This window comes from Lichenostomus cassidix, chromosome 3 (assembly GCF_008360975.1).
Source record: "Lichenostomus cassidix isolate B80296 chromosome 3, HeHo_3.0, whole genome shotgun sequence".
Lineage (NCBI taxonomy): Eukaryota > Metazoa > Chordata > Aves > Passeriformes > Meliphagidae > Lichenostomus > Lichenostomus cassidix.
In genome coordinates, this window is record NC_139483.1 from 9,800,958 (window position 1) to 9,945,136 (window position 144,179).

Sequence of the window (144,179 nt, forward strand, 5' to 3'; positions counted from 1 at the left end):
CAACTGGGATGACCAGTGGTGGAAGCAAAAATTCAGTGTAACGTAGGCCACTGACCATCTCTGGACTCACTCCAGGGGGTTAGGTAGACAGGGGAGTTCCTGGCAGTGCCAACAGGTATTTTGCCATTCCCTGCTGAAAGCTCCCTCAGTTGCAAATCAGTTGAATATTGAGAAACAGCTGGTGGGACTGTTGTGGAAATTTCTGATGCTTTTAGGGAGGAGGCTGCTGTGAAATGCAACAGCAGTGGGGATGTTTCATAAATAGAGTGCTCAACATATTTAAGTGATATTGGGTAGGCAAAAACGCCTATCCTCTTTCCCCTTCTCCCATTACCCTATACAAAAAAAATCTTGATAGGAAAAAACATTTTATAGGATGCCACAAGCACACAGTGCCAGGTATGGACAAATATACTTAAGGCCTCCAGCTTATACTGCCCATGGGAGTAGGTCAGAGGAGAACAGATGTCAGCAATTTAGTCACTATGGATAAACCTGTGCAAGGCATCTCAATGCTGCAGTATGTCTTGAGGCAGGCTCCAGGAGATGCTAAAGTCTTGTGTTCAGAAAACCACTGGACAAAAAAAATTGAGATAACACTGCTGCTGTTTACCAGGATGGCATTCCTCTCTGGGGGTGCAGCAGTGGAAAGAGAACACTGGCTGAGAACCACCAGCAGGGAAATGCTGGACGTGGCAGTAGGCATGCCAGAGTCTTTGCCTTTTGTTTTCTCATGAGCTGAAGTTGTGACAAAGATGTGGCTGCTGTAATGTCTGTGTCTCTCATGGTACTGAGAAGACACATTCCTGGTAGTCTTTAAAGAGCAGTTTCAGCAGGTCTGTAGTCTTGGAGGGTGCACAGGTATGCATACAAGACCTCCTCAGATGTGAGGCAGTGCAGTGAGTGACAGACTGCCTGAAGAATAGGTAGGAATGTGTCTGTAAAACCAGAAAACCAACAAACATGCTCTGTAAAATTATTCCTTTGCACTTAGAGTGACATAAAACATCAAAAATTTAGCTCAATTAAAGTATGAGGACATCACTTCAGGGAGGTCAGCTTAAGTGCCCTATCTGTTTGAATGTCTTTTTTTAGACAAACCCTGTGTTCTGGTGATTGCCCTTCCTCATAGATGTATGGCTTCACTAGAGCCATACTCATTTGGCTGAGTTTTCCCATGACTGCTCAATAATAGTGCAGAGAGAAACCCACAGAGAATTAATCCAGTCATGGTTGTGCTAATTTCCAAAGAAACAACTGAAAATAAGGGGAGTTTGTAATAAATGCAATATAAAACCTGTTTACATGACTGATTCTCCTCCCCACCAGTCTGACCTTACCTCATTCCAGATTTCCCAGTTCTAGCTGAAAGCATTTTTCTGAAGAATGCTTCTAGGAAAATTCCGTTTTTTATCTTGGCTATGAAAGACTTGTATGAAAGACCTTTCAATGGAAAGGGGGAATCTGTCTAAATGTGTTGCTATTGAAAGAGGATTGGTTTATGGTCACATAGTTTGATATTCTTAGGAGGACTATACATTTAATCTTTGATCTAGAAATGATTTCAAGAGTCTGCTCATAAGCTAAAAGAATTTCTATCTAAATGTGACATCTTCAGCTCCAGGTATAACCAGAAGGATTGTATTTTTTTCTGAGTGAGTTGTCTCAAATATGGTTGCACTGGATAATTTCAGGGGGTTTCTTCTGTCTTCATTTAGCTAGTATGTTATTTTCAGATAAAACAATTTGCACAGGCTCCATGCAAATGATTTTTTGATTCTGTGTTCAGGGAGGAAGTGGACTGTCCTCTTCAAAGTTATAGTGCCATATAGAAGCAAATTGTTTCCAGGGCAGATGTGTAAAATTGGGTATTATACCTGACGTATTCCAGATCATTTTAAGGAAGGTAAGGTAAATATTTATGTATAGAAAGAGTGTTACTGAAGATTTATTTCCCAAATTTTAGCAAGTGAATATGATTTGAAGCAGTTGTTTTGGCACTTTTTTTTTTAAGCTGTCATGGGGCTTGAAATGATGAGCTTAACTGTGAAAGTACGTTTCTAAATTAATATTGTAGAAATAGTAAGGGTATATTCTTGCAAATATGAGTAGAAAAAATGATGGCAATATATCCCTCATCCTTGCTTTTCAAAAACAGAGGGCAGCTGCTTGTATGGTCCTAGAAGCCCTTCCCACCTTCTTATTTTCATAGTCAAGACAACAAACTTCCTCCACCATCATTACACAGTGCCTGAGCCACTGCTTGCAGAGACTTCTGTTGACCAGTTATATTTGGCTTTTTGGTAGGGATATAGGATAATTTCCAATTCTTTCAGACTATTGACTTTCCTTAATACTGTATATCTTCAGAAATATAAGTACAAATACATGCTGTTCTCAATAACAGTGAATATGTTCAACCAGTGTTTGTTTAATGATGAGAAAAATCCAAATCAATCTATATATTATTTTTGTAAACTATGCAATTAACTAAACTCAGCCTTTATGCAGTAAACATGCATTTTGGATAATCTTTTCAATGAGAATAATACAGACATTACACCCATCCTGATATGTAGAAGATGATCCATAGGGGGAAAAGATACATGTTCATAAGTCAATTATTTGAGAATAGAGTCCTTAATTTCTTCAGGCTCTATAAAAAGAATTTTGGCATCTGCACATATTTATTTTAGAGATATAGGGGTAAATCTTCAGCACAGAGCATGGGGAGTTAACCATGGAACATTCATTAATGTTAATGGGATTTCTATGGCTAATTCCCCACACTGAAAATTTAGCCCAAAGAGATTTGAAAAGTGATGTTGAGAAGCAAGTTGGTCGGTTAGTCTCATTACTCTTGTGTTATTAACTGCTCTATCTGCCACTGGCTTTGTATGAGCACTGAGATATTATACTTAACAGTTAATAATAAAGGGATCTATGCTAAATAGACATTGTATTGTGGAGGTAAAATAATGCAGTTATATGAGCAAATTTTGGATATATTCATTAAAGAAAAACCCTGAAAAAGCATAGAATAGATGGGGGAAATTCCTGTTAAGGCGTATTTTTAGACAGCAGAAATGGTTTACATTTCTAGTACAGCTTTAGCACCAAAAGGATTTTTTATCTTATTACATAGTATTTTACTATTGGGATGCAACTTCAGAGCTGGCCAGCTTGAGCAGGGAATTGGACCCAGTGACTTCCACGTTCCTTCCAGAATAAATTATTGTAAGATTTAGACTTAGTATAGCATTTTTCTGAAAGCCTTTTTGGACCAGTTTTCTTTTGTAAAAGTTAATTGAGATAAGAGAGGAAATTCAGTTTCTGTTTGTCTTTAAATTTTGAAGAATGGTTGAAACCTGGGGAAACATAAAAAGCTATTTCATCTACTAAATGGAGAATATTGTTTTAAAAGGAAATACAGGTTCCAATGAAAAAAGTTTATCAGATTCATGATGCTCTTTTTCCGTGTTAAGGATACACAGTGGAGAATGTATGTGAAATGTGTATGTGTGTGCATACATATATTCCATATATTCTCATTTCTCTCTCTTTTTTTTTTCTTTTTTGTATCTTAGCAGTTTCCATTGCTTTTTTAGGGCAGCTGTTAAATTGCTCTTCCAGTTGCTATTCAGAGCAATCAGGAGCCAGCCATTAGAGGGTGCTTCTGCACCAAGCAGCTGTCTTTCCTTAAAACCCAATTTACTTAACTTTAAGTATTTGTAGATTTAATGAGGAATCATTTTATGTTTCCTAGAATTACCCATTTTCTTCTTTAATTTGCATTCCTTCGTGAACTACTGTTCTTGGAATTCAGAGGATTAAGATGTAGATAACTAAAGGTGATTGAGAGAAGGTGGAATGATTCAAAGCAGCAAAATTATTACATTTCATAATTGTTACTGTAAAAACAGAAGAAGATATACATGGACCCCATGCAAGTGAAAAATGGGCTGGTCTCTTTCCTAATTATTGACAGAGAGGAGCATCTGTACTTTATAGCACTTGCCACAATATTACTGCCTTGTTTAGAAATAGATTTGTTCATTATAACTCCACTGCATATATTTGCAGCAAGAATAGTTAAATAGATGCAGTTTGAAAAATTCTACCATTGCTAATAAAGATTTAAAAATAAAATTCTCAGTACAATACAACAGGTTTTTTTTTCTCTGAAATCATCATGATTCCTCGTTCAGTAGCAAACTTAAAAATGCTCTGTCTTTTCTGTAAGAATGTGCAGACAGCAGAGTAGAGAACAGGATTTATAGCCATTTGTCTTAGGAATACAAATTTAAAGCCTGCACTTCTGACCCAGGACACTGGTGCAAGGCTAGTGAAGGAGAATGGAAATAAAAAGATTTCTGAGAGAAAATTCTGCTGTTATGGAATCAGTTCCTAAGACTGATTGAATAAAAGCCATTAAAATTCAAAAGGGGAACATAGCACAAAGCAGTACATCTCAGTTTTCTGCCCCAGGAATGGTCACGAGTGCTCGGCAAAGAAATCTGCCACCTGCAAGCCTTTGTTAAAGCCAGCCCGTGGAGATGGTGATTCTGAAAATACTCCTCCCAGAGAAGTTGATACATCTTTGCACTAATTTTCAGATTCAAGGTAAGGATTTCTGATATCCAACTGCTTTTGAAAGCTGCCCAAACTTCCAAAGACCTTCTCAACTAAAATGTTGGTTGATGGCTGAAGGAACTGGCATAGAGCTTGGAAAGGAAAGGGATCAAAGCTTTCTTCAGGAGCTTCTTCAGAAGCCATATAGCCTCCTAAGCCTTAAAAAAGGTAGCAATATGTCCCTTCAGGTGTAAGTGTCTACATCTTTATTGCACCAGTATATGTTTATATGCTCATAGTAGCATATTTGTACAAAGGGCTGCTGGTACTGCTGTCTCCAGTTTTACATGTACAGCACATGATGTCTTTCCTGAGATTGTGAGGACATTTCTTCTCAAAAAGCAGAGTTTACATTGCAAGGACACATGGAATTAAAACGGGTGAATCTTCCTGACATCATATTCACTAACAACTTGGAAATTTAGAATTTGCATATATATTTAAGTAATGTGAATTTCAGCATCAGTGGGTGTGCTTTGTGAAGCTGACATGCATCGTTGTATAACTAATTTAATTCTAATTCTTCCAAGAGGTTATTTGATGCTCATTTATGTTTCCTTTATCTGTTAAAAGGTGTATATTTTTGCTTTAGTGCCTGCACTGTCTTGTTCTGACTCAAGTAAATTTTTTGTCTAATTTGAGAGTGGTACCTAGGCAAAAGTAAAACATCTTTCTTTAGCATAGACTGAATTATTGGATATTGTGAATGATTGGATATTATCCTGTTCTTTCTATATAAAATGTGGACCTTCTGAATGAATCCACAGATAACTGGAAACATGTGAGTGCTTTAAAGGTAACTCAAAACTTGGGTGTTGAAGGTTATGTCATGTGTTATGTCATGTGTTGAAGGTTATTGCTCATATATTAAAAAAAAAAATTGAATGAGACCTATGGGAACAATATAAATGCTAAGGAAATCTGTAATGCAACAGTTTATAATGTTTGCCCAGCAAACTTCAGCCCTAATCTAATGTGTTTGGCACTATTCTTGTGCAAATCACAATAGTTTTGTACCTTGGAACAAAATACTGGTGTACACACTGCTCACTAGGAGCTTGGACCAATTGACCCAGTAGTAGTTTTTCCTCTGAGCTCAATGATGACAGGATCCAATTTTTAAGTTACAAACTCTTTGAAAATGAGCTACATGGATTTTTCTGCTGTTAGCATCTTTGAGTAGCTGTTGTAAATCACTGCTTGAGTTCACAACTGGTATTTTAAAATGAGAACCAAGTAAAAATGACTGATTAATTGAAAACAGGGAGTCTGCCTAATCTTATATTTTAGTCAGTTAATTACACCTTCTGGTATTATGCTTTATAATTTTAACAGGATTGATTCCTTCAGCAAATATTTCTTGTTTTAGAAAGAGCTGCTTCATGTGACTTTTTTTCCCCCAATAATTACAATAAATCCATTAGTTAATGATGCAAATAAGCATTGCAGTGAAAAAAAAGGATAGATGAACAAATATACTGGATATTCTAACTCATGACTAGGTAGAAAGGGGACACATATTCTGATGCTGTATATCTTGTCTCCTTCAAATCTAGTCCACTAGAAAAACACCCTCAATATGCAGCTGGACTAGAAAACAATAAGCCTGAAGCCAGAGAACATATCACCAGGATTATCTGAAAAAATAGATGGCCACTTCTATGAGGAACCAATTCTCCTTTCTCTCCATAATTTGACTATATGTTGAGAAGATGCTGCAAGCTAGCTGATTGTTTCTGAAGAATTAAGAGTTGCCTAAGAGTCCATTTTACATTTCAATTTTCATTTAATACGTAATACCTATAACTTCTACTGCTACATTACTTACAGAAGCTAAGACGAACTAGTGGTTCATACCAACCAGAAGTTAAAGCTCTTGCATCCGTGAAACTGGGACTCATGTTTGGAATTGCCTCTCCATCAGTATCAATATTTAGTATATCAAGTAAAGCTACTGCAATGTTCTGGTTTTTCAGGCAGATGAAGCTGGTCATAAAGTGGCATCTAACAGTATTTACCCAATGGTGACAGTATTCTTATCAAGAGGAAATTTTTCCTTAAAAGTGTTGGATGCTACCCATTATCTGTGTGATCTCTTGCAGATCCTAAAACTCGATTTCTCTTTACTACAGATACGCAAATTTAGAAGAATGGTGCTGGAAGTTAGTAAATCTATTGTTGTCATGTTGTAGGACAGCTTTGAGACCAAAACTGTTTTAAATACTGGGCAAAGGCAGCTGCAGGAATCTTACTGACAGCTGGTCTTACTCTGCTCCCTTAAGAGGTAGAATGAAGCTGATCTGAACTTTTGACCATTTTGGACATATCTTGTTTGCATTTTAATGAGGTAGATTTCTGAAACTAGCTGTACTTATAGACCAATTATTTTACTGTCGTGGTTCTCATAAGGGTGGTAGAGTAGTTTATAGTTCAGTATTAAAATCTGCGTATATTTTGGTTTATATACACCCCCACTGCTCATCAGTTTCTTTGTAATTATGAAAATGTTTAAACAAATGCTTTTTTTTCTTCAAAGTTATTTTCCCCGTTGCATATCTGCATAATTAGAACACAACATAAACTATACTGTAACATTACAATCAGGAATTAATTATTGTAGCATGAAATTTTCATTTTTTTTTCTAACTGCAAAGGTGAGTATGGCTTAAAATTGAAAAAATACTAGTCCTTTTCATAGAAACTTGTTTGAAGATCATAAAGGAGTACAAAAGAAGAAAAGCTTTTTGTTTGTGTTTGCAATCAAATCTTTCTTAAAAGGAAGTCTGACACACAGGCATTGTAATTTTTTTAATATTACATTGAAGAAACCAAGATACAAGTCTCACTGGATTAACTAGAATTCAAGTATAGCAGAAAAAAAACATTTAAAAATAAATGCTCACAAACAAGAATCTCAACAAGCCTTGCAAAAAGCTATTCAAATTTGATTTTCAACTATTAGTAAAGCTTAATTTTTGCTTGCCTAATTTATGGCCTGCATCTAAACAAAATAGGTCAAAAATAGCTACTGGAAATTATTTAAATGTAAAAACATCTTAAAAAGGAATGCAAAAAAATACATTTAAAGGTGTTGTAGATCTAAAAATAATCCATCTGTTTGTTCCAGTAAATTTATTCAACTCATACAATATACTCAGAAATACATTTCTATTTTTAAAGGGAGCCTACAAATTTGCAAGATTTATAAATGAAATCGATGTGTTTACCAATGTTCTTCAGAAAATTCTTTAAACACATACTCAGTGAACATGCAGAGTATAAAATATTAAAAGGCCAGAGCTGTAGAGTTCAGCAAGAAATTTGTTGGTACAGCACATAAATAGAAAACTAAATAGTTGTCCATGCTATATTTTCGAGTGCTGCTCTTTAACTGACATCCATACAGATCTGGTTAGTTGTGCAATAGCTCAATCTGAAATACTGCATAAAAACATAGAAGAATCTTATTTGTTTAGGTACAAATATAGTTAAAATTCAGATTGAGCTGTGGTTAACCCATTGCTTTGGACTTAACTGTTCTGATCACTGTTTATTTCCTAGCAGCCCATGCTGCAAGGCAGCTGATGAAATAAGATGCCAATTCATAGAGGCATAAATGGAAAGAAACAATTTACATCTGCTGTCTGTAGCACTACTGTAAACTCACACATTTACATCATTAATTTTCAATGAGAACTGGTGTTCTAAGTTTAAAGACCTGCCAGCATAAATGTCCTTGCAAATAGGAATTGCAACAATGGTAGGGCAGAGGAGCAAGGACTTTTCCTGTGCTTGCATTATTTGCAGGTCCTTCCACCTTCTTTCTGCTTAGCTTAAAAAAAGAGAGATACTGTTTTCTTCTCTGGCTGATAAGAAATAACTGTTACAAAATTTTATGACCTACTGACCTTTAGTATTGAAAAATTGGGTTATTTACAACAGCAATCACTATCTAAAAGAATGTCGTAAAACAGCTTGACATTTAGTACTTCTGTAATTGCCTTATGTCATGTGTCAGCACTAGATATCTGTAGTTTGGATCACTTATCTGCTATCTGGTTTATATAAAGGCCTTCAGGGTCTTTATCAAAATGTGTATATGAACTTTTCACTCTGTGAAGTAAAAACCTAGGTCAATTATATCTATTTTCTGTGACCTTCTTAACTTTTCACACCCACTCTGTCTGAGAGTTGTTACAGATTGTAATACTTGCCTGCAGTATCAATTGGAGAACAGTTCTTAGCTTCATTAGGGTTGTCAGAGGTGTGGCTGATACATAAACTTAAGTGTCTTCTTGACAAATGGCATTACCACCCTCAAATTAATTCTGCTTCTCCGTTGTTAATCTTATTATCTGTTCGGTTAATCAATAGCTGTCTTTCGAAAGAGTGAACCAATACTGTGTATTGGAAGTGTGTTTCTGAAGGCAGGAGAATTCAGTTTCTGGTCCTGTCATCTTCTACTTGAGTGATAACTCAGCAAAAACCGTGCCTCAGTTTTGACACATGAACAATCAATTTGGTGGCAGCAAGTTACCCCCATATAGATTTTCTGTAGTATTTTTGGATGTGTCCTTGAACTTTAGCACCCTCTATCTAGTAGTCAGAGTTTTTAGTTCAAAGATCAGAGGATGAACTGGACAGATGTCTAAGCCAACAATTCCCATTTTGAATAATGGTCCATGTGCCTTTTTGCCCAATTAATTGTGCAAGAAATAATTGGTATCAGCTGGAGATAAAATGTTTGTTCTGTTTTACAGAACATTTTTTACAGTCTTTACAGATTTTCAGTGTTCTTACTTTGTGTCAAATAATCTTAATGTACTTAAGGAGCTATATGTATATTTTATAGTTAAACATGTAAATATTTTAAAGTATGGAAACTCAGTAAATCGAACTGTCATTGCAAAAAAAAAGGATTATTTTCAGGCTCACAAAACAATAAAACAAACCTCACAAAAATAATTTAATGGAACATGATACAGCTTCGCAGCATATGGGAATAAATTTACAATGTATAGTTTTCATGCCAGAATTCTTGAGTTATCAGATAATGTATTTCCTTTCCATGATTATTCTGCAAGCCATATTTAGGCCTTTCTTACAATAGAAGTTTCACTGTGTATTTTGATACAGAGCGCTCTTGTGTGTTGTTCACCCATCTACAAAATAGTTTTCCTATTTAGATTGGGGAGGCTAGGATAATTAAAAGAATTTGCTTCATTCATGTGTTTGGCAAAAGTATTCTAAGTCATCAGAGTCTGAAGAGAAAAAAGTAGCAACAGTAAATATTTGCCTAGAGATTCAGATGTATGATAACTGATCAACTTTTTGTGTTCGTTGAAAATATTCTCAAACCAACATTTTAATATGAACTATTATGCACTGAATGGATTTACAGAAGCATGCCTGCATTCCTACTTCTTGAAATCAGAGGTTGGTCTTAGTGACAGGGGATCTGATTTTCATTTATACTACAAAATCTACACTTCTTTTCTCATTGGAAAATGGATTTAAAGAAGTAAATGAATATAAGAATGAAGCCCACTGTGTTGCTGAAGACAGCCAGGATTTCAGGCAGGGGTTTCAGTGCCAGAAGCAGTAATTGTGAGAAGAGACTGGCCTAGGCTCAGGAGGAAATAGCTGCAGGGGAGAAGGAGTTGGAGCTCAAGAAGCATCTAAGAAAAATGGAGGAAAAGGAAGATGAGCCTGAGCCTGTTTGTGGAGGGGAAGGTGCAAAGGGAGCAAAGGTATCGGGGAGCAAACACAGTATAAGAGTGGGGATTACCAAAGCCGGCTTGCACTTGCCATTACAGAATGGATTAATAACCTATTTGTTTCAAATTGGATTGGGTCAGGCTTTTGCTTTGTGTAGCCATGGCATTTTGGATCTGATAGGAGTGACAGAACAGGATTCACTGTTATGCTTAGCCACAGTCTCACTGGAAATGAGACTTGGCCTGGGTGCTGTTTGTGAGGCACTGCAGAGTTCCAGTGATGGAACACACATCTCAGGCTTTGCCTGTGCAAAGTGAAAGATGAAGACTAGAACCTCTTACCAGAAATTAAACTCAAGCTTCTGCAACTGAATGAATGAAACATTTAAGAATGCAGTCCTGTAGCTTATATCCTGCATAGGTAACAGAATTACTGTCCCCTGCATTCCAAAGAAAGGAGGCTAGATCACAGTGCCACCCTTGCACCCCTTTAACTTCTAACCTAACTGAAACTACGTCACTCTGTGCTATTTCTACAATGCCTTACATGCAAACATTTGTGAAATTTGAAAGTGGTCTGACTGAAAATTCAGAGCTGATGTTACCAATGAGCCCATTGGGCCAAGGCTTTAGAAGCTGATAGGACTCCCATAGTCAGCAGATGTCTACACAGGAGCAAGGGGCTGTTCACATGTGCCCATCTTGTACAGATGAGAACTTTGCTAGATCATCCAGCTGAGCACAAAACAACATTCCCCAGCTGAGCTATCCCTCTGTGTTCCTCAATTCTGGTGCAAAGACAGTCTTTCCTTGTGCCCACCTCCATTTTCAGGAATTACATATTTTTGACAATTTCTTTTGTGAGAAAACAAAGCAGATTACTTTTAGCTCATTTAGATCAATGAATTAAAAACTTTAAAAGGTTAGACAGAGACACAGACATAAGCATCATTTTCTTAAGAAACAAATTAAAACTATCAATATACGTGTATAAATTAGGCATTTTCCTGTAATTGCTGTGCTGCTGACTTTTGGTGTAATAACTTGTAGATGTGAAGGAAGAATCTGGATTGTTTCTGCTTAATGCCAGACTACAAAATGAAGTTTTACAAATTCTCATTATTTTACTTACTTTATTTCAGTATGGGTTTTATTATATATCAAACAGGCTGTGGCTTCATACAACTGTAAAAAGCTGAAGCCTGTCTTATAAGATTGGGAGAATGTTTTGCATTTTTTATCTGTGGGAACATGATGGAGAAAAAATTTGACTGGTCTATTTTTAAATTAAGAATTACATTAAATTTTATGTCGATTTAGCTAAAAATGTAAAAGATAGTATGTCTAAAATTTTTTTTTTTATGTTTTATACAAAGAAATTGTTTTATCAGTTTAAAGCATAGAGCAAGTAGCTACTGATCTAATGCAGGTAGTTCAATCTAAACTTCAGCTTCCAGAGTCAAATACTACATTTTTGAATCATACTTGTGCTGCAGGGAGTTTCTCTCCTTGGTGAAGGAGAACTTGGTTGCAAAGAGGAAGAAAAAACAGGCAGTGATTTCCACTCCAAATAATATGTCACAGAAATAGAGAAGGTGTTGCAGGATGACTTGATGACTTACCTTGTTTGTTGAACATTAAGTGTCTGAGTTAAAAATTAGCCATTGTGAATGAGCTGTAGCAATGCAGAGATTGGATGTTAACATTTGTGAGGTGGAAAAGGGGAGGCAGACCTAAGATCAAGGATAGTCTGCTCTGGCATCTATAGCTAGTAGAGCTATTGCATAATCAGTCCAAAATCAAATGAAAAAAATAAGTGTTTTTGTGAATTAGAGTCCATTGCAGCTATTACATTTTCCATTTATCTGAAAATAAATTAGACCTGCGGAATATGAAAGCAATCTGGGTTCTGCACCTGGGATGGGGCAACCCTGGGTGTACAGACTGGGGAATGAGAGGCTGGAGAAGGAGAGTGCTGTGGGAAGGGACCTGGGGGTGCTGGTTGGTGGCGAGTTGGATATGTGTCAGCAGTGCCCTGGAGCCAGGAGAGCCACCTGTGTCCTGGGGGGCATCAGGCACAGCATCGCCAGCCAGGCAAGGGAGGGGATTGTCCTGCTCTGCTCTGCTCTGGGGCAGCCTCACCTCCAGTGCTGGGGGCAGCTTTGGGCACCAGAAATATAAAAAAGGCATTAAGCTGTCAGAGTGTCCAAAGAAGGGCAATGAGGATGGTGAATGTCTTGAGGGAAAGCAGTATGAGGAGCAGCTGAGGGGACTTGGTCTGCTCAGCCTGGAGAAGAGGAGACAGAGGGGAGACCTCATTGCAGTTACAACTTCCTTGTGAGGGGAAGAGAAGGGGCAGGCAGTGATCTCTGCTCTGTGGTGACAGTGACAGAACCTGAGGGAATGCCCTGGAGCTGTGTCAGGGGAGGTTTAGGTTGGATATTAGGAAAGGGTTCTTCACCCAGAGGGTGGTTGGACACTGGAACAGACTCCCCAGCCTGCCAGAGTTCAAGAATCATGCAGGGCCAGGAGTTGGACTTCAGTGATCCTCCCAACTCAGGATATTCTCTGATTGTATGATTCCATGGAATAGGACAACACAAAAGGATGGCCTGTGACGATTCTTATAAAATAATTCCTGGTATTGTGTTATTTGTCAAGAAATTCTGATGCCATGTGAGTAGTGAAAATGCATTCTGCAGTGTTTTCTTTGATTTGGGCATTTTGTCCTATAACCTCTGCCCAACCCTTCATCTGAAGCACCTCATCTAGTACATGCACAGGTGCCATTGCAGCACTTTTGTGACTTTGCCATGGCATAGAGGGACCTGCTCCTGACTGGCTTTGTATTTTACCTTGTTTCTACTCCTCGGAGTGTGCTCCAAACAGCAACAGTATTTTGGAGGGATCCCCCTTGTTCATTGCTCTTTCATTAGGAACGCTGGGTTTCTTGGAGCACATTTCTGGGCCCACCTTCAATGGAACATGCAGATGGTCGCCACAGGCTGCCCTGTAGACTGGCAGCTACAGGGTTTATTCTCAGAGGGACACTTAAGGTAGTGTTGTCACACCAAGCCATGCTTCTGGCCCGTGAACCGCAAATTTCAGATGGTCTGTTGTAGTCAGCATCTCCTGTTTTCTACCTCTAGGTTGCACCTAGCGTGTTTTCAGAGGTCGAGTTTTTGGAATGCACTCACCCTGGGAGCTGAGCATTGCCTTTCACAAGTACCCCACTCTCCCAGGTGACTATGGAAAGAGAAGAAATGCAGCACCAGTGCCCCAGATCACTCAGGCAGTGCATAGTTTCTACTTATTTATCATTACAGCACCTGTGTTGGAGGTGTCAGAGAGGACCCTTGATATCAATTTCAGCATTTGTTGATGTGATAAAGTGGCCAGGCCGTTATTTTCTGTATGAATGGTTACTAAACTGAAAATTTCTTTTAAACAAAACAATCCTCACATCACACAGATACTGGCACAGACTGACCATTGCAAAACATCTCCATTTGTCAGTAAGCTTTTGCAACCACTCAAACATCCCTGTTGTTTGTGGTGACATTGTGAAAGCAGACAGTAAATGTTGTGTGAGCCAGAAAAAGAAACATTCCACTTTTACCTTAACAGTAGAATTATTTCAACACACTTTCTCCAAATTCGAATAAATTTTAAAGAGGGAGGGATAGAGTCCTTAAAGCTCAATGGGAGGAATTTTTATACATTTTCACACCTACCCTCTTTGCAATAGCAGTGCCCAGCTCGTGGAGTTGAAGGAATATTGTAAATACTGAGAGGCACTTTTCAAATCCAAAAAGATCGCTTTGTCATCATCATCCTCATCCCCACTGTGCTGGAATATAATGATGTGGAAAATTATGAGATGTAGTTGCATAACTCTGAAAGTTGACATGTATTTCTTCAAAAGGAGCAAGAGAAAATAATTCCTCTGAACAAAGTATTCAGGCTTGACGATGCCATCTTTTGTTATATGAAGCAAGTTTTCTCTCTCTTTTTTTTTCACCCTTGTAGACTATAACTGATCAGAAGGCATTTCGGATTAGAGTTTGTTAGACTGAAACAGTATTTTTGAGCAGCTGTCCATTCTCACTGGCACAACAGTAACAAACATTCCAATAATTAGCTGGTCAGTGAGTGCTCAGAGTCCAAGGAAGGGGGGAAGAAAAAATCTAAACCCTAAAGATTTTGGTAATTGACAAACCTCTTCTCCCTTTTTACGTACATGGAGAATTTTGCTTCCTGTTGGTTATTCCATGTGGAACTGAAAGGCTGTTTCTTAGAAGTCTTTGGGTTTTTAACATTTTCTAACAAAATTTCTTTTTTTCACATTTTTGAGGAAAAATTTCTTAACAGTATGCGTCTTGGACACTGAGTATTTAGTGCCCATTTGAAAACTTGCTTCTGCCTTTTGGCAAGTTCCTTCTATGTGTTTGACAGCGAAAAAAATAAGGACCTGAAAGTGTTTTCTGGCCTGTCAGTGGGGAAGGCACTCAGGAGCATTAAAGCATCATGGGATGGCTTTAAATTCAATAGCAGAACACAACTAGAATTGCCCATGGAGCCTACCTACAAGAGCTTTGGAATAATTTGGGGATTTTATGTTGGATTATCTGTCATGCCAGTCTTCTAGTCTCACCTTGTGTTTTGGGTTTGTGCAGCAGGATTTGGGTGGTTGGTGGCTGTAGGGGTGGCTTCTGTGAGAAGCTTCTGGAAGCTTCCTCTGTGTCCAATAGAGCCAATTCCAACTAGCTCCAAGAGGGGTCCAAGCTGGGCAAGGCTGAGCCCATCAGCAACAGTGGTAACACCTCTGGGATAACAAGAAGGGGACAGGGGACAAAGTTAGAGTGCAAGAGCAAATTGCAAGCATGGAGTGGAGGGAGAATATAGGAGAGAATCAGCCCTGCAGACACCAAGGCCATGAAGGAGAGTGAGGAGATGCTTCAGGTCCCAGAGCAAAGCTGTCTCTGCAGCCCATGGTGAGGCAGCTGTGCACCTGCAGCCCATGGGAGTCAACAGGAGAGCAGAAATCCACCTGCAGCCCATGGAGGACCCCATGCTGGAGCAGAGAGCCTCAAGGAGGCTGTGGTCCCATGGGAAGTCCATGCAGGAGCTGTGGCCCTGTGGAGAGAGGAGCTCACATTGAAGCAGGTTTGCTGGCAGGATTTGTGGCCCCATGACAGACCCACACTGGAGCAATCTGTTCCTGAAGGAGTGCACCCTGTTGAAGGGAGCAGGGAAGGAGTGTGAGGAGTCCTCCCCTGAGGAGGAAGGAGTGGCAAAGTGTGATGAACTGACTGCAGCCCCCACTCCCCTGTAACTCTAGGGGAGAGAAGGTGGAGAAATCAGGAGTAAAGTTGAGCCCACGAAGAAGGGAGGCGTGAATAGAAGGTGTTTTTAAGATTTTATTTCTCATTATCTTGTTTGGTATTAAATTAAACCGATTTCCCCAAGTCAAGTCTGTGTTGCCCATGATGGTAGGCAGTCAGTGGTCTCTCCCTATCCTTATCTCACCTCACAAGCCTTTAATTCTATTTTCTCTCTCCTGTGCCACTGAGCAGGGGAGAGAGACCAGCTTTGGTGGGCACCTGGTGTCTAACCAGGGTCACCCCACCACACCTTGTTTCAGGGCAAATGTACCTTCTCTCCTGCTGAACAGATCATCTGCCACTTGAAGGTGTGTGGGGTTTGTTTTAGTCAAGCTGTGGTAGGATTTTGAGAAGCTCACTCAATTTGATGACTTCCTGTTAGTGAGAGATTCTAATCTGGGATCTATGGGCCCTGGGGAAAGCAAGTTTTGTTTCACTTGCTGAAGTAAGTAAGTAATAAAAAATGAGAAAACAGATAAAATTATAGCGTACAATCTCCTTTTATGTTAGTCCACATGGAAAAAGAGGGGCTACCCTCATCTGTATTTGTACCAAAAATGGTTCTAATGTTCAACAGACCATCATGCTACTAATCTCCTTACATTTTTTTGCAAACCTCATTCTCACCTAAGATGAAGGTATATTCCATTTACTAGGCGTGTGTTGTGTGTTATGAGCTTTTTTTGTTTATTTTCATTGTTTGGGTTTTTTTGATAGAACTATGGGATTTAGTAAGTCAGCAAGACCTTTTGTACATTTGGGGATCAGTGGAAAGAAAATGCTATTTCCACTTGGTGCTATTTCAGTGGATTAGGCCGTTCTTCAAACATATATGTTAACTTGGGTGATAATACCTCAAGGTCTCCCAGCTTCTTTGGTGCTACCTGAGACTCTTGCACATATTTTTCATCACAGCACTCTTGACAGAAAGGTCTGATACTCTACGTGATAGAAATTCTGCAAACATTATCTGAATTGATTCATTATCTAAATAGCACTCATGGGAACCAAATGAAGAATCTACTTCGAAAAAGAAAAAAAGTTTGAATATAGTACCATACTAGCAGTGGTTCTAAAGGTTGCTGCATTGTGTAAACACCCCTGCTCAGTCCAGCTTTCAGTGGATCCTTGGGTTTAGCAGAAGAAGTGAAAGTTATTGACCTGGTGGCCCATTTATGACTAGGGGACTGCAGGAAATCACCAGCAGTCTGCTGGTTACTGTGTCTAGGAAGATTCCCAATGCTCCTTTGAAACACAGCACATCTTCCACTGGGGATATTCAGATGGATTGTTCAAAAAAACATAGCAAGTATTTAATAACAATGTACATAATACTTCAAATCATATTCTATATGCTTCACATCTGTTGTTTTGTCAGTTCTAATTGACATATTCTAAGTGGTTTGTTATTTTTTTTTAATTTAGAAAGACATAATTTGTTCTGACACTGTAACTGATGTCTGCAAATATTGTGTTCCAAACTGTTCCTTGACTATATTGACACTTCCCAATGTACAGAGTTTAAAAAATTTGACCAGACAGTCAAATTCTCATATATAAGCCAGATATTAAAGTAGTGGATTCAGTTTGGATATATCAAAGTATAACCATACAGTAAAAATAGATTATAAGGTGTATATTAAAAGCATCAAGCACAAAGTTATTTGCTTTAGTGAGAGCAGCTATACTTTTCAATAAATGTTGATTTCTCTCTGTGTGATAAGTATATATTCATATTGCATTTCTTATTCTATTTTTTGCCATTCATTATTCCTTTTATTGTGATCAGAAATTACAGCTTACATATAACAAAATGTCATCAGTGCTAGGTTCTTCTAGCACTTTGTTTCCAAAATACTTGCAGTTTCATGGGTGATAGAAGGTAAGAAATTGGTTCATGCTGTTTCTTTCCCTCTTTTGCCTAGTGCTGAGGTTCCATTTGTGACCAGATGTCCTTCTGCCTGACTGAGATGTTTCTGTGGTCTTTGAGGACCAACTTGCATATTAGAGGTGAGCTGTTACATGTTACTAGAACAAAACATCATTGATTGATGAATATTAAACTCATATAAAATTCTGAATACCCAAATAAAGTGGTTTTTATACTCAGGAGAAAGAAAATTAGGCAGCAGTACAGCATTTGAATTTAGTCAGCTTCTTTGCTTTTCTTGTCATAGAACTGTAATATCCTTTCAGGTAAAAAATGTTAAAATTAGATTTGATTGGATGCATTGCCCTTCTCAGAAAGCTGTGGCCAACTTGACTGTGAGCTTCAGTTTAATGACCAGTTTGGGTGAATGATCTACAGTCAAGTTAACTGCAGAGGCATTGTGATTTGTGCTCAATGGGAAAATAAAAGATTACTGCACATTCTGGGTACTTTGCATGACTACTTGAAATTTTTATACTTACAAGGATAAATTTACCTTATTAATTGATTGTTCCAGAAGACATATGACTAATTACTAGCCATGTACAAATTACCTTCATTCATCTTGCCTTGCTATTCCTGAAATATAATACTAAAAAGCCCACACTGGTTTGTAAATGGACCACATGAAATATTATTTATGACACATCATGCCAATTGTACCATAAAATAATTTTGTTGAAATATTATTTTGAATAATCAATTGGTATTCAGCTGAATGTTACTATTCAAACATCAATTCAATAAGCCTTGAAATCCCATCTTTGTGTGAGAATTGTTCTATGACAACAATAGCATCAAAAAGTCAAAAGCTGTATTTCATAGAAAAGTCTGGTGGTTTAAGTAAAAACACAGTTGTGATTTATTATAATTAAAGTTTTACTGTGGAGTACTGTGCCTAATTTCCACCTTTGACCTTCTTGCTTCCATTTATTCATTGCCTAGACACCTCATTCAAAAATTCTGAGGTAGAAGAGAGGATGCTGTCCTGGTTTAAAACCTGCCTGCCATTTCAGTGCCTTTCTACATTTTTCTTCCATGTAAGGAATTTCTCCCCATGGAATATGCCTGTCTGAGTTTAGAAGGACACAGGTGCAGTGACAAACTAATTATTTTAAAACGATGCAACATGATGCTGTACTTAGACCTACCCAATGGAGCTTGCCATGGCACACCTAAGTAATTACCTATCAGCCACATCAGGAACTGACTGGTGGGGTTGCAGTCCCTATGTAACTGAAACATCCAAATTTCTTTGCCACAGGAACCAGGTAGACAATAATACCTGTAGATTAAGAATATTGGATCCTTTGAAAGAGCAGCTTTATGAGTTCATGAATCTTTAAAAAAAAAATAACCCTTTCTTTTATTTTAGCTCAGCTATGTCAGTCATCAGAAAATATTTTAAGTTATTCCAATGTATAGTTTTCACCATGATCCTTACCTTTCCTTGTGAAAGAACACAAAATATGCTAATTAGGAAGGTGTTAAAAATACTTTTGCATGTGTGCAGCTGGAAGGGAATCAAAGTGTGTATCAGGGGAATGACAGCTCCAAATAAATGTAAGGGCTTGTCACATCCTTCTTCATGCCTTGTCTGCTGGTACTGAAAGTCCTAATGGTATTCAGGCTATATACTGTGCTTGTATTTTAACACCTAACACTGCTTTAGCTGGTAAAAACTGAGATGCTGAACTTTGCTTTCTAAGTTATGTTCATTTTCTAGTGTCATATCCATAATTTAATGCATTTACATTTAATTGTACAGATGAAGACATTGGGATCCACCAGTACTGTGACAAGAAAGAACCAGGTAAAATACCAATACCCATAACTGAAACTAAACAAAACTTTAAAATGTAAAATATTTCAAACCAACTGCTTGCTCTTCAAAATGCAGCTTCAAGTTTCTTGTTAGTATATATGGCCTCTGTATTTCTATGGAGTTTCTCCCATAGAAACAAAGAGTTTCTCCCAACTTACGTCGAAGTATTTAAAAACATTTTAAGCCACAGAAGAAGAAAAAAAAAAAAGGAAAAATATTCACATATACCAACCGTTATGTAACTAAAAACCTCCGTGGGATTTTACACTCTGAATTCTTACGGGTTTTAAGGTATTTTGCATTGTATGGAGCCCAGGTGATTGCTGGAATCCCAGCAGAGGGCATCTCTGCCTGCCCTCCGCAATGGCCATTCCAGGGCGAGCCAGCTATTTCCTTTACCTGATTAATCCCGCTAATCCTACAAGTTTCCCCACGGGCCGGAGGGGCTGTGGGGCTGAAGTTCCCTCCCTTTTCTCCCATCCGAGTGCCGTGGTTCCCATGCAGAATGGAAGCTGCTCACCTCCCTCCCTGCCCGGCAACACTGGGGCTCGGTGATGCCAGCCCTGCTCGGCTGTGACAGCTTTTCTTTCACTGCCAATTTAAGATATCTACTTTACAGGGTGAAAGCATTGGGGCTGCCTTGATTGTTTTGGAAATTTCTGTGTTTTATGAAACTGTGCTTGTCCTCTCTCTAATATTAATATTTGCTGACAGCAGTTGCAAGGATTAATTCGTCTTTTCATCCTCTTTCCTGTAGCATCACAGATGAAGCACAGTTACTTAGAAGAGAAGCAAAAGCTAGCAGAATGTAAGGATATTTTCTTAGTTTTGTCTTACCAACAATTTGCTAATTTGGATTGGTGATGCCCCTGGAAGAGAATTAAAATAACCTCAGACTGTTCCAATGTAACCTTCTGCACATGTCATCTAAGAGTGATGGTCAGAGAACTGCACAGCACAAAACAGTTGAAAATTTGTAATTATTCATTCCTGGTGTATTTGCAATCTGGTTTGTTGGGGGGTTTTTTGTGTGTGTGTGTCACTAAGCATGGTAGTGTGTATTGTTTTTCAAGACCATTGTCAAAAGGAATCACAAAAATAATCCAGATTTTTCCTTATGAAACTTACTTGACAGATGAGCACTAAACATTTTCCCAATCATCTCTTGACTTGCAACACCAACTGCCTTAAAACTGAAAATTATAACTAAAATACTTTCAGCCAAAATCAAATTCCAGATTAATAATCAGCTGCCTTCATAGAACAGTTTCAGCTCTGAAACATTTAGACCATCCCTGCATTACCTGGTTAAACACAATTTCAGTTCATGCTATCACACAGCACTACTGTGACAGTTAAAGATTTTTCTATTAGTACAACTTTTCTTTAGCTCAAGTATTACAACTTCTGCATTGCTCAGAGCAAAGGAGGAGCAGGCCCAGTTAGACCCTGTCACCAGCAGCCCCAGTGTGACAGGCAAAAGGAGCTCAAGCTGCTGTACCTCGTCCCTGGGAATGCAGGGATGTAAATATTTTTGTAAATATTTTTGTAAATATTTTTTTACAGGTGCCCACGGCACAAAGCCTGCACAGCACATTTTGGAAAGGAGCACTGGGGAACTTTATTCACAGCTGTTGATTTGTACAGATAGTTTGGTATCTGTACAGGCAATTTCCCATTTTGCATATGTGGATAAATATTCCAGTATTTATGAAGGCAACCATTGAAAATGTGATCCTACATGCCTAATTAATATTATCATAACAGTTCCACCAATGCTGGCTTCAGTCCAATGAAACACAAAGAGAAGTTGTGTGCTGGTGTCCTCTTTTGTTGATATATGAAATCCTTCATTTTTTCACTCTATAGCACTTCTATTGTAAGCTCCGTTTTGCAGGGAGGTTTAAGCATAACTGCTAAGTCATTCAGTCTGGAAGCTGGCATACAAACTGACAGCTTGGAGCTCAAAACTTTTCATCAGGTTTCCTTTAAATAGGAATAGATTATAAACAATGTGTTCTGGTTTCTCGTGGTTTTTATGGACAGAAACACAGAACACTTATGAACAGAAAACTGCTCACTTTTAAATGAAGAAATTTCACAAGTTATTAGAGCCTGATTCTCAGCCATGAAACAAGCCAATTACTGGCAACTCCAGAGGAAGCTTTGCCTCCTGGTTGCTAGAATTAATGTATTAGGTCAGAATTTTCGCAATAGTGTGCTGAACACTAATACATTTGTTAAAGGACTTCAGCAGTCATGAAGTTTCTTCTTTGCTTGACTTGGCAGATTCTTCAGACTAAATTTTCAAGAATGTCCTGTAAATAACTATACTCTGTAAGTTATGGCATTCACAATTGCCTGTTGTTAATACTTCTATATATGCATATATTCATGTGTATATATTTTGCAGACATGTTAGTGCCTGCTTTTTTGAAATTAGGCAATACAATGTTAGTTCAGAAGAATAGAATCTGTTTAGGATGCTTGAAACTTGAAACTGAGTTAATTTACTGGAGGTACCTTTTCATTGCAAGTGCTTAGCAGCTGGGTAAGGTCCTGAGAACTTTGTACACAATTGCCATGGGGAGGTCACAGTCAGTGTGGACAGAGAATGGCAACTGTTCCTATGACTGAGCCTTCCAAAAACAGATCCTTTGACAATAGAAGCCATAGCCATTTCCTTCTAACTGTAGATAAGTTTTATGTTTAAGATAACTTCTAGAAATCTTGGGTTCATGTTTCCACAGAAAAGGGAGTTCAACCCAAAGAACTTTTTAAAATTGCATATAGAAATGTATGTTTGTACACACACCCACATGTATAAATACACATTCACATATATATATATATATGTATATAATTTTTTTTCTACCTTCCCTCCCCCCCACCCACTTTTATTTGACAGCTCGAGATTATCCTTGGATCCTGAAAACCAAGCGACCAGACAAACTGCGAGATGCACTCAAGGAGGTAGAGGTATGATTCAGAAAGTTTCAAGCACAGCAACATCTAATCTGGTTTTCAAACCTCTTTCAACAGCTTTAATTTTCATAAAGATCCAACTCTCCCAGTGATGATAAATGTGCTTTTGTCTGGTGGGCTGTTCTAAAACAGCTGCATCTTTGTGTGGCATTTTTCATCTGTAAACTTGAAAACCAGAAGTCTGTTAACTGATAGTGACAATGTGTGCTGCCAACTCCACTCTCTGTTTTCTGTTGTCCTTTAGGACTTAATGCAGAGCAGTCCATGTGTGCTGAGCAAATGGAAGAACAAACATATCTGTCAGGTAAAGTGTCATCAAAAGGTCTTGCAGTGTTCAGTCAGTGGTGCTGAACAGCCATTCAATGGTGGGAGCAGTGGTGTTAAAATGTTAACTAACACAGAAAATCTTTGGGGTTTTTTTACTGTGTGGGCCCTTATTACGTAGATTGGGTTTATTTAAACTTCTAGCCAGAAATATATGTCTCAAATAAAAGGCCTGGGGTTTATCAACACAAAGAAATTCCATTAAAGGGCCCTGATTCTGTGAGATGATGATGATGGTGATGATGATTACTGTTATTACTGTTAATTATTGTTATTGTGATTATTACTATTATTGTTTGGGGAAAATGAAAACATCCTGTACCTCAAAATAGTAGGCTGAGGGAGCAGCTATATATTAAAATATATAGACATGTCTGGAATCTATGTTATATTATTTTTACGACCTAATTATTTACATATCTGTCACAAATCTTTTTACTTTATGCTTGTGTAATATGGGAGGGAAACTATAAACCAGCTAGATCATTAATCAAGTTATGGAATAGAAGATATTGTGACATGTGGCACACATATAGTTATGTTCTCTGGCTATATGAGTTCTACATTCTGTGTACAAGGAACACTTTTTCACATCCTTATTAAGACAGAACAGTAGGGCAGGGAGGCAGGCTGAACATGACATGCTCCATAATCATGTGCTTCTTCTGAAAAACATATGTAGTGAATTTTATATGTTTATACAACCTTCATGAGGAAAATGCATCATATTTGTAACTGCTTTGGCATGGGGAATACTTGTCAATATTACTGTTTCAAAAAAGGAATTTCTTTTTCTAACTTTTATGCTTTTTCAGGCTCATATTTTTTTCTTCTTATTCAAGTAGTTCCAAATGTGTGTCAGCAGAATGATTGCTAAATATCCAAATACTGTACAGTTAAAATTCCAGAAATACCTTTAAAAACAGCAAAATTTTAAAATACTTGACATGCCAAATGGCATGTAGCCTTTTCATATCAATAATAAAAATATGACTGTCTAATCTACATTTGCCTATCAGATCTTACTACTAGTAAATGTATATCATCCACGTACAAATTACATAGTATACATCTGTGAATGTTAATCTTCTAAAGCTGATTTAAATATTGATTGTATGCTAATTTGGGGGAATCATTTTTTCCTGTTATTATTGTTCTGATTAGGAAAGGAATTTGGTTAAGAAATACCAAGTCAATTAGCTGTGAGTGCATTCATTTGCTTCCCAGTTTGCTGTCTCTTCATTTGCTTTCCCTGTCCATTCCCTCTTTACCATTTTCATTCCCCTCCCATTCATCAGCATCCACCTGCATTCTGTACCAAGACATACTTTGGAACAGTAAACTCCTTGCCAGGATGTGTCATCTTGCCTTTATAGTATCACACCTTTGGCTGACTGTCAGTTCTGCATAAAACTCTTCTTTATTTTTTGACTTAGCATCCTCTAAGTTATTTCAGGCTTACATCAATATGAATGAGACAAATATAATTTATTTCTTCTACAAGATGGGAAAGAAAAGAGATGGGTGTTTTCATCTTAGTATATTAGGTATTGAACCATGGTTTGTATGGCCAGAGTATAAGTGATGGTATAGGTTATAACATAACCAGAGTGAAAGTTATAGGTAAAAATCATAGTCATTTCTCTGTCCTTAAATTCTGCTTTTGGTTTCTCAATCACAAAACAAAATGTTTTTTGTTTAATAGTGACTGATTATTGAAATCTCCAGCAAGGGTTAGAATGTTTTGCCAAAACAATTGTGTTATTCCACTTTCTGTCTTCCTGAAAATAAAAGACCTCCAACAAATGAAAATAAAACAGAGAAAAATGAATTATTTGGAAGAGTCTAGAACAGAAAAGCTGTCTTCTATCAATTTTGATGTCAGATGGTTTGTTTTTCTGCTGCTCATCTGTCTTTGAGCATTTGGCAGCAATAATGGGACTGTCCCTTTTTGATGCAAATGTTCCGAAGCTTCTGGAAAAGATGTTGTATGTTTATTTTTTAATTCTAAGTAGAATACTAATTAACTGTTTCAGCAGAGAGTACTTACCACGCAATGCTGTGATCTGTGGCATAACACTGCTGTATTCACAGCCTTTTTTGGATGAATACCAGAGCTAGTGAGAAGAGTCCCTGTTTGCATTAACTTTGGAGAGTTAAAGCAATGTGTCAGACAAACAGCATGAAGAACATGTAGCAAATTACCCTGATTTTCATAATTTCAGTGTTTTGGGCTAAATTTGAGTATATGGTTCAATTATAATATCTATTTTTCCTTTGCTTTGAGTAGCAATACAATGCCAAATAAACTCCTTTATAGAAATGAAAATATTTAGCTCAACAGCCACATTTTCCCATTTTTCATTTAATTTTCTTTGTATTTGAATCTGCCATATCTGTAGCTGAACCAGGAGCAGTTCTCTTTGTATTGTAATAACAATGTGCCATCCAAAAACTCAAGGGCTGTTGTACCTTGAGCAAGACAAATGCAAAGAAAACTGAAAGACGATGCAATGAAAACAAGACTATCCTTTAAAACAGTGCTATGATTTCCCTGAGATTTTGTGAAAAACAAGCATAGGGCTGCTGCCAGTGTGCCTTCTGTAACCTAAATACCACTATTCCTAATCCCTCACTCTTCCTTCAGCACTTCCATCTTAGAATTGGCCCACAGGCAAAAATTGGGGGCTGTAATTTTAAACATGCATCTGCTAAAAATAAGTGTGCTGTCATGTTAACTGTTTATGTGCAAATGGCCAATTAGGCTTCATGCATATGCCCCAATGAGAAATCCAGTTGTTTTACCAGCAAGTTATGTTGTCCATTGCATGAGTGTATTTCTCAAAGCTGGCTTTTCTGTATGAGTTTGCCTAGAATGACCATAATGCTTGCCCAGCTTTCTACCTTTTTTAGTATTTCATTTTATGCATCAAAATTTATCCCATTACTTTTTTTTTTTGGTGTGCAATCAGTGTGTTAGAAGCTTCATTTTCCCTTCCTTGCCTGTTGCCAAAAAAACCCAATGACCTTTATTTTTGCAGTCCTAAGTATACATTCCAGCACTGCTTAGAGCTTCTGAAATAGATGATGTGCCAGTTCATGTAAACATAACCTAGACAGTACAGGGATTTTTGTCAAGGAGCTTGCTCTCACGTTTAAAAGAGCTTAGTTGAGTCCTAAAGCACTGAGGTCTTCTCTTTAGCTCTGTTCCAATAGGATCTGAACCCACACCATTTCTGTATGGTACTTCTGACCCCCAACTTTGATGACCTGTGTTGAGTTGCTGAAATAATCCTGTAATCTTCAGTTAACTGATGTCAAAGGAAAATAAATAGACCATAAAAGAAGGATGACAGGAAAAAGACAAGAAGTCTTTACAATAAGATGCCACTGTACTCCTCAGCTTTCCCTGCCAGGGAGTAATAACCTAAGGAATTAATTTTATCAGTATTGTTGAGTTTACTCAACTTGGCTCTGGCTGCTTCTCTTCTTGGTCTCCTTCTCTAATTCTTTGGAATGCTTTTAAGTTTTGCCACAAAATCATGAAATCTTCCCATGAAATTATGCCATTGGTTAAGGTTTGGTTTTACAATATAAGGCAGTAAAAATAAATGAGATCTAGCTGAAACATTTGATTTCCAAGCTTTTTTTAGTTTTACATTTGCATTATGCTGTTGAATTAAACACTTGCCAACATTGTTATATATTTCATTGTATAAAAGCCAAGCACTAGCTATGAATCATATCTATAACATGCTAATGAAAAGGATTTATGTATTCTTTGCTAAATTGTTTTGATTTCATTTAGTTGTATTTGTGTTGCAATTTATGTATGTATATAAATACTTTTTCTGTTGCCATCATTGACATACTTAGAACTGGATTCTGAATTGAGATCCACAGCAATATTTTCTGGCTTGTTCTGTCAGCTACAATGCCCATAAGCAAACTGATTTAGCAAGATGCATGGTGACATAGCACATTTGATATGAAAACCAAGACATTCTGTCTAGAATACATGAGAAGCCAGCACCCATCCCCAATTACTAAGAGGAACACTGCCCTCATATTAAATTCCTTTGGTTGCTTTTGATCACAACCGTTAATGTGTTGTGTGGTTTTAGATATTTGGAGCTAGAAGTACAAATGCATTGATTATTGTGAAACAGTAACGTGTAACAACAATAACTTCATCTGTAATAAGGCATGCAACACAGTAATTATGGTGGGGTGGCTAAGAAAGCAATCTGGAATGAAGAGGTGGGGAAAAACCCTGGGAACCTGCTTGAACAAGAAATGCTTTGCAATTCTCTTCTCCTTTTGCATATTCCTTTGTCAGTTGGGCTCTCTAAGGGAAAACAGTTTGCAGCAATATTTTTTCACTGGCATATTTTCCTTCTCTTCCAATTTTAATCAGATAGAAGCAAATCCTGGCTTTGCTCCACAGGTATCTTTTTAGGTAGAAGGGCTGATAAGCAGCTGAGCTGCATGAATGAGGAGTCAGGGGCTCTGGCTTCTGAGGATAGATGGATCCACTTAAGTAGATGCTTAAGTAATACTAAAGTCCATAAGTCATGAACCTTTACTTAAGTCCTTTGCTTAATAAAAACTAACTCAAATACATATTGGAACACTTTGCTATTGGGGAAGGGAAGGGCTAAGTCTTCCCCTGAGTATATCCTCTGCTGCTTATGGCTTTCTTGCTCAGTGGAGAAAATTTTTTGGCATATAAAATGCATAATCCCTTCTATCAAAGTCTTTGCATTCAACTCCTTGATAACACAGAAATTAAATGTCCCTTCCTTCCCAGCATGTAGAATGGCCCAAACGTTTTACTCAGACTACATTCAAGTACAAAGGCTCTGCCTTATTCTTCCAATAGGTATGAAGTCATGCTTTCATATTTGTTTAGGAACACCTTGTGACTGTTTAAGCTCTGGAGATGACTCTTCTGATTTTGTTTTTTCCCATCATAGTACTTCAATCTGAAAAATTTATGATGTGTTTCATTATTGTGGATTTCTTTCTCTAATTTAATATATGTTAGAGGGAATGATGTAGTGCCTTATGCAAATAATGCCTCTTACATTGGCTTTTATTCTGTAACAATGATGGGCTCTTCCCTTTGGAGTTGGATCACTGTGTATCCCTGTTCAAGCCAAGTTTGTGATCGTCCCTATTTGCTTTATATTCATTCATGCTTTTGATTGGACTGCTCCCATCCACCAAAATATGAGCTTAAGTAGGCAAGCTTATGTGTAACAGCACTGAGATCTTATTATCATGGAACAGTCTTTGCACAGACTACACAGAACATAGCAAATTGAAATATTGGTTTCAGTTTGAGCACATAAATATTTTCTCTTTGATGGGATATTTCTGATGAAAGGTAGCACAGAATGATAGAATCATTTCAGGTTTAAAAGACCCTTAAGAATGCTTCCAGCTGTTAACCTAACACTCATAAGTTCATTTCTAAAATATGCCCTTCAGTTCCTCATTGACATGTATTTAATACCTCCAGAGGTGGTGAATCCACCACTGCCCTGCTTTCCTTAAGTACCTGCTTGTATTTCATGTTAAACTCTAAGAACTAATTTTTAAGAAACCTCAGTTCTAATCCAAAGCATTTTTAAAGGGAGGTGGTTGAAATGCACGTCTTGGCCACGTAGTATGTAAGGTCTCTGATTTACTTTTTAAATTTAGACTCCAAAGTTCCTAGAAGAATGAACTTAAACCTATGGACCAACCCCACTAAAGTATTGTAGCAAAAATTGTTAAAATACAATTTAAGATTTTCCCAAATATCTCAAACTTCTGAGGAGAATAATGAGAAAGAATGTTCTGCTGTAAAATAAAAGAAGGGAGGAGCACAGTGTGAGAAACAATAAAAACCATGGAAATTATATTACTTTTACCTACTATCTGTGATTCTGTTATGCCATAATGATAGCATAGAGTTCTATGCAATACTGAAAGTCCATAGCCCTGGTTTAATGACCAGTTTCATAAATGTAAAGCAAAGCACACCCATTAGCACAACATTTTATATTTATATAAATGTCTTGTCTTGAAACACTGGAGAGGTTTTCATTGATTCTAATTATAGCTCCAACAGGTGTGATTTATGCCATTACCAGGAAATTAATACATAGGAACAAAGTGAATTTACACCCTGACTGCACCATCCCTCTTGTTGGCACATAACACAGAAAGGTTGGGGGTGTTCTGCTCTCCTCTATCAGGCTGATATCCATTCAGCAATTTAGAACTGAGCTTTCTAGAGTATTTGTATATTTTTTTTTTATTGTTGCTTACATCACAGTTTGGCAACTCCTGGGTTCCAACCCTCACTTTTTCCAGTAGGTTTTTCGGACATTTACAGCCAACTATAGTCAAACCTTGCTGGACTTCATGTAACCAAGTTGGAAATAAATTGTGATTTTATCTAATCGAACTTCAACATAAGGACAAATTGAAGTTTTGAAAGATTGGAATAAAAGCTGCATGAGTGTAAGCGTGTCTAACATTTTTACTAGGACAAAACCTTAAAGGACATCTGTCATGACAGGCAATATTGAAACACCGACATATATATCTGTCAAATTAATGTGTTGTTAGACTTTGGCAGGATAGGAACTCATCATTTGTTCTTAGAAATTAATTTTGCATCACAGGTATCTTTTTTCTTTCAGTTTCGCGCATCACTGAATTTATTTTTAAAAAATGTGGGTTAAAGGTGTTAAGGCAAGAAAATAATTTATTTAAATACCCTTGTTCTGTTCTTTGGAGAGCACAAAGGTCTAGTAATATAGCAAAATATGTATAACTGAGAGTTTCCGTAACTGAATTTTTGGGAGCAGAGCATTGCACAAAGGTCGTGCCCAATTAGATCTCTACATTCCTGTCCCTCATACTTTTTATTTATTATACAATCCAGTGGATTTTACTGCAAGAAACTTTTGAAGATTATATTGCAACCATGTTTGTCTCACAGCTCCAGCACAGAGCAAACAGGGAATTTTTTTCTGCCAAATTCTCCTACAAGCACAAATGTTTCTTTAGTAGTTAAGTTTTTTGAAAGCACAGAGATTTCTTTTAAAATCTACTCTTAGGTAGAAGTAAGAGCTGGAGTTCCAGATTCCTGGCCTTTGGTGGCCCCTCTGGATTTGTCTGCAATGGTCTTTCTACTGAGAATGCCTTTAATGGGTTTTATTTTCTGAATTCCTTTGCTGTAGTTCTTGCACTCAGAAAATGACTAATGGTTTAATTATGCGAAGAAAAATGTTTTTCATAACTCCTCCCACTGAGCATTCTCTCTCTCATAGAAGATATTGCACAAGAAGGAGCTGATAAATACTGTGACTTAGTCGTCAAGATTATATGTATCATTTAATTTAAATTAATTAGGCATGAATATTCAATTAACTCTGAAATAACCCACTGACTATTCTCTCCAATAGTTTAATTTTTATTTTCTAAGAGAGACACCTATATCCTTATGTCAAGGAGTGAATGGATTTGTTGGGAGCTTACAGCTATCTCTGTGGTAGGGCACAAATATTTAATTTTAAAAATATATGAATGATCAGAATTACAAGAAGAGCAAAAAGGTGCTGGTTTTAATCTGTGATAATAATATAGAATTGTATTAAACCCTATTTATATGTTTTTGCATGCAGACTATGCAGTTACTTCATGCAGGAAATATCAGGTCCATGGATGATAGAGTGATCAGTGTAATTCCTTCCCTCATACAGAACAGAATTTTGATCTCCGTTCTTAACAAACTAATTCAGTACATTTTATGCAACATTTGGGGACTTAGCTGCTTCTTCAATTGTTCAGCAATTGTAGTTCTTGTACCCTTACAATTCAGTGTCGTGTTACATCTCTTTCTTTTATTGAAAAACCTTTCAAAGTCATTATAAGATATCTCCACATCAATGATAATTCATTTTTGTAATTTTGAACATTAGATTACTACATAATGGACGGCTGTTAATATGTACCTTGGAACACTTCACTTTATTAATGATTTTTGACACGTTGTTTTCTCACTCTTTGGCTTCAGCTCCTCTTTCACTCAGGTATCTTGGTGTCCCTGAGCCTTTCTGGGCCACAGCTGGAGAAAGTGGTGATTGACAGGACCCTGGTGGGGAAGCTCATCTCCGACACCATCAGTGATGGTAATTACACCCATGTGCAAATCAATTGCCTGCATTAACAATAGAGCACAGAAACAGTATGTCAACAGGTAGACTAATTATTGCCACTGGGGACTTGCAAACACAACAAGTAATTGCATGTAATGCTATAGTTACAACCCTCAGGACTAAGAACACTTTAAGAATAATATTTAACATCAAAGTTTTCAGGCTTGTCAAATGCTGCATGGGTTTCTAAAATTCCGTTTCTTGCACCTTGTAATCGCTGTGAATGTTGCCATTTGAACTTGTCGTGTTTGTGTCGTAGGAAAATGGGACAGAACCAAACATTAGCCAATTGAATAATTACATGGGATAGTTATTATTAAAGTTGTTATTAAAAAAGGCTGGATAACATTAGTTATGTGGAAGTGTTCTGATTTAGTTTCTTGATGCCCAGAATCTCACTATTGTTCATAACTAGTGACTGCTAAAAATTAAGTTTTCATTTAATGCAGAAGAAAACTTACAAAAACGTCCCTGTTTTCCACAGCTTTATGGTATGACTCATATCATTGAGAAATCAACTGGTGTCTTGGCTTCTGCACAAGCAGGAGTGTGAAATTTTGATGTGAGACATATTACATGTGCACTACCTTCCAAACTCTCTAAGAGTAGACCCACATTGCATCCTTCTAGTAAGAATATGCACTCAATGCAGATTTGATCTTTAATGATTTCTTTTTCTCTATACCCAGGCATCTATTGAATATTGGCCTATTTTTTTAAGAAACTACAATACTGTGTCACTCTGATCTTTTCTTATCAATATATTGTAGTTCAGTCTTGAAAGTTAACATTAATACAACTATGTTAGTAGAATCTTTATTTATTAAAAAAAAATAAACCCTGACCTCATTTTTAATTGCACAGAAAGCATGGAACATATTTACTATCTTGACTTCATTTTCCATTCTTCACCTTAATTACTGGACTACTAATTCCGTCTCCAGTTCTTTTCCCTCTGTTTCTGGAGGGATGATTTCCTACTTACAGGTGACAAAAAGTAGGAAGCCATGAAAGCTAAGGTTATACCAAATTTGAAGTTTTCTTGGAAATTATTTAGAATACTTTGCATTTTTTAAAAAAAGATTATATGTATCATCATATGTATCATGCCTTACCTTGGCTTAATATGTCATAGAAATGTAAATATTTGTTTAGAAAATACTGCTAACTAAAAAATCTTACAACTAAAACAACAATAAAGCAACAATTATGTTTTACTGCATTTATACCTCTGTATTTATTATATAAATAACATTATATAATGTTTCATCCTTATTTTTACTTATTTAAGATTTTCTTAGACCTCTATGTTTGTTAATACCCAGATCTAAATACCCAGAAACAAAACTGCCTCTGTTTTGTAAAAGCAAATCACTCAATAACTTACATTGCAATACAGTTTTCATTTTCATGAACAATAAAAGAAAATGCTTTTGTTACCCACACAAACAGTGCTCAAAATACAAAATTTTGTACTGTACTATCCTTACATGAGAAACATGAGATAATGTTGTCCTAGAGGTAATTAATTTAAATTCAACAAAACAGCATGTCTTTCCAAATCTGACTTCAATTTACAGTTGTGATTATAAAGTTGGCCAAGAGAAATTCTACATTTAGTACAAGAAGCCTGTATAAAAATAAAAGTTCTTGCTTCAGCAATTGTGTGTATACAGAAATGGATAACAGCTACAATCTGCCAGAATTACTTACAAAATTGTTGTAATTCTCATTCGGAGTAGCATGTCCTCTTAACATTTGGAATAAAGGTCAGATTGTGTGCACAAAATACAGAATTTCTACTGCTTTTATAATCCTCCTGCATCTCAGAAAGTCCTCCTGATTCTTATTATTTATAGGCAAAATTGCATCAGCCTCTGAGGTTTTTTGTAGCTCATCTTTAATGTAAGCTATGTCTGTGAGGACATCAAAATATTTTAACTGTGTATACAGATATTGAGGACACCATATTCAGTAGTTTTCAATTTTCATGTGTGTGCAGGATCTGTTACAGCTTCTGAATCCCCTTATCAGATACTTTATCACCTTTTTTTTCTTCTCCCCAAAAAGCTAGTGTTAATGTTACATTTCAAAGGCAGTTATTTGGCTCTAAACTCTACCCTTTAGCATTTGCATACCAGATACTTCAGAGTTGTGCCAGGACATGACTGTTGGAAAATGCAAGTGGTTATAAATCAGACCAAAGAAAAGCAAAGCTGAGTAGTCAGTTTCCCATGCTTTTACATAAGATTAAACTACTGTCAATCTACTTAAGGATATGTAAAATTTAGGTTTAAGAATCTGGGATATTAGTCATAAATGCTTTCTTTTTAAAGTTTGTTTTTTGGAGGTTGCTCCACAGAGTTTTCTTTGTTTGTTTCTAAATCTGGATCCACTTTAATTGGCATTTTGCTTTTAGGTGAGGTTTCTGAGTTTACAGTCTGAGCACAGCTTTCTAGCTTTGTTTTAAATCATCAGTGATTCTTCATGATCACTTACCCTCATGACTCACTTCATACTCAGACATCACTTCAAGTGTGGGTGCTGCTTCAATAACTGGGTAACACTGGGGAAAACTCCTAGATACTATTTTCTAAGTAATTTTCATAGTCAGATTAGTTAATCACTTTTATATTGAACTAATTTGGTCTAGCACAGCCTTATGTTAACAGTGGTAATTTACTGAGTCTTTCCCTACTCCAAGGGAGTCTGTTCCATCTTGGTGTTTGTATTGTTTGGGTACCCCATGTGAAGCTTCCAACAAATTCACAACCCCTCTAAAGCCTAATCCTGCATGTAACAGCCTCCTTGGGGTCTGCAGCAGCACCAGGAACCTTGCAATGTCAAAATACCAGGTACACCTCAAGTACTAATTTGTATTTATCACCCTTAACACAAGCTGAGCTGTATGAGCTGCATTTCCGAAATAATGGTGGATGTAACCGTAAGAAAAAATTACTGAAAGCTGAATACTGAGGTGAAAATTAACGTGGAAGGGCATAAAATGTATATTGAAATGTAGTGGCAATTTGATATGAGATAATTTATTCAGGTGTATGTAATCAGAGTATTCCCTAGGCTTTATTTCTCATTTCCAAGAAGGTCCTGACAGGATGACACATTGATATGTTTTAGGACATTACAGGGCTTTCAGTGTAATATTTAAGACACTGTCTTGAAAAAAAATTGCTTTTTGTAGTCTCTGTGGAGTGTTCACTACTTTGTTTTGTTACTAGAAACAGGTATTACAGTGCTGACAATTTTTATTTGGGTTTTTTTTTTCAGCTGTTCTTACAGACAATTTCATCATCTTGTCATTTGAGGACCACAACCAACTCTGCTTTATTCAGTTTGCAAAGCCAATGGATTCTCCTGATGTAAACAAAAGACTAGAAAAGCTCTCTTGTTTGGACTTTAAGGTATAGCTGCCAATGGTGACTTCAAATATTGCAATGTACATCATGAATCACTGGTGTTCACTGATACTGTCTAGCAGCATAAATTGTAAATCTTTTTATAATTGACCAGAGCAGCTCAAACTCTAAAAATGGCAGTTACTGAAAAGTAAAATAAAATTACAATGGCATTCTGAGTTAAGGAGTTAAAATACTGTGCCAAGAGGGATCCAAATGTCTACTGTGTTTATTTTCAGGCTCAGACACACATTTGACAGTTTACCTTGTGTCCATTGAGCAGCAGTAAGTGACCCTTGGCACATTCTTGGCATCTAACAAGCATGAAGCAAAGTCTGTAATGGTAAACCTCAGTGTAAAAGATTTAAGTTAATGTGTTTTACCTCTTGTTTGTTATGGGTTGAAAACACACACACGGTCAATTACTGTGGCTCAGCTGATACACACAAACACATGAAGCTCTGGTAATTTGGTCATCTGTCTGAGCTCTAAGGTTGTTGCAATTCTTTGCAGAAATCTAATTTCACCTCTAGTTACAGTAACGGTGGTGTTGGGAGAGTTGCTTTTAGAATTAAGCCACTGAGTAAGGAATCAAGACATAGAAGCTGAGCTTCTCACCACTGGCCAGCTATGCGTGTGGCCTTAGGCAAGTGCCTCGATGCCTCTGTGTCTCAATATACTAGTTATACAGTGAAGATTGAAATACTCCCTTTTTGCAGCCCTTTTGATGTGGGTTGGGCTTCACTACGATGGCACAGCAGGTGAAAGGTGGCCTAGAGAAAGCTGAGCTGACTTTAAACTATCCAGTCTGGAGGTCAGTGGAAACCAGCTCATCTCAAGATGAATGACACTGTGTCTTGGATGGATTGATCTGGGTAGACATAACTTATTTCCACCATAAGCACTTTGGCATCAGAACACCCCTTCCTTAGGTGGAAGTGCTTGGTGCTACAGCAATATGAAAAAATAATCAGCCAAGGCAATTAACTTTGAACAGTTCAAACAGGAAAGGGGCTGCATCCAATTCACTGCAAGAATGAAGAAGGGTCAAGCTTTTTTCCCAAGAAATGTAGAAAGATCTTCTGAGCAAAAGAGAGAGTTTGTATTTATTTCAGACTGGAATAAATACAAGAAAACAATCTTGTGATAGCAAATATTTTCCCCTTGACAACCCCTCAGTAATTTGCTTCCTCACATAAGGGAGCTTGCATCTGCAAGGCAAGCTTTTTAAGGATATGTTTAATTTAAGTTTTGCCATAATGTGTTTTAACTTGCTTGGGAGAAACACTTTCTGCTAGGATTAATATCTAATACATTTTCCAGGCTGTTTCAGTTCAGGGCCTCTTTTCAGCAGTGGCTTGTGTTTGCAAGATTGATCCAACCTCTATAACGTGGATTTGAGACAGTTCACTGTTCACTGGGAACTGAGCTGATACATACTTTACTTTAAAATGCTGTGCCTTGTGCCTGGCCTGTGGCGTTCATCGAGGCTGTGCTTTGGGAGAGACTGTGGTGTGTGGTGGGGCTTTTTCCTTAATAGCACTAAAGTTTAATGAAGAAGCTGTGGTGAACTGCCTTTGTCATTGGAGTGTGAGGGCCATAGCTCCTGACTTAATGTTTAGCCAAACCAGATGTATCTGCTGCACTCCTTAATAGGGTTGTTAAGTTCAGTTCTTTGCTGACACAGCTGAGCTTCTCCAAACACCTCCATGCTCACTGTTAACTTTGCTTTCTCTTGAAATCAGGGGGAATCACTGTGGAATACTTCTCTGCCAGCCAAAAAAAAAAAAAAATTTGCATTTTTTAATTGAATATTCTTTTGTGTGAGGCTTGCTAGTTAGGCAGCTAAATATAATTTTTATTATCTTCAGAACTGCACCAGTGTGAGACTGAAGAAAGTATTATTCACTTGTGCAATAATATTGTGGCAGCTCTCTGCATTGATTTAGAATTCTTCATGGCTGATTTTGGTCAAGCTTCTAAAAGCTGGAGGATTACAGCACTAGTGTCACTCTGCAGAAAAAAAGGATAGTTCTCAATTGCAACTGTGCAAATTATAACACTTTGTAACAATATGTAACAATAACAAATGTTGGGCGTTCGGGAGAAAAAAAGATTCTTTAGAGTTGAGGGTTTTTTTAAGAGAAATTGAACTAAAAAGGTAGCGTGCACTGGTATAGAACTAACATAGGGTTAAAATCTGGAGCCAAGATTCAGGAAATTTGATTGTAACCTTCATTTCTATCTCTGACTTTTGGCGTAGCTGAGAGAAATGTAGTATTTGGGTTTACATTACCATTTCTAAAATGCAAAAAGTGCTTGTAATCATATAATTAAATTTCTGAGGTATTGTCATTGTAATGATAAGCAACTTCACAACAGTGTCCAGGCTCATGGTGGGCAAAACTGGCAGCAATGCAGGACTGACAGAGTTCTGCCAATAATAAGAACAAGTCAACCATGCTTTCCTCCTCACATCTTGATATTTATCCAAAAGTTGAGTTTTTTACACAGTGCATACCTAAATGAATGACTTAATCTTTCTGTCCTCTTCCTTTTTAATTGATACCACCTTGAATTTTATTTGTACTTTGAAACAATAAAGGAAGACCTCTTACATGAATCACTACAGTCTTGAAGAACAGCAAAATAGAAAACCAACTATTACTATTTGCCTTTTCTCGGTGACAGGAATCCATGTTTGAGAGTGACATGTCTAATGCAAGACATTAAGGTTTACAAAGATTTGTGGCTGTTATGACATGTAAGATTGTGATGAACAGTTAACATTTTAATACAGGACTAATTAATACTTGTGGAAGCATTTGTGCTTTTCCAGCTTAATCAATGCATTGTCACCAAATTAGCTATTTAGATATGGTTCTATTTCAAGTAGCAGCTACCTGCTAACTATTGTGTATGTTTTATCTTTACCCATTAAAATATTTTGACAAGTAAAACACAGGATAATCTGAAAATATTGACCTTTTGTAAGTTTTTCCTGTTTGTGTTTTTTTAATCCATTTCAATTTACTGAAGGAGACAGAAAAAGGAGTTAAATGTTTACCATGAGAGAACAACATTGGTAATTACTTTGATTTCAGTTGCTTTTGATGTGTATTCATGGGATGAAGAGGTCAATAATATTATGACCATGCAAATAGAAAAGGGTTCTTTTTGACCATATAAAAAACAGCAAAGGATTATTAAAGCATTAACCTTGATTTTAATGGCCTTGGTTGAGAGCTGAGATCACAATTTGGATGAGCCTGATTATTTACTAAATACAATACATAAATGCAACGGGTTCTTAACACCCATTGCACTCTGGCATTATCGCATTACTGCCAGCCTTTGTTGCCTTGCAGACAGGAATATGAAAGCAATCTGTCATGTAGTGAGACTGGCTCCAGAAGCATTTCTCTGATAAGAAGACCCCCTGCCCTTTGCTAGTGTCTGGTCCAGTAGGCTTAGCCATGCGCTTAATCCCCAGAAAGTGGTTCGATTATTGCTGACCAGCAATGGCAAGATAGTTTTTTTTTCCCCTAGCTATCAACCTTCCATTAATTCCTTAAGCAGAAATGCGGTGCAATCTATATTTCCTTGGCATGTGTCACCCAGATGGTGCACTGCTCATGTTTTCAAATAACCATGCTCCAAATAACAGAGTTTGAATAATAAATTCCACAAATCCTTCCTGAGAAAGAGGCACAATTCTCAAGAGCTGCATAAACTTTACGCATGATGCTGTAGCTCATCCACATTATGCAGAAAAGTATATATTCTCTTGCAAAGCAGATGCTTGTGTTTCCATTCCCGAATTTTAGGAGGAAAAAGAAAAATATATGTTTGCTCAAATACTGCAGAATATATTTAATATTTGATTATGTCTTAAACACTAGCCTTAGCTCCGTGGTCAGCTTTGCAGAACTTGTCATTTAATATGGCTAAGCTTAAATCCTGTGTGGAGGTCGATGCTGTCAAGCAACCATGACTGTACATTTTGGTATTGATTGGAGTCATTGCAGTAAATTCCTTCTTAACTCATATTCCTTTCCATCCCAATCCCCTCCCCACAGATAAAAGTGTGAGCATGTCTTTCTGTCTGAGGAGATATTTTTCACGTTTACAGACAGCCTATATGAAGATATATGTACACAGTGCTCCGTGTATATATACATTCTTGCTCACACATCCAAAGTAAATGTTCCCATTTGCTCCTACTATGCTGTTTTATCACCTCAAATATTTCCTGCATTTTTTTTTCTTCCACCAGATTTCTTATGTTGACATGCTCGGACCAGAAGGTAGAAGGATGAAACGTCACCTGGCAATAAACTGTATGCAAGATATGGTCATTTGCTGGTGGTCAGCAGCTAGTGATGGAGCATGGCCTTGGTCTCCTATTTCCTGTGAGAGGGACAGAGCCAACCTATTGCTATTAGGCTGTGCACATGGCAAATTGGAGGTAAAGTGATGAACTCTCTTGTTACATGATTTTTTTTTATTTACTAAAGAAGGAACTATTCAACTTAAATGCATATTCAAGAAGATATAAAGACCACATATGACTAAAACATAAGACAGGAAGATCAGCCATTCTAATCTTAAAAACAGAGGTTTGTTATTTAACAAAAAAGCATCTTGTTTACTGTGTTTACTATTTTCACATCAAAACTGTCAACCTGAGAAATGTAGCTGGGAAGTTAAGTCTTTATCATGGAATAGCTTTGGTGCTGCTAACACTGAAAATAAAAGTGTCAGAGTTGCACTAGCGAACTCTGATCTGAATTAGCAATTGTAACTGTTGCATGCATGTCTGATGCAATTATTTTACATTGTCTGCAATGTTACATCTCTTTCAATTGTTTTCCGTAGAATATTTGCTATGCCCAGTTGGTGTTTAAATTTTTGTTATGGATCTTGATCAAATCAGGGACCGATATTTTTCTTAAAGGAAAAGTCAAAGCTCCCCATCTACAGGTGGGAATGTAAGCTATGAGGTTGGACAAAGCTACAAGCTCACCCTCTTCCTAATACTTGCTTAGCTTACTTTTTTAGGCAGATATTTTTATTTCAGTTATTTAATTTTTGTTTCACCTATTTAAGAATATATTAATCCAGTTTATCTTGTTAGGTAGCATTATAAAAATGAAGTTGTCTGGTCATACTCTGAAATATCTGGGGCCTGAATTTAAAATATAAAAGCTTTCTGGTCTAACATCATGGTACAGATGCTCCTGTATTTGGAATTTTATTTTTGGTTCATCTTTACCCACTTCTAATATGGACTAAAAAGGCACTAACTGTGGGAGAAGAGTACAAACTGAGGATTAGCTGTGGAATAGCTGTTCTGGATTAACTGTTGCAGACTATTTCCCTGTAGGGAAAACCCCTAAGTAACACTTAAGAATAAACTACCCTTACAAACAGCACCCTCCTCTCTTTAATTAGGGAAGATGTAAATGTCTTGGAACTATTACTTGGATAACTAACATTCATTTAAGTGAGATTCTTTTCCCTTGGGATTTTCTACCTATTGAAAGTGAAGAGAAAACATAGTTGAGACAGCTTTTCTTATTTCTGTCATTAGTCACTGTAGAATTGAAGTTAAAATTACCTCCAGCTCTGCCTTCTTTACTTCTTTTCAATTGACCTCTCTCCACTTGCGGTCATCTTTGACTCATCTCTCTCCTCTGCCTCATCTACACCTGCAGTTCTCCATTCCCCCTGCAGCTATGCCAAATCACATAGAAAAAATTACTCTGGGAGCTAAAATGTGTGGTTGCTCTTTGTAAGCTTTTCCAGTCTAGTCCCTGGGCCAGTTTGATATTATGAAACTTCATCCTACTGACATTTCAGACCTTATTTCTTACCATGACTTCTGTATGTCAAGGTTCTGACAACAACATTCCTGTGTCTTTTTTTTCCCTTCCCACATTTTTCAGAAATCTCCCTAATGCCACCATAATAGTTCACAGTCTCTGTTTTCTGAAATGTTTTTAGAGCCTCTTTTGTTTTTTTTAGAAATTCACAGAAACCACCCTGTCAGTTTAAAGCTCTCTGTGTTTCATTTTACATATTTTAGGGAGATTTCCAAATTACAGCATTCCCCTGCATCTTTCAGTACACCTTGTTTTCTCCTTTTCTGGTTTAAACACTAGTATAGTCCCAAGAACATCACTGGTGCTTTGCACATAATGATAATAAACATTCACTGAAGCTCTAGGCCTAAAGTTATAATCGTTTTAATTTGGCCCATATTGTAACAGAAATATAAGAAAATTCTCTTTTAAAGCAACACTGCCAAATTTGACTCTTAGGTTGCTTTCCCCTTTCTGATTCTTTGCCTGTACTTGTTTGCTTTAATTCTAAGATCTTCAAGTGAAATTTCTTTTCCTGTATTTATCAATAAAATACCAAGCACTAGGCCAGGGCTATGGAAAACTTAGTCATATATGAATAACAAACTGTCTTGCTGGTCATAATTAGGCTGTTCCATATCCTCAGCCCTTGGATGCTCAGGAAGGCTCAAGTCACCCTGCCTATACACTTTGCCTATATATCCATGACATGTCACCCATGGTACTGTATGCTTGAGGTTTTTTGTTTGATTTCTCTAGCATTCCTTATGGGCAGGAGTTAAATTCCTGTGCATGGATTGGGAGAATGTCGTAACCCAGCAGGTCCAGAAATAGGATCAACCTCCAGTCTGCGTTTAACTGAGGTACATTATTCCCCTACAGTCTTGGAGGGGAATTTTAGCTTAACACCTTTAACTTCTGAAGGTCATTTAATAGCTTATAGGTGAGAAAAAGCATAGTTAGCATTTCTAGAGAGCTTGAAAACAGTTACTCTCTAGGTCACATAGCACAAAAATACAGTGATTCTGTAATCATGCTTATTTGCCTCTTTGCCTCTGAGCCCTTTCCATTTGTAGTATTCCTCAGCTATAGATTTGAAATAAAAACAGGACACGCCATTGTTATTCATGAAAGTAAATCCATATTTATCATATTTGACCAGTAAAATGAATTTATTACCAGTAAAAGATTATTGTCAACAGAAGAAGAATGAGAAGCATGAGCTTGCTCAGTTTTGGAGCATTTATCAAAGAGAAGTGTAGTGAAGCAATACCACCAACATTTTAGTTGAAAATAGTACTATCAGTTGGATAAAACACCGTTATTATCTGGAATTAAGAGAAAAGCAGAAACTGCTGAATAACAAGACCATAAAGAGCTGTTTGGGATGTTGGGTTTATGAAACCAAGCCCAAGGAAATGAATGGGTGCTCCTCACAGGCATCACCTCAGTGCTGACCTGCAGAAACCACAAAACGACCTGCCAGCTATTGCCACTCCTGTTGCTGGGGCAGAGCAAAGGCAAAGGGGCAATAATTTCATACTACTTTCTGCCTGGAAGAATTTTCTGAGTGATCCTGGCTGCCCACCAGAGGAGTGCTTATTAGGATGAGGACAGGAATAGCTCTGGGATGAGACAACTCAAGCCCTCATCATGATCATCACCTGTAACTACACGTTCTGTGTTGGGATGATTCACTCTGCACATGGAGTGTTTGGGGTATTGTGTACTTCAGCAGCTCTTCAGCTTCAAGAAGGATATCCATTTCACTTTTTAAACACACTATAAATGGATTTGAATTTTGCTGCATGGCTTTATATTTTAGCATTTATTAAGGCTACAGGTAACCACTATTCCTCAACAAACAGAAATTACTTTTTCCTTGCAAATCTTGACTTATTTTACTGATTTTTTTTCTGAGATCACTGTTTACTGCATTGAATGCTGTTAGATTTGTTGAAGAATCATCCCTTGAAGAAACAAAAGTGCTTTTCTCTTTAGCATGTGACATTGCTTCAGTGTGCAATGCATGTTGCTGCCAGGAGTATTTATCTGTTGAACCTTTGTCTGCTTTCCCGTGTACATGGGTTTCCTCCAGTAAACTCAGCCATTTTCTAATTTATTTATTTAATTGTGAGGATTTTGTTTGGTAGATTTTGTTTGGGGTTTGTTGGGGTTTTTTAACGTTAAAGTACCAGCGATCAAGGAATGTTATTTAAATTGTCTCCCTGTGGAGATAATGCTGGCGTTTTGATTTCAAAACCAGAAGAGGAATCTTCCAGAAATTATTTCAAACAATTTGCTATGAATGAATAGGATCTGATGTGAAATCATCTTTGGATTAAATGCTTTGGGAGAAAGTCGTGTTAAAATCAACATGAACTTTATTCTGCAAACACAAATTAACAGGAGGTGCTGATGCCAGGGCTCAGTTACTGTAGCACTTTGCATTTGTCTTCACCATTCTTATTTTCACTCCATTTAGTGCTAGTGGGAATGACTGAAATTATACTTCAATCTTGTGGAAAAAATAATTTCCCTGAGAGAGAATATTATTTTTCTTTCTCCCAAGAGATAATATTTAATAGTTATTGCTCTCACATTGTGCCTCGGATTTGTGAAATAAGCACAGCAGATCTTTTCTGTGTGAGCTGTCCTACAGTTACTGGAGTGCTCAGAAAAACATCTACCCTGTGTGCCTGAAAGGCTGAAATGCTTCTCACACACGTTCAGCACAGAATGTGAAATCCTCAGTGTTACATCAGGTTAGAAGTTCAATGAATAATACGGGATAAAGATGATGATGATAAATTTAGAAGGAAAATAAGTGTTGACTGGAGATCTAAATAATAAGATTGCATGTAGGTCTGTAGATACAATGCAGCCAAATAAGTAACCTAGAGTAGAAACCTTTCATTTTTATTTAGAAATGTTTTTTAAAAGGGTGGTGGTTTATTCCTTTCATTTTCACTGTGTTTTATTTAAAACTATTTTCCTCTGGTGTGCACCACACTTCCCACTTTACATTTCTAATTAAAATGTTTGTTGCTATTTGGAACCTCACCGTGTGAAATTAAATAAGCACTTTTATAACATCCATAAAATAAATTAAACATTTTTTTCTCATCTGAAAGACACACAATTCAGTCACAGCAAGCTTATTTCTCTGTTTCTTTTGTTTTCTTTTTTTCATCTGCCTGGTAAGCCAATTTTCTGCTTAAGAACTACTGGTTAAAGCTCTTACTTGTTTTGATATGTGGACTTTATCCTTTCCCAGCACTCTATGCAAAATACTTCAATTTTAAGAGTTCAAAGATTTTCACTGAGAAGAGTGATACTGCCCACACAAGCTAGTGCTATTATTTCTCTCAAACATAAAATGGAAGTGAGTGTTTTAAATAGCATAGCAGGCCTCTTATTTACAAAGATTAACAGATTCCTTTGCTTGGATTGTTATGATTCCTGGTGCTAGGATTTGAAAAGCTGGCATGTGTAGCATCCCTCATCCTGCTGATGAGCTGATGCAGAGTCCAGGCCAGTACTGCAAGGGGAAAACAATATAAATGTGCAGTAGTGGTGCATGACTGCTACATTAATTAGGGAAATATTTATCAATTACAAGGACAGTATTTAAATGCACATACTGTGTTTTCTGTAGCATTTGTGTCATAAAACTTCTAAATTTTTAAATTGTTTATGTATTTATTTTAAAGAAAGTAATTGGTTTCGCTTCATGCAAAATGCTTCCAGAAATCTTTTCTTGAAATCCAAGGCTAAGTGCTTAGTCCAAGATTTATGGGCAGTATTTAACACTGAATGAACTTTACACCCTGCCCTGTGATATTATGGCTCTGTCTTTTCAGATCCACTGCCCTGCTGCCTCCTCCACAAATCTGACACTTGTTCTGCCCATTTCTGAGGAAACTCCTCCAGCTTGTGCTTTCCCAGAGGAAACTCCTCCAGTTTTTGCTTTCCCATTCCATAAGTAAATGTTTTGTTAAATGTTTTAATGTTACCTTTTAGAGTTCCAGAGAGCTGTTGCTCATCAGGAAAGAATCTCTGCAGATACCTTTAAAAGGAATGCTGAGGCACTATATGCACTACATTTACTACCATGTGGCTACTTACCAGATGGAAAAACAATTGGCAGAATACCATCTTCTTGGGAAATAAAAGTTTTGATAATTAGACTTCTTATCTTTCAAAAGCATTATCTTAGTGTTAATTAATGTTTCTGTAGTTGTGTCTCTCTCTGCTTTAGTCTTCCAGTTGGTGGCATGAGGAATGAATAACAAAACTAATTTCTGACAGAGAAACCCAAATCTTCCCTCTCAGATGAAAGAGAATATTCATTTTCCCCCTTCAGAATGCCGAATACCAGTTACATTCAGCAGAACTGGAAGGCAGAACAAAGAGGTCTCTCGGCTTGGTTCTCTTCCTGCAAGAGGCACATGAGGCCACTGATGCATGAGAAGCAGCTTATCTGTTCCAATCTGAGGAGAAATGTTTCTCTTGTTTTCAGCCAGAATATGAGCAGCAGTGTCTAGAAAGGTTTCCTTTAAGCCTTACGTGTTTAAACATTATGCCAAAACTGATGTTTTGAAAGGCAACAAAAAGTTTCTCTCTTTGCAGGAACTTTGTCCTCATTTGAAATTGTGTTACATACAGCAACAAGCCCTACCCTAGATTTCATTTGAAGGATTTGCTCTCAAAATTATGGGAAATTAAGGAGCTTTTAATCTCTAGACTCATTAGGTTAGTCTTCCAAAATGGAAGCTTTCACTTCCTTTTAAATTCAAGGTAGTGATCATCATTTTGTCCTACTTTTGCTCTAAGGCGGCAGGACAAAATTATGAATTGGGTGCAGTTTACTTGCTGACTCTCCGACAATCACAGGGCAACATTTATTTTTCTGTGACTATTTCCATTGCTGTTTTCCTCCAGTCACTCCTATAGAGTTATAAAATCTGTATTTCACATATTTTCTTCTCTGTTGCCTTAACCTTCAAGGCCAGTCTCTCTTCAGAATTTAATAGTGCTTTCAAGCTCTCATCTCTCACAGGCTTGATTATTGTGTGGATCTTCATGACTTTCTTGTAGCTTTTGAAGGGTTGTCCAGAGAAAAATACTGGTTGGGGGTCAAAATATGTAGCAGAATAATGCAGTACATTGAAACCTGCCACAGGAAGACAGAAATCTGAGTCCCAGAGGGCCTCAAGGCTCATTTCACTGAAGTTATGGAAGCTTTGAAGACTTGCTTGGGCAAGATTTCTGTTTCACACATTTGAAAGGGAGCTACCTGGGTCTCTGTACATGCTCTTCAGGAAAACTGCAGAACAAACAATAACACTTCACTTTGTCTTTATTTGGGGTTAGAGAACTCTGTGGTCATAGTAATCCTTTGTCCACAATAACCTCTTTTAGGAGTTTCCTTGCCATGCAATTTAACACCCTAATAAATTCACTTCTTCAGCTCTAACATCTGCACAGTAGCCACTGCAACATTTTGTGGGCATAAAATGACTAGTTGCAGAGGCTAAGCCATTGGTGAGGGAATGGTTGAGGTGAGAAAATGTTTTTCAGGCTATAAAAGTGGTGTAATATTTTATTTCCTCTTTGATATATATTTTCATGGATCTCTGTTGAGATTGGCTGATGTGGTTTTCACAGGCTGAACATGTTAGCTTCTGCATTAGGTGCTTTTGCATTAAGTGGTTCTTTGCATGTTCCTAGCTATTCATCTTAAACTACCAAAGATGTTTGTATTAACTGTCAGCTAGTTTCTAGCCAGAGAATTGTAATAATTCCTTTTTTTCTTTCTTTTGAATGAGAAACCCTTTTTCTGACAAAGTAAGTAAACTGTCAGAACAAAAACATCCTAATCAGTCTGATCAACATCCCAAAAAGCTTGTTCATAAATTTATTGGTTACTTTAGAAGTAATGGGTGGTATGCAAAAAAAAAAAATCTGAATTTCTTATTCTCCTTTGCAGGATGAAAGGCTAAATTGAATGTTCAGTTGGTCTTGTGATGTGTGGAAATTAAATTTAAATTGCTCTCACATTAAGTGGGCTTTTCTGTTTTCAACCTGAAATTTCCAGATTTCCTCCCTCACCCTCTCTCTACCTTTTAATCACATTTTTTACCCCTTTCTGTGCTTTCACACCACCTGGACTCAAGGGGCTTCCAAAAGTTGTGGCAGGTCAGCAGCTTTAATTTACAGTGAAGATTGCTGTGGGTATTCCTGAGGGTGGGGTTCGGCTCAGGTTCACATTTTCCTTTCAGTCATTATTTCTGCATGAACTAACACCAGCAAGCTTCTGACTGGCTTCCACCACTCTCATTCTTCTAGAGACACAGGTTTTCCCTCTATTTTTTATGAAATAGCTCTATTTTTTATGAAATAACTCATTTACAGCTGCTTTTCCTCCCACGGTTTCCCTGCTCAAATCCTGTACAACACCTCTCGTTCAAACCCATTTATCCTAATACATGAATCTTCACTGGTCTCCACTGCTGCCTCCACCATTTAGGGGTACTTCCCATGTTTCCACATTACAGATTCTTGCTCTTGGCCAGCTGCTGTCTTTTTATCACATTCTGCCTTTGTTTTCTTCCTCCCATTCGTTCAACTTTCAAGTATCCCATAATGATCCCCCCTTTTCTGCTATCACAAATTCATTCCTTCTGCATCTAAAGCTGTATGGCACTGAAGAACATCTACCACCTACTCATTTGGCAGTGGATAGTAGGTGCTGTTTTAACATGCCATTGTTTCTACCACTACAGTGTAATATTTTCTGTTACCATGGCCCAGAGCAAATGATCAAAAATCCTCTATGCTCGATGCTCACAGTAATCTACTATAGATTTTTCCAGGAATTTTGGGATTTCTACCCCACCCCACTTGTGAATAATTAGTTACTGTTTTATATCAGTCAGCTGCTCCTGTCTCCTCTTATCATCACTGTTAGGACCATCCCCTCTTTTATCTTCTGTTCTTCTAACCTGTTACAAAGTCCAGACAACAAATATGGCTCAGAATATATTGCAGGGATTTTTTAATCAAATGAATTAACCTTTTAACTGTTAAAAGAGTAGATTTCAGAGCTCCATTTAGAGACTGCCTATTTGTGACTGACCGCAGGAAAACGCATTTGCAGCAGTGTGTTTTTAAGAGTAAATCGCTACCAATGAGTACCAAAAGGTTTGGATTTTTGGCAGGTGCTGAGTCACATCCACACGGAGTGGGAGCCCCTGGATGCCAGGTTCAGCTCTGTCCAGCCCCACCAGGTGCTCACGGTGGAGCACTCGGTGTCACCAGCCAAGGAGCCCATGGCTGACAGCTGCGTCTACAAGTGCGTCAGGAGCAGAATGCAGTGCGCCGCTGTCACCAGGATCCCTCTGCCAGCCAGGGCCATCAGCTGCTGCAGGGATGTGACAGAAGACAAGCTGGTGCTGGGCTGTGAAGACTCTTCAGTAGTTTTGTACGAAGCCTACAACCAAGTGACTCTGCTGGCCCAAGCAGAGCTGCTCCCTGCTGTGATAAGCTACCACCCCTGCGGAGCCGTGCTGGTGCTGGGCAGCTCTCAAGGGGAGCTGCAGCTTTTTGACACGGCGCTGTCCCCAATTAAAATTCAGCTCTTGGCACAGGACTATTCACCTGAGGCAACTCTGCAATTCAGTAAGCACTGCGAGGTGCCCACCAGCCTCATCCAGATCCAGTGGGCTGCTGCTCCAGTTGCATTTCCCAGCCCTGACAGCTTGGATGTTCATGACCTTTTGTTGGTTAGATTTGACAAAGGACCCTTGGGAGTGCTTCACTTTAAACTTGGTAAGTTACTAAGCACATGTGTTCAACCTTGAGCTCTCAGGGAAAATCTGTACCCCACAAGGTTTGGAACACCCTCATTTGAGATATATGAGACCATAGCCTTAAAAGCACATTGTTCCAAAGATATCTGAAGATACCAAGGACTTTTTTATGTTTCACAATAACTTTATACCTTTTCATACGGAGTCTGACAGAATAGGGATATCTGCTGTCAGATCAGCATCTCATAATGTTCCTCACTACTTTACTAAAGCATAACAGTTTTTCATCTGGGAAATTAATTTAATCTGTAGTACATAATTTTAGGAATTGCATTCATTCTGTAATAATAACCCTAACAAGTTTAAAAAAAGCTATATTTAATAATGGAACAGTAATGCTATTTTCTTTACCAAATTTTTTTTTGCATGTATGATGTATATTTGTCCAGTGTTCTGTTCTTCCTGGCTTCAGTACACGAAGTTGCACCTTTTCTTTCTTTGAAGTCTTTCCCCAGAAGAAGGATGATTTTCATAACCTTCAGAGAAGTTTGGTCTCTCAATTAATTTGCCAGGAGTTGTGAATAAAAAAAGAAGTAATAATGCTAATTTTAGAATTTATATAGCACTTCTCATTTTAGGTGTAAAGAGACTTTAAAAGAGTAAAACCAGAACTAACTTCCTTTTATGAGCAGAAAACAAGAAGAAGTAAAGGAAAGCTAAAGGGCTTTACAAGAGTTACACAGTGGCTGAACTAAGAATAAAACCCCTGCAGTGGCTCATCAGTGAGAACTGTATTCATTTCATTCAAGTCAGGCAAGTTACAGTGGTGCAAGACCATTGTGAGAGCTAAAAAAACAATCATGCTTAAAGCCTCTGACTCCCAAGCCAGTGTTTCAGCAGGGCAGACAGCCATCCTGGAAAATTTCAGCATTTTGCCCATTGTCTGTCCAAGAAAACAGGATTACTTCTGTAGATCTTTATGGGATTTTTTTATCATTCTTTTGTATAAAGCTATTGAGATTGGGAAGAAGCCTTTTTTATATGAAAAAAAAAGAAAACCAAAACCAAACAACACTCCAAAAGACTCAAAACAACAACCTAGGTGACAGTAAGATTTGAAAACCAACTTTATTTCTTTATTTAATGAGACATGCATGTACTTTTGTGGGGGAAAATCTGTCTAAAATTAACACAGACCTAAAAATTTTAAAGACTGAATTAAAAAAATTTAACCAAGTGTGCCACTGCAAAAAGGTAAATTAATATAATAGGATATTAGCAGCAAAAAATGTTGGATTGACTTGTAGTTGTGTAGTTTTAAAAAAGCTGATCCAGTTTATTGCTGTTATCCAAAAAAACCTATTAAAAAACCCATTTACAGGTTATCATTTATTTTGAGCTAATTAGCCGCATTAAGTTCAATGACAGGTTTAATAGTTGCAGAGTACCCCAGAACACTAATTATAACAGCTATTTGATGTTTTTGTGTGTGTTGGCCATTAAAAAAAAAAAACAAAAAACAAACCCTCTAAATTATCTGTGTCCTGATTTGGCTGGGATGGAGTAGAGCAGGAGGCACTCTACCCACCTCTACCTTGCTTTTCTTCAGTCCTCCCTGGTGAGGTTTTCTCACAACAGCTTTCCAGAAAGCACAGCTTTCCCCTTGCTATCTTTAGCACATTTATGTTCTTACCAAGGCAAGCAGGCTCTCAGTACAGGGATTTAGAGGCCTTTCCTGCTAATTGCCAGCTTGTAAACTTAATTGGACTGTCTCCCTGGGCACCGTTCCTAAATCAATTAGGCAGTGAGTTGGCTGTCACCTCTTTTTCCCAAGCAGGTTGCCTGGAAGCTCACCACCCAGGAGAAGTCAAGCATCCAAATGGGAAGATGTTGACCTCTACAGCTGAAAGTTATCACATTTTAAAATTCATTCTGTATAATTACTGTAAAATCTCTTCCAGGAAGAAGGCAAAGCTCTCTCCCTTCTTCTTTCTCTCTCTTTTTGTAGTCCACTGTGCAAAAATATGCTGCTCTCTATTTCATCCTGGTTTTCAGCTTTACACCTCATCTCCTCAGTTTGCCACACTGCCAAGGGAACACTGTTGATTAGTGAGCCTCTCTTCACAGTCTCAGCAGTTTTTAGGGCTCTGCTATTTAAGAAATAATGCAGCATAAATAAATAAATAAATGCATTAATAAATTATAGCAAAAATTTAGGTGCCCATGACAGCAAGACCCAGATAGGCATTCAGGACTGAAATAAAATCCATAAGTAACACATGGCTTGGAATTGTTTCCCACAGAAGTCTTTCAAGAAACTATGTCATTGAGAATAGGCAAGTATGTTTTTAACTTCCATCTATATTACGGTTTTGGACAAGTTCTGTGCATCCTCATTGTGCTGTCTATCCAGATTTATTTCAGGGAAAGATTGATATTAAACATACCCTCAAACACTAATGGCAAATATTTTTGGTGTCTAATGCCAGACTAATTTCCACAAGCAGCTTCTTGTCATTGATGCCAACCCAGATGTTGGATAATACTAAATGTGGTACTGATGCCAGTGGTTCAGCATTGCTGGCCTCTAAAGGCATTTTAAATGTAGCATTATATTTAATTAGCATGAAAATATGTATTTTCATCTTTGCTGAGAGGTTAATGTGGAGATTGCCCAGCTTCTGTAATACTTTAAAAATGCTAAACATTTAGGAAGAATAAAGTCTGCCATAACTATTAGATATTAACATGTTAAACATAGCTGTTACCCCATGTAATGTCCATAGGCTTTAATGCATGCAAATATAAAGTGAAATACAATAGAGAACCTTTCTTTAATTATGCTAAAAAAATAAGTATTTCTCTGTTACAAAATGTAAATATGTACGGTTTTTCCCCAAAACCATCAGTTCTATATATGCAAGTTCTCAGCAGGTTACTTCTCCTCAGGCTATAGTCAGATGTTTTCCTCCACTTTTTTTTCTCACTTCTTATTTCGCATCACAAACAGTATTCACAACATTTGTTAAAGATTTGTGAGGCATATTTTATATATTTCAAGTCTGCTTTTCTCTGTTATCAGACTTTGTTTTCCCCAGTCAGTCCTATGGCTTTAATATCACTATTGAAATTTAGCTTGTTCCCTTTCTCATCAGAACTTTTTCCATAAGTTTGGTTTCAACAAATATAAACTGAGAAAAAACAAACAACCAAAACCCCAAACAAACTATGTCTTTATTTAAAGGAAGAGAAACAGTAAATTTATTCTGGTCTCTTTCTAATATTTGGAGGAGTACTGATAAAGAATTCTCTATCAGAGCAACCCAAAGTGAGCAGGACTTGCTAAAATGCCTTGTGCCCTCTGTCACATGATCAACTGGTTAGTCAGAGACAACAAATAACATTATTTCCTGAAGCTTTTCAATCACCTTTTCTGTTCAGAAACTGAGATCTACAAGTCAAGAAACATTCTTGTGGCAAACTCGTTCTTGGTTTTGGGGGTGACTGTAATTCAGAGGTCTGTAGTGTCAATATGTTGATAACCTTCATGGTATCCCCTCAGAAAAAATGCTCCACCTAGGGAATATTGCCAAGCTAGAAGGAAGGTCCAGAGCAGTTGCAATATGGAGAAGAGTGATTGAGTAAGAGTTGCTTTGAGGTTGGAGCTGCTCTACACTTGTGTGCACAGATACATCTGTGTGAGACAAATGCTGGGGTTTAGGTTTGTCCAGCAGTGTTTCCCTACAGGAAGGAGGTGCTATGAAAGTGAATTTATTACCTACCATAGAATAGTTATTAAAGTGCAAATAAACTTGTTCTACCTTGTCTAAGCCAAACTTCATTACATGATGTTGTCACCAGTGACTTTTGGCTACATTCATTCAGCCTCCATGTGTGAGGTTCACCGATTATTTTTGTCTGCTGTCCAGCACCCTCAGTCTAAGTACACCAAAACATTAAGGTTCTATCTCATGTAAAAAATTTAATATTGAAACCCATAAAGTTAATTTTAAATGATGGCGATTATTTTTAACTGTGCTGAAAAGTAGTCAGCTACAGTTTTACATACTCTGTATCAAAGTCGAAACCCATTATTTCTATTTGTAATATTTCTTCTTGAAGGTGTGATCACAAGAGGACAATTGGGCCTTGTGGAAATCATCCACCAGTACCTTCGTTTTGATGAGATACAGGAGGCAATTAATGTCCTGAGCACCATGAACTGGAACACGATGGGTCAGCAGTGCTACATCTGCCTGAGTGCCATTTGCAACCACCTTCTTAGGCAAAAGCTTACACCAGACAGAGAAGGTAAGAGACTGTTTATATTTCTAATGCATTTTTGTGGTGTCTTGTTAATTCGTGTGTGGATTATGACAATATATTTATTGGTTGTATAAAGAAGACAGTAATGAGAATCCAGTCAGCCAGCCAGATTATGGTGCCTCATAATCACAAGTCATTGTAGACAAGTCATTTCAGTAAAATCTGGACCAATGTGTTGACTACATTTTAGTTTGTATCAATAGTGATACTAAAATAATGCACATGGTTATATAGATCTATGTATATGCTATAGGCATTACTTAATATATATAGCACTAATGTAATGTTATATAATTTCATTACATTCTCTAAATTTAGGTTATGTTACAGACAAATGTTTGTTAATACAGGATTGAAATGTTTGTGTTCTATTCATGCTGAGACAGCACCAACTTAAGGAGGGATGTTTTCCAGCAACAGGGACAAGAGATTTTATTATGTTTTTTAAGGTGTTATCAAAGGGTCATTCTTTCATTACAAGATGCAAAGGCCTTGAATACACTATCCTCTGCTGCCTCCTTTAGGATTAAAGCACTTGTCCTCACTGTAATCTAGCCCCCTACAGTAGTAGCTGGGGTCTCTCAGAAGAAATTATGAATTTTAGGTTTAGCCCAGACTCTGCTGAAGCCTGGTGTGGTGCCTTCCTCTTGATTTGCTGTCTATCTTGAAACTCAATAGACTTCAAGAGTTGAAGTGCCTTGATTTAGTGAAGGTGTTATCCTCCAGTCTAGCAGGCAGACAGCTGGAGACCAGGCATCTTTTGTGGCAGGAGAGAATACTTAGGATTCTGGTGTGTTTGATGATAGAAAACCTCCAAGGTGTCCTACATTGCTGCCAAGCCATCAGCTATCCCATTTTGTGGGATCTGATTAGAAAAATCTCTGCGTTGCAAACAGAACATATAGGCTCTAAATAAAACATGCTTTGAAAAGGACCTGAGAAAAGGGCTGACCATGAAACTCTTCTAAAATTATTTACATTATAAACAGATGTCTGTGTGTTTCCCCCATGCAGCTCTCTAACACTGTTGAAAGCAGAAAGAATTTTATTCCATCCCGGAGTTATTCTATCTGAATCTAATAAATTTGTCATGGTAATTTGTTTTCTTTTTTATTAACAAAACCCAGTGGGGCCTTTTATTTATAGTGATGGGGCAGTTATCTTTGAGATCTTTATCCTGCCTTCAACATCAAGCTGGGCTATTTAATGAATGTATAACTGTGCTAGTAGTTACTCATATTCCATGTTGGTTGAAATATTTCAGAAGTACAAAACATGCTATCAAGAAAACAGCAATGGCAAGAGAATATGGCTTGTTTTTCTATTTTAATCTAAATTGACTGCTGCTTTGAAAGAAAATACCTTTTAAGTTCGACTTATCTTACTATCTAGATTGGAGATAACATAAAACTAATTTACCAACAGTTTGCCTGTGTAACTAACACAGTACTATTAGCACATTTAGTGCTATCAAGCCTAATAAAATGTAACTATGCCTAGAAGTAAAGAACTATTATCACTAAATACAGAAATGCCTAGTTCAAACTAACATTAATAGTGGCAAATCAATGAGATTCTGTCTGCCTAATGAGACAATAGGTTATATATTGCCTTTAAAGCAACATAAATACACAGCATATACATATATAACAAATTGTCCCTTTTCTGCTTGTTAGGCCTTGTACTATGTTGTTAACTCTCAAGTGAAATCCAAAGAGCATAAATATTATTGATAATTTAATTTCTTTTCAGCTAAGCCTGTGGGACACAAAAGTATACTTGTTTATTTGTATTATTTATAATTTTGTATTAAAACATGTAGAAAAATGCCTAAGAGCTTGAGCTGTGGAGTATAGCAGTCCGAAAGTATTTAAAGAAGAGAGAACTTGTGCAACAAAAAGGCTTTATTTTATTGATTACAAGGGAGGTTATCCTGTTTCCCACCACTACATGCTGTCAAACCCTTAGGGTTTCTAGACCCTTTTATTTAAAATTTTTAAAGAACTGTGGGCCGAAGGAGGTTCCTTAGACCTCAAGGCCATCACAAAGAGGGTTCTGTTACCTGCTGACCTAACACAATAATCCCTGAAAAACTGAACTCCCTTGTTGTTTGCCTAAGAGGACAAAGACGGTTTGAGCTAATTGAGAGTTGATCTCTACTGGACAATCTTGTTCAAACTGTATTACTCTCATGAGTCACTTTTAGTTGTAGGCTGCTGGTGAGAACTTGATGTGTTATAGACTTCTTTATCCTTTTGATAGCTTTTGTTGCTCAAAGTCATTGTCAGCTCTGCCTCCAAGCCAAAGTTTATATGCACATTTGTGTTTGTACAACCTGTCACATTTTAATTTCATCTGTCCTACAACAACATCACATTTCATCACTGCTTGAGGAATCTGACTGACTGCAAACATGAGCAACCTGTTGTAATGGAACCTAATTCACTTGTTTCATTGCTGCTGTGTTTGAATTCCACAGCACAGCTTGAGGCAAGCCTTGGAACCTTTTATGCTCCAACGAGGCCTCTCTTGGATAGAACTGTGCTGGAGTACAGAGACCCCATCAGCAGATATGCAAGAAGGTTCTTCCACCACCTGCTCAGGTGAGTGACAGTTTCATCTTCTATCAACTTAAAATTAATTGCACATTTCAATAACTACCTACTTTAATGTGGTTAACATTTTCCAAGAGGACCACCCCTGAAAAAAATGCATTCATTGTTAATGTTTGTTTAACTTGCACTTTGTTCCTTTCAAATAGAGTAATGCAGATAAAGTGCTATTCAGAGCTCTTCTGTCATCAATACACTTAAAATGAATCACCCTTTCCCGTTTAGCTTGATAGAAAAAAAGATAACCTGCTTCTGAGAGATTGATATTCACCAACTACTTGCAGATTAGCTATTGAAAGAGCTTACAAATTTGGAGAAAACACAGAGTTTAAAAAGATGCGAGAACACAAAAGAATGCTGAATAGTCCAAGACATTTTTATCTTTGCACTACTGAAATCTGAATATTTTGTCATTCTCACCTTTAAAATTCTTATATATAAATTAATGTAGTTCCAGTAATTTTCAGTGTCATTAAAGTAAGGGGAGAAAAGGCAAAGTTGAATTTGTCTGTAAATTATATAGAATCATGGAGTGGTTTGGGTTGGAAGGGACCACAAAGATCATCCCATTCCAACCCACCCACCATGGGCAGGAACACCTCCCACTAGACCAGGTTGCTTCAAGCTCCATCCAACCTGGCTTTGAACATTTCCAGAGATGGGGCATCCACAGCTTCTCTGGACAACATGTGCCACTGCCTCACCACCCTCACAATAAAGAGTTTCTTTCATACATTCAACGTAAATTTCCCCTCTTTCAGTGTGTAGCCATTACTCCTTGTCCTACCACTACAGTTCCTGACAAAGAGTCCCTCTCTGGCTTCCCTGTAGGTCCCTTCAGATACTGGAAGGTTGCTATGGGGTCTCCACACAACCTTCCCTTCTCCAGGCTGAACCGCCCCACTTTCCTCACCCTGTCTTCAGAGGGGAACTGCTCTGATATTCATAATACCAAATTCAGCAAGAATTTAGAGAGCATTGGTTTATTGTTGTATTTTGCCTTCCAAATAAAACAGTAACTTAAATTTCTATCCATTATAAATATCAATATGCAGTAGTTTAACCTCTGCACAAAAATACCTGCAACATTACCTCTGAGAATTATCCAGTGCATGAAAATAAGGAGAAATTACCTTCTGAATGACACAATGTTTGTAACACCTTGTTGAAAAGGGGTGTAGATGGACATAGTGAGAAGACTTACAATGCACCCTTTTGCAGTGATTCATCCAGATTGTATATACATTGTTTCTATAGGCAAAGCAAGTTACTTTGATAGCACCAACTGTGCTTTTCTTCAAATCTAAACAAAAAGTATTCTATATTGTCTTCTCCATTTTGAGTCTGAGGAGGATCATCTTTCTGGTAAACAGATCCATTCCAATAGGGAAATTATTCATTGCAGAAGAATGATCCAATATTTACATAATATGCACCAGTCTTTCACTGGAGTTTTCTTAACACACATGGCCACAACAATGGGTATGAAGTTTGTTATTGCCTTTCTCCTAGAAACCAGCAGGAAAGATGCTGTTGTGGCTGTGGCCACCTTGTAGTGCTGTGGGCCAGTTGCCTGCAGAGGACAGATGCAGGAAAAATGCCTCAGAGATTTTTGAGAGGTGTAACTCTAGTGCTCTTACATCTGCAAGAGAAAGGTGTATTCCCTCTGACTCAGGATTTGCCTCTAAGTGCTAGCAGGCATGCAGAGGCATGGGGCCCTGGCTCAGCTGCCAGCCCTTGGGGCTGCAGCTGAAACACTGACTCAATTCTCCTAAAACAAGAACCTTCAGAGTCAGAATGCTGCCTGGACAGCGTGGGGCACAGGCAGGAGGTGTGCACGAGAGTCTCCTCATGTCTTTTACCTCCCACTCTAAAGCAGCCCTTGAACAATCTATGGTTGTGCTGATTTTTGGAACAAATGTGTGTTATTTTGCTGCTTTCCTATTGTCAAAGGGATTTGTATTCAACCGAATCAAAGTGATAGGATCATGTGATTGCTGCAGAACAGATGGTAATGCTTAAAGCTTATCTCAGAAGACATAATCTAAGTACAAAAATAAATGTTCAAATGTGGGAGATTTATCTGAGGGAAAGCAAGGAAATGATGTTCAGAGCTGATCATTATTGCATTAAAGTGGCTGTGCCTTAATTGGTGTTTATTTCCTTTTAGATGTTTTCTTAAGTGACTAGAATGATTTGAATGTAGGCTAAGCAGAGAGAACTACAGATTTGTTGGGGAATAGTAAGCCATGGTTCTGGGTGAGTGAGTGCCATCCAGGCATGATGCAATGTCTAGGAGGATCACAGGGAGGCACAGTGCTCACTGATTCAGGCACATGAAAGTTGCAGCAGCTGCTGTTACATCTGTCTGGGATAGGCAGCAAGGCAAGGCACTTCTGCCAGCCTGATTTACAGCTGTGGGTTCAGAACAGGAGGAAAAGTGAGAAGGGAATTGCGCTCTTGCCTTCTCAGGTCACCATGATATGCCCATGAGGACACTGAAAATGGGGAGTTCCTCCCACTACCTGTTTGTCAGGAAGAGTGACTGTATCTGGGTGTCAGGAAGCCTACATTTTAAGTCAGTTTTATATTCTCTGTCTCAATCCTTGTCACTCCCAAATGTCTGAAGTCAAGCAGATGAGTCTTGAAAAGAATCAAGAGGCCAGCTTGACTGATCAGGGATATTTTGGAGATAAGGGAAAAAAGGAAGGTGTGTGCCCAGTGAAAGCAAGGTCGGGTGACATGAGAGGAATACAGAGATGCTGTTTGCCACTGTAAGGAAAAAATCTGTGTGGCCAAACCTCAACTGGAGCTGAAGCTGCCCAGAACAATGGGAGACAATCAAGAGTTTTTTTAAAATACATTGATAGCACTCGACAGTGCAGGAGTAACATCAGCCTTTTACAGGATGAGGATGGTCACCTCACAATCAGGGACATAGTCACAGCAGAGATGTTTAATACTTTCTATGTTTCTGTCTTCAAACATATGACAGACTAAGGGGAGGTCCCAATGCCCTGAACTGAGCCCTGAGGACCATTCTAGGGCTCCCTGGGGCCTGATGGGATTCATCTGAGAACACTCAAAGAGCTGGCTGATGTCACTGTGTGCCCTGTCTCCATGATTTTTGAATTGTTTTGGGAATGTGGAGAGATTCTCCTAACTGGAAGCTGGTGAATGTTGTCCTAGTGTTCATTAAGGGCCTGGAAACTGCAGACCTGTCAGTCTCACTTCAGTGACTGGTAAATGATGGAGAAGATTACTGGGAGAGGTGCTGAAGAACACCTGAAGGACAACACAGTCACTGGTCACAGCCAGCACAGCTTCACGAGGGGAAAGTCCTGTTAATCAGTCTTGATTTCCTTTTCTGACAGTGTAACCCACCCAGCTGATCAAGGCAAGCCAGTTGATGTAACCTTTTTGGATTTCAGTAAAGCTTTTGAGAGTGTCTCTCACAGGATCCTTCTGGACAAAATGTCCAGCACACAGCAGGATAAACACATCCTGTTGATGGATGAGCTCACAGGTTGGGCACAAAGGGTTGCAGTGAACAGGGTGACATTAGACTGGGCACCTGACACTAGTGGGCTTCTGCAGGGCTTCACCCTCAGCCCTGTGCTCTTCAACATCTCCATCAATTACTTGGATGCAGGACTGGGAGGGATACTGAGCAAGTTTCCAGACAATAAAAAACTGGGAGGAGCTGTTGACTCCCTCAAAGGCAGGGAGGCCCTGCAGAGAGATCTTGATGAATTAGAGAGATGGGCAATCACCAAGTGTATGGAGTTTAACAAGGGAAGGTGCCAGATGCTGCACCTGGGATGGGGCAACCCTGATTGTGGTTTTGGATTGTCGTTGGATCCCCAACCATAGACTGGGGAATGAGGGGCTGGAGAGCAGTATTTTGGAAAGGGACTTGGGGATTCTGGTTGATGGAAAGCTGAATATGAGTCAGCAATGCCCTGGTAGCCAGGAGGGTAACTTGTTTTTTCAGCCTGGAGAAGAGGAAACTGAGAGAAGACCTTATTGTGGTCTTCAGCATCCTCATGAGGGGAAGTGGAGAGGGAGGCACTGATCTCTGCACTCTGGTGATCAGTGACAGGACCCGAGGGAATGGCCTGAAGTTGTGTAGGGGGAGGGTTAGGTTGGATGTTAGGAAAAGGTTTTTCACTGAGAGGATGGTTGGGCACTGGAACAGCTCCCCAGGGAAGTGGTCACAGCAGCAGCCCTGACAAAGTTTAAGTGTTTGGACAGTGCTCTCAGGCACATGGTGTGATTGTTGGAGGTGACCTGTGCAGGGCCAGGAGTTGGACTTTGGTGATCCTTGTGGGTCCCTTTTGACTCAGGGTATTTAATGTTTCTATTGCTCTATTATTTGAATTATTCACTTTTTTTGCCTTATTCATTTAGCACTGAATACTTACAGGCTAGTTACAAATAGCTAATTTATCTCTTCAGAGTGCATTTTTTTTTTGGTCACAACAGATGTGTCTGCATGACCAAACCAGAAGACTTGGATGCAGAAACACTGTAAACTGAGATTGACAATTTGAAGCAGCACTAGGGGACATTTGTTACTCTCTTGTGAGTGTGAGGAGACAAAAGCTAAGTGATCACTTTTTACCCTACCGCAGCAAGAAGTGGAGGAAATGTAGTGCTTTCTAAATTATGGGCAGTAAAATTGTGGCTGATATTCAAGAAATATTTCTTGGCACAGGGTAGGACCTTCTGAAATTCATTTGGGCTTCAGAAAGAGCAAGCAGCAGATTCACAGAAGTTAAATCTAGAAGATAAGGAGCTAAGTAGAGGAACTCAGAAGTTTGGTAGGAAGAGTCGGGGAAGTGGGGTTAGGAGCTTGAGTAAAAGACAAGGCATTGGGGAAAAAGGTCTAAAGGCAGGTTTGGGAAGGTACAGAAGTCCTGCAAAAAGGGCAGAGTGGCAGTACAGGATTAAATGGGGGAAGGCAGCTTAGGATGTGTGTGGTGGGCTGTAGAGGAGACCAGACACATCAGGGATGGACAGGGAAGGGCGGAGTCTTTCATACAAGATTAAAACCTTAAAACACTCAAATGTTTCTAGATCTAAATCTGAAAGATGTTCATATAAACAAAAGTTTTCACCCCCTCTCTCCAGCTTTCCTTTGAATGCCCCACCAATCTGCCTTAAGCCTTTTTAGAAGGACCAACTCAGGGGAGAGAAATATTAATTCATTCTACATGCTGAGACAGTCTTTGACCTGCCTGCTGAGTCTGCCAAAAAGGTGCCAGTTATTGTTGTACTTTTAAAGATGTGAGTGTCGGTATTTACCAGAATTGAGAAATACAGTTACCTTTTCAGAAAGGCTATCCTCACCTAGTGATAATCATGTGTCAGTGATCTTGCTCTTTACAGTAGGCCAAAAGGTTGAATATTCAGTTGCAAATACTGGGAACATCCATTTTCACATTATCAGGGAGTTTGTAGGCTGTCTATTTTTCTACCATTAATGAGGTCAGCTTCTAGAAAGCACTGAATGCTGTGATGGCAGATTCCCTCCTCTGGCATGAGGGCACTTTAGAAAGAAGATGCTCCATCCAAGCTGAGATGGGCAAAGGAACACTGACAGCAAGACTGAAACAGATTGCAATTAGAAGGAAGGAAAATGCTTTGCAATATATTTGACTCAGCCATGTTATTTGTATCCATCATTATAAAAGCTAAGTTCTTGTATTTGCAAACCACACATCATCTTCGGCTTCCACTAAAATAGAAGCTTAGAGCTTTGCAGGTATAGCAAATGTAAAATGTGGAATACCTCCAAAAACAAGCGTTCAGTATACAAAATTAAAATTAAAGGCCTCTTAATTATATGCCGGGGATCCATTACAGCAATATTTATGGAACGAATAATTATTTTCACTCTAAATTCTTATCTATAATTAAAAAATACAGGAACTGAATTACAAGTACAGAAATGTGTCTTAGGTGTTCCTTGCCACTTCAGTAGCACTCTGGTATTTTATTATGATGTCACCGCTTATAATAATATAACGCATTATATCATTATGTAAAATGTTGAGCAGAGGTGGATTTATTGGGAAGCCTTGGGGAGGTGTAACCTCCTAGCCCCCACCCTTTTGCTGTGTGTATTTGTGAGATGGGGGAGTGGCTGCACCACCTCCTGCCTCTGTCTAACAGCCTGCTGTAGCCATGCACAGAACACAGAATGGGATGGAACGATTTTTCACTCGTTAACTGTGGCATCGCTGACTCACGGCTTTGCTTCACTCTGATCAAGCATTCGTAAATTGTACTTGTCATATTTTCTAATGCATGAAATTATCTTGTTTGTTTGACACAGACACACAGGCACAAACACACGCCTGCTCCGTTGTGTGCCATTTTTTGAGTGGGAAAGCAGGGCTAGAAAGTAAAGTCTGAAATGCAGTGAAGGAGTTGCAGAATTAAGATGCAGCCACAGTTCTGTGGTTCTGCTGTGCCCTTTCCTCCTTTGTTATTCTGTTCTTGTGTTTGTGAATACCCAGTTTAAGGATTGGGGTTTTCTTGGGTTTTTTTTTTCTCTAAGTGGAAAAATACTAAGATTCAAAACCACTTGGACCTTTCCATCTGATAATTTCATCAAGAGACAGTAATTTGTTTTTTTCTCCCACGGCACAAATATGTTTACTTATAAAGCAAAACTTTCTTGTAAATAACAACACAGTGCTTTTTTGTCTTTCAAGAGAAAAGTGCAACTCTGATCACATTCACTGGTAGAACTTTGGATGGATTCATGAAAGATTCTCCTTTGTATGAATCCAAAAATTAGAACCTCCACCGTGTTTTTACTGTTGCTGTTTCCACTCCTTCACAAATCTCAGAAGTGTTTTACTCTTCCCAGTGTTCCGTGTAAGATGCTACTGGGTAAATGCAAAATATTATCTTCATATTGGTCACAACATTCATCAAGTAGTATGACTTTGCACACAGGACTTGATAGAGCCCCTTTGTAAATAAACACTCTTAAAGAAGATGAGAAGGTAAGTGGTCATTAGCATCAGGGGAGAGCTGCTTCCAGCCACTACTGATCTTTATGGATCACTTCACTATGCAAGAGTTCTGAAGTGCACTGCTATACTGCAAGACATGATGCCTGGACACAGACAGTTATCACTTAAGTCCAAGACAGCCTTTGAAAAGCTCAAATAAAGCTCTTTCGCCCTGCAGGTGCATCACTAATGCAGTACTAACTACCCCTTGGTAAGCAGGTTCCCCTATCACTACACTGCAATCTCCAAAGTAGATATTCACCATGAGTATTTCCATCCTAAATAGGACCCTAAATCAAAGGTGAAGAAAAAGCCTCTGCTCCATAGGAATTGTTCCCAATCCCATCTGCTGCCAACTGTAGGGAACTGAGAGACAGAGTGAGCAAAGAGCTTTTATGATCCTTTTTAAGAGCACCCTAGAAGTAGAATCTATAATTATATTGGTACATAGTGTGTCACAAAATATGTATAAACATTAATGATGACATGGTTGAGGACTAAGAATGTCTTTTATATTCATAAGGTAACCTATTAGGCATTAAATTATGCCTTCAGATAAAATGACCATTGATGGCACTCAGGTTCTCTATGGTGGCCACATGAACAGAATTCATCTCTATGGGAGTAAGTTCAGTAGTAGCATTTTCACTAAAGTAGCACCTTCTGGAGAGGACTTTGAAGAGTCATTTTTTTGTCATCTTTTGAAAAACGATCAAAACCAAAGGTTTTCATATTACCACAGCCCTGATAAATGAGAATTTATATTGCTGTGATGGAACTACACATGAAAAGATTCCCCTGGTCATGCTTCTTGACCTGTTTTAGAAACAAGAAATAAAGGCACCTATTTAATGAAACTAGGTTATTTTTGCAGTTAAAGAGGTTAAAGATCTCAGAAAAAGTTTAGACTGTCTTTGCTTCAGTCCTATGTTGTTAATGATTTCTTTTCTTAAGCCAGCTCCAGCACAGTTTTCAATTTCAGTCAGATACTTTGATGCTACAGGAACAACTTTAGGATTTAATTCTCTAGCAATGATTACAATGTAAGAAATAATGAGCAAAATATTGGGGTGGGGGGACAACGAATGACACGACATAATTGCTTGAGAACAAAATCCCGCTAAGATAAACCATGACAAATCTCTGTCAGAGATTTGGGCAAGATTTGCTGCCCAGCCTAATGGGAGAGCCATTGCTTGCAGGATGGGAGGAATGGCTCCTTACACACACTTAGAGCAGTCCCAGAGCTGCTATAATCTAGAGACACTTTGCTCAGCCACCAAGAGATGCTGTTTGGTGGCCCAGAGTGCCAGAAGTCATCCAGTTCTCTGCTACGTCCCCACCCATGGGAGAGCACTAGAAAAAAGGAACATGAAATAACTGCACTGGGCTGATGTTGTTTGTGCCAAATCTATTCCCACATGCTGGTTAATCTGACTTTGATATTGCTACTTTCAGAAGCTGAGCCCACATTGAGACCACTGGTGTGTTGTGTTGTGTAACTGATAATCTGCCCTCGTGAGGTGGCTTTTTCCTGCTGTACCAGCTGTGCAATTTCCCTGAAATCTTATGGGCTTTGGGCATACACTGAGTGCAGAAACAATGCAAATACGTCATATTCATGGACAAAACACTCAAAAATTAGTTCTTAACAACACATCTCCATCCTTGAGCAGCTGTTGTAAGTCAGCCTCAGCCTTCCCAGATCATTAGTTTCTCCCTCTCCATCAATTCCACCTAGTCACTAATTGTATCTCTTTATGGAGTGACACTCAAAAATCTCTGCTTTGAGGTCCTCACCAAGAACTGAATTTAAGATTTATTTTTCTTCTTTGAAGACTTTCCAGATTACTTTGTGTCTCATCTCTTTACCAAGACACCTTTTCTCCGTTTATCTTCAGAGTCTTCCTGAGCACCACTACTACACTTCCCTTTACTGTACGTGGACCATCAGGCAATATTCTGTTGTGAACTCAGCTCATCAGATCAGACTTTTCTCTCACTCCCTCAGCCTTTTTTTCTGACTTTTCTCCCATTTCCATCCAGTGCCCTGCAGGAAGAACTAACTGAATAGTCAGGCAGCCCCAGGCTTTCTTTCTTCAAATGCAGATCTGCCTTTTATGGTTCTTCAGAACCCAAGAGCCTGCGAAGGAAAGAACACCATAAGGGAAATTTAGAACAAAAGTCAGCAATAGTCATTTGTCCAATAACTGGATGGAGTGTCTTGGGGGTGCACCTCACCTCTCATGCCTTAATAATGTAGAATTCATGTGTCCTACATGCTCATCTGGGCTTCCTCTGTAGTTAGTCTAAAGACATGAGCACCCAAAGGATGAGTAATCCCATCGAAGGGAGATGTCTCAGATAAGCGTGAAGAGTCAAACGTCAGTGCCTATCCCTATCAATTAACTACAAAAGGAGCCTACCTAATTAGCTTAAATTAGCCATGTAAAGGTAAGCTGTTTGAAGATAAATGGAATGATTTGCACTGTAAATGTCTAGCTCCTGTATCACATTATTACTGGCCAGTTAACAGAAAGATCTTAGATGCTCAGATAGTTTCTGTAATAGAATGTGAGAGGCACATAGACTAAAAAAAATATATGGCGAAAAGTTTACGAAAAGACATAAAAACCAGACAGGCATTCAGATCTCTTTAAAAATCTCCTTTTGACTAGTTGGTCAAGATAGGAGAGAATGGGGATGTTCCTTGGTTTACACTGGTAAGTGCTGAAGTATCAACTAGACATACATAAATAGTAATAGATGACCAGCACTAGGTAAAATTAGTTCAGAATTTCTAAAGGTAATAAAGCATAAAACATCTGAAATACACACTGTGATGTGCAACCTCACATTTAAAATGACCTTAGCACATGAGGACAGAAACATGGAAAATATTAAGTAATTTTCAAAACAGTCAGAGAGACCTTGGAGAACTATAACTGTGTAAGTCCTGCTTCTGTACCAGTGAAATTAGTAGAAACTATATTTTAAAAATGTGTGAACACACAGGCAAATAATATTGTATTGGGGGAGAGTCAGCAGGATTTCTGTAAAGGTAAGTCGTGTCTCAAAACTCCAAATTCTTTGATGTCAGGAATCATGTCAGTAATGGATATCCAGCTGCTACTGATGAAAGTTTGACCACTGAAGACCTTTTTGGAAGGTCTCCTATCAATATGTCTTAAAGAAACTAAGCTGCCACAGGATTAGAGGAAAGCTTCCCTTTCATAGATAAGTAATTCATTAAAAAGTGGGAAATTGGGTAAATGGTCAGTTGTCATGGAGGTCACCAATGGAAATTATAAGCATAGCAGATCTATACTTATAAGTAACCTGGCAAAGGAGCAAATAGTGATCTGCCAGCATTTGCTAAGGATACTAAATCATTAACACTAACAAAGATCAGACCTGCTGTGAAGAACACCAAAAGGGCTTCACAGGATTCAGTGACATAGTGTCAAAACTGAAGATAAAATTAAATGTAAATAAATTCAAAGTGAAGCACTTTGTACACAGTGGTGTGTGACTCCAAACTTGATGTGTAAACTGATGCAATCTGAGCTCAACATTATTCTGGAAGATGAATTTGGTCCTATAACTTTCAGCTATAAAATACTCAGCTCAGTGCTCAACAGAAGTACAAAAAGTAAATTGCATGCTAGGAATTCTTAGAAAAGGACTAGACAGCAAAACAATGAACTTCAGTTCACTTGAGTTCTGTGTGTAGTTTTGGAGTCCCATAATCTGTAAAAGGATATAGTAGAACTCAAAAAGGTTTAGGAAGGGCAGCCAGGATGATTAAAGGCATGAAACAGCTTTAGTGAAAGGAATGACTAAATAGACTAGAACTCTTCAACCTAAAGAGGAGGCAGCTGAGATAGAGATCTATTAAATTGTGAGTGTTAGGGAGAAAGAGCACAGTAAATGACTGCTCACTGCTTCTTCTAATACAAAAACTAGAGGTCATCAAGCAAAGCTAACACGTGGCAGTTTCAAAATACAGTGATTCTTCACATAGCGTATAATTAAAATATGAACCTCCTTACCACAGGATGTTGTGGATGATAAAATTGTATGTGAGTTCAAAGGCAAGGTTCAGAGAAGAGAAATTCACAGAGGAACAGCAGCCTAGAAACCACCTCTGGCTCAGCAAATCCCTGAACCACAGATTGTTGGAGACTAGGAGACTACTTAGGGAAGTATCACCATATGCTTGCCCTGTTCTAATATTCTCTCCTAGCTGATGGTGAGGATTAGATCAGGAGTGCCTTCAGTCTCAGCAAAAGGCTGTTCCTATGTTTTATGTTCTGGACTTGTTGTCATGCAGAAAAAGCTCATCAGACTCAATAGCTTTCCATTTGCTCCCTCAAACATGTGCCAAAATTCATACAAAGTTCAACAGAATTGCTTGTCTGTCTCTCCTGTGGCTGTATTTGCTGTAATGGAGCTGTTATATGTGGGAATTTTATGAGCATTACTACTGTATTATTTTATTATAAAGAAAAAATTTGGCTATTGACAAACCTACATAGAAAAAGTGAATATACTCTAATGGACTCATTACTTGGCAAGTGATTCAGAATTTGGCCCTGCACCATGATTCTGTAAGTAGATATTTATCTTTAGGCAGCCAGCTTTAGAAAATATTGAGCTAATATATTTTCTCCAAGAAGTCTTAGCACTAAAAAAGCACATCTTATCCAGCGTCAGGCATGAGGGAGAATTGGCCCTGTACCTCATAGAAAGCAAAGGAGGAAAAGGCCCTGTTCATCTTAACTTTAATACCAAATTTCCATCTGCTGCAGCTCGAAATTGCAGAGATATCACATGTATACAATGGGGATTTATTATAGAGGCAGCAACTCATCCTTAACCACAGCGATGATACTGGGCCTCTGTTATATAGCTGTCTTTAGTGTGTAGACATGCTGATATGTTTGCTCAATAAAATCCAGCTTTCAAGACATACTGTTAAGTTTACATGATCACCAGAGTGAGAGGGATAAAGCTGAAAAAGAAGAAAAGCAGAAGCGAATTAATGCAATAAAGGCTAGGATTTAACAGACAGGGTTGAGTAAAATAAATGTGAAACAACAGGTGTCACTGACTCTTATCAGCATTTTTAATTAACACCTGTTTTTAGCCCAGAGTACTTTGGAAGAGTATGTTGGAGTGTGTCTGTATTTAAAGATAAAGATAGGCTGTTGAGAAGTTACTAAGTAGTGAGAGGTTGGAGGAATGAAGAGGTTTGGGGGTGGGGGAAGCCTGTGTTTGCTGGGTGGGTGTTGGTTGCAGCTTAGAGAAACCTGAAGGAAAGCCACGATGATAAAATTGCAAGGTAGGGAAATAGTGCTATAGCAACAAAATGTGTTCTCTTGAAGGAAAATGAGTTTGAAAAAGAAAATAAGGAGTGTAGGAAATTCAAAGGCAGGACAAATTACAAGAAAAGACAGAATCTAGTTTAAAAGGAAATAAATTGTAATAGTTTCAATTTTTGTAATAATATTTGATGATAGTAATAAATTTCTGTTATCCAGGCTTTTATGACACCTACTCCTGAAAATTTCAGAGCTCTTGACAGATATGAAAGAATTCTGATTCACAGTAGGAAGAGGATGCACTCACACTCTTCAGTGGCACATCCTACAAAGACCCAGGCCAATGTGAATGACCAACATCACATTGGAAGTTTGTGGCATAAATGTTTGTAGAATCAGGATCTTGAAACCAATATTTCTTTGGTGTAGGTTTGAGGCAGTTTTAGAGTCTTGCAGTAGTGCTGGTTTATGATTAGTTTGAGCAAATTTATTTATTTACCAACAAATTATGTATCTTGCTTTATACCTAAACCCACTATTTTTTTTCTAGAGTATTTCATACATCTAGACTATTTCTTGCAAAATATATATTTTAGGGGTTTAAATGATCCCTTGTTATTAAACTACTTCATTCAAAAATTAACTTGGTTCACTTGAAAATCTGACTCAAAAGATAGAAAATCTGTCCTGAGAAGAAGAGTGACCTGAACTATTTCACACGAGAATATATATTGGTTTCCTAAAGCAGAATATCACCCTGCAAGATAGGAATCACATGGTAAGATTATTAACTTTTTTATGGTTGGTTTGGGAGCAACCTCAAGATTCACAGCTAGTTGTTGCCCTCAAGGGCTTTCTCTGGCCAGAGAGTCATAATGTCTGGCTTCCCTTATTAGCTTTGCCTTTCCTCCTATTTTTTAATTTGGTTTGCTTGTGTGCTTTCTTGCTTCAAACCAGAGGGTACCCTTTGATGTGAAGGGCATTCAGTTCTATGCCCAATAATCTATAAAGTTATAGGTGATCTTCCTTTAGGTCAGGATATCTTGACAGCATCCTTCAAGTGACAGAAATTTTGGGTGCCTTGAGATACTTACGTGTTTTGTATTTGTATGCTGTATTTTCTCATGGTTATCCACTAACTCTTACCTGAGACCTATTTGTGTATGACCTCTGGAAGGTTCCATAAGGGATTTCTTTTTAAACAAGTCACTGAGGCCCCAAATCCAGCACTTCACTTAACATGCCCATATTCAAGGCCTGTGGAAAATTATAGGTCATAAACCCATACATTAATGCTTTCCTAAATCTGGGCCTGAAGGGATGTATAGATTATACTTGGACAGCCTTTAGAGCTCCTGCATCTAAAATACAATTTAGGATACAATTTAGGAGATTATCCCCTTGACTCACACACACATAGACCCAGTGGCTGTTTCTCCATTAGCCTTTGGTGTGCTCTGCAGCACTTTCTCTCCGTCGGTGTCTTAGAAGGTAACCAGGCTGTGAACCCTCCTCAGAGGTTTGTGTGTCCTGTTCAAAGGAGCTCATCGTCTAAAAACCAAGTAGCATAATAGCAGGAGGATGGCAAAATAGTACTACTGGCATCTCAGAGGGTGGAGCTTTCCAATGCACCCATTGATCCTTCTGCCACTTCCCTGCTAAGTTACGAATCACTGGTGAATCTCAACCAATTTAACAGAGGCTAGAAGTCTCAGAAATAAGCAAATGCCTGCAAGTTTTGTGAAAAATCAGCAACCAGTTGAGGTTAAATAGAATGCAGGAGGTTATCTGTGTCCCCAAAAGCTACAGTGCAAGTTCAGCAGATAGAAGTTCCGCCAATCAAGGCATGCACTGCTGAACACCAGGCATGATCCTCATGGCCTCTTGCTCAAACCTTTCTTGGGAGGGAGCTGAGGATGCCCTGCTGGGAGAAGGACAGTGCTGTCTGGAGCACGTTTTGGCAGGGTACCTTGGGAACAGGAAGAGTTACTGTGCTGAGCCTGTGTAGGAGGAGGCATAAAATAGCTTCTTTGGAGAGTTCCTGGTCTTCAGGCTACATTCAGTTTTTTACACCCACCTTATTTAAAATAGGGTGTCCTACTGAACTCATTAGGGTAAAATCGGATCAGGTTTTGGTTGACTTTTGTTTAAAGTGAGTTTTTTGGGGGTTTGTTTCTGGGTTTGTTTTTTTTAAGAAATGTGAGACCTTGATGTATATATTCCTCTCCAGCAACTCTTAAGTACCACTTTTTCAGCATGCACTATAAAACGAAGGCTAAAATGAAGGCTATAAATCTCTGACTAATAACTATACTTTATATATGATGGATTACACAGCAATCTAAGTCTTCAGAATTTACTGAAATTTTACTTTAAAGTATTTCATTGGAGGTCAATAGAATTTCAGGGCTGTCATTTTAAGGATCATTACACATGAGAATTTTTCCTGTGAAATAGGTAAGTCCTTAAGCCCAGGTTTTGTAAAAGGGCTCTGAAGCTGACACACTACTACAGGCCTAAATCAGTGGTGTTGTCTTCAACAGTTGGTCGAAAAGCAATCTATCCCCATTTAAATCAACCACTTAGCAACCTAGCCACACACATTCTAGGTTCTTTAACCTGATAAATCTCTAATTATTCTGGCTCAGAATTCCAATGGAACGCAATTTCAGAGTCATTTTGCAGATGTCATTCTTTATTTGAATATTGTCTAATTTAAAAGGAAAATATTTCACATAATAACAACATATTTTGAGAGGGAAAAAAAGCATGAAAAGCATTTCTGTTCCAAAAATTGCTGATATGAGAATTTATGGGGAAACAGCTCCTTTTATGAATAATTATTATTATTGTGTTTAAGAAATGGGCAAGATGCCTAGAAATTGAATGAAAGAATGAGCTATTAAATTGAAATATTAAATGAAATAACTGAATTAAAAGTGATCATGTAAACCCAGCAGTAAATGTTGGGAGCTGTAGCTGATTGAACATATTTTCATCATCTGTTTTGTATGCTTAAATACAATTGCTTGATGTAAGTAAACACTTGATTGATATTCTGAATACTTTAAAATCTGCATATGCATCATGGAATACTGAACAATTAAAACTTAATTTCAGTGTAGTTTGATTACATGTAAATTATTTCAATATTCATTTTTTCCTGTTCTGTTTGCTCAGTGCATATTTAATATCCACTTTTTGAATGCGTATCACTCTTGATTGGACTGTGAGATGAGGAGGACTCTGAAATTTCTTCCATTAAAAAGGATTGCCTTATAAATATTATTTGTGCCACAGCTTTTCCCCTGCAGATTATTTTCTAAATGTTGTGTACTCTTATTGAAGACAAGGAAAAAAACTGCTGCAGCCCTCCTTTATCAGCCCAGCACAAGGAATATGCTTACATGGTCGATGAGCATGTCTAAGAAGGCTTGTTGGTTGTAACTAGTCCCTAAAGAAATGTTTCCATCTTTTCTGCACTATATTGCTTGCTTGCATGAGCTCCCTCTCCCTTCCCTTCCTCCTCCCTCCACATGATTTTTTTTTTCCTGGTTCCTGGAGGTCTTATGAGACATTTTAATATTATGGCTAAATATTACAAGTATTTTCAAGTTGACCATTTTCAGTCTGAAAAAATATATCTCTATCTTTCGGCGACCACATTCAATTTAGGAGTTGTGGAATACAAATGAAAAAATTTTGCCTTTTGATATATTTCTAGAACATCTTCTAGAAACCAAAGAGACTTCTTTTCCCTTCTCTCCAGGCTGCAATCCATACAGAGTTTTTTAATCAACAGTATTTCAAATTACTTTATTTCTGAACATTCAACAGAAGGAAATCCCAGGCATTTGATTCTTTTATTATTTATGCCAGTGAAAAGAATAGCCTTTCTGAAGTTACAAATAACATCATATTTTTATACTACTTATATATTTTATTTAAAAATAAAATGCTTTCCTGTCATCTTTTCAGTTAAATTATATTCCCAAAATACAGGCAGGCAGTAGGCTTTCACTTTACCATGGGAGACAGGTCTGGATTCTTCTCTGCCTTGACCATTTTTGACCTGCATGACCATTGTTACATTATTCACATTTCCTCTTGATTTCCTTTCTCATACTAATAGCCATTTTTTTAAACTTTTTTTGAATACATGCATGAGTACATATAATAACAGTATTCTTTTATTATATGAGAATTTGAAATTAATATTGCATCTACTAAATGGCTTGCAGGGAAAGGTTTTACTCTATGTCCTACATAGTTAGTTGCTGTTTCAGAGTTCTAATCTTGAAGGTCATATTTCTGTTGCCTGTCACTTTGACCAAACAAGTGGCTGAACTTCATGGTTTGCAGGCAGATTTCCTTATCTCTCGTTTTCAACAGACATATAACAGACTCCAGATTGCTGGAGTTATTGTGAATCAAGCAAAAAGGGGCAAGGTGGAGAAAGGGGTGGGAAGACACTGTCCAACACTGAGGACAGTGGACATTCCGTGGACATTCCATTTTAGAAAGTAAATATTGTACCTGATGACTGTAGCACAAGAACAAAAGGGGGAATGTATTACTTGGGGGTTATTTTATTTGTTTGGGGAGCTGATAGACTGTAAGTGAGTGTGCTAACAACAGCAAGATAAAAAAAAATCCTTATAAAACAGATATCATTAGTTTTAGGTTGGTCTCATGCTGTACAGACCTCTCTATAATGCTTCCTGTACATTAAAACCAACAAAACTTTCATACCAAAGGATTTCAAAATAACAATTATCTTTAGTAAAGCTAGGTTAAAGAATGCTGGACATTCTTGACTGATTTAATACTGTTGACCTAAGCAAGGCAAACTTGTCACTCTTCTTTGAAACATCCACCTTATTTTAAAGCACTTCAATTTATATTAAATTAAGAAGTAACTGTGATTGTTATTTCCAACACTCTTGGTTTGTGAAAAGCATTTCTTTGATAGTCTTTTTTTTCCTTTTTTTCTTTTATAGTATGGATCTGAAAACAATGAGCTAATGTCACACTTTTATGAATAGTGGCCATAATGAGACTGAAGTATGCATGTTGATTAAAGGGAAAAAATTGAAATCGTTGCAAAACTGCAAAGAAATGACAGCTTAAGGCCATGATTCTGTTCTGCAAGTCAATCAAATGAGAAAGTTAGTTTACATTCTTTGGTTGCAGGCATTTTTGCCTTGGCTAAAGCAAATGTCATTCAAGTAGTCTATATAGTGATAACTTTGGAAAAACAAAATAATGATACAGACATTCTTTTTAGCCAGTCACATAGCTGGTTTCTGTTCAGTTTCCAATTTCCCCTCTAAGTACTAAAAATGTGTATTTGATCCATAATGGAAAAGAAAAATATGCCAGAAAAATATATAGACATGATAGCTCTTCAAGATCCACATATTTTAACATATACTTTTTTTTTTTTTAAAATTAAAGCACAGCTTCAAAAGCATCATTGCAAAACAATGTATTGTATTGGAAAATCCTTCACAGGAATCATGTTGAAAAGCTTCAGATACACAGACATGCATGAAAAAATGAGGGTGCACTGCCAGTTCCCTGGTGATCAAGAGGTTAACTTTAATTTATCTCTTCCCCTCCCTTAAACTGGTTCTGTGAGGAGGGCTGCAAATTAGTACTTGGAAGGCACAGCTGGGAGATTAGCTTTAGGGAGGGAAGGACTCCCCACTCCAGCTCTTAGGAACCTCACCTGGAGAGTGCATTTCCTTTTCTACTTAAGGTAACGTATTATGCCTTCTTGTCACGAATGTTATTCCTTGAGGAAAAGTCCTCTCTGGCTCTATCTTGCAATCTGATGAATCATTCTAAGTGTGTGGTGGAAGAGAGGAGAGCGATAAGGCTGTAGCAGGAGGGAGCCAGGAAACCACAGAGGCTTTGGCCAGGAACAGGAATCCTGGTGTGGTGCATCATGTGGGACTCCTTTACCCACCCAGGGGAAGGAGGATTCCCACTTTTCCTCTTGCTCACACCAGTCTGAGGAGGAGCTGCAGCACTGCCCTCTGTTTCCTATGACACCACCAAGGTACAGAGCTGTAAAAATTCTGGCATTCGTATGGTGCTGTCTGACAATATGCATTTGACAAGCACAACCTACACCTTTCTAACACTGAGAAGTCACAATGCTGTTTTTCCCCCACTGGGGCAAAGAAGTCACCTCCTTCCCAGACTTCAACTGATCCATTGTTAACAAGTGGAAAAGGGGAAAAATTACCAATGATAGAACAAATACAGAAATAAATATGGAATCAATCTTTTACCTCTCAACTGAAATAAAATTGCGGTGTTTGAGTTTCTAAAAATAATCACCAAATCTACTTTCATAGCTGATCTTAAACACTAAAAACGTGCAAAAGAGGAAAATGTGTACAGATAGAATCACTTTCAATAGTACATTGTCACATAATAGTTATTATTATTATTAGTAACATAATATATATAGTAGATATGTCAAGTATAAGAGAGGGACATTAGCCCAGTGCAGAATTTCCCATTGGGATTAGCACTGGCCAGTGCAATGTTGTATATATCCTCAGAAAGCTTCTGATGGATGGCTTGTGTCCTCCTGCCTGGGTGATGCTCAGGTGGTACCTTCTAGAGCACATCTAGAGGTAATTTTTGCTTGTGATTTATGATCTTTCCTCCCTTATTTTACTCCATTGATGCAATCTTTTTCACTGTAGGATCTCAAAAAACTCTGAGGTGTCTGTGCTAATACTGGGCTAAGGTAGTTATGAGTATCACCCCCTACCTTTTTCAGTCCCTGAGAATTCATGACTGAACTGGATTAGCATCCTCAGAGAGCTGTATCAAGGGGTCTGCAAGGACAAAACTCAATGCAAACTTCTACAGGGACCTCTGAAGTAATGTGAGATTTGGGATTTGTATTTTCTGTAGAGGATTTTGAGGTTCCTACCAGCATTGTTGGGGATACTGTTTATTTGTGTTGTGGTCAGTATCTTTGTAAAGGATGGATTTGTTAGGATCTACAGGATCTTCAGCTCCCTGCAGATTCAGCCAGATCTGATGGGATTCAACACTGAACCACTTGGTGAAGGTTTTAAACAATGAGGAAGGTTAAGGGTAGTCACTGTCCTACCTCACAGTTCTGCAATCTGAGTATGAGCCTATCAAGTTCCCCAATAAAGCTTTGGCATCACTTTTGATGAGCACTGAAGGACTTTGTACGTTAGCAAAATTTGATGCAGCTCTTAAATTAACCTCAGCAAGCAACATGTTTCCTTTTTCTTTCAGGTATCAGAGGTTTGAAAAAGCATTTCTGCTGGCTGTCGACATTGGTGCTCGGGACCTGTTCATGGTGAGTTGTTTCTGGAGACAGAGGCTGTTGGAAGATGTTATTTGTCAGCTTTTGCACGCATTAAAACATGAGTTCCAGGTCATTTGCAGTATTGGACACATACTGAAGACAGAACTGTTCTAACTTTGCCATCATGAAACTCATCAGTAGGAATTGAGTGTCCTTAGCGTCATCGATATTTTCCCCAGCATGGCCTACAGGCGATTCTTTATTTTCCAGGAATTATTACATATGATTTTAAACTTTCCCTTTCTCCATCTGACATGATGTGGGTGAATGTCATCTTTCACTCTAATAAGCTTATACATTTCTAATCTGTTCCTTTAAGTCCAACTGCTGAGTCCTGGACACAAGAGCTGTCCACGTCCTGGGGATCCTGAATGCTCTTAGTTTGTCTCTTGGGGTTTTGTGAAAAGTGACAAATTATGAACGCTTCTGCTGGTACTTTTAAAACAACAAAGCTCAGCAGCATCAACACAAGGGTTTTAACATTTCATGCACTCTCTGCCCCCTCCCATTTAATTAGCTACAAAAGTAAAATTAACCAGCTCTTAAAAGGTCCTCTGTGCAAGCACTGCAGGAGGTTCTTGTTTTATAAGATCTTGCACCACAATGTCACAGTGAGGTCAGATGGACAAAGCCAATCCTGCTCTCCTAGTCTCTCAGCATGTTGCTGCTCCACAGCTGATTTCATTGTTTTCAAAGAAACAATAGGAAAGGGCTTGTTGAAAAAAAGGCCCTTTGAACGATTCGTTTGCTTGACTCTTTTGCATAATGAAGACATTCTGTTGTTTAAATTAAGCTTTGACACTAGATGTTAATATCATTTATCCCATTAAGTCACTTGCCCTGCTAGTTTGATCTTGATATTTAAATTGTATGTTAAATTACACAATTAAATCCTGCTTTTAGGGGTTATGAAAATTCCCTTCTAATTATATAAAAAGTTGTGTGAACCTTTTGATGTTTTTTTCACGGCTCTAATCATCTGGCTTGTTCCATCTAATTAGAAAGATGTGAATACCGCGATAAACTTTCCTAAGTATGCATCAAAAGAATGTGATGGAAATGTCAGACTTTTAGGAAATTCATTACATGTTCTATGTTTACTCCCCTCAATTTTTCCTCTTTTTAGATCATCTCTTTCCTTTTCTCTCTTTATTGAATGTAACCTCTTCAATATAAATTTTATACCTAATCATGCTAAGCACTGCTGCAGCCACATATAAAGATCCAGACTGTAGTATGTCTGAAGCAGATTAAAGCTTTTTGTCAAGGGCTCTCCCAGTGTCCAGATAATAAATACTCCCTAATTTTAGCCATTCTGACAGAGTAAATGTCCCAGTATTTGCCATCAAAAGCCCTCTCTCATATGACTGAGAGCATTTCCTACATGATCTTTCTCCTTCCCTCTGCTGGCAGCAGGACTGAGGGAGCACTTCTGTCCCAGGGTGGGGAACAGCAGTGTTGGTGATGAGAGCACAGCTGCTGACAAGAGGGAGGGACTGTCAGTACCTGGTTCCACAGGTAAAATGTTCTATTCTCACCAAAAAGGCTCTCCAGCTTTCCTCAAGGGGAGTTTCAGTGTTCACAGAGCCATTAACTCCATCCTTTCCTACTCTTCACCTTTCCTCTCTCAACACCTACTCTTCTTTTCCCATCCTACCAATGCCCTTAAACATAAACGTATATTTCCAAAGAGTTCCTCCTGCCTTATGTTATTGGGAGATCAAAACCAGTTCTTTAATGTCCTCGTTCTGCTTGCATTACCTTTGAGATTCCTCCTAGTTTCCCCTAAATTATGCAACAAGCAGCACACATACTTGCCTCCTCTGGGGAAATGTCCCTTTGCTAATTCATCATCTCAGTCAGTCACTAATGAACAAACTTTACAATTAGCTAACAGTGGTACTGCTGCAAGACCACTAAGTACAGGACTCAAGAAGTTTAAGCATGCATAGGTCATTAAGAGTATTTATTTGTGCCATGGTAATTTCCAGGGAATTTGGCTTCATTGTGCTTAATACTCTTAATTGTGTGATAATTAGATAAGCTCTTCCATGAAACCTTACAGTCCTTCTAGGTATTAGTATAACAATACTACTTCTAAACAAGGGTTGTGCATCCCTCACTTCTGCTTAATACTGAATGATTCCTGTATATTGTTTATGTAGGGCAAAATGCAATTCATAACATACAATTTGGCTTTGCATATATTTAAAGCATTTTTATCTGTTTTTAAAATCTCAGATAGCTCTAGGAGTCACATCACCTTATTCCAAATTAATTTAATTGGATTTCAAGACAAAATAGTCTAAATAAAGATATCTGATGGCATAAGCAAAATGAGAAAGAAAAGAATCTGTTTATTAAAGGGGAACAGAGAAGGAACAAAAAGGAAAGTACAGGGAAGAATAGATACAGCAGAGGTTGAGGAGGATGCAAACACTGAGTTCCCATCATCTGAGACTTCTAAGAACATGCCCTGTATCTTTGAGAATTTATCCTGAACATCAATTTCACCAAACAGGGCTCTACAGCATTCCCATTATTTGTTTTGAGATTGCAGGGAAGTTGCAGAGAAGGCTGTCTGAGGCCTAATTTCTTTCAAAGAAACAAAAAAGAAAAAAAAGGCTTAAAACTATAGCTGCAGCATCACTAGATGATGCCATAGCAAGACACACATACACTGCTGTGTCTCTCCCTGAGTTTTACCCTCACGTCACATCCAAGTCCATCAATTAATATCATCTCCTACAAAGTTCAATTAAAAAAAAATAAAACTGAAAAGGACATAATATCACGAACAACAGCTCCGTTTATTGGGCAGTGACTGATCCAATCTGTGACAGAAAAGATGAAGCAGCGGAAGGGTTGTTAGCTTGAAACCCTTTTATAGTGCAATCCAGCTCTCAGCTGCTGAAAATTCAAAAGGCCATCCCACGTACCAAAGGTACCAAAAAATACAAGGAACAGACACTTTAATAAAACTGTCAGATCTTGGGTGATACACTGGTGGGGAAAGTGCATGCTTCGAAGAAATGTTGGAGTGTTGCCCAGAAATATCCTATAGACACATCGTGTTTCAAATGCCTTCTGCTCACCAATGGTCAGCTCTGTGAGTCACAAAGGTGAGAGGGAAAAGGAAGTAGTCCAAAAAAGTAAGCAAACTGTTAAATGATAAAACAGAGTCCTTTCAGCAAGCTCCTGATAAGCAGCTGGAAATTGTTTTTATTGTCACCAGTGTGTTTGAGAGAGACGTGATCTTTGGACTGATAAATTCTTTGGCAATTGTGTGAAAAAAAATCTGTCATGAATATTCAGGTAATTTAATTTTTTTTCTGTCATTCTTTAAAGCACTCTGTAATCTGGTGTTTCTTCTTTCTCTTTTTTAATTTTCTAGTTTAATTCTACTCAGAATTATAAATTCTTAGAAAAATCCAATTTTGCTGGTTTATTTGAATGAGAAAAAACTAAATTGGATCTGAAATTGTCTAATTAGGAGATTTCATATCTGTAATCTTTTCTTTCTAAGGGTGATTAAGAGATGAGGCAAAGGCTACTTTTTTTTTTATTGTTCCTCATGACAGCATCTTGAGGAATAACAAAGAAAGCCACTTACCAACCCACTGCTAACCTTTATTTCTTACAAGGGCCCCATTAGTTAATGACGGATATGTGGCATCTTTACATTTCTTTACTCAAACCAGAAAATGGGCAAAACCAAGACCTGAAATGACAGCTGCTTTGATACACAGAGAGTGCATAACCTCTTCACTGACAAAGCTTCATCATTCCCTGCAGTTGTTTCCATCCCATCCCCGAGTTTACTGTTTGAAATCACGTGGAGGTATACAATACTTCTCATAGTTTAAGCTACAAAAAGGCAATCATTAAGCATTGTCAGAATGTCTTTTAAATAAGTCTGCCTATACATCCAAATCTCTGTTAGTTCAGACTTGTCCAAGAGCCCTTGGGTTTTCTATTGTTATCTAAATAAGCTGACAATATCTGCTGTTTAATCTTCATAGAAATCATGCCTTGTTACTCAGGCCTTTTTCTCCTGACAACCATGTTAGACCTACAAAGGGAGGAAATACAGAGTTCGCCTCAAGTTCACAACCCATTACTTTGCTCCAAGACACTTGGACATTTTTTAAGTCACACCTGTGTTTGTGATGAGGAAACACTGCTGTCTCCTGCAAATTCTGTGGATCCTGCAAGTCAGCTCCAGGCTTTCCTGCATAATCAGTCTCAGTTTTCCCAAGATTCTCAGTTTTGTTTCAAAGTTGTTGATGATGTTGTTGTTGTTGCCATTTAATGAGGGGTTACTAAAAGCAGTATGTCTTTCTCCTAACACTATTGCTCTCACACTTTTTCATATAAACACTTCTTTCTAGAGTAAAGTCACTTTACCTGTAAGAGTTTCTGTCATATTGATTTCACCTGAAATCATCCACATTAGTGAGAATATAGGTGTTTTTATGGCATGCAGAGGTCAATATTTCCAGCAAATACTCCTTTCCCCTTTAAATTCCTGCATGCAGATGGCTTGCAGAACAATGGTATGACTCAAATCTTCAGATGCCAAATGGTGTCTTCAACAAAGAAGTAGGGGAAAAAAATTTTGCCAACTGTTCTTGGATTTCCCTCACTTTCTATCTCACACTTCATCACAGAGCAGCATGCGTCTGTGATGGCAAATGAGAGGGGAATTGTCTCTTGATTAATGGTCAAGAATGAAATTTTACTTCAAGGGCCAAAATCAAAGGCAGTGAGACTGTAGTTTGTCAGCAGGAATATACTCCCCCATGAATAGTACTGTATGTAGTACAGGTGGCTTTCACCTCAAATATTAACATGCAGTAAAAAAGCCTTGACCTTCAATAAGGGCATGCAGTGACTGGAGAAGGGGGGAATGGCTTTAAACTAGCAGAGGGCAGGTTTTGGTTAGATATTAGGAAGAAACTTTCTTGTGAGGATGGTGAGGTCCTGGAACAGAAGTTACCCAGAGAAGCTGTGGCTGCCCCATCCCTGGAAGCATTTAAGGCCAAATTGGAAGGGGTTGGGAGCAACTTGACCTAGTGGAAGGTGTCCCTGTCTAGGGCAGAGAGTTGAAATAAGTTGATCCTTAAGGTCCCTTCCAACCCAAGCCATTCTATAATTCTATATAACAATATACCCCCGCTGGAGCCCTCTGATTTTTGGCTCTAGATAAAAGACTATATCCAGAGTATTAGCAACTATTCATGCTAGACAACATTTTTGGAAAGCCCCTTTCAAAGGGCTTTCAGGAGTGACTCAGGAATCATGTCAACTCTGTGGATGTTAAAACCATTGAGCAGCCACTGTTGCTCCTAGTGCCTCCAATATCAGCACAGGGAGGACCATCCATCCCCTTACCCTCACAACAGTGAGTATGACAATATTCAGACAAAAATTAATCCCTAAAAGGTGGAAACCTTTGAATCATAAAATCATTAAGGTTGGAAAAGGCCTATAAGCCCATTGAGTTAAACTATTAACCCATTACTGACAGGTCCACCACTAAACCGTGCCTCTAAGCACTACATCTACATTTAGCATGCTCCAAATACAGGCTGTCAGCCAGGAGAGTTCCAGGACTTCAGATCTGATTTACACAGAGCTCTCTTTTAACTCAACAGAAGTCATGTTAAAAGTAGACAGATTAGTTTCTTTCATACGCTGAGTCAATAGCTTCACTTTTATCAGTGCGTGATTGGTCAGTGTTTTATTCATTGCTGCATTCAACAGCACAAGTTAGGAAATAAATTTGCATTGGAGGGAATTAAAATGTAATGGCAGCTTCATCAGTTCCATCTGTGTTTGTGATCTAAGTAGTAAAAGAACCTCTTTCTTTCGAAATCCCTTTTGTTACTCCTTTGAGATTCATTTTAGATTAATCTTTTTTCTTCTCCTTTATTTCCAAAGGACATCCATTACCTTGCTCTAGATAAGGGTGAATTGGCACTGGCTGAAGTGGCAAAGAGAAAGGCTAATGACATTGATGCAGAATCAATAACTACTGGGATTGGTAAGAATTAATGGTGTTTAAAAAGCCCTTTTTGTTTTAATCAATACTTTTCCTGTAGAACATGTTGTTATATTTGTAGAGGGGTTATTGTTTTGATTGCATTGTTTTCTTTGAAAGCGAGACCAGATTTTTATTTGTAACTAAAGAACAGTATTTTTATTCATAACTAAAGAAGGAGGCTTATAAAAATCACAAAGCTTAGCCTTTCAGTACCCATGTGAGGATAGCTGTGAAGCAAAAAGATTTATACTGTGACTATATAGAAAAGTTCAGGCAGTACAAACTGAACTGAGTGCAGGAGGCAAGGGACTGAATCTGAAAATCATTGTTCATATCAACATTAAAGGCCAATCTCACTCACCTCTAAATATTTGCTGGTGCACACTGGAGTCACATCCAGCATTGATACTTCGGCAGCACTTGGATGGAACATTTGCTGATGTGAACACAGGCTCAGATCCTGGCTTTAGAGCAGCAGCTTGGCATGCAGTGAGGTTCTTGCCATTCCATAAGGAGTATCGATGCAGAAGTTGGAGTGTGAGACTAATAGGTAAAATACAGATGACTTTTCATGCAGGGGAACTCATAACTCATTCACTTTCTCCTTGTGTTTGTTCAGAATTGACATGAAGAGATGTATGCATGACACCATTCTGATTTCATGCCTTGTGACAGGAACCAAGCAGAAGCTCTCTCCTTCTAGGGAGCTGACCTCCACTGGAGACAAAAGGGAAAAAAACCCACAAAGTCTGAAAATGTCTGTATAAAACATGCACAGTTCTGTTTCGCTTATTCTACTGCATCATTGAATATTAGAGGAAAGCACTGAGCTTTTATTCTTATCCCATGCCAAGAAGCAGAATAGGATTAAGACTCAGAAGGTTTTTTGTGAGTCAGAGTTGCCAAGCCTTTGAGACCCTGGGTACCATGGGATTCTTTTAGAACTGTACATCTCCTAGTTTACCCAAAGCATACAAGGGAATGCCACTCCAGTACACAGAAGTGCAGAGATGCCATATATGCATTTATGTGGCATTTATGCAGCTATTCCTATAGATTGTGTAAATCCATTGCTTTCAAGACTATGCAGTACAGAATCACCTCCTTCTCTCTCCAGTGGAGTAGGAATCAAGCAGTGCCTCTCCTGAACTCTTCTCTTCAGGGTCTTTCATTTTCATGTTAAAGTCAGTTAAAACATTTTTTCCCACCACAACTGGGCCTGTGGGCAAACCCTTTCACCACTGGAATTCGAAAAAAAGGACATCTGTTTAGGTCATCCCTTACTGGGCAGTCTTTAACGTGTACAATTACATTTCCCTTGCTTTCTTGTCTCTTACTTCTCAGGTATTTGTCTGCTGCACCAAATAACTGAGATACCCAGGATCTGCATCTGATCATTGCCTATTCTCTGACATTTAATCCAGAAAATTTAGACTCTAATCTGTATCTTCATTTAATTGCAAATTACTAGATTTCTGAAGTTAGGTTATTTTTAAGTTTACTGAGAGCCTTTTGTAGCATTGTAGACACAAGTGCAGGGAGAGGGGTAGGGAAAAGAACTGAGGTGATCACAGATGTTTTCCTTGCATATCAAATGTCATACACATGTAACTACAATTCAGCTATAAATGTGCAGCACACAGTCTTCTTCTCCTCCAGACCAGTCCTACAGTTACCTCTGCAATGCCCCATTAGCATAAATTATTAAAGTCATTTTATATGATAAAGACTTTTGCTGAATAATTAACTATCAGGATGATTTAAAATACTTTTCAATGCCCCCAGGGACAAACTGTCACTGAGACTCAGTCTCTAAACAGTAATGAATTTGCATCCAATTCATTTTATATGAAAATAAACAGGAATCTCCCAGGAGTTTGTTTCGCTGCAGATTGGATCTCACTTTAAACATGTCAAATCTCAGCCACAGGTTTTGTTTTGTTGTGCTTTATTCCAATGTCCTTTCTAATGGTATTTTTATTTCACAAACTGTTGTTGGCAAAAAAGATGATGTGAGGTATGAACTTTGTGGACCCAATGAAAACAAAAGGTAACAAGTGCTTTATATGTAAATTACTGTACTTTTCTGATACTTTGAGAGGGGGAGAAAAACTCATGCCAGAGCCAGAAGTATGAAAATGCAGTTTCAAACAAGTCCATCTCCCTTGTCCACTTCCCAAGCCCAGTCTTCTTCAGCTAGTCCCTGCTCTCTGGAGCTTCCAGCCACTCAGTTCACTAATGGTCACACTTCCCACATCAACCCCCAAACTTCCTCAACACCAACTTCAGCCTTCTACAAGCAGATAGTGACCTAAGCAAACAGAGGCAGCAAGCTGCAATCAAGTGCTCTTCAGCTTATACTGGACACCTCTCTACAGCATATTTCTTAAATAGATATATATATAGATATGTATAGATATAGATATTACAGTATAATATTTGGTCTTAAATAGTACAAAAGTGAACCATTCTCATGTATCAACATCTGTTGAAATTTCCTGAGCTAGCCCATCCCCAAACCTCAGCTCAGCACTACTTGAAAATAAGATGAGTCAGTGCTTCTGGCTGATTCCCAAGCCTTTGAGAGTGCTCCATCTTGCCCCAGATATATTTAATTTGTCGAGATACTTCTGTGTACAAGGCTCACTTCAAACATAATATATTTCAAGCTCAGAGTTTCAGGAAAAGTGTCAAGCTCCTACAAATAATGTAGAATGACAATATAATTTCATCTGAAATTTATAGACATCATCCTGAGTTCTATATGGGTAGATTCCTTACATACATTATACCATGATTTGTGTCAAGACAAAACTAAAAATAGGTTGATTTTTTTAAGATATTCTGAATTTTGGCTCTTCCCAGTTCATCATCACATGATTGCAGTTTGCTGGACACTGTTTTGGAGAAGGCACCTTCAAAGCTAAGGATGTCTGTGGGCATCTGGTAAAAACTCCTGTAGACCTCAAGAGCACAGTAGTTTGGTGAGAATATTGCTGAGCAAGATGAAGTGTCAGGTGAACTATGATTTTGGCAGAATCAGATATTTTGTTCATTTGATTAAAATCTTCAAGGAAAATTATTCTCATAAGATTTTATGTTTGACAGCCTGTGAAAATGCATCTTGAGGGATGAGAAGATTGAAGTAATGGTGCTGTACATCTCAGAAATGGCATTAATTGTCTCCTCTTTCCCCACTCTTACTTGATCAGCAGACCACTGGCCATGGATACTGTGGTTTCTTCTGCCAAAGCTTTTCTGTTGAATTATTTCTGTAGTAGATCCACAAGTTCCTTAATGAGGTCAGGGAGTTTTCATTTAGCCTTGCCTAAAATGTATGCTGTGCACCTCATTTCACTTGATTAAAAGAGAGAATAAATAATTTATTCCGTATTGGCGTATATGTAGGTTACTAATAAATTCTGTTTATGAGTGTAACCTGGCATATACTCTCCTGGAACAGTATGGTCTGTGGTGGGAGAGTGAGTCTGTTTGGTGCTGTGAGGTGTAGGTTGCTAATGTAAAACAACTGACATGGCAGAGCCTGTTAAGAAATGCCATAACTAATAATGATCATGGAGGTGAAGAACTCAGCCCTTCAGACATCATTGCTCAATGAATATCCAACGAGGAGCATATGTAGGCAGTGTCAGAAAGTTTCCCAAGGCCAACTTCCAACAAATTACATTAGGGCCTAGCAAGGTGATTTTACCCTTCAAATCAGCAGTTTTCACCCAAAAGGGATTCATGTTGCGACAAGACGGATAACTGCTGCATAGTTGAAAGGCAAATTGGGAAACCTTGTATTTCTACTTAGAATTAAATTGAGAATGTTAGTAACTCTAATGTTTAGGCAACATTTCTAACAGAGGTATCTTAACAAAAACACTGATGTTCAGATAATTGCATTGTTCTGAAATGCTAGATGGGTTTGACTAACATTTTGGTGGTTCACTAATGTCTCATGAAAGTGCTTGAGGTTTTTCCATTTAAAATAGAATTTTAAAATATTTCTGGAAGTATTCCATACTATTTGCAAGATAGGGAATCTTATCAGTTCTCACAGACACTGAAGTCTAATTTCCCACAGTGTTTGTAAAATGACATTCAAAGTGTAGGGACCCTACATATTTCACCTCACTGGCAAGGAACATCACCAGTTTGAACCTTAAGTGGAGAATTAATTAATTTTATCTTAGTTCTGTGGTAGTGTTTTGTATTGAATGGCTTGCATGTGCTTTGTGATAATTAATAATGACACATCCTACGGTGTTTTGTCTGAGATACCAGTCTGGTCTTGCATTACAGTCTGCTACCTCCAAATCTCTTATCATTTACTCAGATCTTCCCCTCTTCTTGACAGTCCTGGGGAGCCTGCTTGCATTTCAAGACCATGTTTGGCATTGTCCCCTTGTGTTTGTAACCTTCTCTGGCCCTGCATTAGCCTACTTGCTAACATTTCCTTCTCCTCTGATCCATAATGACTCCTTTCATCTCTCAAGCAGTAGAGTTCTTCCTCGTCCTCACATACCCTCTCTGACACTAATGGCAAAGCCTTCTTCATTTCCTGCTCTTTCTTGGCACATGCAGCTTTCTCTTGTCATCTATCAAGTTTCAAGTTAACTGAGAATCTTGTCCTTTATTTCATTACTTTTATTTCACTGTATAACACATTTATGGCATGTTTCAAAGGTATTATGTCAGGTGATCTGGACACACTCAGGGGACACCTATTTATGCTACAATTTTTTGGAGCCTGTTGCTGTCAGTGTAAGTGTTAGATCTCCTATTTATTTATTTATATTTTCAGTTTAAGTCAATCAAAACTTCTGGAATCAAACCCTTTGCTTTTATTTTTCTGATAATGTGACTTCTCCCCCAGAGAGCCAGAAAAAACATTTTTAATGAAAAATATTTTCTAAGTATGATTGGCAGTTCACCTATGGCAAGAAATTAGTTTCCACAAGCACTTTTTTACATTTTGTGCCACCCAAGATGAGTGTCTTTGAAGATCCATAGTAATTAGAAATTAAATTTAACTGTGCTCTTATGTACACTCTCTTGAACATATGAAGCCACACGCAGCACTTGACACGGAGCCCACTAAACACAATGAAAGGATTTCCACCACCTTTAGCAGGTTTTGGATGGGCATTTTAGCAAGCAGCAAGCTCATGGGTAGGCCTGGCATGAGCAGGACTGCTGCCACCTGCAAAGAGCTGGTCTGGGAGGACTCTCTACTTGGTGTAGAGTAGCTTCAAGAGGAGGGAGCAGCAGCCAGCACTCAAGGCATGGCATCCTAGTTTTGAATTTCCAGCTGGTAGTGAGGATTTTACTCTCAAGAGAGTTACTGGCAATTAATGCTCCCCTCCTTGTGTTCTTTACAAGAAATGGAGTTGTTTGTTTTACTTGGGGTCTACAGTAACGCCAAACTATTTCTGGCTCCACCTCATCTCACTTCTCCTCTTGCTTGTGTCATGATGTCAGTTTTGATCTATACCTTCCCACTGCTAGACAGCTTTGCCTAAAGACATAATCCCCAGCCCCTAATAATTATAAGTACATCAAAGGCTAGTTGGTTTGCTTAGCTGCAGAGGTCTACACAAAGATCTGTGTATCTTCACTTGAAAGAGATTTATAGTTTTGTGTCAAGCTTTGGAATTATCATGGTCTTCCTTTTTTTTTCCTTCTTTATAGTGGCATCTTCTTGCCTGCTACAAAACCTGATTTTAAAAGCACAACTCTATGCCCAAAATGAAAATGCATTCTCCTTAATATTTTAATGGTCCTCTTATTTTGTAATGTCTGCCAGCAATAAAATTATGCCCTGTTTAATATGAAAAAATCTTGCCAGAAGTCATAGAGCAACTATTTTTTGCCAGCTTTAGGGTCTTACATTTTTTGTATCTATAGCCACATACTGAGACTGTTCTATAAACAAAACAAAACATTTACAGTATTTCCAAATTCTGGAAATTGAAAGGAGCTGTCTGTATCTGATCTGGTTTTATTGTACTAACAATTAGGGTGTTGCAAGGCATGTGGGGACACTCAGATCTCTTCAGTATAATTCCATTTTATCCCTGTAAGCCAAGTTGATACACATGGACAACGGTGAATGGATGGCACTAATTACCAAGTAAACAACATATTTTCAGTGGCAACAGATCAAGAAGAAAGTTTAGAAAGTGAAAAAAATTCACAGAGGTGCACCTTGGGGGAGGATGTAACATGATAAAGAATAGTTCAGCATAAAAGATCTAGAAGGGATGCCCGTGGCATGGCATTGAAGTGAAGAGAAGCAAGTCAGTACTCAAGCTGTTGACATTGTAGCTAGGAATTTGAGTAGGAATTTGGCTTCTTATCACTGACTGCAGTCCATAGACTGTAGTAAATTTAAATAGAAAGCACACATAGTTAAAATAGCTGTTGAAACAAACTATCAAAGAAATTGATGCATGGAAAGTGTCTTAGCATGAAGACTGAATGAATACCTTTCTGGGAAATAGGTCTTAGCCAAATACAATTTATGCATTAGTCAAACACATGTTTTTCTGGCTTGGTTCGGGATACCTGGATGAAATTTAATAGCCTCTAATTCACTGTATGTCAAACTAGATGATTTACACCATATCATTATAGTATAATATTCATATGTTCTGGATTCCACTCTTGCCTACAGCTCTGTGAAAAAGCCCCTGGTAAATCTCCCATTAGCTTCAAAAGGCCCACATGTGGGCTAAAAGACTGCAGTTAAAAGCCACATAATATATATATAATATATATTCACACATCTCACAGTATGCACGTGTGTGTGTACATAAGTGGGTGTTATATTTACACATACACAGCCAAATGCTGGCCAGCCATAAAAATAGCTCCACATCTGAACACAAGCCAGAGGAATTATTACGTATTTGTATTTTGCTTCGTGACATCACAGAATCCACTGTTCCTTTTTCTTTTTTTTCCTTCTTTTCTGAAAGAGCAAGCAATAATCCCAGCAGGAGGTGCTTTCATAACTGCTGCAGCTGGCAGTGCTCACGGTGTGTCAGGAGCATGTTTGTCTCACACACCCTGCAGCCGTCCCTCAGCCTCTCGCTTTCCGACAGGGAACTCGCCAGTTGCATTTCTGCGTGCTGAAAAGGGTTGGCAAACACATATTTGCATGGCAGTTGGTATGTGTTTTGTCCTGTTTGCTCTGCGTAACGTAACGTGATGTGACAGGCTGTAATTCATCACATCAGTTGCATGACAGCAGAGGAATTGGAAAAGAGGTGCACTGGTGGGCTGATGAGAGGTGTCAATTTAATGTTGGATTGTAGTCTCTCAATATTAAGGATTTTTAGAGTGACCGACCAAAGAATTATCTCCAGGTATTCCCTGTGCAGGTGAGTTGTAGAAATAGTGAGCAGGCAGAGCAGAGTCAGCATCAGGAGAAAGCTGAGGATCCCTGTGCTCAGAGGGAGCAACTCTTGTACATATGAGAACCTTTGCACATCTGGTGTCAGATCAAACAAACAAACAAGAACACTGAAGGACTATTTATTTATTTCCTCCTCTTTCACTGCACTCCCCAGGCACACCACAGGTCCTTATGTGGGAATACTGTGGAATTGCCGACGGCAAAATCGGAGGTTGAGGCTGTTTTCCTCCAAGGACTCCTACACAAGAGACTGCTTGATGGTTCACCCTTGAAAAATTCCCGCAACAAGAGTGAGGCTGTTTGATAACCTGATGTTAGTTCTTGTTGAACGCTTCCAGCCTCACAAAACCAAGTTCCCTGTTAAAATCCAGTCTCAGGACTTGGACATTCCAATCAGAATGTGGCTGGTGAAAGCCATAGGGAAGAGCTCAGCAGGGCCAGAGGGGGAGCTTTGCATCCATTGCTCTTCTCAGCCATGCACTTTCTGAAGTGTCAAACTTGGCCAGAAGATGAAAAGAAGGGAGTTGTTTAAGAAAAACCATTGGTGAAAAGGTGATCTGCAGTGCCTAGCACAAGGCAGTAAGCACATCCAGAATGAATTACTTTTCTCTTTACTCAACATACACTCTGTGTTTAATTTCAGCTATTTGAAGTATCTTTTCCCTAAATATCCCTCCTTTCAGTAAGTCGGCGCTGAGACTTCTTTTTACTTTAAATCTCAGTGCCATGAAACTGCTGCAACTCCCCAACTCATGCATGAATAATACGTCCCCTTAAATAATATTTTTCACAGCATTCAAGATACCAAAAGTGCTGAATCGTGCTAGATTTCAAACTGTAAATTCAGTCTTAAAAACAGATTGTGAGGCAGTTGGTTATCTCTGCAATGTTGATATTATGAAATGGCAAAATATTTTAATATGATGAAAAGATATCATTAATGATAGCTTATAAGCATGTATGGTGCTCACTTTAATTAGTCACTTACTGCAGTCACACTGCCAGTGTCCCACCTTTGCATCTTTATGATAATCAAAGCTGCAACAGCCTCTTGATTTCTGCCTCCTGCCCTCCCAGCCCAGAGACACCACAACACCAGTAAAACATTAGGGTAGGGTTCTCACATAAATTAGATCCCATGGTTTAACCACTTAATTGATAGTTTAAAAAATTTCCCTGTAAAGGAACGTGGAAGTCAATATTCTTTCCTGTAGATACGTGTTTAAAAAATAAGCATGGCTTCTCTTTTTTATTTTTTTTCCTCAAAAAAATTAACATTGCTTCATGACAACTGCTAGCTTGTATTTTCTGCTTGATGGAACCTCTGCTACATCTTACTATGGTTACTCATTTACCTCTTCTGTATTTAGTAGTTTCTCTTGGTAATGTTCTTGCTGCTAAGTGCACCAGATGAAGAGGAGGTTCTGGGGCCATCCCAGAAACCCAGCAGAATAATCTGAGGGTGTGATTTTACATCACTTGGTAGATGCTGGTGAGCCATCAGAAGCCTAACATGAACTCACCCTCTGACTGAAGGATTTGGAACCTAAATCATGTTTGAAGTTCACTGCTAAATTTCACCACACTTCTGTTTAAATAATACAAACTTTTATCAAGCCGATGGGAGGTGATGGCTACAATTAATTATTCATCTTACACATAGGATGCACTGAAGCCGAAGAAAACAGCTACAAAGTGCTTACCTTAGGCCTTGCTTTGAGCCACCAAAGGGCAGAATGTTTAGATCACAAAGGTGAATATGGAGCCAGTGTTGGCACCCTGTGCTGCAGTGTGAGCCCAGATCACCCTGCTCATTGTGCAGCCATGGCCTCAGGTATGTAAGGGAGGAGTTAGCACCACGCTGATCACTGTAATAAACACAATTTTAACTATAAAACATTATGGAAAAAATCCTGCTTTCCTCAATAAGTCATGAAGAAAGCATAAGCTTTGATCAGTGCCTTATTTTCATATATTATTATCAACTGCCCCAACCTATTCCTGTGTGTGTTTGAAAGTTTTACTATCTACTCATTGGGATTAGAAATAAAACAGCAGGTTAAGAACTGTATAAAATTAGACCTTTACAGCCATCACCAACCTGCTGCATGACTCTGGCTGCTCCTTTTAGCCTTGGATGGTTTTGTTTTCCTGTGGGGACTGTGTGAGCTCTCTGTGACAGGCTGCCCACCCTTTCCGCACCATCCCATGCCAGAGCCCCTCACTGTCACCTCCCTGGCATTGCCCTCCCCCAGGCTGAACACACAGCCAGGTGAAGTCCACCTCCTAAGCCCACTTATCCTCTGTAATTTTTGCCACACAGGGTAAAAGCCCTGGAAAATTCCCACACCCCTGGGAAATCAGCTGTAATCCTCTGGTTCGTGTTTGCCATTAGGTGTCAGTGTGACAACAACCATGGTACACAAAGGCTACTCTGGGGTGTGCAGGCATCCCACCCCCATCCTAAACTTCTCATTGTCCACTCAGGGAAATCACAGTGTGAAACTGAGGGGAAGGAAAGGCTGAAGAAAGCAATAAACATTTTATTTCCGGGTGTTTTTCCATCACCTAATTGAAATTATTTACTAACAGATAAGTCTGTTTGCATTTCATTCAGCGTGTCTCAGGTTCCCGGGGCTGCAGTTGTCAGAGAAGGGTAATATTTACAAAACCAGAAGAGTTTCTTGCTCACACTGATCTCACTCTATTTTGGGGTAAAAGAAACAGTAAATATTATCAGTAATTTGCAGTCAGCAGGAGGTAAACTGCTTTGCCCAGTGCAAATGTTAAATTACCTGTGTAAGTTGAAGCCTGACAATATTGGTGCTTATAGACTGGTCCTTCACAAGTTGCTTAGAATACTGTTTTAGAAATTACAACTAGAAGTTCCTCTCATTCCAAAGAAAATAATATAAAACTTAAAAACTAGTTTTAAAGCAACTTTTTGTGTCAGAAATACTGCCTGTTGTTGGTGTATCAGTGTTATGTGTGATGAAGAAATAGTAAAATACATGGCACATATTAAGAAGTTGAAATTGTTTTCAAACAAAGTTTCAGACACTTCCCAAAATGTAGCAAACAGTTTTTGATGCACTGGAGTTTTAAAAGTTTTTAAATAAAAATCAGGGTTTGGGGGGGAAAGTATTTTTAGAAGAAAATTAATTTATAAAATATTCTTTAGTAGCCATATTTAGAATACCTGAAGTATTTCTAGGATAGCATTTTTTTTGCCTTCTGTTTGGAACTGCAAATGTTTTCACCATTAACTTAAATTAAATTTTGTCAGGTAAACATAATGGCTAAACCAGCTTAGCCTTCACCAAGATCAGAGAAGAAGATCATTGGGATTCAGCTTTGCCTTCACCTTTTTGGTTTTGAAACGGAACAGGTTCTGAGCATCGCTTAAATTTGGTGTTGTTTTTCTTTATACTGCTAGATTAAATCTCAAGTAGCACCATGCTGCTGTGATAACCATCTGAGCAAGCTGGCTTTTCTTTTACCTACTTCCAGATTTCTAGTAATTGCATGGCACAGAAGTGGTTAGTCCTGAGCATGCACTGCACAGCCCAGGGTTATCCTAGCCAGGACAAGAATCCTCAGGTACCATCTCTGCTACAATTCCCAAAGCTGAGCAGTTGCAGTTCTCTTCACAAGAACCAAGTCTCCCAAAATTTGGTAGCCCTGCCCCTCTTCAATTTGGGAATGGGAAATGAAAAATCTTGTGTGCCAGTTTGATGTTGTCCTTAAAACAGATAATTATAGGCTTTAGGAATAAAAAAGATGACTGATTAAATGGCTCCAGCCATCTGCTATTGCAAGACTGTGAAGTAATCCTTGACCATTTTCATATTAAGAGTTGCCACGATGATGTTCTCCCACTGCTTATGCCACTCAGCTTGCCTAGAAAGCTGTCTCCTCTGCTCTAGTTTAGTGCTCTAATTTATCCTAACTCTCTTTTGCTTTGTATTATTTTAAATAGCAGTGATTAAATCTTTATATTGGTGCTGTTGGGGGGATTGAAAGTCCCTGCTGTATTACACATCTATTTTGACTGCAGAAATATACATTGAAGAGCTCCTTATTTTCACATGTGGTTTCAGATCAGGTTCTTCTTCTTGTTTGTGGCACAAAGGGAGCAGATGAAAAGCCAGCTAGGCAAGCACTTTTAAAAACCCCAGCACTGGCCACTGTGGCTGCTTGTGCCCCTGCTCCATTGGGGTCCCAGGGGAGGCAGAAGAAGATGCTGAAGTGCCAGGCACAAGCTGCTCACATGGCCCTCTGCCACCGTTAGTTCAGGTGAGCCCAAAGGTAATTTTGCTGGTTTAGAAGCAAAATCATCTGTCAAATAAACCTGAAATCAGCAGAGAGCTGTAAGCCTGCTTTACACTGAGTACTGTTATTAAAGAGTGTTGCTTTGAGCAACTCTTTACGGATCAGAAAGGATCCTGGTGCCAGGATCCTCCCTGCAATGGGCTGAGTTCCCAACTGCAGCCTAAACCAGTCCAAAAATGTGCCAGAAAACATGAGGAAGGGTTTCCGCCTGAAGTCAGAGAAGAGGCAGAGGGAGCAGAGTCAGGCTGGTGTGGAAGGACTATAAGGGCACAGGAACAGCCAGTTAGAAGTAAACATCTCTGGGTGAAGCACATCTGTGTGTGAAGGACTGGTGGTGGCGTGTAAGGAAGGAAAAAGATCACTGCAGCAATGCAGGATAGTGGAAAGATGCCTTTATAAGGGCAAATTTTTCCCATTGAACATTAATTGCTTTCCATGGATACAAAATGCACTTTAAATGATAAAAGGAGTGGCTGACAAGCAATGCTGTATTCAACAGATATCAGAGAATGCAATGTAGGTTAATTACCTTCTCTTAAATAAATTTCTTTTTTTTTTCTAAAGAGGTGAGCATCTGCTTGAGACAGAAGCTTATCTCCAAACTCCTGTTGTCTACTTCAATGAGAAGAGGAGCAAGAAAGGGAATGAAATGGGATGGTGAGGAGACACCAGCAGGAGCCATGGTGACTTTTTTTCCCTGGCATCAGGCGTCAGTTTTTTGCATTGCATCCCATGGACTTTCCCCTTGGTTACCTTCAGAAGCACAAGCAATGCCAGGAACTGCCCACAGCTCCCTCCAGAGCTTTGAGCTTCCCCAGCAGTGTCCACAGCCTCTGCTGCTGCTGACACAGTTTATTTAAATAGGCAGGGAGAAAGTATTGGTGTTTGCAGAAGGCAGTGTATAGTGTAAACTACCTCCGTGAGGTTTGACAAAGAAAAAACACTCTGGTATTCCTGCCACTCTGTAATTGAGGGATATCAGTCAGGTGAAGATCTGCCCAGGGAGTGGAAGGAGCAGCCTGGGAATGAAAAACCCACTGTTTCTACAAGGTTGTGTTTCCCCTTCAACAGGGCACATGAAGTGTAGTGTCTCCCCTTTCCAAAGCTGTTTTCCCTCTAAATCAGTCTCTTCAAGTGGTGAGGGGTGGGAAGGAAAGTATCAACCCATCAGTCAGGGTTTTCAGTGCCGACAGAGCCACATCAGCTTCTAAAGCCTTTGGGCACCCAAACCACAGAATGCGCTGGTGGTTATCAGCAAGTCTGTGCAGCAAAGCACTGCAGCAGGTGAGTGACAGGATGCAAATAGCAGGGAGGACCTGCCCCTGTCTGCTTCAGTGCCTTTTCAGCCACACCTTTCTGGTAAATTGTAAAATGTCGGTCAGGGCGCTCCGGAGATGGGTAAAACAAGGTGTGCTCATACCCCAGCCTCTTTTATGTCCTAGTGCCTTGAGGTGCCTTTAGAAAATGCATCCAAGTTTTGTCTTCTGTTGTAGGATTTAGCCAAGAGACACTGAGCAGAACACTGTGTATGTGTCATTAAGAGTGCTTAGCAACAGGATATTCTGTGATTCCAGATTTCAGGATATCCTAATGCATATTCTCTGTGTTTGTGTATATAGGCACTCATGTGTGTGTGTGTGTGTATATATATATATATATATAGATAGATGTAGATATATATATACACACACAGAGTATATATCTATATAAGCATATATATATAAGCACAGAGTTTGCATATATACACATCCCAATAAAGTTTGAGGTTTTGTAGGTTTAAAACAAAGTGTTGGTACCAGCTGTATAGCATGTTTTCTAAGCATTGCATCACTCTTGCTAATTTTCTATGCAGAGACATACGCAGACCCCGTAAAAACTTGGTCCTCATTTTATGAAAACTTACCTGAGACATTAGCAACTTAGTATCCTAAAGTCAGTATTTTTAAAGTGACTAAAAAAACATGTAAGAATTTTCAGGTTTGGTACACATTAAGCTTGTTGATATCAGAGTAAGTTTAGTCCATAAAACCTTCCAGCATGAGTAACATTTTTTTTATCTGTGAAACCCTCTGACTACAAACATGTTAGTCTGCCAGAGGTTAGAAAGCAATGCTGTTTTATAATTTGGGCTTTATTTATGGGTAGTATTCCCATTTTTTCATTATTTGGAATAGCAGCTAACTGGTCCCAAGTTTTTCTTCATTAAAAGAAAAAGAAAAAACCCTCCTTTCAATAGGAGTGTGCTTCACACTTTTCAAACTTCAATAGCATAAAATTTTTCACTTGGTCAGAAAACAGATTTAATTTGCTGCTAGGTTAAATATTAAAGGTTTCAGCCTTACGACCATGAATTCTCAAATTAAATTCAGTGCATTGCTTAAATTTCTAGCTGCAGTGCATTTAGCCTAATTGCTTTGGTAAGTTGGGTGCTTAGTAACTACTACCTCTCTGAATTTTCATCTTTAAAGGCGAGCAAAATAAGCCTGAGGGCCACAGGTGGTCTAGCCTGCTCTTTGGGATTCACCTGTGGGGTCTTTGGATATCTCTTCCAGTCTGTCTGCATCCTCACACCATATCTGATGAGGCTGTTCTGCTGACAAGGGAGGGCATTTAAACACCTGTAGGTTTGAGCTGTTTAAGCCCAAATCAGTTTTGAAGCAACAAGAAAGGCTGAACAAAATGGTTCAGATTTCAGTGGGTTGTCAACTAAATGTGTGCACTGGGCCTTTAAGTATTTGGCCCGACACATCTTGATTGCTTGGCTTTTGTTTTCACCCTTGGAAAGTCAGCTGGATAATGCCCTGTAGCCAAAGTCTATTCTGGGATGCTGTAAGTGGGCTGGGCTGGGGATGCTGGGGTGGGGGGAGAGGGAGACGGGGGTGAAGGGAGATTTAACCAAAAACAGAGTTATATTCAAGTATTTCCAAATTTTTGTAAGCCAAGCTGTTTGCAGTCCTTTTCAGTTTGCTTGCCATGTTAAATATAAAAGTCATAGGGACAGGATATTATCCCAGTGATCCAGTCTTTAAGGTGGGCTCTTCTCTTTGGGGACAATGCAAACACAGAGGTGATGGAAACAATCGAGGAAACTTCCACCACTGGCACCCTTAGAGGCAAGCCCTGAGTGTCTAGTTTTTTCCTCTTTGTTTACAATATTTTTAAGGCTTTGAGTTCTCACGCAACATATATGTCATTAAATGGCTGATTCCTCTTTGCACACGTTGTTGTGATGGCCTGTGGCAACCTGAATTAATTGTTTCAGTAGTTGATGGTGGTTACTAGCCGTAATTATTATAATTTGCATTTATAAAAACTTCTTTCATCTAAGGATCTCAAAATGCTTTTGCACACATTTAATTAAGCTTCACAACATCCTGTGAGGTAAGTGTCAAGAGTGTTGTTATATCCATTTTTACACAGGTTTCTCCAAGAAAACAAGGTCAGTCCCTAACATGACTGGTATTTGGCTCACATCACTCTTGCACAGGACGAGCAGCACGGCTGCAGGAATTAGGAATGCTGATCTAGGTCACTTTGCATCTCTCACATAGCTCTTGCTGCTGCCACGCCGTGTGGACACACACTAAGCCATGGCAAACACAGTCAGAGCAACCTCAGCCCACATTTCCAGTCTGAGGTGTCCTTTCCCTCCCAGGAGCACTGGAGCAGCAGAAAAGCCTTGGGAAGAAAAAGAGATAAGCACCCAACATGATGTACAAGATGACAACCCACGAGATGACAACCCACCTTGCAAAGATCTGTTCTTTCCATTTTCTACCCTAGCATTTAAGCCTCTCTGTGCAGTCTGTGCACAGCAAGACATTCTGCTTCAGCCAAAGCCAAGAAAGCAGCTGCAGGCGATGTAAAGTTACCCTTTACCAGCCACTCGCCTGCTCTAGAAGAGGCTGCACACATTCACCTCCACCCCCTGCCATCCTTAGGACCAACCCTATGGGCAATCAGCAATTCTGAGATCTAAATCCTAGATTACCACTTGACAGATATTTAAAAGCGAGGATCAACCGAATCAGAATACACTTGGAACTTGGGGGGACAGCAGTTTCCAAAAGCTCATTTCTTTTTCAAACATATGACTATGCTGTTTAAATTGAACCTAGCTCTCTGTAAGCTCTGTTGATCACCATAATAGCCCTGAGGAAGATAGGGCTAAGTAAGTGCTTGCAAATTGAGTAAGGAGTCCCAGGCCATACCTTCATGAGTTCTCTACCATCCTCATCAATTTATGTTTACATAAATTGTTTACATGTGGCAATGACCAGATTAGCTATTTGGAAAGAACTCTGCCTGTGGATGCACTTATTCCAAAATAAAAGCCACTTGGCTTTTCTAAATCAAGTGCACTTACAGGTAGAGAATGACTGTCCTGAATAACATAAGAAAGAAAGTAATTTCATTCCTAAATAGGCCATTGAGCAGAAATACTCTGAAATAATCTAATTTCTCGTGTTGATGCTTTTTAAGGCACTGACAAACTCACAGAGTTAACAACTAATTTTGTTTTCAATCCATTGTTTTCTTGGAGAGGGTGTGCCAGTGCAAGGCAGAGTCAGAGATTCTTTTCAGTTTCCCTGAGTCAATGTACAGGATTTATTCTGGTCCATGTCTCTCTTGTGGGGGAAGGAACACTGGCAGCCAGAGGAGAAGGCCTGACACAAGAACATAATTTCATTTTACCTCATGGTGTGTACTTGACTTCCATCAGAAAGGGGACACTCATTGGCCTAAGCCTGCATTTTCACTGAAGCTTTCTTCTGCTTTTCTTCTCCTCCAAACTTTTTCATGTCTGCTGTGGCACAGAAGAGAAAAATATGGCAGCAACCATGCTTGACATATGTCACAGAACACAATGCCATGGGAATCACAGCATCAGGCCCACAGAGGGGATTTTATTGCAGCTACCAGAAAGCTTTCAATAATCTCAAATCAGTATTTTTAGGGTATGTTTCTTTATTTGGTAGGGGGGAGGTAAAAATTCTCCTCTTGTTATCTCATGTTGCAGAAACTGAGACTTGATGGGTACTACATTATCCTTTTTGGACCTCAATCACTCCCAAAGATTCAAGATGAACTCTGCCTGCCCAGGCACCAGAGTCGGTGCCCCGGGGAATTTCTTCATATCTAAGGGATATGCAGGATGTGTACTCGCATGCCCTTGCTGCCTCTCAACTCCAGCTGTACATGCAGTTTTGCTTTAGGAACCTGTACCTCCAGTATTGCAATATCTTTTTCAGTCTCTGTCATCAAGAGTTTAAATACAGTTCAGATCAGTGTTAGTGGCCCAGCTCCAAATGAGGAGAATTGCTGCAATTCGTTATCTTGACAAATTAACTGGTCTGAGGCAATTCCTTTTTGAGAGAGATACAATTACCTAACTCTTGAACTCTAGCCTTGCTCCAATGCTATGGCATAGTTGTGCACCTGCTCAAAAAGTGTGGATACTACGACTTTCCCACCCAGAAATACAATTCCTGCACTAGGAGCCGATTAAGAAAAATGGCTTTCTGCAGACCAAGATGGTCTGGTTACACAGGGAGGGACAATATTGGAAATGCAGGGTCCTTGTCACCAAACCATGAGAGGAGGGGCTGGCACAGAGAGTGCTATACCAGAGAAACACATCACCAGTTGTCCCATCCTCTGTTTTGAGTCCAGCTTCCTGGTCCAGTGAAAGAAGGTGGCTTTCCTGCTCCCAGTCCACCACTTGGAAAAGAGTAGCCCATTAAACAAAAAAAACCAAAAAAAAACCAACATAAAAAATAAAACCAAGGTATTTTGTCCCTGGGATTTAGGAATTTCTAGTTTCAGTCCTACAGTCCTTATCTACCTGGTGGAAAATAGGTCGCCATCAGAACTCCACTCCTGATGTGGACAGGAGCTGGTGCTCCTGGGGAGGCAGAGTGACCTCCAGCCTTGCCCTCACCTCCTGGCCTGGAGGACCAGCTCCCTTCTGCCTTTTCTACCAAGCCATGAAAATACATCCGCAGTTACACATTGTTCTTCCAACCCAACGTGGGCAGGTGCACTTCTCATCCTCTTCCCTGTGGAAAGCAACTTCTTTTGCCCCTCAGCCATTGCTCACCTGTGGGCATCATCTTTCCTTGTAGAAGAGCTCCCAGATGCTAAAAGATATCCCTTAACCATGCATTTGAACCACTGCCTCTTGGAAACTGGGATAAAGCTGTCCTGCAGAAGGCCTGTGTTTGCCTAGAGCCTCTTTGTATGGACTTGGTGTCTGGGAGTTTCCTTGAGCTCCTCTTTGAACTCCAAGCCTTCAGCATCAAAAACATTTTACCCTCAATTTCTTTTCTACTTTATCAGTTTGGCCAGCTTCCAGCTGGCAGCATTCATTTGCAGCCTCCCATTCTGCATCTCGTGTTTGCAGATGCATTTATTTTTCAATTAACCCCTTGGAATGGTTTTCTTCTCCCCGGAGCCTACCTGCCTCCGGTCTGGCCGGCACTTCTCCCTGCTCTGGATGCCCTTGAGGGCAGAAGCCAGGAGTGGAGGAGCTGGGTCCTTGAGCTGGAAGTGCCAAGCAGAGGGTGTGCCCCATGCAGAAGGCGTCACGGAGAGCAGCTGAAGGAACACGCAGGTTCGGCAGCGCCGGCTCTGCCCGTTGTGGGTTGGGGCTTGCAATGCCACAGGCGCTTTTCCCGATGTGGAGTCTCTGGAGCATCACTTATATATAATGAGATCTTCCCTGAACGCTTTTGCTGGGATGCTCCGTGTGCCCACAGTGCCACTGCTGCAGCCTGCGCCCCAAACAGTGGGAATGGCTCTGCTCCACAGCAGCTTTTCCATGACTTTCCTTTAGAACAGCTGTTTCTAGAGAGTCACCTAAAAGGAAAAAAAGGAAAATAAGGAGAAATAAAGACTTTGTCTAAAGCATCACTTCCCAAACAAAGCCATTGCCTAGTCACCAGGGCTGCCGTGCCTCCTGTGCCGGCTGTAATTGCTGAGCAGTAGCAGCCAAAGGTTGCTCATCCTGGCACTCCAGCTGGTTCTCAGGCATCCACTGGGAGAGGAGAACAGCCCACTTGCCAGCATTGCCAGGCAAGCTTCACACGGGCTGGGAAACCTGATAACATCTAGAGGTGCAGCATCTCTATTGCTGAGACACCAGGCAAGCCTTTGAAGTGAGACAGCCTGGAATTGAAGCAAATCCTTGGTTATTCAGTCTCTTGCAGCTGGAGACTCAACGTGGCTTGGTACTACCACATCTGGTACTACCACATCTGGATCACCCTGTAAGACACACCTTCTTTCTTTTTTTTTTTTAATTAATTAATATTGGCACTGCTGGGGTAGTTCCTAGGGAACCTGATTGCTTAGGCTTCAGGGAGATATAAAATTAACTATTCAGGCTGTATAGTGGTTAGCTTAATTTTGTGTGTGATTCTAGCAGAGCAAACGAGTGGTAGAGATTGAAATCTCAGCCAAGGCTAGTAAAGACTCAGCATTTCCATTTGCAGAAAGTTTTAAAGCCAGGTTTCACAGCAAGCTGCAGGAGACTGCTAAGTGAAATATAACTGTCTACAGTATAAAAAAAAGAAAAGTTGTTTACAAATGTTAGCTACTTCTTTCGTTTTATCACATAACTTTTATATTAATTCTTAAATTTCCTGGCACACCCACTAGAGGAGTTTTGCTGCTGCTAATACCCCTACTATCCAACTAGGGAAATAATGACATGTTATGCTGCTATTAAGGGTTGATTCTACTAGTAGTGATTGAAGTGCCTTATCTTCTCAGGCATCAAATTTTTAAATTACAAGAGAAATGGGACATATTCAGATTTAATTTCAGAATTAATCTTATCCAGCTCTCTAAACAGTAACAGCTGTTCTCAATGAGTTTTAGAAGTACTATAAAACCAATATTTCGACAATTTGTATTTCTGAAATGCAAACATGTCAGCCTTGGGAATTAACAAAACAACACAAGAATAATCTAAAAATAAAAATCCATGGAAAACTAGCTGAGAAGAAGCAAAGAAGTTTAGAGTTACATTTTTCCACACTCACAAACAAAGCCTCTGTGGTTTCCCTGCAGGAAATTGTTGAAATGAAACAATTTTATTAGAATATGTGTATTTAGAAAGACATTTTCAGGGGAACAATTGTAGCCAGAAAAAAGGGCTGACCACACTCAAATTGACAATGGAAGTTCCCACTGATTTTGATACCAGGAGAGTTTTATGCAGTGGCTTTAGAAATAGCTTCATGTCGTTTGAGAAAACCTGGGATAGAATTAAGTTATCACAACTTCGTGTGAAATCGTGCTCAAACTCATGCCTTCCACAGCAATTATTTGTCTTTTAAAAAATCCCCAAAAACTCATAAAATCACGAGAGCTTGCTTTCAACAGGTAAAAATAACCACTTAAATGAAAAAAAGTTACTGCATAATAAGAGGAGATACAAACTTATTTACATAGAATTAGCTGTTAAGGTAAAAAAAATTAATTTGTTTAAATGCCTAAAAGAAAAAAAGTGTGATTGTTAGTAACCTCTGCTGTTTTACAGCACTCACTTGAATTAACAATTTGCATTTCTTCAGACCTATTATTTGTTTCTCTCAGAAAAATGCCACTATTTTCCTCTTGTTTTTTAGTAAAACAGCAATGTGGCTAAAGTCTGTGTGGTTCACTGAGAGTTTGTTGGGATATATTTGCAATTCCCGAAGCAAAAAAAAAAGTGATATTTTATCTCTAGAAGGAGTTACATTTTTTGAACTTATTGAATTTTTCTAAGATCAGCATGAAGAGTTCTGATTAAATGCTTGCTTCAGCGTTTTAAAAGCTTCTTGTGTCCCTGTTGCCTAAGGAGGTCGTACACGAGGATTGCTCTGTAAACATCAGATTGTACAGAATTGGCTCTGCATACCATGCCAGGCACACAAAGAGGAAGTCAAATGGCTTATCTCCCGCTTATCAACTAGTTTATTTTTCACGCCCAAAAAAGGCTGCTACAAGAGCAGCTGCTACTTTGTAAATAATTTAATGGCTTCTGTTAAGTAGAGCTGTCAATTTTGCAAACAATATTAAAAGGAGATTTTCGCTTGGCCACGGATTTGCACGTTTTGAAATGCATTTTTATCCCTGAAAGTCCAGTGGAGGATACTGGAGAATGGAAAAGGCTTCTGATTTGCAGACACAGATTCAAAAGAGAGTAGATATGGTTAAATAATGACAGATGTATGGGCAGGGAAGGCGTGATATCTCATCACCTGCCATGCATTACCTAGAGAGCATGCTGCTCATTAAAGCTTAGGAAAACTTTCACTGGACTTGTAAAGAAAGATATTTGGCTCTTTCAGACAGGCGTTTGATGTAGCAATAGCAATTACCACCGAATTTGGGAAATGCAGAGTATGCATTGTGAGGTTGGGTGCACACAATATTATCCCAATATTGATCACGACAAATGGGATTTTTAAAATATTTTTAGCACAAAAAAAAAAGTATTATTGCATCTGATAAATGAGTTTAATGATGAAACCACAACACTAACCGCAATACCAGCTCTGGAGTTTTTGAAATTCAAATTCAGATTCAAATCCCCAGATCCTAAGCAAATAGTTGGCCAGAATTTAAAACAGCAAGAGTTTATTGTGCAAGAAGCCAAAGGAGTATCCCAGGTTGCCTGAATACAAAATCTCAGGTGAAACTTGTGATCCCTCCAGTGCTAGCACAAGTCAGGTCTCTATTAAGCACCAAACCCTAGGTCTAAATGTGAGGACCACCACTCTCTCCCACCTCTGTGGCATTGATGCCAAAATCCTTCTCTTTTCAATTAAAAGTGGAATATGTTCCCTGTAGTTTGAGAAGGGCTGCGTTGTTTAAACAGCGTTCCTTGTGCGTTTGTTTTTCCTGTTTTAGCACTTCTCACAGGGAACTGAGTCTGTGTCCCACAACAAAAATATTTATTTCTTTACTCTGTAGCTCGTATCTGATGGGTTTGTGGCTTTGCACCACTCTTGGCATCTGATCCTATCAACTGTTCTACACTGCAGCTGTAACCCCAGACTGGAGCAGGTTCAATGCTCATAACTTGAGGTCAGTTCCAGATATTTATTTGAGATATGAAAGTGCAGAGAAATCTATTTGTGCTCTTATGGGTGAGAACCTTGCTCTTCCCCTGGTTTTGTGCTTGCAGATGCCAGACTGCTCTGTTTTCCATGAGGTTCCTATGGATTCAGTAGCATTATTTAACAAGGTGTAGCTCTGCTATATTCCCAGCTCAAAATATCAAAGTCACTGGCCATGCTATAATTAATTGCTCATAGCATTCATATATTAGAAATATGGTACACAAGGGCTCTATACATCCAAATTGTAGCCACTCCAAGTTAAAAAGCTTCCTGAAGCACATGCATGAGTTACACTGAAGTGATTGGTGAGAGGACTGGGATTTTCTCAGCTCTGGTTCTCAGCAGGGACAAGAATACACAAAGTAGTGTGATGGAAAGAGATCAACACAAACTTGACCCAATTCTAATTTGTTTCTTTTCTCAATACACACTCATCTTTTGGCATCTCTCAGGGTTGTATATTCTGAAATGCACCCACTCAGTCTCAATGGCTGAGAAGTCATGGACATCTTATATTGGTGAAAGTTTGTAACTTAAAGGGGGTAAGTTATGTAGGCCTTAGATGTTACTGAGGAAGTGGAAAGAGAAAAAAAGAGAAAAGAAAAATTACTTACAGCTGCTTGACTCGCACTGTACATCTGAGCTTTGACATTTTGCAAATTAAAAGGTCTGACATTCTGTTTCTTAACAAACTAAGGCCAAGTGAAGAGGGAGGCTCTTCAGGACCAAAGACTCAGTTTCAGGTGGAAGCACAGCAATGAGAGCTGTGTTCCCAAGCAGAGGCTGGTAAAGTTTGTGACACAAGACCTGCAATGGTTTTTGCCTAATTATTTTTTCCCCATCAACAGGAATTTTGATTAAGCCCTTTCCTGGAGTTTTTCACGTATATGAAAAGCAGCTTCTCACAAACCTTCATAAGTTCTCAATATTGTTCCCTTCCTTCTCTTGGCTTCTCACTCTGCAAGGCTCCAAGAAGACATCTTCCGAGAAAACTCCCTTACTTGCCTTGGAGTTGAGTTCTGAGATGTAAAGCATTGCCTGTACCTGTTTTCCCCTCTGCTTTTATTCCTCTTTGGATTTTTTATTCAAGGTGGAGGAGAAATTGCACCAGTGCTGGTTTAGCACCTTTATTTATTGTAGTGTGGTGTGTGTGCTTGAGGTGTGCTGCCTTCAACCGAGTTGGCCATTTGCAACTATTCCCCACATTGTTCTGCATGTGGGAAACAGCAGCGCAGACAGAGAATATCATCCACCTGGGAAAGCCAAGCCTTGCCACGCTTCACCCTCCTTCACACCACAGATCCAGTGATATTTAGGTAGCATGAAGGGTGGGAATAGTCCCCAGCAGTCCTATGGTATTGAATTTTTAGGACTCTGAGGTTCAGAAACGCTTAGGAGGAGATTTGCCCTCCTAAGCCAGCGAGCGTTCCGCGTCTCCAGACAAAATGTAAACCAGCAGTGTGGCAACACTGGCCAGGGTGTTCCATCCTCCCCGCTGCCCACGGTGCTGCCATGGGTATCATGCAGATTAGCTCACACAGGATCCAAGGAGGTGGAGAACAAGGGGAGAAAAGCAGGATTAGAAGAGGAAAAAATGCAAAAGGGTCTTACAATTTTGAGAAAAGTCTTTTAAAGTCTTTATCTGTAACAGGATTTTTTTTCCCTTAATCCAAACTCTGCTAGCCTGCGGTTTGATTAAATTTTTTATTTATTTATTTAAAGTCTCATACCTAGAATATGAAATTCCTCCTCTATATTTTTTAAGTGGTTCAGATATTTTTAAACAATTTCTTTTACCAAAAGGCTCATACTGGAACTTGTGAATTGGAAGCCCATGCTTCACCTACTGGAGACTTCAGGTCTTGATTGTGAAACAAAATATTTTAAAATAAAGCTAAGGGAAGACTTTATTTTTAAAGGAAGGAGTTACACATACCCTGCTGGGGAACTAGTCCAATTGGTAAGACTTTGATCCCTATGGCAGCAGGGAAATGCTCATGTGCAGCAGCCTTTGGCAGCCAGCTGGACCTTCAGTAGTTGACAATTTAGAGAAGGCATTTCCTCCTTGCTAACCAAAGCCAATACACACTCACTCTCTGCCTTTCAAAAGCTCTTGGACATGTTTCTTGTTGCTGGTCATTGGCTGCTTGGTCTCCTTTCCAAGGGAAAAGCCAAGGGTGAAAGCTGTGGAAGCATGTGGGTTTCCATTCAGTTTGATCCATTGCAAGAGAGGACACTCTTGTCCTTATGGACATCCAAGACAAACAGTTAGCCACTCGGTACTTTCAAACTCAATAAATGTGATACCTTGATTCATCTTAACAGAGCTTCTGGGGCAGTCAGACGAAGAAGAGCCACCTTGTGAAGCTTTCATTGACCAATCTCCAGAGCAGGGAGGAGAGTGCAACCTGCCTACTGACAGACCACCAGTTCAGAGCAGCTCCCACAGGTGAGTTGCAAATAGTTTTGAAATTTATGTTTGATATTCTGAACCTTCCTGACAACTGCTGTTGTTGTCTGCATCATGACTGTAAGCAGGATAATATATTAAGACAGTAAGGGGGACCAAAGAAAAACCTGGAAGCCTGAAGGACACGGCATGAACTAAAAGAAATCTCCTGAAACATAGACAGTTTACAAGCTTTTAACACACACTAGCACAACCATTTTCAAATAAAATAATTTGGGCAAAGGCAGCCTTATTTGTTGTATGTGGAGAAAAGAGATACAGAGCAATGGAAATGCAGCAAATTAACAGTTGCACGTGGTGAACAGAACTTTTAAAACTTGACATGATCTTTACAGATTTCTGTAAGCACACCACTACCCTATGATCAAAATCCCTGGGATGAACTTTTGAGAGTGCCCTTCTTCTGAAGTTGGTTAAAACCTTGAACTTAGCTATGAGAGAAACAACAGTATGGGTGACTGGGGTTTTTTCCCAACACTTTTGTTGATAGTGAACCTGTGCACCATCTTGCAATGGATAGGAAATTAGAAAGGAACAGCTCTTCTGCAAAGATTCAAAAATTATTTGTTTCTCTTATTTTTCTTCATTCATTCTTGGTAGAAAAGAACAGTTATTTGTTCCCAGTGAGTATATAAATGTGTAGTATAAAGAGACTTTTTTCCTATGCCTACTGTATATATAGGAATGTTTTTAGTAAATCTAGTGTGCTTATGACATTGAACTTCCACATTGCGTTCATCCTAACCATTTTATCATAACTGTGCTGAACACACAGTTCATGTGGGCAAAACAGATATTACTTTCTCTTTCTGGAAATCTGTATGATAACTAGTTTTCTGTCTCCCCTAATATGGGGACATTGAGCTTTTTCAGCAGGAAGTGTTACCAGCTGCACACCACTAGTGAAGTATTTATTTCATACACAGCCCACAACCTTTAGGATACAGGATATGCTCTAAAGCTTCCAGAGCTATCTAATGGGTTTGGAGGTGGGGCCTGCCTTTAAAAATACAATGCACAGTTATTCCATATCAACTTTGGGGGTGAAGATAGCACCATGTTGATATGGGCAAATAATAAAGCCAGTCTCCACACTGGAGGAGACTGCGTTGTCTGGAGAGGGCTCTCCAAGTGCTCCAATAAAAGGAGCTCCTTTAACAGCGCACCAGAGCAGAGACTAATCCCAACACGCCTCTGATCCCAAGGTACAAACACGCTATCCTCCCTCCCTTCAGCTCACCTTTTCGCTTTCAGAGGTTGCTATGACTCACACAGATCTGGCAGTCCCACGTCTGCCTTCCTCAGGCGTCCTGGGAGAGAGACTGAGAGTTCAGCTTTCCCCCAACTCCTGGGCTCCCCACCTGACCACATTTGCCTGCACCTCCCCAGCTGGGTCACCAGAAGTTGCTGAGCCTCAGGAGTGGTTCCTTGCAATCACCAGAGCCACGTAAACTGCTTGGATTTCCCAAGGCTTTTGGTTGGAGAGCATAAAGCAAGCTCCCACCCGTGTCCCAGCTCCTCCGCCTGCGGACACCTGGAGATGGAGCTGACCTCTGCCGGGAGAGGCCAGAGCTTTGGGTTGTCACTTACAAGGCTATGGAAGAAAACTTCTCACGGCTCCCCTGGCTGGCCACAGCTGCTTGAAGCCTGCCAACAAGAATTTAGGTTTCGAAGGCACTCCCTGTGACAACACCAGCCAGCTGGGAAGATCACCTGCTGAGGCACAGGTGACTCCAACAACTTCTTCCCTGTGCTTAAAGAAAGCCACAGATGGTTACAAGCACCTAACTGTGACTTGGTTTGCCTCCAGTTTCACAGAGTCATTCTTCTGACAAGCCTGCCTCAGACTTCTTTGTGTGAGGAAATCTCTATAAAGAAAGGAAATTTTAGTGTTGGGAGCCTGCATAAATAGGGCCATTCTCTGTTCTGCAGTCATTGCAATGTTTCATCTCTCTGTCCAAGATACTCTGGCATTACCAGAGATTTACCAGGGTTTGTAATTGGCTTCTTCTGGGTAGCAGTGGTTCTTTAAGTTCCTGCAAGACACCACACCAGGGCTTTGCAGTTGTTCAGCAAGAGTATCCAATGGCTGTTCTTTCTTCTTTCAGAGTAATTTCTTATCTGCCTTGGCTTTCCATCTTTGTACCAGCTAGTCACACCAGTTATTACATTACTGCGTTTCTATCACAAACACCCCTGTCAGACCCCGATGCTGTCCCAAATCTGCATTTTGCTCAACTTCCCAGAAGCTCCTCTCCAGCACATACTTCTTTATTTTTGGTGTTTCAGCTTTTGGGACAGCTGAAGCATGTCTCATGAGTTACACCTAGGCAGAAGTCCCAGGCAAGGGCACAGTGAAGACTAGCAGAAGGCACTTAGGTTTCATTTGCTTAATAAACCTTGTTTCTGATGCCCTTCAGGGAGTCTGACATCTGCATATGTATGACTGGAGCCCAATTTTCAGGCTGTGTGATTAAAAAAATCACTTCAACTAACTCTTCACATCCTCATCTCCTTTTCTTGACTAGGAAAGCCATAGTCTGGTGAAGACAGGGACAGAAAATGGACAGAAGAGGCTGCAAACTAAATAACCATTCATAAAACAATTTCAAGGGTTTGTTTCTTTGAGAACTTATTCTGGATTTAAATCCATGGTGTTTTATGGAAGCAGCAATAGTGTTGCTGCCAGTGGAGAGCTGTAGTCAACTTCCTGAGCCATACAAACACACACAAGGTTATGGGCAGTGAAGATTTCAGGACAACGTTCCAGAGAGCAGCGTTTCATTTGCTTTCTGATTTCTTTCACTCTAACATAAAGAGAACTGTTAAATACCACCAACAATGCACAGTATAGTGAAAAGTTTGTAAGATAAAGATCTCACCTCTGGCTTACATTTGGCATTGACCATTGCCTTCTCTCCTTCCAAGTGTCAGCCTGGCAGTCCTTGTCCTCTCATTATTCTTGTTACCTGTTTATGAAAACATTTTGATCAGCATAACCCTGCAGCAGAAGCCTGTACTTGAGGAGAATAGTTTGGATGCTGCTGTTCAGAGCATGCTGATCAAGGTAGCATGCTGATCCTCTCAGCCACACAAAGGAACTGATTGAGTGCCTGTGACACAGCTTATTTCTGGGTGAGTCACCCAGTGAGTGCTGTGACCATGCCAGAGTCTGGCACCAGAGTCACACAGAGCTGTGCCTGCACTCACTCCTCTGCCTCATTATCCATCTACTTAGTCCCCATCTCCCAAACCAGAAATACTCCCATTTTACTTAGGCTATCTATTCTTTTAATACAAGTGATTAGCATAGAAGGCAAGAGTCTTTATCATCATGGTGATTTTTATCATAAAACTTTCTTGTTATGTACTTCAAAATACACATATTCCTACTTCTCTACAAGGTTTTTATGGAAGCTCACAAGCATATACAGGTTTAAATGTTTTGAATCTGTAGCATCACTGACCAAACCTCAGGAAGTGTTAATGGCATCTTTCAGATCTGCACATGTTGGTTATTAAATCAGCGTAGCGGGAGAGAATTAGAGTTATACCACAGCATCCCCTTTTGTGTGTCACATAAGAAACAACATTAAATGGATTTCTTACTCCTACTTGACTGTTCCATGCAATTAAAGTAAGTATTCATCACCATTATAGCACTTCTGTTTGTTCTTCCACCTTTTTCAAAAGTCCTCTTTAACCAGGAAGCAAACCCAGTCTTAAAATAGCAAGAATGTAGGCTGAGAAATAATGTCTGCCAGGTCCAGGTGTAATCCTACCAGCTGCTTCATCTGCCCAGGTGGCTTTCAGTTCCAGAGTAACTCTATTAAGAGGTGTGATGCAGGGATGTGGTGGTGTGGTGTAGGAAATTCATGTCAGGAGTGGGATCCAGCAGCTCAGCAGTGCTGCTCCTGCCTGGTTGCTGCAGCTTTCCCTCTCTTTTCTTCCTTCTCTTCCTTCTCACTCTTTGCCACTGCTCAGCCCAGGAGCTTCATGTGCCTCAAGAATGCAGCAGCAGGCAGATAGAGATGGCTTTGTGCAGAGTTGCACTCTCGATTTCTACATCTGTAAAACTGAGATAATACATTACCGAATTCAGAAGGGCAGATTAATCAGTCAGTGTGCATGTTGCACCTTGAAAATACAAAATTAACTCTTCTTAGCCCTAAAGTGCTCGAGATGCATCAAGGTATGCTCCATGGCCTCTTGATTCCAGACAAAGGCCCTCTTGATTAAATTAGATTGCTAGTGTATTAACGCATTAGCACACTTGAAGAAAGAAAAGTTTGAAAAAGCAATTTGGCTTCATCACATGAACGGTGTGTATACTTAATGGAAATTTTTCCAGCATTCACAAAACAAAGAAAAATCAATAAAATGTCTGCCAACTGTTCCACTGAAAACATTTTATAATCTATAGCACCAAGAATCCCGAGCCAAGATAAACCAGCGCTGCTGACAGAAAATACTGACAATTATTTTACATTGATTCAACTTGGCCCAGCCCAGACTGACCTTGTTTATTCATCTCAGTCTCTTAATTCATATTAACTTGGCATCAAAATGGGACATGTGGCATGTGTGCTGAAGACCCATTTCTGTATCTTAGACTGAGATAAATGTAGTGCATTGAGTACTTCCAGTGCCTTGAGCTCTTAGGTAGATTTATATGCATTAGACAGAACTGGTTAAGTTCCTTTTATCCCCGCTGGGCTTTTCATGTCTGTTGACTCTAAAACTAGAAGCTCAGTAGAGGTAACATCTTCTTCTAAGCCTTCGGATATACATGAAATCCTCCCAGTACTGGTCAATTTTAAAGACACATCCAAAGAGGATGGAGGGTTTTAAGCTCTTTTAAAACATAAAAACAGAAGGGTTATGGCAATTTGGCAGCCAAAAAAGCAATTTGTGGGTCTGGGCAGAATCTGAGGCTGTGTGTAAGAAAGCTGATCAAGACACTACGGAGGAGATAATGGGGTCGAAGAGCAGAAGAATCCCCCTGCTTTTGCAACCAGCATAATCTGGCCTCCAATAAAGTTTCTTAGTTTCTTGTACTGAACAATAAAGCTTAGTGTGATGGGAGAGTTGCATTACTGCAGCTTAAAAATGTCTCCAGAAAGCTGATGAGGAGAGGTGCTTTTAGTTGCTTTACATATGCCCAGCTGCTTGCATAGCCGTCGCCTGACTGGTAGTGGGAAGACAAAGGCTCAGGGAAAATCTGAGCTTTTTCTTTAATTATTTATGTTCTCATCAGTAATTAAGGGGGTTTTGTGCCTGGAATGTATTATTTGTATTATCAAAGCTGAGTGAGATTTCGCACTGTGGCAGTGAAGGAATTGGGTGCTGCACAGAAGTTTTTATTCTCACAGCTACACCGCTGTGGTACCTGAAAGCCACCCTCGAGTAAAACACTACTTGAGTCCAATGTGACTGTATCCACAGAGGAGCAAAAGCTACCCAATTGATGAGAATCCTCCCTAAAGAGTTCCCAGTTGGCCTGGCATTGGATGTTTAGTTTATTTTCTCTACTTGACTCATTCTTGATGAAGGCAATGCTCCCTTGGACTTCACTGAACGCTTGGCAGGTTGGGGATGGCAGGACGAGCGGCGTGTCAGCAAGCCAAGATGGCACAGCACAGCTTCCAGGTTTCCAGTTCCACTGCACTGGGAATGGATTGCCTTTCCACATGCCTGTGTAAGCAGAGATTAATGACGAGTGAAGAAAACAAGACCAGCAAAACCAAAAAAAAAAAAAAGGAAAAAGAAAAAAAATCCATCTGCATTTTCCATAACACAAAGCTGGTGCTTTCCTCCCTGCACCTCCTTCACAGCTTGGATTTCAGTGATGGAAGTGGTGTGGGGACAGGGTTTAACTGCAAAAATTGCAGAAAATCAGTGCTGTATTTTGGGTCTGATATCCTCCTCTCCTGGCATCTGCCCAACTTCCTCCACGCAGGGCTGCCAGCAGTGCCTGGTGCCTGCAGTGTGCGCTGCACATCCCCAGCCTGTCCTTCTTAAAAAACCTGTAATTGCTCCAAAAAAACAGCAGCCTTATACCTCATCTTTGAATGACAGGACGGTGCTGGAGTGACTGCATGGCCAAACAAGCAATCCTAGTGACGCTCAGTCAACAAACCTACTGGCATCTGATAGAAAAGAGCTACAGTTTGTAGCCAGGACATTACACAGGCTGCTGTATACTTGAAAAGAAAGAAAACAAACATACCAGCTTTGCTCTGCTCTGCAGTGTGTCCCCAGTTGCAGTCATTGGTCCCTCCCCTTCTATCACTTCTGTTTTGTTTTCCAAGACCCACCAGCTGCAGACAGGCAGAGGATGCTGAGCCTGGAGCGGATGGCCAGACCACCTTCCTGAGCAGGAAAACCTTTTCCAGCAGCCAGGAAGGTAAGTGAACAAGTCTCTTTCAAACAGGAACAAGGGGTTGAATCTAGAAATACTAGTAATTGGTATCTTGAAAATTCATTTGGATCCAGGAGGAAAAATAAGGCAGTGGCATTGCAGCGTGAGCTTGGTTTGTGTATTCCTAGCAGGGAGAGGCAGGAGGACTCAGCTACCAGCCCATGGAAGGTAGAATAAGTCAACTGGTCTCCTGAATCTCCTTATCTTGGAGCAGTATCCATGACTTAGCAAAAACAGGCAGGGTTTGTTACTCTTGGTCGTTGTGGCTCTGTCACTCTGTGCAGGAGCCAAGCAGCAGCAGACCCTCCATGCTTCCCTGGCTCAGGAAGCAGCAGCTCACAAGGCTTCTGTGAGGCTCTGGAGCAAAGGTGGCTGCCCTGCTTCAGCACTTCTTGGTATTCCCACCACAGCCATGCCCAGGGGGCACAGCAGCTCAGCAGAGGAGCAGTCCAGCACGAGGAGGTCATGGTTAAAGAGCTGTCCATGAAGTCAGCCAGGCAGGGATAGGTCAGTGTTTGCACAAGGGGCGAGACGAGGATTTTTATCTCCTGCCCTGCCTGGGTGTCCCATGGCTGCTCTGACAGGTAGGTAGGAACAGAGCCAATCTGCAGGCACCTCCAGGGGAGCTGAGGTGGTTCCTACAGCCACAGCTGAAAGAGATAATTCCAAACAAGTCAGTTATGGATACACTTCCACCAGCAGCTTGCCACCATCACAACGGGACAGTCCTGCTGCCCCCTCACCACCTTCTGCCACCCACATTCACAGGATTGCACAGGGAGCCAACAGCTCATTAACCCGACCCAAAAAGGTTGTTAATTTTCTTTCCTGTGGGATTTTGTCCATCCCATGAACCGACCTGCCCTGTGTGGGGATTAGAAGACACCACAGACAGCACCAAACGAGGGGCAGAAGGACATTGCCTGCAGCAGGACTCCTGTTTGATGTTGGCAGCTGTTAATTCAGCTCAAGCTGTAACATGAAGCCTCATCCTCCAGCAGCTCCTGCAGCAACCTGGCAGCACACAGGCTGCAAAGCCCTCCCAAGACAGGAGGTGAGCACTCAGGCAGGCAGCCCGTGCCAAGCCCCAGCACCCCTGAGCTACCCCAGTGCAGGGACAGAGGTATCATACAGCCACAGCTCTGTCCCCATGTGCCAATTCCTGTCCTGCAACAGCTCTCCACCAAGTTGAGACTGCATGGGATCCCCAGTCTGCTGCTGGCCTTGCATCTCCACACTGCCTTATCCACAAAAATCGTGGTTGTTTTAACTTGTTGTGGTGTTTGAGGGAATATATATCCTGCATGTATTGGCTTGTATAAACTATATCTTTAATATTTTAATTCATCCATTGAATAACATGATATAAAATAGCTTTGTTTTGTTAAAAAAAAACAAAAGTAAAAGTTACCTAATACCTCTGTTTGTTTGGGTTTTTCAGTGAGTTAAATGGAATGTAAATAACGGTGGGTGTTCCTGTTGTGTTTTTTTCTTTTTGAAGGAAATACGAGAGCCATTCCATCAGAGCAGGTAACCCATTTCTGATTTATTATTTTATTTCTGCTTATTGTTATTTACTCAATTTTGAAGCTTCCTGAAACTCCCCAAGCCTGTCCCTGCAAGCTGGCTGCCTGCAGGGCTCTTCCTGAGCTTGGTAGAAGTGCTCCTACACGGTTCTGCTAGAGTAGGGCTTCACCTGCTGCTTTGTGTTGAGCACAGCACATAAAAGTCTCGTCCTCCATCCATGTCTGTCTAACATGAGCTAACCAGTGCTTGGATTGGCACTTCCAAGACAAAGATTGCAGGGAGGAGGAGTGAGATCCTTCCCTATGGTTTCATTATGACTCTGAACTGATTTGCTGCCAATAGAGGTGGTCCATCCCTTCCCACACTGCCAGCCTCCAGCCCTGTGTCCTCATCCCTCTCCCACACTGCCTCGCATGCTCTCACTGGGGAGGGAGAGGAGGAGACCTCCCTGTGGGCAGGGACACCCTGCCCTGTCCCCCAGACCCTTCATCTGCCACGGGACATTCCCTGCCAGCCTGGTTTGGGATCCCAGGTGGCTGGGAGTGAGTGGGGTTGCACACAGAGCACAGAGTAGGGCAAGCCTGGCCCCAGAGCTGATGAGTCAGCAGCACGCAGCACAAACGTGCTTCTTCACTTCTACTTTAAAGGAAAAAATAAAACTAAATACAACAAATGGTAAAATAAATATCGTGGCAGCGTGGATGAAAGCACAAGAGTGCCTGTGTTTTTGCTTCCTCCCAATTACAACTCCTGTTTAAACTTTCATTTTTGAAGCCAAAGTGTTCAGTGTTTGGCCTCAGTGCAAACAGATCATTAAAAAAAAAAAAAAAAAAAAGAAAGGAAACACTTCAACCTCCCAGCAGAGCAGGATGGCACTTATTTATTTCTTTCATTACAAAACCAGCCTGTGCCAAGTAAAATTGTGCTCTGAGAGCTGTTCTACCAGTCCTGAAGCACTGAGGAAGAACACACAGCAGCCCCACCTCTGCAGCTTCCTGCAGGCCCCTGTGCATTCGCAGTGGGTGGAGGATGGGCAGAGGCTGGGGACCTGGTGACAGAGTTCACATGGCAGGGTCACACTGGGGGGAAATCCTCATCTCACAGGATCTCCCCGTTGGCCTTTGGATGATTTTGGTGGCCTCAGGACACAGAGGGAAGTAAAACAGCAGCAGTGATGGTCTGGAGACATTGGTGGGATCCCTGGGTTAGCCAGCAGTTAACCTGTTCCTGCCCTGGAGCTGAGTGGAAGATGCTCCTTGCCTTCACATAAGCAGCTGAATTAATAAACTGAGAAGTTAATTTGAAATCTCTGGACTACAGCAATGAAATCCACAGGCCCAAACATTCAGGCTGTATGACAAGAGTGATGCACAGAAGAATGCTTTGCCATCACATCATTAAGGACTTGTCCAAGGAAGTGGCTAAAGCATTCTCTGGTTCTGAAAAGTTACTGCAGCTGAGTGGTCGCCATTGCTAGAAGCTGGTGGGTCAAATTGTGACCTCTGTGAGCTGGGAAGAGATGTGTTTTGATTTCAGCACACAACGCAGAGCTCCTTGTGCACAGGAAGATGGGGCACAAAATCTGAGCTGCTCTGGACCCAGGGAAGGGAGGCAGCAGCTATGGGCTGCAGAGGGAGATGTTCCAGGGTAAGGGGAGCCAGTCCTGCACACTGGGAATTTTGGAGATGAAAAACCATTCATGTGACACTAACTTCATGCTTCTGCAAAAACATCTCTGTCAACATTTTGTCCTGGCTTTTAGTGGCATGTGGAAATCCAGAAGTCTTGCAGCAGCTGGATCCCAGCACAGGAAGCAGCACCCAGCAAATGAGAGCACATCCTTCCCACTGGACTAACCTGTGGCTTTAGTTCAACCCATCCCAAACCCACCATCAGCAGCTCTTGCCCTGGACACTGCCACCAGCCTGCTGCACGATGGACATCCCACCCCCAAGGTGCCACTTTACCCCTCTGCTTCCCAGGCTGGCATCCCCCTGACAGCACTTCCCGCTGTTGCTTCAGCGGGAGCTCTCATAACACTGGGCTGGGTGCCACCCGAGGGGAGCACACCCAAACCCGGCCCTTCTTGCACAGCCAATTCTGCAGGAAGATCCCTGCAGCTGGGAGCTGGAGGATTTGCCTTGCCCTCTTTGCCCGTTTGTTTGGGGAAGGCTGGAGCCAGAGGTGACCTGTTCCCAGCACCAATGGCCACAGAGGGCTCGGCAGGGATGGATGTGACACGGGCCTGTCTTCTGTAGGTGCATCACAGCACGAGAACTCCTCACTCCTGCTGCTCTCAGCTATGAGGAAGCTTCTCCTCCCTGAAACTGTAGAGATCGTGCAACAGACTGTTCCCAGTGACCTGCCAGAGCAGCTGGCTGTCACACAGCCAAGCAGGGCTCAAGCTGTTGAACAAGATCTGCTTTCTGGAGGAGAGCATTCCAAGTGGCTCAGAGGCAATGGGGGACACCACCTGTGTCCCTCCAGAGCTGTCACAGGTCACCTGTGTCCTGCCTGCAGCCCCGTGGTGTGAGGGTGATGGTGGGCAAGGGCTGCTGTGGTGTTCTTAGCAGGACAAATTCAGGCTGCAGGGCTTTCCCAGGCTGCTTTTGGGCTGGCCAGAGGATCCCACCACTGAACATGAAAATGGGGACAGCAGCAGATGCTGGAGGAATGAGGATAAGCTGCAGCTTTCCTTGCCCTGTGCATGGCCAGAGTGGCTATGGCTCCTCAGGCAACAGGGTTGAAGCAAATGAGAAGTGAGCATCTCATCCACAATATTTGGAGTGACCAGGATTCAATGTTCATGTTCTGTCCTGTCTTCCAGGAAAGGCTGGAGGTGAGATTAGGGTGGCCTGGAGGACTGTGCTTGAGACCCAGCCTAGTCTTGCTGCTCTGAGCAGGATAGTCCCAGAGGTTATTCTGGGATTTGACAATCCTGAGCAACTGTGTAGGTTGGTTCAAAGAGTCTCCAGCTAGCAGCACCCAGACGTGGGTCAGTGAAACCAAGGCTCCAAACACCCTGGTCACCTACCTTGGCACAAACAAGACCCTTTGGAAAACGTTAATCTCAGCTGCTCTCTTGTTCCTGAACCAGAATATTCTAGAGGGCGATTTAAGATGCTGAATCCAGCGTCTCTTTATGGCTACCAAATGGTGGTTTTATTATATTACCACTCAGCTGAATACCTGTCAGCCAGAATGGTTTTATTTTATGCTATCCAAGGGAAACAAGGCCTTCCCAGTGAAAAGGAGTAGTACCTGTGGATCCTAGAAACAGGCATGTCCTTCCACACAGTCATTCCTGCAGCCTGGAACCAGGCAGTCTTCATCTAAATAAAGCAGGTGTTTAAAATAATCTCCCGGGGCTCCTTCATTTATTCTCCTCTCTCCCACTCTTGTCCTTTCCCACCTTCACCATGCCCTTGAGAATAATCCCAGGAGAAAAAGCGTAGCCTCCTGGGAGCAATGCAGCAGCGCGGGGAAGAGGCTTCCCTGCATTTCCCACTCCAGGAGAGCAAAAGGATCCTCTGTTCTGCCGCAGACCTGTGGAGACAGAGCAAACCACTGCCTCCATCCTGCTATCCCTGCAGGTCCGAGATGACTTAGTGGCTTTTCAATTACAGGGTGTGCCTCCCCATGCCGCTCCTCCCTTCGCCTGCCGGAGCGGGACCACATCATTACCATGAAAAGCCCCACGATCTGAACTCTCCAGGGCACAAGTAGATGCTCTCCTGTCAGGATATTCATGTTTTCCTTCTCTGGGTGACTAGCAGCTCATTACCATAGGGAGCAGCAGTGCAGGGCTGGCTGCCCCTGTTCCTGGACAGCCCTCTTCCTGTACAATGAAAATCAACTCTCATCAAGTTATTACAGCATCTTTTATTGCTGGGGTGCTGCATCAGAAAAGATGTAGATATCAGCAGAGGGTTCCAGTCATTACCACTCTCCAGCCTTTGATTAACATTAAATACCTCTACAAGCTTCACACCACATCACAGGCTTCCCACGCGACACCAACTCTGTTTTAGTGTGACCAGAGAGGTTTGCAAATAGGATATTTTAGCAAGTAGTTTTTTAAAAAGCAAGTAGGAGACAAAAGAGCCACCTATTCCTTACCTTCAGTCACTGATGCTCCTCATGGCTTTACTGGAAAAAAAAAATTGTATTTTTTGAAACTTCAACAAGTGTTGTTTGGAGAGCAAGGAGAGTCCACAGAAAGCCTGAAGCCACCCAAACCCCAAGGCACATCCACACAGCCCCACTATGAGAGCTGCTACCAAGTAAAACACCTCGTGATCTCCCTGAAGAGCTGCCTGAGCAGAAGTCTCCGTGGTGAAGCTTGAAGTTTCCATGCTAGAATAACCTCGAGGGGTCTGGGATCCCACCATTGGTTTGGGTGGGACACTGGGGACACTTTCTTATCATCTTCAAAATACCTCTAAGGATTTCCAAGGATTGTATTGTGGCAGGGCCACCTCTCACCATCTCCCTGCAAGGGAAGAGCCAAGGGATGGGCTGGAAACTCAATGTCCATACAGAACTTGTTTGGAGCTGTTGCACTTTTACTGCTCCCTCCATGCTGAGGTAGGGAGGCTGTGGAGGGAATGCTGTTTTGGAGGGAGATCTCTATCTCTGTGGTGAAGTGCACATGCCATGAGATGGAGCTGCTGCTCTGGTAAAGGTTCCTTATGAAGCTTCGAGGGTTAGGAGAATTTTTTTTTCCATCTTTCCTGAAGTCAAGAAGCCAGGGAGTCACTCACATGAGTCCTGTCCACCCTCACCAGTGCTCCCACAGCCTGGCACAGCCCTGACAGCCACCTCCTGGAGCCCAGCCCACCCTCTCTTCCCACGCCAGCCGGCGTGTTCTGCCCTCTGAGACAGGACAAACACACGTTTCCTTTTGTTTCCAGCTCCACACCTAGTTTTTTTCTTTGCATCATGAAGGGCTGGCTACTCATCTGTAATTCAAAAGAAAGCAATGACTCACTAGACTACATCGCTTTCCAAGGCAAAGCATTTTATGCATTTCGCAGGCACGCTAGCCCTGGTTATGAAATAACCTCTGCTGGTGGCACACATTCTCCCCATCGTCATGCCCTTTGCAAAACCAGAGAGCTGGGGCCAAGCACAGCATGGAGATTTGTGCTTAAATCATGCATTTGCATTGTGTGAGGAATGCAAAGTGCCATCCCCACTTTAAAACCTGGCTGGCCACACGCTGGCAGGAACCCAGCCTGTGCTGTTCACAGGATGTTTTAATTAAAAGGTAACAAAAATCTAAACTTTCACTTTTGCCAGGAAGCTTCCAAGCACCAGGTAAGGGGTCTCAAAGGCAGGTGGAGAGCTGCCAGCCCCTCACATCCCAGGGGATACCATGCATGGTCCCTGGAGCTGCAGGCCCTGGTTTTCCCAGGAGCAGCAGGGGCAGAGGGTGATGAAGTGACTTCAAAACAGGTGAGAAGTGCCTCACCTTGAAGGACAAGCCAGTCTTCACCACTTTGGGGCAACACTCTTCATTCCCAGGCCAAACTGGGCCAGTGTCTGTGATTGTCTCTTCTCTCTGGGCTGGGGTGGTATTTTGATGCCTGTGTTTCCATCCCCAGTGCCTCTCCCTGCAGCCTGCCTGATCCTGCCTGTCTTTCCCCCACAGGAGACTGGAGACAGTGGCTCTCTCCAAATCGTGCACTTTGGGCTGGTGTGACTGAGCTGCCAAAGCAAAGCAGAGGAAACCTCACTGAGATGGGGAAGTTCAATCCTTCAGTGAACTTCCAGCCAGCCCTGGATCTGACCACCAGGCTTGGAAATCATCCTGCCCTTAGACTTCCAAATTATTTCTGAGCTCACATGGACATGTCCCTGCACAAAGTGCCCTGTGTTTGCTTGTGGAGGGCAATTTGGTGACATTTTCATCAAAGATGTCAGAAAAGCAAGTAATTGCAGATCCCTATTTACTGTATAAACTCAATGTTGAAAAATTTGTGGGGGGTTCTTGGATGAATCCATAAGCTTTTCAGGAGAAAGTCTGTAATTCTCAATGCATTATATGTTTTTACAATCTTCTCTTGGAAGCAGATTTGAATTTCCACTTAAGGCTCTGAAAACCTTCCTATTGAGATACCAGCAGATAAGATCTTCACTCAGGATACCTCTGTGAAAGAGCAGCCTTTCACAGTCGGCAGCATTTTTCAAAGAATGCTCTCAATTTTCATATCTAGATATATCATCTTAGTTGAATAACCATTATTTTGCCTTGAAAAAAAGATGCAGAGCCTCTTAAACATCATTCCATTGGAGTCCAGATTTTAATCTGCCTCCTCTAACCACAAAGAGAAAATGCACTGAGAAGGTAACGTAACCTGTGCCAGCCCTCTCTTTTTTCCTTCTGGCAGTGAAGAGGGACGAGCATCATCTCCAGTCCTTCCTCCCACCAATTGATCAAGTGCAGAATGTAGAGACACAGATATTCTGTATTCTGTCATAGGCACGTGTGTGGGTTAAGCTTGAGCTTTTGGGGGAGAGCTGGATGGTTGAAACCCAAAGCCAGTGAGCTTCTTGAAATTGGTTTTATGTAGTGAAAATAAAAGCACAATGTTAAAAATAAAATAAAATTTAAAAACCACAAGCCATTAGAAGCATTTCATTAACAAAAATTCTGCTTTTACCCAAATATCTGCAATCTGTTTTCCCCCGTGAGTCAAAATCCTGCTGCCTGATGGGTGATTTTGGTTGCACTGTTTCAGCACTTCATCCCAATCTGCACCTTTCCCCATGAAGGTTTGTGGTTTGAAGGGAGTGAAGGGGTTGTGATCCATAGGGTTTTGTAGACTCAACAGGGAAAAATAAATAAAGAGAGCTTTGAAACAGAGCAGCTGCTGCCTTGCCTCCCCACACAGAGCTGAGATGGTGATGGCTGAGCTTGTAGAGGAGCTGCCTTTAATGTCCCACGGATTGAAATTGAATTTCTGGAAAACACACAGTGCTGGACGGCGGTGACTGGGGGCTTGTTCTGCCTAAGAGGCTGCAACACATCGCCTTGCCATACAGCTATTTTGCTGAATTGCAGCCATATTTCTGTCAGTACAAGTGATGGTCTATATGAGGGATTAATCTGACACCAGACAGTGATTCTTAATCCTTCAGTATATCATAATCTATTTACTTTGCATGCTAAGAGGATTTCAGCTTAAAAATATACAGGAAGTGATACTAGAAATGTACATAAGGTCCAGAATGCTGTTTCCTAAAATTGCAGTTTTTCATGAAAAAATATCCTCACATGGTTTTCTTGGGAAAGTCCTGTCTGTCCAGGAGAAAAAAAAAAAGTGTTGAATAGGGATTTAAGTGGAAATAAGCAAATGTTTCCCTTTAGGCTTCTGCTCTGTGACCATTTTCAGCCTCCTCCTTCCCCACAGCATTTTGTGCTCGACCGTGCGACATGAAAGGAAAGCTCTCCTGCACAGCAACTTCCTCAGCTGGGAGGTTCACCTGCAGACTTTTCACTGACAAAATCAAAACAGGTTTGGAACCAACACGGGATTTTATGTGCATTAATTGCTGCTCAAAGTGCATGAATTAGCAGCGACTGGCTAACACGGAGGTCAGCTCAGGGAAAACCACAAACCAATGGCTCCCTATTCGGCTGTAATCACCTGTTTTCTCTGCACCCTGCCAGGAAGGCTGCCTGCAAAATAACTGTAATAAGTCGTGTTAGTGGCCATGACTTCTCAAAATGCAGCAGAATTTTTAGTTATAATTCTTTAGTAGTTTAAGTCATGTGCAGCCATAACGGTTTGAGTTCCCAAAGCACATCCTGCACCCAAAAGAGGAGTTGGTCACCCCAGCCAGCAGCAACCTTGTCCAGCCTCTGCCCACCTCTGCATGGCCTGCTAAAGCTGTTCCCATCATCACCTCTCCCAGCTCCCTGCCCCATGCAGGGATTTAACAGCAAAGCAGGGACACTGCTCTGATAACAGCAAATAAGTCATCAATTATTCCAAGTCCAGGGAGCACCAGCGTAAAAGCCAAGGGCAGCCCAAGCTGGGCAATGCTCTCCCCTCTGTCCCTCCTCCTGCCCACCGCAAATCCTGGCCCTTCATTCCCGGCAGGAAAGCCCCAGGTGCCTTTGGAACAAGAGCTCCAGGGCAGAGGCAGGAGCTGCGCGGGGCTGGGGCAGGCTGACCCTCGGCAGCTCCGTGCTCCAGCAGCAAGCGCGATTTTCATTAAAAAAAAAAATAATGGTGGTAGCCAAGCACCCAGCAGCCTTCTTGCTGGAGAGGTGAGGCTCGAGCCAAGTAGGCAGCTGTCTCAGAACCGGGTTGCCCTAAAAAGCTTGGCAATCCTGCTGGCGCCTGCCCCTGGAGCCGGGCAGCAGGCACAGTGCCACCTTACCTGCCCTGACTCATGCCCAGGGTGGCACTGCCTGCTCAGCCTTCAGGAAGCCCACGGTGGGAGAAGTTTGCAAACTAGGGAGGGTGCTGAGGCTCCCCCCAACCCAGCTGTGACCTTTCCCAGCCCATGCTCGCCCACCAGCAGGCACAAGCCACGTCTTGCCCGCCCTGATGGCACTGACTGGAAAAAAAATTAGAAACAAATAAAGCCAAGCATTGAGGGCACAGCCGTGATTTGATGTGATCTGGACCAGCTCTCCTCTGTGCCTCCGATGCCAGCTGGGCTCAGCAGGCAGCTTCAACACCGTGCTTCGGTGCGAGAGGGGCAGGAAAATGCCCGAACTGCAGCGTGGGAGTTGCTGGAAAAACCACTGACCAGCAGCACCAGATGTTGCTGGTGCCTAAATCAGGGGGGAAAGGCGGGGGGACATGGGCATCCCTTGGAGTCCTAAACCCCAAAGCAGACCCCAGGCCCAGCCCCACTGCGAGGCACTGAATGAAGAGTCACCAAAACCAAAATTCAGGCTCCCCTCTTGGCTGTGTCTCTCAGCATGGCTGATTTACTGAGCACATTTTATAAGGATGATATGAAGGGTGCATCTTTTTCTAAAGACAAAAAGTGTGTGTCTGGGAACTCGTGTTACATACCTGCTGGATCTTATCTCTCATGTTCTCACCAAACCTGGGAAGGCAACTCTGGTTCATTTTGAGCCCAGCACAGTTTTTTGGTTTTTTCCCCCAGCCCCAGGAGAGTTGTGATAACTTTTTCCCCTTTAAAGGAAGGTCTTGGGGATGCAGAGACTGGTGCACCTGGACCCAGCACACACAGCCCTGCCTCAAACTGCCTGTACAGCCACACTTTGGTGATTGCAGAAGAGAACAATTCTTTTATAAGTATATATATATATGTATATATATACATATATTTAATACTTACGTATTTTTTAACTATAAGTACACACAGAAGGAGACAACAAGGAAAAGAACCTGTCAAGGAAAAATCCCCTAACATTGACTCAGCCGCACTCGTCCCCTCCCACAGCTCCCTGCTGCACCGGGGGGTGTGGGAGGTCACCCCACCTCGGGGCTCTGCCGTGACCACGACCCCGCGAGGGTGCCGGTGGCTCCTGGGGCTCATCCCACTCTTTTCCCACCGCAGCCGCAGCACCACAGTGCCAGCCCCGCTCGCTCTGCACCAGGATGCTGGGGCGGGGAAGCTGGGGGTGCGGGAGGGAGGGTGGGAAATCCTCCCCAAAGCATGGAGTTTTGACACCTCTCACCCCACCGCGGTCACCCTGCCGACACCACGGACGGCGACACAGCCCCGGAGCTTCCAGACGCAGTGGGCACTGCTGCAGGACCACAGGGAGGAGGATGGGAATTTGGGGATGCTCCCCGAGCAGCGCACCGATGGCCCAAGCAGGGGAGCAGAGCAGGTCCGCGCATCCCCGGTGCTGTGCGAGTAGGAACAGCCCCAACAGGCAGCTCCAACAACTGAAGGGAAGGCCTGGGGGTAAAAAATAGAGAGGGAGAAATAATTCACCTCCCTGTTTTCCCCAGCCGGATCCCAGCCGGCAGCGGCTGGGGATAGCCCGGCCGGGAAGGGCTGGAAGGGCAGCAGCAGAACCTGCACAGTGGGACAGAGGGCCGGCTGGATGTGTGAGTGACCCTCGCACCCACCGCCAGCACCCAAACCCGCCCGTGGGGCCAGAGTTTGGGGCTGCCCCACCAGACCTGGGGGGAAATCGCTGTTCCGGGCAGCGCTTGCCCTTCCCGCGAGTCCCATCGGCACCACGGGGCGCCAATTAATCAGTAACCAATTAGGCGTCAATTAACGCAAGAATGGGTCCCCAGCCCGCGCCTGCAGAGCACTCCGAGCTCATCACACACATCCCCATCCTGCTGGCACCCCCAGGAAATATTTCCCCGTTCCTCACTCTCCCCAGGGAAGCATCATGAGGAAGAGGAGGCAGGAGGGAGGGAGGGAGGAAGGAGGACAGGACACGGCTACGTTTATTAGTTTAGATTTTATTGGGGTGGGGGGAAAGAAAGGAGGAGGGGTTGCCTTACAGTTGAAGGGGTTACGGCATCAAAAGTCACACGGACGCTGTCCCTGTCCCCGCAGCGGGGCGAAGGCGGCGGGAAGCCGCAGCCCAGGCGGGGGAAGCAGGAGCGCAGGGCTGCAGCCCCGACCCGCCGCAAGGCACCGACCGACACAAGGGGCTCGAAACAACCACAACGAAAACCGAACCGAAAAACACACTCCGAAACGCCGTGCGCCCCCCCTCCCCAGCCCCGAACCAGAGCTGCTCGTCCCTGCAACCCTCCCCCCCCCAAAAAATAAACCAAAACTTTTTTCGCAGCTTCTTTTTTTTTCCTCCTTTCCTTTTATTAATTTTTTTTTTTCCAAAAGTTTTGGGTTTTTTTGGTCTGCAGGTTGTGGATCAGCTGGGCAGCCTTTCCCTCCCCCTTTGCCTCCCCTCTGGGCACCTCCCGTGGCCGCTGCCTCCCCCCTCAGCCTCAGCCCCAGGACGGCACAAAAGCTTGTGCAGAGCCCTCGATGATGGACGGAGGACGTGAGATGGGGAAAGATTCTTTTTTTTTTAGGGAAGAAAATTAAAATTAAAAAAGATTTTTTTTTTCCTTTTTTTTTTTTTAACGTTCTGTTCCTTGTTAGACTCTAGATAAATGCCAACCCAACAGCATCAACTAAAAATAATCGTGGTCACTGGAACGGACCGAGTATTTACATCATTCCCGCCGCTCCCCGCGGCAAGAGGCTGTACAGGACTGGCAAGCAGGGCTTTTGCACCCGCAGGGGCTGAGGGTCCCCCAAAATCTGGGGGGCACTGGCAGGGCAGGAGCCAGCCTGCGCCTCTGCCCGGGGGGCAGCCGGGGACACGCTAGGCTTTTAAATTTTATTCTTTTTTTTTTTTTTTTAAACTCCTCTTCTGTTGCGTTTAAAAAAATAATAATTATAATAAACCTGGTGGAGCGGTGCAGGAAGCAAATAAATATCAGTCAGTAGAGATGGGGGCGGCAGGACCTCCCCAGGGCATCGCCACTGCTAACGAAGAGGGAGGAGGAGGAGGAGGAAGAGCCAGAGTCCTGCCCAGGAGGCGGTGGGGAGTCCCCGGGTGGGGGTCAGTGGCAGCTTGTGGGGACACCGATCGACCCCTCACAAGACCTGGAAGCGCCAGGACGCCTGGTCCTTGTAGTCAAGGCAGTCGGGGGAGTTGAAGTTGAGCTTCCAGGAGGCGGCGGCGGCGGCGGCGGGCTCCTTGTAGTCCAGGCAGTCGGAAGAGTTGAAGGGCAGCCCCGTGCCGCCGTAACCCTGGTGGTGGTGGTGGTGGTGGTGGTGGTGGTGGCCCGAGCTCTGGCTCAGCGGGTGGTGGTGGTGGTGGCCCGGCACCGAGGAGGGACCCATGGGGCTGAGCTGGTGGGGATGGTGGTGCGAGTGCATGGGCGCCAGGTAGGAGCTGCAATCCACGCCCCCGAAATAGGACGAGGAGGGCGGCGCGGGGTAGCCCTGGCCGTAGCCCCCGCCCTGGCTGTAGGACACGGGGTAGGAGGCGGAGGCGGCCGAGGCGGCGGGGCCAGCCCGCTGCATGCAGGAGGCGGCGGCGGGCGGCAGCGGCTCGGGCACCGTCACCCCCGCCGGGGCCGCGCCGGGAGAGATGGAAGCGGGGCTCCAGATGGACGAGGCCGGCGTGCTGAGAGAGGCCGGGGCGCCCACCGGGGCCGAGGAGGCCGAGCTGGAGGAGGAAGACGAGGCGGAGCTGGAGGCTGCTGCCGGCGGCGTGAACTGCCCGCTGCTCTCCGAGCCCGAGCTCTCCCGAGCGGGCGATGATTTCTTCTTGGCCGGGCGGCTCTTGGCCCCTCCGCCGCTCTGCTGCTGCTGCCGGCACTTGGCGCGGCGGTTCTTGAACCAGACCTGGCGGGAGAAAGCGGGGAGCGAGGGTGGTGGGGTGAGCATGGACAGGACAGACCCAGCAGGGGCTCTGCAGCCTGCGAGCAGCCAGCTGGCCTCGCCCTGGCACCAGTTCTCCCAGTACCCACGCCCAGCCGCTGACACTGCACCCTCACATCCCCAAAAATTCCACGCCCGCCTGGCATCCCGGCCACCCCATAACCTGCCAAAAGCCAGGATGACCAGGGTCAGGCTGTGGTGTCCCAGCTTGTGCACATCCCTGGCACACTGACAAATACATGGGTTTGGGAGGCAGATCCTGCGTTGGGTGCTGCCTGCATATCCCACCCTGCTGGGTATCCAGAGAGCACTGCCCAGAGGGAATACCTCTGGGAAGCACCCAGGTGGTAGGGCTGCTATACCCTGGAGCAGGTGGAGGGCGACGGAAATATATGAATAAAATAAAATTAACATAAGGGGATAAAAATAAAAATAAATGCTCCCTCTTCGGCTAAATGTCACCACAGCGGGACAGATGGGAGCCCACAGGCATCCCTGTCCCGAGGAAACAGGGATGAGTGTGGATGGAGCACCTGAGCTGAGCAGTGCCAGCTGAACTGGGGTGGCCCTGCATCCCTGCATCCCCCCATCCCACAGCAGTGCAGGATTCCCCCACGCAGGTGCAGTACCTGGACTCGGGATTCGGGCAGGTTGATCTTCAGGGCAACTTCCTCCCGCATGAAGATGTCAGGGTAGCGAGTCTTGGCAAAGAGAGCCTCCAGCACGTCCAGCTGCGAGCGGGTGAAGGTGGTGCGCTCCCGCCGCTGCTTCCGCGGGGTGGCTGGGGACGAGCAGCACCACGCTGGTCACGCTGGGTCCCCAAGCACCTCCCGCACGCCCCGGCACGGGGGGAGCCCCGCTGTCCCTGGGGCAGGGCCCTGAGGGGCACCCCAGTGCTGACCCCAAAACAGTGTCCCCCCACGCCCACGGCTGCCGGACCCCATCCCGCTGCGGGCAGGGAGAGGGGCACAGGGATGGGGAAGGGTCAGGCCTGGCTCCGGCGGGAGCTACGGGGAGATTTCGTTGTGTCGAAAAAAAATACTTTCTTTTTGTATAATTTAAAACTTTTTTTATCCTTAAAAACCCCTGTGAAAACGAATAAACCCCGGGGAAAAGGGGGAAAATTCAGCTAGACCCCAATCTCCCCAGGCAGGAGTGAAGGCAAAGGGGGGAACCCAGCCCACAACCTACCCTGAACCGTACAGCCCCACCGGCCCCTCCAAACCCACACGGGATGGAACTTTTCCCCCTCCTTGCTGGAGGGATGGTGGGACTGGGGGGAACACTCACCCGGGTAGCCCACGGAGGGATGCAGCAGGTCCATGGCGGGCCCCGTCAGCCCCAGCCCATTCATGCCGTAAGGGGGCTGTTTGAGGTAAGACATCATGCTAGAAGCCGGGCAGTTTCTTCCAAAGTCCCGCAGGAAAAAAAAAAAAAATTCAAAATCTAATCAAATGTATGCGGCGGGGAAGTGGGAAACGGAGGGGGAAAAATCTGACAAAAAGAGCCCCCGAAAAAAACCCAAACGAGAGGCAATAAAAATTTAAAGCCAACGACAATTCAAAAACGGAGCACAAAGTCGGTGTGAAAGGAGTTTTTTTCGTTCCGTCCCGCCGTCACAGCCGCGACGTCCTCGAGCGATCGCAGGTGAAGTGAGAGAAAAATAAAAAACGAAGGGGAAAAAAAAAATTAAAATAACAACGAGGATCGAGAAACAGGCGGATTTCTTCCCCGCGCAGAGGCGAGGCCGGAGCGCCTGGGGAGAGAGCGGAGAAGAAGCGGGTGAGGCTTCGGCCGCCCGAGTCCTGCCGGGGGGTTCTCGGGGCTCCCACCCGCGCAGGGGCTCCGCGCCGGCGGCTTCCGATCGCTAATTCGATTATTATTTTATTTTCAACGAAGGCGAGTCGCGCGCAAGTGCCGAGAGGCAACAGTGGCCGGCGATCGGGAGAGATAAAGCAATTATTTAAAAAGATAATTGGATTAGGAATCAAAAGGAGGTATCAGAGGAGGGAAGTATAATTAATTTAAAAGCGAGCAGACGGGGGACGTTTTAATTAGAAATGGATAAGAGTTAAAAAGGGGGAAAAGGGAAAGAGAGCGCGGCGGCAGCCGAGCGGGAGACAGCGGCGGCAGGCGGGACGGGACGGCGGCAGGGCAGCCCGGGGGGCTCCGGCAGGGCCGGCGGGGCGACGCGCACACGAGAGCTCCGGCGGCAAAACGCCGCGGATGAGCGCGGAGGGGAGCAAGGAGCGGAGAGAGCCCGGGCGGTCCCGCCGAGCCCCGGGGAGCCCCCGCCGCCGAGGCTGAGCAGCTCCCCCCGAGCAACGGGGCAGCGGGGGCACGGCGGGAGGTGAACGCCGGGCGGGGGTTCGCGGTGACCCCCTAGGCCGGGCGCGGGTCGGGCGGCAGCGCCGTGACCCGGCGTTGCATAACTTTGTCGGGACGCGGCGGAGCGGGCCCGTCCCGGGCGGAGAGAGCGGGGAAGAGGGGGGAAATCAAAGTGAAAAAGAGAAGAGAGCAAAGAGGAAAATCCCGAGGCAGCCCCGGCCCGGCCGCGCTCACCGCCCCTGCCCACGGTGCCGCGGGCCCGCTACGCTCCGTCCCAGCGCCGCCCGCCCCGTCGGTGAGCTCTGTGCCCGCCGCCCCCGCCCGCCTCACCTGCGCGGCCACCTGCGGAGCGACTGAGCGCCCGCCCGACGGCCGCGGCGGGGGCTGCGCGGGGCAGCGCGGGGCGGAGCGGGCGGGGGGCGCGGAGGGGGCGCGGCGGGGGGAGGGAGGGAGGAAGGGAGGGAGGGGGGCAGGCAGGTGAGAGGCGGGCTGGGGAGGGGGGCCGGGGGGGCGCCGCCCGGAGCCGAGCCGCGCACCCCCGACTTGTCGGGGTGCCCCGCGTTACCTTGCCGGCGGCCCGCGCTGTCGGGGCGATGGAGCCGCGGCCCTGATGAGGATTGATCACCTACCCCCGGCCCTACCCTTGTATGTGCGCGCAAAGCAACTGCGTAACCAGCCCGGCGCCAATCCCCGGCCGCTCCCCGCCTGACTGACAGCCGCCCGGGCAATGGCAGCGCGGGGCGACGGCTCCTCCGCACCGCCCCGCGCCGCTCCGCGCTCCCCCGCGCACCGACCCCGGCGCCGCGGAGCGCCGGCCGGCCGAGCCAGGGTGCGGGGGGCGGGCGCTCCGTGCCCCGCGCAACCTCCGCGGAGAGGGCGGGCGGTGGGAATTGTTGGAGAAGTCCGGGAGCGGAGGGGGGGTGGGTGAGCCGCTCCGCGCCCGCGCAGTTCTGCCCCCTCCCTGGGGAAGCCCCCCACGCCGCTGCGCGTCCCCGCCGCCCCAGGAGAGTGCAGAAAAAGTTTCGGCCGCCGCCTTCGCCCGCACGGAGGGCGCTCCCGGAGAGGGGAGGCGGTGTCGCGGCCCCCCCATCCCGATGCCCGGAGGCTCTCCCAAACTTTGTGCTTTAAAATCCCAATAAAACTACAGCGGCCGCAGCTTTCCCCGCGTGTCCCGAACTGAGGGGCTGCTGCGCGCCGCGGGGGGCGAGCGGGCGGGGGCCGCACGGGAGCGGCGGGGACAGGGGCGAGGTGACACGGAGCGCTCCGCGGGGCCCCGCTCGTTGCTCCGGGCGGCGGGGTCGGGGCGCGGCGGCCGCGCAGGCGGCGGAGCAGCCCCGGACCTCTAAAGAGGCTCCGGTGCGCGGCTTTTGTTGGTCTCCCCAAATCAACTCCCTCTAATTGCAGTGGAGCTGAAAGCGAGCTAATGTTCAAAGGCGCTGCCCGCCAGCCCCGATCGCAGCGAGGTCTCCCGGGGGGAAGACTTTCCCCCCCATTTTATTTTGTTTCTGTTGGAGTTTTTTTTTCCCCCTTCTTTTCAAATCTTTTTCCAGTCCGAGGAGGGAACCGTCTAAGCCGGGCGGGAGGGAGCCGATGAGCAGATGAGCAGAGCAAAGGAGGTTAGCGAGCTCCTCCGCTCTCCCGCAAAAGTCAGCGACACGGGCACTTCCCGTAACAAAGGCGCCGCGGCCCATTCACAAAAAAGCAAAGGGAGAAGGAGGGAGGAGGAAGAGTTTGCGGGGGCAGTTCACCCCCCTTCCAGCCCCTCTCCCCCGTTTTGCCCCGCTCCTGCCGGGGCAGTTCCTGGCTCGGGCTGCGCTCCCCCCCGCCCCCGCCGCCTTGCCATCACTTGGCCCCGCCGGGCAGCCCCGGAGCTGGCGGGCAGGAGGCTCCCCCCGAGGCTGCTCCCCCCGAGGCTGCTCCCCACACACACGCACCGGGGGGTATCCATGCGCCCCCAAGCCTCCCGCAACTCCCGCGGTTGCCCAATCCCCAATTGCGGACGCCTCCCCGCAGGCTCGGCCGGGGGCTGCGGGCAGGGCGGGCGCGGGGCTCGCCACCCCCCCGAGGTGACAGTCCCGGCCACTCCGGTTCCCCCTTCCCTCCGCCGGACGGAGCCGCGGCGCCCTCCCCGCTGCGCCCAGGTAAGGTCGGGCATGGCGGGAGCTGCGGGTGGGCAGGGGGCTGGGCTGTGCGACCCCAGCCCCGGAGAAGGGCAGGGGCAGTGCGGTCCGGCTGCGGGCTTGCCGAGCTGGGGGCGAAACACGAGGGACACGCACACTTACTTTTCCCTCAGCCCAGTGCCTGAGTTACTTTTTTGGCTTCAAAAGCTAGGCAAACACCGGGCCCCCAGGCCGGGAGGATGCTCGCCCGCGGCCCCCCTCGCCCCAGGGGCAGCCCCACACTTCAGGGCTTAGCAGGTCCCGGTGCTCCGCCGGAGCTTTTGCTGTTCTCTCCCCTCCCGGGTCTCCGCCGCGCTCCGCAGCCGCGGAGCCTTCGGAGAGTGTTCCCTCCCGTCCCCAGCCGCTGTATTTTTACGGGAGGGCAGAAGAGCAAGGTGGAGATCGCTGCCCCAGCCCTCCCGGCGCCGGCGTGCTCCGCGCATCTTCCCAAACTTCGCACGGGGTCAAACCCACCTGCCGACCCCGGGGCAGCCCCCAGTTTCCCAGGCCGGCACATCCCGCGGCACCGGCGGCCGCTCGCACAGAACCGGGCGCTTCCCTCCTCCACGGGGGACTTTTTTTGGTGAGAGCGGCAGGGCGCAGCGCGGAGCGGGCCGCGGGCCGCAGTTGCACCTAGAGCCGCCAGCACTTTTGGGGTCCTTTTTGGGGTTCCCTCGGAACGGCAGCCGCGACCCCGCAGGGTTCGAGCTCCTTCCGCCCGCTCAGCTCCCGCGGGTGCTTTCCCTGCTCTCCCGCAGCCGCGCTTTGGCCGCGCATCCCCCAGGCCGCCGGCGGGCGGCATCGACTCCGCGGGGAAAAGTTTTACCTCCCCTTCCCCGAGTTGCAGTTTACTAAAATCAAACGAAAAACTTTTCCGTCTGGTGGGTTTCGTTGCCGGGGAGGCCCGGGGCTCGGAGCCGCGCTGCCCCCCCCGCCCCCCGGGATCGGTCCCTTCCCGCCCCCCGAGCCCCCTCCCCGGCCGACCGCGGGTGGGAGGGGTGAAGGGAGTTTCCCAGGTAAAGAGGAAAGCGGCAGTTACGGTAAGAAAGATTCGGGTTTTATTGAAAATTTTATATATGACTCGGTGTTGTAATAAATAAACGAGACGAGCTCCACGAAGGGACGATGCGAGCGCGGGACACGCTTGGGGGCACACGGACGGGGCGGGGAGCGGGGCGCGCTGGGGAACGCGGCCGGGCGCAATAAATAACGCGGAGCGGGCGGTCCGGTCCGGTCCGGTCCGCGGGGGGACGCGGGTGGGAAGTGTCGCGCTGTCCCGGGCCGGGCCGGTCGCTGCCCCGGGCTGCCCCACTCCGCTCGCAGCCGCTCGCAGGGTTTTGTGCCAGCTCTGGGGGAGAAGCCCCCCGAGTAAACCAGAGCAGCTCGGCTCTACTCCCGGGGAAACGTAAAACTGATGTAATAAACCACTGGTAAATACAGCACATTTTTAATAATAACTGGGGTGGATCTGACCTAACTATAAAATGTAGGTAGCTTATTAAGTATTACATATGGCAGGACTAGATGAAACCATTCCCAATGATTTTTTTTTTCCCTATATCCCCCTCTCTAATCCTATTACGACAAAAACATTTTTATTTCAAAACTCAGCCCTCCTCCAGCTACAGAAACCAGGACAGACTATTTCTTCTCCTCCTTCCGCCCATCTCCGGCATCGCCCGCACGCCAGGGGTCTCGGCGATTCCATTTCCAACGCTTTCGGCAGGAGAGCTGAGCCCACACGGAAATCATGGGACAACGCGAGTTCGCTTGAATGGAAAACAAAAAAACAACGGAGTGGGGCCCGGCGCAGCCTAGATCTGGCCTAAGAAAATGGAAAAAAGTTTAAATTTTTTTTCAAAACATCTTTTTTGTTTTTTTCCCAGTCTCATGTCGGCATTTTAAAAACATAAGAAAGCCGCGCTGCGATTTCTCTGCCGCCGCGGGAAGGCCGCTCACTGGAGAACGCATTTCTCTTCCTTCTTGGCCATCTTGCCTTTGTTTTGCTCCAGGGTCCTCTCCAAATGCTCGTCCTCTTCCTCGGCCCTGCGGAAAGAGGCGGCGGGAGGCGCGGTGAGGGGCTGCGCGGGATGCGCTCCCGCCCCGCTCGCCTCCCCGGCCACGCCGAGCTTCCCCACGGCCACGGCGCCCGAGGACTTGGACCAAACTTTCCGTGGCGACCGTGGCAGCTCGGCGGGGACCCCCCCACTGCCCGACTCACTGCTTCTCCTGCGCGTCCAGGTCCCTGACCAGCGCGTCCCGTTTGTTAACGAGAATAACGAGTTCGTCCAGCAAGAGCTGCTCTCGCCTCTTCTGCGCCTCGGTCTTCTGCCAGTCTGCGGGAGAAGCACAACAAGAGCAGCGGTGAGAGCCGCGGCCGCCAGTGCCCTGCACAGCCAACCCGGCCGGAATCCCAGCCCGCTGCAGCCTGGCTCGGCATGGCCTGGCACGGCCCAGGGCAGCCTGGCATGGCACGGCCCGGCCCGGTCCCAGCCCTCTCTCCCCAGCGAGGTTACCGCGGGGACAAGCGCAGCCCGGCGGCGTTTCGCCCACCTTGGCTTCGGAGAGCTCAGCAGTGATTTTGGGGTCGTTTGGGTGGGGGTTTCTTTCCTTTTTTTTTTTTTTTCTCTCTTTTCTTTTTAGTGTAAAATTTGTTTTGTTTTGTTTCCCGCACACCTGGGTCCGCCGCGTTTGCCCTCCCGGAGCAAAGCCCGCTCCCCGCAGCCGCGGCTCCTCTCCCCGCTCCTCGCCCGCTCAGCGGCTGCAGGAATCTCACACTGCGCACCATATGCTCCCGCGGTAACTTTTTAAAGGCAGGTATCGCTTAATTAGCATTCCCCACTTTGAAGTAAAAAATACACTTGCTGCACAACATCGCGGGGCCCCTCCACCCCCGGCGCTGGCAGGCTGGCTGTTCCCGAAGGGATTGCTGCGGCCGGAGCGCAGCCCGGCCCGGCGCAGCCCCCCGGGGATGCCCGCAGCCTCCGGCTCTCCAGCCAGACTGCGAGGGCTTGTCGCTGTCACTCAAGCCCCAGCCTTCCCCGCCTCCCTCATTAAGAAGGTAAACAATGAAAAGCAGGAGCAGTAGATTATGAGGGAGATAGCAGGACAATCGAGGAGCGGGAGGGAAAGAGGACACCAGCTCCAAAAAAAAAAAAAAAAGGGAAAACCACCGGGAGGAGAAGCCATCGCCACCAGCCCGGCGGTGTCCTCCTCCTCCTCGGCCGCGCTTCCCGAAGGCGAAGGGGAGAGAGGGTGCAGTCCTTTTGGCTTTCTCCCCCACCCCCCCGCGCTCTGCATTGCCCTGGGCGATCATGTTAAAACTCACATGGCTGGTGCTTATTCAGATAACCCGAACAATGCTCCCCACCGGTTACCATGTGAATCTTCACAAACCCCGCAAGAATGCGGTGGTTCAAATCCCCCTGACCCCCCTCCAAAGCCAAATTTATTCAAGACAGCAAACTGCTCAGAAGCTTTATGAAAGCAAGTGGTGCTAGAGGGAATTCAGCCTTGTATTTACAAATTAAAAATTAGATGCATCATCATGCAATAAAGGTTGGAAGAGCGGCGGAAAGGCAGGAATGTGTAACCGCTTTTATCGCGCCCTCCTCGCCGTCCGCCTGGGCACACGGGCCCACGAGCGAGCTCCGGGAACAGCAGCACGCAGGAAAACCCACGGCGACACGTGTTTGCAGGCACTGCGAGCTGCACACACCGCGGCCGCGTCCTGCAGGCAGCGGGGGAGCCGCTGCGGGGACAGCAGAGCCCTTCCCGGAGCTCCGGCCTGACAGGGCACTGCCGAAACTTCCCGGGAGTTTTCATTTTTTCTCATTTTTTCCCTTCTTTCCCTGGTTCTCCTGCTTTTCCTTCCTTGTTTTCTTTCTTTCTTTTTTTTTTTTTTTTAATGTATCCCTTCCCCTCCACCGCTGCTACGGAAATAATTTTCCAGGTGTACAGAGATTAGAAGTGGAATTAGCAGCCAAAATTACTGGTAATCCAAGCCATTTTTTCCTGCCACAAAGCTGCTTTAATTTGGGTTAGCAGCCTTTCAGGTGCTACTTCTTGGAGCAGTGTCGATTTTTTTCACTGCTGCTTCCCCTTCTGCTCCTTTTGGGCAAAGCTGCTTCAGTTCAGCCCATTCTGAACACACTGCTCTGCCACTCTGCGAGTCACAGCTTCCCCAAACTGGAGGGTTTTGCCCACAAATAAAGCCCCTCACATGCAATGAGATCTCAGCATGACAAAACCGCCCTGAAAAGGGCCAAGGCAGCGAGCCAGACAGAAAAGGAGAGAGGCATGGCAGGGGATTTCAGGGGTGTTTGCTTCCCCCAGACGTGGTCCCCAACTTTCAGCTTAACTTTCCCCTGGCTTCAGCTGGGAATTGTGCTGAGACTCAGGCTTCCCTGCACATCTGGGCACATGAAGCTGTGCATGAAAAGGGACTGAAATCCTGAAATCCATTGTCTCTACCTGGACTTTATTCAATTTTTTGCAATTTTGATAGGTTTCACTTCTTATTTTTAAAGCTTTTCTCTTTTTTTTTCTTTTTTTTTTTTTTTTGTTCATCCCGTGTTCTCCAGTTTCAGCAGCAACTTTAGTTTTTGAAATACCAAACAAGTCAGAATATTTCAGTATAGGTTTTGCTCAGTGCCTCACTGTTTTTCTCTGTTAAGTCCCTTCCTAAGTGCTACAGTTCTTGTTGGTTCATCATGTAGCCCTGTGAAGTAAATAATGTCTTATCAGGATTTCATGGAACAAAATTGTGTATGTGTTATGTTTTTTGTTTGTATTTTCTGCACTTGCTTATTATAAATGTTTGAAATACACCATGAGAAAACTTGCTGGCAGAAATATTCCCTTGCAATTTTACTTCCATTTCTAGAAAAGGACTCTGCCTTTCCTCCCCCCAAAATAAACAGTCAAGCAGTAACTAGTTAAAAGGCAAACTGACTCTAGATATTTAAATAACATTTTATAGGTGACTACCTTGCAATCTTGTTTTATCCAACAAAATACTGCTGGGCAGGAGTTTTGGGAAGCATCCCTATGTTTAAAAAAGCAACTGTGTTCAAGTTTGATTCCTACCTGTTGTGCCTTTTAAGCCAGGATTACCTATAACACCTGTCACATAGAGTTACCCAGGCTGACTGCAGCTCTGGGAAGCTACAATATGGGCTGTGATTAATTTGAAGATTTCAGAATAATACTGTTATAAAAGCTACACTCTGGACAAAAATAGGATTAAGCTCTGAGGCTGTATATGAGCTAAAAGTGTTGAAAGCTAAAGCCCCCGTGCCACCACTCGCGACGGGCAGTTTAAAATGACAGAGTTTGCTAAATTCACATTGAAGTAGAAATGTTTTCAATTATTCATCTTCATTGACTTCATATTGTCTTTTTTTATTTCCCCCCACTGCTTAAACTGATAATTACTTTGAGCAAACAGACGTCCAGTTCCCATAGAAATGCTTTAATAGAAATGGTCGAAAGTTCTCGTAGCAAAACCTTCAACCTTGCCACTATAATAAATAAGCCCAGCACTTTGATGAAAATTAACACTAGTTTTGTAAAGAGCACATTGGGGGATTGCAGTCAGGTCTTATCTTTAGTTCCAGTCAACTAGCAATCCTGAAAGAGTTTGCATCATCATCAGAGCAGGCCATTTGATAGGATTCTGCTGCTGAACCTAATCAATCTATGGAATACTGTGGCTGCGCGGTGTAACAAAGCTAAAATAGATTTACAAATGGGGTTTTAGAGGATAAGCTCCTCCACAGGATTACATATTGATTTTAAATATAAAAAGCTTATCATATAAACCATAACTACAAAAATAGTGAACCTATGCATAAATCCTTTTAGAAGAGCACACACTTCAAACTATAAGCCAAGAATAAATCAAGATGTACAAAATCCGAAAGAAGATCCATTTCTTGGGCAGAAAATGAACACACCACCCCAAGGTGTGCAAAAATGAACTTATCTTTTCTAAGGAGGCATTAAAACTAGACTGAAAAAAAAATAAAAGGAAGGAGTGAGAGGAAAGGTAGCTGAAAGTGAGGCATCCCGGCGCTCGGCTGCAGCCGCAGGAAAAGCCAGGCTCTGAAATGCAGCACCTTGTGTCCAGGAGCAGCTGGCTCCAAACAGGATGCCTGGGGAGGTGCAGAGGTTAAAAACGACCCAGTTTACCTGCATTTTCTCTGGCCTGTTAGTGAGGGATTTGCGGCCCTTCTCGGTCGGAACAGTCCGAGAGGAACACTTTCTAGCTGCAAGCAGGCAGTGCGTTAACTCTCTCTTTCTTATCTCTACGGCTCCGTGGGGGGAGGGGGGGAGAGGATGCCTTTTTTTTTACCACCCTCGGTCATTCATGTGCTCCTCGTGAAGTGCGGTAACCCTCCAAAAGGCCATTCAGCCTCCATCCGAGCGGCCGGGAAGGAGCCAGTGTCTCCACATCGCTGAACATCCTAACGGGAAGCACCTCCGGCCGCCAGCGCTGCCCGCACGCTGCCCAAGCAGGCACGGCAGAACCGCCTTTATCTGCCATCAGCAGGCTCCCACCTTCTGCAAAAGCTCTTTTCTCTCCCTTTTTTTTCACCCCCCCTGTCATCAACCAGCTAAGTAAATTGGTTGACAGATTTTTAAACAGCATAGTCACGCGTGGAAGAGTTAGAGCGATTTAGCAAAACAGTAATTACCACCTTTCAAAGACTTATCTTTTTTGAGTTCCAGTTTGGGTTGGGGTGTTCTGCCTTTCTTTTAGTCAAACAAACCGCTCCCATCCTGTTACACAGATATATGTATGTTTGTGTATATATGTTTTCTTTTTTTCTCCTGCCCATATACTTCAGTTCTGGAACTGGTAAAAGTGAGATTTGCCTTTTCAACTCTTTCGGGGAGCTCAAGCACTCATTAGCAATTGGTTAAATGGCCTCGGAGCCGACAGCGCTGGGCTGTCCAGGCAGCCCCTGATTCCTCAGAGAAATCAGACTAGAAATGCTGTGGTTTTGCCAGTGCTTCCCAAAAAGTGCACCTTTGCATCTTCTGAACACAGAAAACGCTGATGTGCCCATTGAGAGCCAAGATGTCACAAATGCGCATTTTGGGTTTTCACATTTTCTTGGAAAAGTTTCTCCTTGAATATGTTTTCTGGGTAAAAGCAGATAACTTTTAAAAGTTCTAGAAGACCAATAATCTCACTGAGAGCTACAATGCTAAATGAGGACTTTGTTGCATAAATAAAAAAATCCCCCAAAATAACCAAAATTCTCCAGCACTTATGTTTGCTTCCTAAACCTCTGTTTAGTGTATCACCAGTAGCAATAAGAAAGAAAGAAAGAAAGAAAGAAAGAAAGAAAGAAAGAAAGAAAGAAAGAAAGAAAGAAAGAAAGAAAATAAAGAAAGAAAGAGAGAGAGATGAAAAAAAGGTGATTTTCTAGAGTTTGGGCATCCCCCTCTGAACTTACAAAAAGAAATGAAAAAAAGATTTTTGTTCAAGGCAATGTGTAAATGCCACAGGCTGCTAGACATTCAAATGCTGCTGCTATGACATTCCAAGGCAGTATACATACATGAGGCAATTTAACACTGAAATTTTAGATTTAAATCCAGTATCTCTTAGCTCCTCTCCAGTTTTAGATTATTTTATGTCTTAAATATTTCATCAGTATGATTCCAAATTAATCTGGCTTGTCTCTGCAGAAAGCAATGTATATATTTATGACTCAGGATTATCCAAGAATATAGTGAAGATAGTCTTATGCAAAAAATATAACCACAGATGGAGAGATATGAAAAAGCTACCTGAGACCTGCTGCTTTTTTCCAACAAACTTATGCTCCCAGTGAAGTCTCCAAACTAATTAGAATTGATTTATTATGGATCAGGTACCTTATCAGGTGAAGAAAGAAATTACCATGGACAGTCAAAGGGTTGAGAGGTCAATACAGAATAGCAAAATCAATTTGCATTGATTAGACAAAAGGTCCATTTTACAGAGCCCAAAGGATTAACTTTAAAGCAAACATCTTTGAACTATAAGGCAGCATTTGTGACTGAGAGGTATAAGCGGTGCAGCTTTAGAAAACACTTAAGATATTTAAATAAGAAAATAATGCAAGCAATGGTTTAAGCTATCTGGATGTTTATTTTTTATTATGAATCATCCCAAGGATTACTGTACAATTCACTGGAAAGCCCTATGGAAAGGGTGCAATTGTTTCATTTATCCCGTGTCAATCTTCCCCTGAGTGTTACCTCCATTCAGGTGAGGTGACTAAACTGGGGAGAGTCGCAGAGAAAGGAGAAACTCTGTGCGAAGGATCGCACTAATCCTGCTGCTGCTTGTGATGAAATATCTACTTGACAAACATAGCATTTTACCACCAAAACCAAGGAGACTTTTTTTTTCCCTAGTGAAATCCTGCTGTAGAACAGGTCTGAAACATTAAAAGGAAGGAGGCTCTCTTCTGTGGGTCACCCCTTCCTTTTTCTGCGGCACCCAAAGCAGCAGGAAAGCCAAGAGACCATTACTGCAACAAAAAACTGTAAACCCCACACACATTCTTTACCTCCTCATCACTTTGTTTTCAAAGTTTATTGCAACAAGACCATAGTTCTTTGCCCCATATCTTGGATGTTTTTAAATTTTTTTTAATCCTGAAGAAAATTTAAGAATGGGATTGCAGCCTGAGCGCATGTGCCGTGTGCTATCACTTGAAGTGATGCAAACACCAGCATTACTAATGGGCTTCAGAGAAGCCTCCAGTTTGGTACTTTCAGGTCCCAAAGCTGAAAGTGAGGCAGTGAGCACTTTCCCCCCTCAGCCCCCAGCACTGCTCTTACCTTCAATAGCCAGCATTGCTCTTAGCTCCCGGTTCAGCAGCTCGTAGCGCCTTTCTAGGTCATGTTCCTTTTCCCTAGGCAAGTTGCAAATGTTCATCAATATGTTAATTACTAAATCATTAAACACTTAAAAGCACCTTTAACTTACATTGATTTCAGGACTCGCAACTGACTTTTCTCTTTAACTTTAAGCCACTCCAAACAAATGATACACAAACTTAAAACCTGGCTCAGGTGGCCTATTCAGCAACAGGGCCTTTTCATTTTATGTAAGGTCGGCTTTAATTCTGTCAGTTTAACTCCATTGTGCCACAGGATGCAATTATTTCATATTCATCTCTGGAGCAGCTGTTGTGGAATGTCCAAAGTATAAAATATTCCCCCAGATCCAATGAGCAAATTCCAGCATCAACCTATTCACCAAGATAATGTGACACTGGAAGTATTATTCTACATACATTCTGCCCTAATCAACAACAAAAATTAGACAAGGGATTAGAAAGCTTAATATTTTGAAGGTAAAATCCTCTGTCAAGTTCAGACCCAGCAGGAGATAGGTGAGCAGAGGCTCTTCCCAGGGAAGTATGCAGGCATCTACACTAGGTGGCATTACGGAAAGAAATATCAAACTGAAAGAAGCTGGAAGAGAAGCACTCAGGGCAGAATACCTCTAAAAACAAGCAGTGCCTTCTCCCTTCCTCAGCACTGCCAGTGAGAAAAAGTTCATTTGTCCTTCACAGTATCACTGCACTGTGACTGATTTACTGACATCCCTTCAGCAGCCTGGTGCTGCTGAGCTAGAGATGGGATTGAAGATTTCTACAAAGCAGGTAACAACTCAGATTTGTCTCTCTGTATAGACTCCACCTGTCTCATCTGAGGCACAATCCAAATCTATCTGTGCATTTCTAAAATGTGATTTTATTCTACTGTTGGGCCTTTGAAAATGCAGCAGTGCTTAGTATTTCTTTAATTTCTTTTTTCACAGCTCTGGCTAATCTTGTGTCATTGCACGCTTCTCATTTTCAAGTCTGAAACATGAGAAAAACAAGTTACTCGATGTGTAACACGTCCACACTACTCACTTTTGAGGGGTTATTTTTGGAACTTAATGGGAAGAGAGTAAAAAAATTTTGCCATTTATCTGAAGGGCAAATATTTGTGTAAATCATCCTTTTGTAAATACATATGTTCATCTGTACTTACAGAAGAGAAAGCTGGTTCATTCGTCTTATTAAGGCATTCTTCTTATTAACCAGCATGAACCACTCCTGCATCATAGCTTCTTCTTCTTCTGTGTTTCTTCCTGCAATCAAAAGAACTTCATTACTTATGTGGCATTTCACAAATGGAGGTACATATTTCCACTTCAGATTTTGGAGTATCAGTATCACTGAGCATGACAAGGCATATTCTCTAAAGGTAAAAATATTGTATGACTGCAAGTCCTACCTGCTTTATAAATAAACATTTGAAAGCAGCCATTCTGCTGATAACCTGACCTAAATAAATACTTTTTAAAAGGACTGTGTATTTTAAATTCTACCAAATGAACTATATCACTGCAATGCTTCCAGTAAAAAAATACTGCTAAAAGATTTACTTTACTGCTAAAAGATGTCTGGTCATCACCAAACACAAAATCAATCCCTGTGGGCAAGATCCACTCCACCCATGCAAAGCCAGCACAGTCAGGATAATGTGGCAGGGATCAAAGTAGCTGCAGAGTAGATGCTAATCCTGAACTCTTGGCCAAGCTGTGGGCCCCTGCTCAGCTTCTGTCTCTATGGCCACTCTTCCAGGTGAGGTGGAAAGAGCTGCTCCTCTCCTCAACCTGCAGCCAAAGGGAGCATCTGCACAAATACAAATAATCCAGGTACCCAAGGGTCCCCAAGTGTGTATGCATGGCCTAGTACCCCTTTCCCTAGCCTCCATCCATCCCAGGCAGGATCAAGATCAGGACTCTCCACAGTCTTGCAGGCAGTACTAAGCTCTACCAGATCCTCTAAGGCTCTGTGTCACCACCTCTGCACCACAAGGGAAAGACAGATGAGCATCCAGAAGGCTCCTGAGTGTGCTTTCCATGCAGCAGGGCTGCTGAGCCAAATTCCACTCTCTCTGAGCTCAGGGACTAGGAGAAAGTCCTTTGTGGAGGCTGTGCTTCACTGGAAACCTGCCATTCTCACCCCTCAAGCTGAGCTGAAGAGCAAAGGCTATACTGGTCCTCACTGAACTATGAAACTCACACATTTCATAAGGTTAAAATTAATCTTGGAATAAACATGGAATAAAGGCAAACGAGCATGAGCTGAGTCTTGTGAGTTTGTTTTCCAGCTTTGGTACTAATTAATTGGAAGAGGGTGGGTAGATCTCTTGAGTTTAAGCACCTCATGCAATATGGCAATAATCACCTGTAGTGATCCTGCAAGGGTGCTGAAAATTAATTCTTTGGTGTTTGTAAAGGGGTTTGAAATCTCTGATGCACACTTGGGGATGCTATCTTATTAACTTAAACCATAGGATCCCTTGTGGCAGAGAAGCCATTTCTAGCACCTGGAGCTGGAAAGACACCAGAAAAATATTGTTTTGCTCTAAACCAAAACATCCAGTTTCCATATGGGAGTGTTTCATATGCTTGCATGTAGGAGCTCACCACATGCAAGTTCACACCTCAGTGCCACAGTAAGAAAAAGTTCCAACATTTGGCATGCTCTTCTTTCTGATAGTAGACATCCACCCATATCTGCTTATCCCCCTGGGAAGTACCTGCTCAATGAAACTTCCTGGAATGGTGCTTTTAGGGTTGCAATTTGCTAGCAATGAGGCAGGAAGGGCAGAGTATCCCAAAGAGTGGATGGAGCCACAGCTCTTTTCCATGCAAAAGCTGCAGGGTCCAGCTCCTGGGGCAATGGAGCAATGAAAGACGAAATCTGACGTAGAAATGCTCTCCCCCAAGACCTCCACTTCAGGTTTTGTGCACAAAATATCCCACCATGGCATTTACAACAATATTCAGCAGTTCAGTACACTTTGCTGCTAAGTTACAGATCAAAGGCCTTGCTGCTGTACTAGTCCATCTAACAAAGTCTGTTTTTAGAAGTTATTAGCAACCTTTTGTTGAAATGCACCAAGTAGTTTAAATTTATTTAGGGGAGAAGTCAAGAAGAAGGGGATAGATAGCTTTTTAAAAAAAAAATTATTGCAAAATGACCAAAATGACCTATTCTGTAATGCATGAGATTTTTTACAAGCAATGTGGCAAAGTTCTCACAACCAGACATCTGTGGCTACAGTTACATTTCAATCAGTTTGTTAGTTTTGGGGTGGACTGGGATGTCTGGCTGAAAGATTATAAATACAAGCCCTTGCTGCATTTAATTTTGCAAGCCTTGGAAAAGAAATGGAAGAGAGAAATGTTTCCAAAGTATTCAGCTCGATGGTGGATCTGACTTTGGTCCCATGCAATTTCAGGTTAAGAACATAAACTTAAGATATAATCTTCTTTCTATTAATGCATTCCTCCTAAACAGAGTTAGTTGCAACATATAATGAGAAAAGATCTGGGTAAAGCTTGGAGCTGTCGAGTCAGATCTGCACAGGTGTCTATTTTAATATATCCACGCTGACACCAAAGCACATGCAATATCCATAGAATAGGCTGGTTTAAAAGTGAATTAACAAAGTCTTGATTGTTTTTACAGAATTTTAAATCTGTTTTTGTATTCGCTCTGGACCCATGTGATGCCCTGACACCGGTCATGTGATATCGGCTGCGATAGGCACAAATCCCCGGGCAGCAACAAAAGAAGAAAGAGCAAAAAAGAAAAAGCTGAGAAAAAGCTTGCAATTTGGAAAAAGGCCAATTTTACCCTGGCGAAGGCCTTTTTGATCAGTGAAATGACACATGTGTGCAATATTAATAGTAGTCGATGCTGATATTTTATTTGTCGACCATCAGCTTTTAAATTCTTGTGCACAGAGCTGAAACAAATTTTTCCCAGGCAAGCAAAATAAAGATGAACTCCCATATATAACAAATTTAAATAACTCTTCGGCAAACACACCAGCCTTAGAGCATTACTTAATTTTTTTTTTTTTTACTTGGTGAAAGGATGCACATGAAACACTTTCAACAAAGAAAAACTGAGTGTTCTTACTGCAGCAGTACTGCAAGCTAAACTCACATTTACAATTTCTAAATAAAAATTTAGAGGAAGCCTTTCTTCAACATGGTTTTACTCTGTAAAACCCAAGCTGCTGCAGGGGTGGTTGTTGTTTCCACTTGCCAAGTGTAAAAGAAGTATTTAATTACAAATGCTTGAAAATTTAAATTGGGAAAATATCTGTGTTGTTCTTGGGGAAAAAAACACCAACAAACTGTACAGATTATTTAAATGAAGCAAAAAGCCCATGCTTGAGAACAAATCGATCCCACACATGCAAACCCCTTATCTAAGCCAGTACAAGATGCTGAAAATCTATAAATAGCCCACAGATCTCAAACTAAAATTTTTTCCATAATACATGCATTACACTATTGTTTTTGATAAACAACAACAACAAAACCCTTTTAAAGCTAGTAAGTTGGACCATTACAAATTAATCCTGACTTTAATAACTGGTTAAAGACCCCTTCAGCTTTATAAGTAACAAAAAATATTAAAGCCTGTGATCACAGCGAGCTTTTCTCATTTCTCCTCTAACCATTTGTTATTTAATCCAATACTAGTAATCCAATTTGTCCATCAGACTTTTAAAGGGCAGAATGCAACTTCTCCAGCTTAGACACTTTTCAAAGTACAATATATTTTTCAAATGAATGCTGGATGTTTCATTTTTTCCCCAACTGTTCCTAGCTCTAATGTATGAGGAAAAAAAGAACAAGATGAACATTGTTCGTACTGATTAAGTAAGAGCTCATTAAAGAGCTGTCAGTGCTGTACTTTGAATATGCATGAAGCATATAATCAGATCTAGTACCGTCACTAGAGGAGAATACGGTAAGTACAAAGGATTGATTTAATTACTTAGAGTGGGCTGTGGTGGTAAAGCAGTCTTGTTAGCGCAGAAAGAAAAGGAGGTTGTATTCTGGCACGGTTAGGGGAAAAAGGCAGTTTTAGCTTCTGCCACAATACCTAATCTCAGGATAAAGCACTTTACATTGTAGCTTAAAATGAAGACTGCCAGTTTTCTAAAAAGACCAGAATTCATCTTATCTTGTTTAACCTCATCTGGTTAACTATCTAGCAGAACATATTTATTCTCTTTAACACGTAATTATGCTTATACCTTTTTATCCTATAGTTCAATAATGACTTCTGAAAACAGTCTTCAAATAAGAGCGGGTAGTGCTGCAAACATCATATGCATGCAAACTGCTTGGTAAGAGATTTG

General features: G+C 41.8%; 3 protein-coding genes across 22 annotated transcripts in view; 1 reads left to right on the plus strand and 2 right to left on the minus strand.

The window, feature by feature from the left end:
- Positions 1–4,492: 4,492 nt before the first annotated feature.
- WDPCP (WD repeat containing planar cell polarity effector) lies at positions 4,493–119,719 on the plus strand. 8 transcript variants are annotated; one of them, XM_085054344.1, is made up of 18 exons: positions 4,493–4,623; positions 17,659–17,743; positions 19,432–19,476; positions 20,246–20,296; positions 22,397–22,467; positions 22,718–22,777; positions 30,872–30,986; positions 34,299–34,432; positions 38,703–38,894; positions 47,514–48,123; positions 52,227–52,415; positions 54,910–55,033; positions 74,688–74,751; positions 80,704–80,806; positions 105,002–105,125; positions 111,458–111,552; positions 113,069–113,097; positions 118,748–119,719. In XM_085054344.1, exons 2-18 carry the CDS (start codon positions 17,683–17,685, stop codon positions 118,796–118,798), a joined length of 2,118 nt encoding a protein of 705 aa, XP_084910470.1. In that variant the 5' UTR covers positions 4,493–4,623; positions 17,659–17,682; the 3' UTR covers positions 118,799–119,719. The 8 variants fall into 8 exon arrangements, with proteins under 8 accessions (XP_084910470.1, XP_084910466.1, XP_084910468.1 ...); XM_085054340.1 differs by lacking the exon at positions 118,748–119,719 and adding an exon at positions 114,631–116,452; XM_085054342.1 differs by lacking the exon at positions 118,748–119,719 and adding an exon at positions 114,857–116,452.
- Positions 119,720–123,496: 3,777 nt separating this feature from the next.
- On the minus strand, positions 123,497–128,591 carry OTX1 (orthodenticle homeobox 1). 2 transcript variants are annotated; one of them, XM_085054350.1, is made up of 4 exons: positions 128,348–128,591; positions 126,745–126,860; positions 126,084–126,235; positions 123,497–125,418 (listed from the first exon to the last, which is right to left on the minus strand). In XM_085054350.1, exons 2-4 carry the CDS (start codon positions 126,839–126,841, stop codon positions 124,663–124,665), a joined length of 1,005 nt encoding a protein of 334 aa, XP_084910476.1. In that variant the 5' UTR covers positions 126,842–126,860; positions 128,348–128,591; the 3' UTR covers positions 123,497–124,662. The 2 variants fall into 2 exon arrangements, with proteins under 2 accessions (XP_084910476.1, XP_084910475.1); XM_085054349.1 differs by having other exon boundaries at positions 126,745–127,210; positions 128,348–128,589.
- Positions 128,592–130,976: 2,385 nt separating this feature from the next.
- EHBP1 (EH domain binding protein 1) overlaps positions 130,977–144,179 on the minus strand; it is a 200,855-nt gene continuing 187,652 nt past the window's right edge. For all 12 annotated transcript variants that reach the window (XM_085054353.1, XM_085054362.1, XM_085054361.1 and 9 more), the window contains 4 exons: positions 139,992–140,091; positions 138,786–138,859; positions 132,163–132,277; positions 130,977–131,987 (listed from right to left, as the gene is read on the minus strand). In XM_085054353.1, the coding sequence (XP_084910479.1) occupies positions 131,897–131,987; positions 132,163–132,277; positions 138,786–138,859; positions 139,992–140,091 (380 nt within the window). In that variant the 3' untranslated portion in view covers positions 130,977–131,896. The remainder of the gene's footprint in view (positions 131,988–132,162; positions 132,278–138,785; positions 138,860–139,991; positions 140,092–144,179) is intronic.

Coding starts and splice junctions, on each gene's coding strand:
- WDPCP (XM_085054340.1), top strand. CDS start 17,683: ATGTCCTTCTGCCTGACTGAGATGTTTCTGTGGTCTTTGAGGACCAAC. Junction 19,477..20,245: donor CTGTGACAAGAAAGAACCAG/GTAAAATACCAA, acceptor TCTTTCCTGTAG/CATCACAGATGAAGCACAGT. Junction 38,895..47,513: donor GTGCACATGGCAAATTGGAG/GTAAAGTGATGA, acceptor GATTTTTGGCAG/GTGCTGAGTCACATCCACAC.
- OTX1 (XM_085054350.1), bottom strand. CDS start 126,841: ATGATGTCTTACCTCAAACAGCCCCCTTACGGCATGAATGGGCTGGGG. Junction 126,236..126,744: donor TCCCTCCGTGGGCTACCCGG/GTGAGTGTTCCC, acceptor GCTCGTCCCCAG/CCACCCCGCGGAAGCAGCGG. Junction 125,419..126,083: donor TGCCCGAATCCCGAGTCCAG/GTACTGCACCTG, acceptor TTCTCCCGCCAG/GTCTGGTTCAAGAACCGCCG.